The sequence below is a fragment of the Peromyscus californicus genome, unplaced genomic scaffold, assembly GCF_007827085.1.
Source record: "Peromyscus californicus insignis strain IS unplaced genomic scaffold, ASM782708v3 Scaffold_10__1_contigs__length_136768540, whole genome shotgun sequence".
In the NCBI taxonomy this organism is placed as follows: Eukaryota; Metazoa; Chordata; class Mammalia; order Rodentia; family Cricetidae; genus Peromyscus; species Peromyscus californicus.
The window spans coordinates 83,765,737-83,909,915 of record NW_026294391.1 but is presented as its reverse complement, the minus strand read 5'-3'; the positions used below and the strand labels follow the sequence as shown (position 1 = coordinate 83,909,915).

At 43.1% G+C, this 144,179-nt stretch overlaps 3 protein-coding genes and 3 pseudogenes across 10 annotated transcripts; 4 read left to right on the top strand and 2 right to left on the bottom strand.

Moving 5' to 3' along the window:
• Positions 1-14,159: 14,159 nt before the first annotated feature.
• LOC128115397 (melanoma antigen preferentially expressed in tumors-like) lies at positions 14,160-17,247 on the top strand. Its single transcript, XM_052746020.1, has 3 exons — positions 14,160-14,459; positions 15,407-15,991; positions 16,723-17,247. Exons 1-3 carry the CDS (start codon positions 14,170-14,172, stop codon positions 17,234-17,236), a joined length of 1,389 nt encoding a protein of 462 aa, XP_052601980.1. The 5' UTR covers positions 14,160-14,169; the 3' UTR covers positions 17,237-17,247.
• A 6,963-nt stretch (positions 17,248-24,210) lies between these two features.
• On the top strand, positions 24,211-37,356 carry LOC128117097 (osteoclast-stimulating factor 1-like; annotated as a pseudogene).
• Positions 37,357-45,583: 8,227 nt separating this feature from the next.
• LOC128115388 (40S ribosomal protein S8-like) lies at positions 45,584-46,261 on the top strand (annotated as a pseudogene).
• A 6,823-nt stretch (positions 46,262-53,084) lies between these two features.
• Taf7l (TATA-box binding protein associated factor 7 like) lies at positions 53,085-68,284 on the top strand. Its single transcript, XM_052745997.1, has 12 exons — positions 53,085-53,431; positions 54,218-54,296; positions 54,758-54,891; positions 55,835-55,964; positions 56,180-56,235; positions 59,847-59,888; positions 60,826-60,898; positions 61,331-61,432; positions 61,853-62,113; positions 62,439-62,551; positions 63,794-63,853; positions 68,240-68,284. The coding sequence occupies exons 1-12, from the start codon at positions 53,369-53,371 to the stop codon at positions 68,282-68,284; spliced, it is 1,158 nt and encodes a 385-aa protein (XP_052601957.1). The 5' UTR covers positions 53,085-53,368.
• A 7,328-nt stretch (positions 68,285-75,612) lies between these two features.
• On the bottom strand, positions 75,613-127,697 carry Drp2 (dystrophin related protein 2). 8 transcript variants are annotated; one of them, XM_052735616.1, is made up of 26 exons: positions 127,465-127,683; positions 127,109-127,226; positions 126,384-126,539; positions 109,971-110,148; positions 105,516-105,679; positions 103,302-103,458; positions 101,705-101,825; positions 99,388-99,656; positions 98,868-99,014; positions 98,355-98,433; positions 96,370-96,430; positions 95,999-96,060; positions 94,424-94,498; positions 92,827-93,028; positions 92,530-92,615; positions 91,482-91,639; positions 90,993-91,159; positions 88,658-88,769; positions 86,059-86,195; positions 85,712-85,777; positions 85,403-85,468; positions 84,468-84,611; positions 82,654-82,891; positions 79,840-79,960; positions 79,267-79,542; positions 75,613-79,157 (listed from the first exon to the last, which is right to left on the bottom strand). In XM_052735616.1, exons 4-25 carry the CDS (start codon positions 110,085-110,087, stop codon positions 79,418-79,420), a joined length of 2,874 nt encoding a protein of 957 aa, XP_052591576.1. In that variant the 5' UTR covers positions 110,088-110,148; positions 126,384-126,539; positions 127,109-127,226; positions 127,465-127,683; the 3' UTR covers positions 75,613-79,157; positions 79,267-79,417. The 8 variants fall into 8 exon arrangements, with proteins under 8 accessions (XP_052591576.1, XP_052591537.1, XP_052591565.1 ...); XM_052735577.1 differs by lacking the exon at positions 126,384-126,539 and having other exon boundaries at positions 127,465-127,682; XM_052735605.1 differs by lacking the exon at positions 126,384-126,539 and having other exon boundaries at positions 127,158-127,226; positions 127,465-127,682.
• On the bottom strand, positions 104,932-105,032 carry LOC128118431 (uncharacterized; annotated as a pseudogene).
• Positions 127,698-144,179: the final 16,482 nt, after the last annotated feature.

Sequence of the window (144,179 nt, the reverse complement as noted above, 5' to 3'; positions counted from 1 at the left end):
AGGACAAAATAAGGTCAACATAAGTAAGGAACTACTATGTGCATATCTACATATATATTATATATATGTGTGAACAGTTATTTAAGTCTAAATACTGAATATGAGAAAACACATGTTATATATGTCTTCTTGAAATTCCCACCACCAAGTGTAACTGTTCCTTTTCCTTACATTCACCTCAGCATTTGTTCTTACTTGTTTTCTTGATTTTCCCCTTTCTGACTGGAGAAGGTATGGTTCGGTATGCCTTTGATCAACGTTTATCTAATGGCTATGATTAACATTTTTAATTAATCTATTGGCCATTTGTATTCCCGTGAGAACTGTCGAGTGCATTTGCATTTGTCGATTTGGTGATTCCTTTATTTGGTGATTAAGTTTTGACTTCTTTATAGGTTGTAAGTATTAATCATGTCAGATGTATAGTGGAAAAGCATGGTTGCTATTCTGATGTCTGCCTCTTCACAGTTACTTACGTCCTTGCTTTGCAGAAGCGTGTTTATTTCATGCAGTCTCATTCATCAATTCTTGTTATTTTCTGAGCTGTTTCCCGGGTCCCTTTTTTAGAAAGACTGTGCCACACCTGTATCTTAAAATGTTTCCCTCATGCTTTGTTACAGATTTCAGTGTGTCCCGTCATACATTAGGATCTTCGATCTATTTTGAATTAATTTTGAGGAGTGAGGGACGGGATGAATGATCATCGATTTAGATTCAGTTAGCCAGTTTTACCCACTCCATTTGTGAAAGCACTTTTCCTCAGTGTTTGTTTTTTTGGCATCTTTAAAAATACATAAGTGGCTGTGGCTGTATGGTTTTATTTCTGAGTCTTCTATACTATTCCAGGGGTCTACATATCTCTCTTTGCAGGAGCATTCATTTTTGTTGCTAGCTCCATAGTGTAATCTGAGAGCAGGTGCTGTCCCACCCCCAGCATTGCTGTGGCTACTTATGGTCTGCTGTTCTTGCCCCTGCATTTTAGGACTTGGTTTCCTTTGAGCTAAATATAATTGGGATTTTGCAAGGCATTGCACTGCATCTGTGTGTAACTTTCAGTAACATGGTCATTTTGCTAGTCTATGTGAGTGGGAAGCTTTTTGCTCTTCTAGTGTCTCTTTCCATTTCTTCAGTGATTTAATGTTTTCATTTTTCAGTACTTCACTCCATCCGTTAGGTTTGTGCCCAGGTATTGTAAATTTTTGAAAACATTGTGCATGGGATTGTGTTTCTGATTTATTCCTCAGTATCAGGGTTTGGGGTCACTATGGACTGCACAGTATTTATGCTGCTGTGCAGCCTCCTTCCTTGGTTGAAGTGTTAAGCACATATTAGTGTTTGTGTTTGAGTGTTTGTATTCTTGTAACCATATGAGCACATCACTTGCCCATAGAGATAATCTAACCTCTTCTTTTATTTTATCCCATTTATTTCCTTCTTTTGTATTATTGCTGTGGGCAAATCCTTCAAGCAGCATATTGAAAAGGGTTTTAGAGAGCAGATCCCATTGTCTTATTCCTTGACTTTAGATAAAATGGTTTCTGGTCTTCACAGTTTAGTATAATGTTAGCTACAGGTTTGTTATGGAGAACCATTTTATGTTGAGGTGTGCTCTTAGAATCTTCAGGGCTTTTGTCATTAACCGGTCTTTAGCTTTTTCAAGGTCTTTTCTGCATGTTTTTCCAGTTTTAGGATGTGCCCTGCTTAAGTAAGCACACTTTTCTGCATATTTTAGATCATCCTGTGATCTCTGCTCTGAATGTATTTATGTGCTGTATAGTCTTTATTGATTTGTGTAACGTGAACTACCCCATGTCCCTGATAGGAACCCAACTTGATCATGATGTTTTTAATGTGGGCTGGTGTAGATGTATCCAACCTTCTTATTAAATAAGAAACACAGAACCAATGCAAAGAAGAAAGCCAAGAGGTCAGAGCTAAGAGCTAAAACCTTACCCTTCCTCCTGCGGTGGTCCTACCTCTCCGAACTAGAGCTACCCCTGTGTTAAAGTCTTTATATAGAATTCCTGTCCTGCCTTCTCATTGGTTGTAAACCCAACCACATGATCGCCTCCTCACAGCCTGTCTGTATAGGCCTCCAGGTTTTCCATGATTGGTATTAAGATTAAAGGCATGTGTATCCAATAATGGCTGTATCCCTGAACACACAGAGACTTACCCAGCTCTGCCTACCAAGTGCTGGAATTACAAGCGTACGCTACCACTGCCCTGCTTTCCTATGGCTTGCTAATAGCTCTGACCCCCGGGCAACTTTATTTATTAACATACAAATAATATTTTAATACAAATAAAATATCACCATATTTCCCCTTTTCTATTTTAATAAAAAGAAAAAAAAAGAAAAAGCTTATAACTAATATAAGAAAAACTATATACAAAAGTACAATAACTATATACAATATATACAAGTAATAAATACCTAAACAATGTCTAGTCCATTTGTATTTGACAAATTCAGAGAAAATAATTTCATTATCTATCCTATTTTGGTAAGTCCAAAATGTATCCTAATTAATCTTCAACTATAACTAACTAACCTTCAACTATAACTAACTAATCTTCAACTCCCTCAGAGACCCAAGAAGGAAATAATATTAGCTAACAAAAATAAAAACAGGAAGTGCACATAAGCAACTTCCAAAAAATTTGTGAGTTGACAGAAACAGACAGCTGTCTGGACAGTCACCTGAGGTTTCTCAGAAGTGCTGGGGCATCATCTTCAGCCTATAGGCTTAGCATATCTGACAGACTCATTTGTGAAGTAGGATGTACACAAGGTCAACAGTTCAACCTCACATTGAGTGAGAGTAGTCCATGTACCAGAAACACCTGAATTCCACTAGTGTCATGTCATGATTCAGGATTTTAAATTCTGGAAATTGTTGATGGTTTTTTAATTCAGCTGTCCATTCTTCTTGGTTGTGTATATATGGCTTCATCTCAGCATCCCATTCTTCTCCATATCCCTCTATCAAATGCCAGTCTACTATTGAGAGGCGTGAGCTTAGTTACTCTTCAAGAATAACTGTTTCAGCTGCTGTTCCATTGCACATCAGAGGCCATCGGCCCACTGCCTGTTCAGCTGCCTTCGAAGAAAAGGGCACTGTACCTTTTTCGAATTGCGAAGGCCACTTCAGGGATGGTGCCATATTGTCCTGGCCTCTGAAGATGCCTTTTGATAAAGCCATAACCACACTTGTTTTGGCAAGAATCAGTAATCCTTTGTTTTATGTCCTGTCTGTCCATTTTGTCCTGTTGATTCGAGGATACTTTGTTGTCCAGTGGCTAACTTTTGCCACAATGAAAGTTAACTCCATATGCAGTTTCTTCAATGCCCATATTTTCTCTGAAGTAGATTGGTACTGCCAGGAGCCGACATGTCTCATAGTCATAACAAAAAAGAAAAATTTTCTAAGTTATTAAAACATTTTAAATGCCATATTCTGTAGATCTCTGAAGGGTTTGAAGATAACCTGTCTATCTAAAATATATCTACTCAATCTTGAAAACATACCTAATATAACTACAAGTTCTATTATAATATCTAACTACTAACTTTCATTTCTTTATATCCTAATAGTTGGTAATAACATTCAAGGATCAGAAAATTGCATTACCTTGTTAGATGAACGGTACAATTAGAAAAATATATATAACATTTTCTAACAATATCAATTTCAATATATATAATTTGTATACAATATAAAACAATCCAATCCAATGTAAAGTATTTACATTTTTCTTTTCTTTCTTTTTTTTTAATAAGAACCTTAAATCTAATCTCCTTTGCTTAGCCTTTTTCCTAACCCTTGACAACAACTTGTAACCAAACCCCTAATCAATGAAAATTATCCCAGACCCAAAACCCATTAAAAGACCAAAAAAACCAACCGCCCCACACCACCTCTTTGGGAATGTGGGCGTCGTATTCTTGAAATTGCTTCCTGCTGGGTATGGGCGAAGGTATCTTTATCCTGAAAGAAAAATTTTAGGTTAATTGTCAAATTCTAGGAAAGGTAAATATATCCTTCATTATCCAGTCTGTGTATAATGCCAAAATTCAGGGTTTATCTCAAATCCTTATTCAAGTAGTCTTTGAGACTGGATCATCTCAGCTAGCTCTTCTCAAAATTGCTCTGAGCACTTTGTAGTTCAAAGCTGATCTGTAGATGATGTTTGTCAGCTTAGTGATGTTATTATTGTCCACGTGGAATTGTTGTTGTTGTGGGGCTCCATCTTCTTCCTGGAGACTTCAGTTGATGTTAGGCCTAACCGTGATTTCCTGCAAAAAACTGATAAGAGACTCGAACACAAAGACTATATATGCGACTTTTTAGAATTAGTTAGTACTCTATATGACCATTTATATCTTAACAAAGTTTAAAATGTATATATATCTATATATATTGATCTTGTAAATTTTGATATAAAATTCATACTTTAAGAAAAGTTTAAAGACTCAGAATAGAATCAGAGTTGAGATTCGTAATAGAATAGTCCCTTAATTAATTTGGCTTTTCTCCTGTCCCATAGCAGAAGATGGCTCTTTTCTTCTGGCATGATACAGGGAGTTTGCATTTTCCTTTTAACAACATGCTTGAGTTTAAAGAAGGAGAGAGCCATTCTCCAACTCCAAAGCCAGCTTTAAATTTTAATTGAACTGGGACTATTAGAAGTTAAATAGTGTTAAATCTTTAAAGAAAAGCAGAGCCGGGCGGTGGTGGCGCACGCCTTTAATCCTAGCACTCGGGAGGCAGAGGCAGGCGGATCTCCGTGAGTTCGAGGCCAGCCTGGGCTACAGAGTGAGCTCCAGGAAAGGCGCAAAGCTTACACAGAGAAACCTTGTCTCGAAAAACCAAAAAAAAAAAAAAAAAAAAAAAAAAAAAAAAAAAAGCAGAAACAAACATTTAGGAAGACATAAAATTTTTTTAGATAACATACCCATATGCCATTTCACTCTGTTTCTTAGGATAGATGATTTGTTCCTTCTCTTCAGTTGTCTCATTTGTCCAGTGTTCTTCAAATTCGTTAACCTTCATTCTCCTAAAAGACAAAAACAAAAACCTTTCCCCAAGGTTTTTTGGGGATGTTCCTTTTTGACAAGTTATCAGATTAAATGAAAAGGCATGTGTTACTGGTGTAAGTTAGTTTAAATTGGATGTTTACGATAGTTGATGAACTATCACCTCCTCTAATTAAGAGGTCTCTCTTGTTCAAATCGAACCTTTATCAATTTTGATGGTACCCACAGCTTATCTTCTCCTGTAGAAATAAAAGCAAAACCTCGTCCCCAATGTAACACATACCCTGGTTTCCATTCTGAGGTCAGCACATCCTTAAAGTATATAGGTTGATTTAATTCTGTAGTTTTTTCTATTATCCAATGTCTCTCTGCAGCTGTTGTTCCTTTCTCATTGGCATTGAGAAAATTCAAAGTTAATAGAGCATTATGTAGTCTATTTCTGGGGGTTTTTGTTACTCCTTTTTGTTTATTTAGCATATCCTTTAGAGTTCTGTTTGATCTTTCTATAACTGCTTGACCTGTAGGATTGTGTGGTATACCTGTAACATGGTTTATATTATAATAGGCAAAAAACTGTTTCATTTTAACAGAGACATATGATGGAGCATTATCAGTTTTGATTTGTGCAGGTATACCCATAATGGCCATAACTTCTAGCAAATGAGTGATTACAGAATCAGCTTTTTCAGAACTCAAAGCAGTTGCCCATTGAAATCCTGAATAAGTATCGATAGTGTGGTGTACATACTTCAGTTTTCCAAATTCTGCAAAGTGAAACACGTCCATCTGCCAGATTTCATTCCTCTGAGTACCCTTTGGGTTACATCCTGCTGGTAATGGTGTTTGATTGTAGAAGGAACAAGTAGGACATTTCTTTACTATTTCTTTGGCTTGTTGCCAGGTTATGGAAAAATCTTTTTTTAAACCTTTACTATTTACATGATGTTTTTTATGAAATTCTGAGGCCTCCAGCACATTTCCTATCAATAATTTATCAATCTCATCATTGCCTTGTGCTAGAGGGCCTGGCAGACCAGTATGGGATCGGATGTGAGTTATATATAAAGGATGACTCCTTTTTCTGATTGTATCTTGTAATTGAATAAATAATGAAGTTAATTCTGAAGCATCGTGGATAAATTCTGCAGTCTCAATATGTAATACTACTCTTTCAGCATACTGAGAGTCAGTTACTATATTGAGAGGTTCTGAAAAATCCATTAATACCAACAGAATAGCATACAATTCTGATTTTTGAACTGAATTATAAGGACTTTGAACCACTTTACTTAAATTTTCTGATTTGTAACCTGCCTTTCCTTGTTTGTTGGCATCTGTATAAAATGTACGAACTCCAGATATGGGTTTTTTCCTCACAATTCGAGGCAAGATCCAATCAGCTCTCTTTATAAGATCAATTCTATTGCTTTTGGGATATTTGCTGTTAATTTCTCCCAAAAAATTACTACAAGATTTTGCCAAGCTTCATTTTCTATCCATAATTTTTCAATGTCCTCCTTAGTTAAAGGTACGACAATTTCTGCTGGGTCTATTCCTGCTAATTGACGAAGTCTCAATTTTCCTTTCCAAATCAAGTCAGAGATTTTTTCCACATAAGTTTTTAATTTTTTATTTGGTTTATTTGGTAAAAATATCCATTCCAATATAATATCTTCCCTTTGCATTAATATTCCTGTTGGGGAATGCCTAGAAGGTAAAATAACCAAAATGCAATCCAGCTTTGGATTAATACGATCTACGTGCCCTTCATGTACTTTCTTTTCTACCAAGGCCAATTCTTTCTCAGCTTCAGGTGATAATTCTCTTGGACTATTTAAGTCCTTATCACCTTCTAAGGTTTTAAACAAATTATTCAGTTCATCATTTTTTACCCCAACAATAGTTCTTAGATGAGAAATGTCTCCAAATAATCTTTGAAAGTCATTAAGAGTCTGTAGTTGATCTCTCCTAATTTGCACTTTTTGAGGTCTAATTTTTTGAAGTTCTATTTTATATCCTAAATAATTAATAGAATCTCCTCTTTGTACCTTTTCTAAAGCAATTTGTAATCCCCAGCAAGGCAAAATTTTCTTTACTTTTTCAAACATTCTTTCTAAAGTATCTGCATTTGAATCAGCTAATAAAATGTCATCCATATAATGATAAATTATAGATTTAGGAAATTTTTTACGTACCACTTCTAATGACTGTTTTACAAAATATTGGCACAAAGTTGGGCTATTCAACATTCCCTGTGGGAGAACCCTCCATTGAAATCTTTTAACCGGTTGAGAATTATTATAAGTAGGCACTGTGAAAGCAAATCTTTCTCTGTCTTTTTCTTGTAAGGGTATTGAAAAGAAACAGTCTTTTAAATCAATAACTATGAGAGGCCAGCCTTTTGGTAACAGAGTAGGTAAAGGAATTCCAGATTGTAAAGAGCCCATTGGCTGAATTACTTTGTTAATTGCTCTAAGGTCTGTTACCATTCTCCATTTACCAGATTTTTTTTTTTATAACAAATATAGGAGAATTCCAAGGGCTGGTTGATTCTTCAATATGATGAGCATTTAACTGTTCTTCCACCAGCTCTTGTAAAGCCTGGAGTTTCTCTGTTGTTAAAGGCCATTGCTGAACCCATACAGGCTTGTCTGTTGACCATTTTAAAGGTAGAGCTGTTAATGTTTTTGGAAGATTATCAGTTGTTGTGCCCTGTTCTTGTATGACATGGATGGCTGGTGAGCACTCATTAGAATAATATCTTTTAATATTTCTCTCAGAAACATGTTCTAATTTATGATTTGTTTCTGAGATTGGAGGGATATTAATCTGAGTATTCCATTGTTGTAACAAGTCTCGACCCCACAGGTTCATAGCTATGTTAGCCATATATGGTTTTAATTTTCCTTTCTGTCCTTCTGGACCTATACATTCAAGCCATCTTACACTTTGTTTCACTCTAGATAATGTCCCAATTCCTAAGAGTTGAATGTTTACCTCCTGAAGAGACCAAGTTGGATGCCAAAATTCTGGTGCAATTATGGTAATGTCAGCACCTGTGTCTACCAGACCAGACAACAAAACACCATTTATTTTTATTGTTAGTTTTGGTCTTTGTTCATTAATAGAAGTTTGCCAAAAAATTTTCTTTATGTTTTTTCCTGTATTTCCTATTTTCTCTGTTTCATCATCTCAACTAACATGATTTATTTCAATAGACATTTGGTTATTTAGTTGCTTTGAGTAGGGGTTTCCTCTACAACTGCAGGAAAGGTTTGAACTGGATTTACTGTGGGGGCCTGCCTGAGGCCCCTCTGGGAGTTTCCCGAAGCTCGAGGCAGAGGGTTACCCTGTCTGTCCCTTGTTGATCTACATTCGTTGGTCCAGTGTTTTCCCTTACCACACCTTCTGCATACTCCAGAAGGAAGGGGCATTCTGTTGCCAGTGTTCCTTGAATAAACATTATTTCTAGGAATGACCTGTTTACAATCCCTTTTCAAATGTCCTTGCTTTCCACATCCAAAACATCTAACATTGCTCAAACCTTTTGAAATTGCTTTTCCTACCCACATATCATCATGGTCATAAGCCTCTACATTAACTGTATCTCTAATCCAATCTTCCAAAGGTGCAGATCTTGCCTTTAACGGCCTAATTATTCTTTTGCACGCTGCATTTGCATTCTCAAAGGCTAAAGATTCAATTATTATCTGACTAGCCTCTGAATTCGGGACCATTTTTTGTACTGCTGAAGTCAATCTTTGTAAGAAATCTGTGAAAGATTCTTTGGGGCCCTGTATAACCTTTGTAAATGACTCAGTTTTTTTTCCTGGTTCTTCAACTCTGTCCCATGCATTCAAAGCTGCCGTTTTACATAGAAGTAGGGTTTGGATATCATATGAACATTGTGTTTGTACTGAAGCATATTGGCCTTCGCCAATAAGCTGATCCTGGCAGACTTGTATTCCGCTATCCCTCCATTGTCTTTCTATATTTTTAGCCTCATTACTGAACCACATTTTCCACTGGAGATTTTGTCCAGGTTCAAGAACAGCCTGTGCCAATTCCCGCCAGTCCTTTGGTATAATCCTATTACAAGTTGACCAGGTGTTTAACATTTGCTTTACATATGGGGAGTGCATGCCATAAGATGCTATTGCCTCCTTAAATCTTCGTAAGTCTAACATTTCAACTGGAACCCAAGTATTTTGTTCATTCTCTTCATCAGGTAGCTGCTGTACGGCTACTGGATAAATTAAGGGTGATTGTGTGAAAACTGGCTTTCTTTCTGTAACCTTACGATCCAATTTTGAAATAACTTCACTATTTATTTCTTCTGTCTGAATTTGAATTTCTCTATAATTCATTTTTACCGGTTTAACAAGTTTTTCTAAGACTGTTATCCTGGCACTTAAGTTGACGATCTTTTTAAATAGTAAAATGAGGATAAGAAAAGTAATAAACTGAATAATTCGATCAATATTAATCTTTTCATATAGTTGTTCCATTGTCAGAGTGCCTAAAATTTCAAACAAAGCCCAATTTTCTTCCAATGTACACATAAAGCCCATTTTTTTTAATGTAGAAAAAAATTCTCTTTTAAATAGATATGTTAATTGACTTACCAAGTCTGGGTAGAACAGTAGAATCCCAGGGAATTTCACAGCCACCTGGTGTTCGAGGTGTGAATCCAGCGAGAGAGAGAGAGAGAGAGAGAGAGAGAGAGAGAGAGAGAGAGAGAGAGAGAGAGAGAGAGAGAAAGCGTAGCCGCTTGAGCCGAGTCAAGCCTTGGCTTTATAGGCAGGGGCCCTGTTCAGCAGGGCAGGTCTGAGTTGTTTGTAGCAGTTGCAAGTAGCTCCAGCTGCAGGTCAGTCAGGCCTGGGCCCAAGCTAGGCAGCCGGGCCGCCCAGGCTGGAAACCAGACCTGCCGCCAAGCCAAGCCAAGCGATTTTTAATGAATTCTTGTCACGTTGGGCGCCAAATGTAGATGTATCCAACCTTCTTATTAAATAATAAACACAGAACCAATGCAAAGAAGAAAGCCAAGAGGTCAGAGCTAAGAGCTAAAACCTTACCCTTCCTCCTGCGGTGGTCCTACCTCTCCGAACCAGAGCTACCCCTGTGTTAAAGTCTTTATATAGAGTTCCTGTCCTGCCTTCTCATTGGTTGTAAACCCAACCACATGATCGCCTCCTCACAGCCTGTCTGTATAGGCCTCCAGGTTTTCCATGATTGGTATTAAGATTAAAGGCATGTGTATCCAATAATGGCTGTATCCCTGAACACACAGAGACTTACCCAGCTCTGCCTACCAAGTGCTGGAATTACAAGCGTACGCTACCACTGCCCTGCTTTCCTATGGCTTGCTAATAGCTCTGACCCCCGGGCAACTTTATTTATTAACATACAAATAATATTTTAATACAAATAAAATATCACCATAGGCTGGTGAGCAGGCTGCATGACCTGAGTTAGGTCTTCTCTGAGTTTTGCCTTCACTATTTATTTATTTTTATGTTGTTGATGTTTAAAGGTATAATTTTTTTTTTTTTTTTTTTTTTTTTTTGGTTTTTCGAGACAGGGTTTCTCTGTGTAGCTTTGCGCCTTTCCTGGAACTCGCTTTGGAGACCAGGCTGGCCTCGAACTCACAGAGATCCGCCTGGCTCTGCCTCCCGAGTGCTGGGATTAAAGGCGTGCGCCACCACCGCCCGGCTAAAGGTATAATTTGCTTCAATCTTTCTTCCAGTTTTAATGTTCTTTAGGTTAACTGATGTTGATACACTGGTGAACCTTTCTATACTGCTTTTTGTTTGTATTTTTTATTTTTAGTTCTAATAATTCTATTTTTTGTCTGTTTTCAAACTCATAGTTTCTTTCTGTGTTCTCATGTATGTTTTTGGTTTGCATCTCCATGTCCTTAGTTGGATTCCTTCACCTGCTACTTTGTATCTTCTTTGATATTACATAATATCTTTTCATGTGGAGTTTGAATTCTTAGCCCAGCCTTTCAACCACTTCATCACCTTTAGTTTCATCATTTGAGGGGTTATGATCATTTTTCCTGCTTTTCATATTACTTGTGCTTCTGTGTTATATTTTCTTCATCATTTACTATTGGTTTCTCTTCAAGTTTTATTTGGAGAAACTAGTGAGCAGCCTCCTCTTGCAAGCCAAATCTCCCGTACTGTTCACAGAAGACAAAAGTCACCACTGTAGCAGTTGTGACACCAGTGTAGACCATGTCCATAAAAAGACATGAAATTATTAACTCCAACTGCCCAGCCCAAACGAGAAAAGAACAGGAATCAAAAAGAGTGTGCAGTGAACTATGAGGTTAAAACTGAATGGGGGTCCATGTGGTTATAGTAAATGAACTAAATGAACTGAGTAGGGTGGGAGGAACCTAAGAAGAAGCAATGCTGAATAAAAGAAAGTGGAGGAGGAAAAAGGGGAAGCATGTGAGGAAGAGGAGGGGAAAGAGGAAGAGACAATGATAGGAGTGCATAATTACAAATGTGTGAACCCAACTAGGTAAATGTAAGGAAAGGATAAAACCTAGAAGGTTTGAAAATGCTGTAAAGTATCAATGATACAGAAGCATAGTGGAAAGAAAAGGAGGGAACATAATTGACAAAAACAAATGTTTTAAATGTCCAAGTCTTAACGGGGCTTATTTCTAGGTCCACTACTGGAGTATGCCAACTGAGAATTGACTTTGGACTTTTTCACCTCTATTGACTTTTAGGTTGGTGCTGAGCCCTGACCAGTCAAAGGTCAGTTATCTGACACAATTCTCTTCCTTTTAGGAGCTCTCATTTTTTTCTGTGTCCCACGAAACTCTGCTATGTATTAATAGCTTTTATACCTGTAGGGGCCAGGTGCTCCCTCTCTCCAGGGACTCTTCAGTTTGTAAATTATGAAGTTGCTGATGTCCATGCAATTATCTCATATGTGTTTTAAGAGTTGAGAAGGAAAGGACCCTGATATTTTTCTTGGGGGTTTGATCTCAAGGCATTCTTGATTCCCACCCAGCAGAAGACAGCCTGTGCGAGAGAGGAGGTTGCTGAAACTTTAAGGTCTTATCTTTTCTTAACCTGACACTTCCGTTTTGTTTGTTCTCTGATTTTGGATTAGTTTTAAATTATTGTTTGTGTGTTTGTATGATGTGTTTAAGTGCAGGTGAGTACATGTCAAAGATCTCTATGGAGGTCTGAGGACAACTCTTTACAGTAAGTTCTTTGTTTTGGGTATTAAAGGGGTAAGTTATGAATATTCTGATTCTGTGTTTCTTTTTGTTTTGTCAGATTCTTAATTTCCCCCTTTTGTTTCCTTCCCCGTAATTACCAGATTTCTTTGGATGATTCTCACACCCTCTTTGTCTTTACACTTTCTCAGAAACTGTTTCAAAGACTGTAGTTTCAAGTTTTCATTATATGACATCACTCACTTATTTTTTAAATAATTTTATTAATTCTTTGAGAATTTCATACAGTATATTTTGAACATATTCACCTCCTCAACTCCCCTTCACTACACTTTTCAGCTCTCCCATCACTTCCCAACCAACCTTGAGATTAGTTCTTTTTTGTTCGTTCCCCATTGAGTCCATTCATTTTTTATTAAGAATTTTTTTCATTCATTTTACACACCAATCAAAGATCCCCCTCTTCCCTCCTCACACTCCACCAGCCTCCCCCTCCCAACCCACCCCCACTGTCCCCCACAAGAAGGCAAGGCCTGCCATGGGGAGGCACATCCAGTAGAGGCAAGTCTAAGCCCTTCCTCCTGCCTCAAGGCTGCACGAGGTGTCCTATCATAGGTAGTGGGCTCCAAAAGTCCACTCATGCACCAGGGATGGATTCTGATCCTTGAACGCATTGGTGTGGGGGACCACTTCCTAAATATAACACCAGTAGCAAAGGCACTGAGAACAGCAATTAATAAATGGGACCTCCATGGAGACTGGGCCACTCAGCTCAGTGGTAGAGCGCTTGCCTAGCAAGCGCAAGGCCCTGGGTTCGGTCCTCAGCTCTGGAAAAAAAAAAAAAAAAAGACAAAAAAAAAAAATAAATGGGACCTCCTGAAATTGAGAAGCTTCTTTGTCCTAAGGCAAAGGACACAGTAAATAAGACAAAAGGACAGCCTACAGAATGGGAAAAGATCTTCACCAACTCCACACCTGACACAGAGGGCTGATCTCCAAAATATATAAAGAACCCAAAATATATAAAGAAATCAAAATAACGAGTCCATTCATTTTTAAGATATATTAATTACACATCTTAATGGAATTCACTCTGTATTTCCTTACCTTCCTCTAGTCTACACTAACCATGTCATATAGTTCTTTTTCCAACTCAACACCTGATGTGGCACCTTTACTAGATGCTTAGAATGTCTGTTCTGTTTTCAGTAGACTGTTACTACGTAAGGGAGAGAACATAAGGATTTAATTGGACAGCTCTGGGAGAGTTGCTTCATTACACTGGTTCTCCTTTTATCTTTAGGATACATTTTTGTATTTTAGGATTATGATGGGACTGGTGTTTCTGGCCATAGGCTCAGGTCATTTTGAAGCCCCTGACCATCTTCTTCATGCATATCTCTTGCAATTTTGGTGTGTCTTCATATGCCACAAAAGTGATCCAAGTATGACAAGTCATGGGCTGGAATGTCATTCTTTTTTTCTTTAATCATAGTTAATTGGATGTCTTAGTATTTTATATTTCCAAGCGAATGATGATGGCATCACTTTTGAATAGATTTACCCTTTCTTTTGTGATGGCTTCTATACTATTGAGATGAAATATCAGAAGTCAGGTAGCTAAGCGACCAAAATTGTCTTCTGCTAACCTAGTGCTCATTTCTATTGGTATTTGATCACTTACAAATATTTATTTATACGCATATGTAAAGGAGTTGGTTATATGTCTGTTCATACACGAATAGACCTTAATACACTCACAAACCAATTTCTTTTGCCTACAAATAGAGGCAGGTATCCAGAAATGACTGTTTTATTTATTCTACAAATAGTTATCTATATTGCTAACAATGGTTGCAAAGAAGATTCTGTGGCCATCTGTCAAGTTTTCTAATGTTTCTCACCCTCCTGCAGGTTCATTAAGATGGACAACAAGGAACTGCCCACACTGTTGAAACTTGCTATACAGCATCTACTGAATAATGAGCCTGCAGCAATTCACGCTCTCGAGGAGATCCCAAGGGAACTTTTTGTTCCATTGTTCTCTGCTGCCTTCAAGGGTGGGCATAAGAATATAGTGAAAGCAATGGTGAAGGTTTGGCCCTTTATGTGTCTCCACATTGGATCATTAAGGACACGGGAGTCCCAGCGGGATCTCCTGAAAGCTATGGTCGAGAGTCTTCAGTTCCTACCTGTCCAGAACTCGGCTTCTAGGTAAGACCCTGTATTATAATAGAGATGTGGTAAGACACAGGAGGTTATGCCACAGCCTGCTACTCTTCCAAAGGTAGTATGCAAAAAGTGAAACAGTGAAAAAGACTATGGGACTGATGGTCCAGTGCTTGAGGTCACTTTGAGAACAAGTGTTTTACAAGGTTGGGTATGGAATGTAAGCGATTGAGGGCACTGTTGATGAATTCGCATTATGGTGTTATTATTACATAAAAGAAGGACATGAGTGTTAAGACTGCTGAGGATTGGTGGAGAATAAAAGAGAAAATAGTGTGTACTGTTTACTGATAATTTTGTTCTGTTGTCCACTGCTGCTTCCTCAGTGGATGGGCATGAGAAGACACTGAGAGCAATGGTAAGAGCTTGGCCCTTTTTTGTCTCCACGCCAGAAAATTAAGCATACAAGAAACATGGTGAACTGAAAGACATGCTTGATGGTCTTCAGGTGTTACTGCCAAGAACTCAGCTTTTCAGTAAGAATGCGTATAATGGGTATATGGCAAGATAGCAAAACATTATCCTGTAGCCTGTTGCAAGAGAGGACTGGATAATCTTTCACAGTTAGTTAATGGTGAACGCTGAAGATCAATGTGAGGTGGTTGGTACATCAGTTGAAGTTATCTTAAAAACTCTAATTGTCTTACAGAGGGTTTTAATTTTGTAATAGATGTGAGTGAGGCTACTGTTGATAGAGATACGTAATGGAGATGTTTTGTAGAAGACAGGAATAGCAAGACTTGTGAGCATTAGTTGATCATAGAAAATAGTAAAGGATACAGCATTTGAATAAGAAAGTCTTGCTGGTAGCTGGTATGTGGAATAATAAAAAGAAAAAAAGATGATTTTGTCAGTATGTGTTATCAGTGATCCTGCTCAGTTATATTAATGCTTGCTACCTCTTAGTGTTCTGTGTTCTCTTTTCCCTGCAGGAGCCCTAAACTGAGGATCCTAGATTTAAGGCAGGATGTTGGCTGCAAGATCATCTGCCCGGAGAGTAGTACTAAGTCACCTGCCTGTTATCACTCGTGTGCTTACTCTGAGCACTCTATCTTGAAAATCGAAGAACAGTATAGTATGGCAAGTTCAGAACCCAAGGCTCAGTCCTCCAAGCAGGCTATGGAATTATTAGTGAACCTTTCCCTTGGTAGAACCTTAAGGGAAACTGAATTTCTGGTTCTGCTTCTGAATAAAGTAGAGCAGAGCTCAGGCTCTTTGCACCTGTGCTGCCGAGATTTGCAAATAGACAAATTGTGTGACTGTAGAAATACCCTACATCATCTGGATCTGAAATGTATTGATCACCTGGCAGTTGACCAGGCTTCTCTGAGTGAGGTCACCACCCTTCTGGCTCAGGTGGTGCACCTGGACAGACTTTGTCTGTGTAAAATCACTTGTAGGTCTTTGAATGGGGAAGCCTTTCGAAATTTTATCTCTGAACTTGGGCGTATGGACCATCTCAATGAGCTCAACTTGTCCTCTTTCTGCCTCACAGATCATCTTGAAAATGTCCTGAGGTAAGGGCATGGGATGGATACCGTGTTTCCAATAATAGCCTGGTTTTAAGATGAGAGAAATAATTCTTCGATATTCTTAAGCTTCCTATAGCCCTTTCTCTTTCCACCTCAGCATGGACTATGCTGGGAGTTTAAAAACAGATAGGGAAGGGTATCTTTCTGTAGTTGAAGAGAAAATGGGGTTGCAAAAACCTTAGTCAGCTGAGCATGTGCGGGCAGTGTGCTCATTCCAGAAGTATAAAGGTGGAAAGAACAATGCAGTCCTCCTCTGGCCATCGAGAGAGGAAGAGGAGGAATTGAGAGAAAGACTTCAGGTTGGGCACAGGTGCACATAGCCATCTACCCATAGACAGTAATGTCAGAGCATTAGGAAAATCTCCAAGGTTCAGACCGTGACTGTAGAGGCTGTCACTTGTGGACTGGCCACAGGGAGCTTCCAGTTGGTTGCTCCTCTGCCCTTGATTATATTGTAATTACTAAGTAGATAGTATTTTCCACTAACTTTTTCACACAACTCTATAATATTGTACACACTGTCAAGGTTAAAATAGTATATGTCAGGGTGGTAAAGTATTTTTAATAGACCCACAAGTCTATTAAGTACGTGAAAGCTCACATCATTTGCTGCTGATACAATCCATGTACAAAGTAGTTTGTTTTAAATTCATAGATATAGTTCCCCTCTTCTAGTCCTCATTTTTCAGAAATACTTTTCTGTTTCCTCCCTGCAGAGTCCTACCAGCTAGTTTGGAATTCTTACATCTACCATTCTGTAGACTTTCTTACAACGACTTCAAGTTTCTGTCTGAGTGCCCTCAAGCCAACCACTTAAAGCTCCTGAATATCAGCAACAACCCAATGAACTGGGAAGATAGTGAGCCCCTTTATAACCTCCTGCGGAATAACTCTAGCACCTTGCAACAGTTGGCAATCAATCATTGCCTTTTAACAGACTCTACAATCTCTGTTCTCATCTCCGCATTAAATTACTGTTCTCAACTCCGAATCCTCAACTTTTCCTCCAATCCACTTACTATGACTATGCTAATGAGGATTCTTGAGCACTTAACATCCTTGGTCCAGCTTAAATATGTATTTTATCCTATCCCCGTGCATTGCTATGGGAGATGGCACTTTCAGGACAGTTTAGATCGACAGAAGCTTGCTGATGTGCAGGCACAATTGAAAAGAATGCTACAAGAGGCAAAAAGGAACGACATGCATTGGATCACTTTCTCTGATTAAATTTACAGTCCAACACATTTTCACCTTGATATGTTCCCTTTAAATATTAAATGTTTTTTTCTTGATCCCACTGACTGACTAATAAGTTTATTATGTTGTAGCAAAATACAGTTAAAAATATAGGTATGTAACTGATTTCTATAGAGAATAACTTAGAAGAAGATGGAGGACTCTGAGAGTGTCTGTGTGTCTCTTGACTATTGTTCTTGATAGTACTTCATCCTTCCTACTAAAGTTTTAGGTAGAAGAGTTGGAAAGACTACATCATAAATTACCACAGCCTTGTCCTCACTGAGATTTACTTCTGAGCACTTGACACCAGACATGACACTCTAACCTTTCCTGGGTATGTTTTTGGAGGGCAGGTGGTTATTGAAACCGATGCTTATATCCCCTGAGTTGTATTAAGATTCTCTATTAGCTGGGCGGTGGTGGCGCACGCCTTTAATCCCAGCACTTGGGAGGCAGAGGCAGGCGGATCGTTGTGAGTTCGAGGCCAGCCTGGGCTACCAAGTGAGTTCCAGGAAAGGCGCAAAGCTACACAGAGAAACCCTGTCTCAAAAAAACAAAAAAAACAAACAAACAAAAAAAAAAGATTCTCTATTAAGATGTTTTCAGTTGCTTATAGGAAACCATCTGGATTTAACAGTGAGAAAAAGAATCTGTGCTCATTACCCATTGAAAGGCTCAGTTTTTCTTTATTTCATACTCATTTACCAAGGATCGGTTTGCGATATTATTGTAGGCAGCAAGAATGAACAGACAAACAAGACAGGGTCCCTGTCTCAAGCCACTCAGAGTCTTAATGTTTCTGTGGTTTATCTATTCCTCCACTGTTCATTAGTGCATAGAAGAAAGTTGTTTTACACTCTTGGGCCCCGATTTATCTTCCTTGTTCTTGTTACATGGTCTATTTAATGTAAAGTGGACTCTATGATGTTGACTCTTCTCAACAGAATTCATGAATTCAATGTTACCATCTTGGAGGCTTTCTCAAACATCTGCTTGATGTCTGCCTTCTGTCGTTGTGCAAAATGCCTGACATAATAGACTAGTTCAGAAGAGAACTTTGTTTCCCTGCTTTAGACATTTCACCATGATTGTTTAGTTGCACTGGTTTGGAACTTCAGCAAGGCAGAACATGGTAAAGAGCTTGTGGTCGAGGGAGATTCTTTCAATTCATGAGGCCAGGAAGCAGAGAGAGCAGGAGCCTGAGTCCCTGTACAGCCTTCAGGAGTGGGACTACACTGATATGCATCCTTGAGCTAGCCTGCTCTAAAGTTTCTACCCACCTGCCCTGGAGTCATTCTTGAGCTAACCTATTCAAAATTTCCACCCACCTGCCGTGGAGCCATCAACTTGATTCCACCTTCTATCATATTAGCTTGGGAGACATTTAGGATCCATGGCACAACACAGCTGTTCTTCCTTTAGATACTTTCCTCCACACCTGGTTGTTGTGTCTTACTGCACCATCTCCAACTCCATCCTGGTATACATGGTTCTGGTTGAGTTTCCTGCTGCTGCTTTCCCACTATAGTTGCTTCATTTGTTGTGCTTTATTTTAACCAAATCTGTATACTGAGTCCTAAATATTTGGTCATTCCAAAATGTGATGTACCATAAATAGAAATGCCGTACTGCATATCCAAAAGACAGTAAGAAACAAAGGGCATAAAGTCAGTAATTAATAATTGTAATGTTGATATATTGAAATGGTAACTAACATACTGAATTTCTTTGAAATTAGCACTTAGTTGCAATCACATGTTGAAATGGTAACATTACTTTTATTCAATAACTTAGTAACTAAAGTATTGTAAATAACTATTTGTGCTTAGTGTCACTGCAATAAAATGGACTGCATTTTAAAGATGTAGTAAGAAAGAAAACGTGAACATAATGTTTCTGTTTTTAAAAGTTAACATACTAGATTTCAGAGCTACTCAGTAAAGATGGTTAAGATTAATTGGATTTCAGGTCATTGGGATGGTACAGTAAGTACAATCATTGGGTTTGACCACGTGAATGTCATGGTGGAAAGAGAGAATGAATTTCCAAGGATTGGCCTCTGTCATTCACATGCATTCCATGGAATTGATGCCTCGGTACTCACACATATCACACACATCACACAAACACACAGGCACACGCGCGCACACACACATACACAAATACACAATGCACACAGATAATACAAGTAATAGTAATAAATTAAAATTAAACTGAATTTGTTTCACGATACCTGTTGAAATAACAAACAAAGATGCCAATAAAAAGTTAACTTAGCAAGTAGTTAAAACCATTTATATTAATTCTGGTTTTTGTGATAAGAAATGACATTTGATTGTCAGGAAGAAAAGAATTATAAAAATATAATTCACGTATATAGTTTCCCTTTTAACATAATATTTCATACTTTGAAAAAATGAAGATTTAGTGACTTATTTATATCTTTCATGTTACTTATACAGACTGTAAAAACTATTAAAATGTCAGTGTAATAAGCAGTTGGTCTATATTGTTTTCTTGTTAGCATTACATTATTTTTAGCATTTTATATTAAAATAAAATGTTATTAAAACTTAAGTTCACGTCTTTCTTCTAACTTTATCTTTTGATTTTTTTCCCTCATCCTAATGTTGCATTTAGTATATTCTCTGCATATGAAAAGTTTTGTCACACAGCATTCACCCATGTTTGAAGTAGTGGCAGAGGTTGGGGTATTAGTGACAGACATCTTCAAGTCAAAAGTTAGGACTAGAAAGGGACAAATGTTACAAGCTTCTGTTAATCTTGAGTCCAACCGGACAGATGCAGTTAAATTTGAAGGTCTGCGATGATTATTCATATTGAAGGTTTTCTTCTATTTTTAAGGTGCTACTCTTTAGGTACAAGGCTGTCTTCAGAGCCCTTCTTCCATCTTCTTAAAAGGAAGTAGATGTTAAAAGTGGAATTTTTCTACCAGATCATCTTGTATCAATTGGTTTTTGTAGATGATTTAGGAAATTAAAATCCTGATAAAATTATGTGCTCTTAGGATTATTTAAAAACATAACTGATGGATTTGAAAGAGTAAGAAGGGATGTTTGTGAGGGTTTGGAGGGAGGAAAGGGTAGGGGGGAATGTTGTAATTATAATTGTGTAGGGTATCTACCAGAAAGGGATGCTCAGACACAGATTTAAGCCAAAAGAAAGTCTTTATTAGCTGGCCTGTGACTACACTGGGTGTTTGGGATCCCAGTATAGCCCTGAGCCTTTCTCAGGGTGAACATTTAAGCAGAAAAAAACAAATCTATCAAAACTATAGAAGCCAAAAGGCAAGGCTAGTACTTTAGAGATGTTTCCAGAATTATGGATTTTGATGGAGTAGGCCTTTGTTTTAGTTTTGTCACATGGTGCTGTCTGTGTGCCTAGTTTCACAGCCTGAATGGTACTTCCATCATGGAGTAAGTTGTGCTGAGGTCTGCCTAGTTTCACAGCCTGAATGGTACTTCCATCATGGAGTAAGTTGTGCTGAGGTCTGCCTAGTTTCACAGCCTGAATGGTACTTCCATCATGGAGTAAGTTGTGCTGAGGTCTGCAGGCCTACTAAGGTCTGGGGCCCTGTTACGTTCTCCACTGGTCTTAGTGAATGAGTCAAATTGTGGACTGATCCTGCTATAAAGAGGGTAGTAGGCCGGGCGGTGGTGGCGCAGGCCTTTAATCCCAGCACTTGGGAGGCAGAGCCAGGCAGATCTCTGTGAGTTCGAGGCCAGCCTGGGCTACCAAGTGAGTCCCAGGAAAAAGGCGCAAAGCTACACAGAGAAACCCTGTCTCGAAAAACCAAAAAAAAAAAAACCAAAAAAAAAAAAAAGAGGGTAGTTAGTCCTAAGGACCATTAATTTTACCGAACTCTACAAAATTGTCCATCTAGGTTAAGATGCAGGGCCTGCCATTAATCCAATCAGAATGATAATTAAAGGCCCATCCAGTGCTGATAGCAGAGTAGTTAGCCAGGGGGGCTAAGAAGACAGACACTGGTATGAATTATCTGATTTATGTCTTTGTCTCTTTTTCTTTTTTTTTTTTTTTTTGTTGTTGTTGTTTTGATTTGTTTTGTTTTAACCATGGCAAGACTTTTATAAAAATTACTCTTGATCAATTATCATAGAAACAACAGGTTTTCCCCCAAGCCGTACATAGTCCCCCTTGTCTCATGAGAAGTAAGTGCTCTCTAATTTTGTAGGACCATTTCAGTAAGGGAATCTGTTGTTTTAACTCAGAAATGGAAACTTTTAATATCTCTAGGTCCTGATCAACCTGTCTACTTAGTTTGGAAAGGAACAGCAGAAGAAAATTTAGTTAAACCATTGGTACATGCCCATCCAGTAGTCTCGGGGGCTTGGGAATATCATCGTTATCCAGACGAATTAACCTTCAAGGCAGAATAGCAGGCATCAAGATAGGGGAAATGCCTAGGTTAAGTCCTCTAACTTAATTTGGGCTGCCCCCAGTCACAGTGAGTTCTGTCAGTCAGTGGGCTGACAGTCTGGTTAGTTCCTATCCCTATGTAGTACAGGGGCCAGGTGTCTTAAGCATAACTAGTAATCATGGCCTATTTCTGGCTGAGAATGATTAACTCTATCCCTAGGGTCCCTTCCTGTGGCACAGAGTCTGATTACTCAGGTTTTTCCCACTTTCCAAAGGCCAGGATCTTTTTGAAGGACTTTTTCAGGAAGCCTCAGTTTCACAAACCCAATTTTTGTAATAGAAGCTCACTTGTGTCTGGCAACTAGAGGGCCAAGCTGGAGGGCATGCATAGAATTGTAATACAAGACATTGAAAATGGGTATTATTATGTAAAGATCAAGATGGACATGGGTTTCTGGTCTGTAGTCACACTAGCAATCACCTTCCCTATATCTCTCTTTCTTAGTTCCCAGGTCCAGGCCTGAGGGCTGTGGGGGTTGGACCATAACCTTATATTCATCCCAAACACAAGTCTCAGGAGGAGGTAGAGGGCCAGGGAGTGCAAGGGCCCAGACTCAACGAAACCTTAATATCAATGGGTCCATAGTCTGCAGACAGTCCATTTGGCAACACTGTGTGTGCCTTCCACTTTTTTGTCCTGGGTGTGGTGGATCCATGGTGTAATGCTGGCTACCTTCTCAGCTGTAGGAGTTTAGAGAATCACCATGTAGGGTGATTTCCAAGTTGGTTCCAGAGCCCCTTTGGTTACTTGCTTGACCCAGACAGTATGATGGGACTTGAACAGAGGGAAACAGGTGGTGGATTCAGAGTTTGGCTGGGTCTCTCGGATAGTCCAATGAATAGCCTTTATGGGAGGAATGGAGGGTGGGTAGTGACTTGAGAAAGGAATGGTTAGAGAGGTTTCCAACTGCTGGTCTTTGAGCCTGGGAAGCAGTGGGGGAGGTCTTCCAAACATAATCCCACAGCGGGGTAAATCCCTCCCTCTATGGTGTTCAGCATGCTGAAGCCAAGCAAGGAAGGAGGCCTATCCATTCTGTTGTAGACTCTAATGAGAGTTTTGTTAGTTTCTTTTAATGTCCTGTTTATTGTTTTTAGCTGGCCAGAACTCTGATGTCTATGTGCACAATGAAGTGTTCAATCTATCCCCAAAGCTTTAGCTATTGAGAGTTTTTGGCTATAAAACCCAGGCCATTGTGAGACCCCATTGCAATGGGGACCAGTTCCTGGAGGAGCTTTTAAGCTACTATTTGAGCAGTGTCAAACCTTGTGGCAAATGCTTCTTCCCACCTGGAAAAGATATCTATAAAAACTAGCAAGTACATTTATCCTCCCCAACAGGTCAAATCTTGGTGAATTCAGTTTTCCCAGAATTCTTGGGGGTGTTGGTCTCTCATTTGGACCCCTTCCTGGGTAAGAGCTCTCTGCTTTGGATTTACTTGAGCACAAACCTGTCATCTGGCTGTGACATCCCACACTGTGTTGTCCAGTCTAGGTATAACATACCTTGATATGAGAAACTCAGAAAATTTTGTGGACCCCAGATGAGTGGCCTGGTGAAGGTCAGCTCCCAGAGTCCTGCCAGGTGTTTCTTGGAGAGTGATTGTACTGGCTGGTTTTGTGTGTCAAGATGACACAAGCTAGAGTCATCAGAGAGGAAGGAGCCTCAGTTGAGGAAATGCCCCCATGAAATCCAGCTGTAAGGCATTTTCTCAGGTAGTGATCAATGGGAGAGAGCCTAGCCTGGTGGTGGTGGTGCCATTCCTGGGCTGGTGGTCCTCAGTTCTATAAGAAAGCAGGCTGAGCAAGCCATGTGAAGTAAGGTAGTAAGTAGCTCCCCTCCATGGCCTCGGCATCAGCTCCTGTCTCCAAGTTCCTGCCCTATTTGAGTTCCTGTTCTGACTTCCTCCAATGATGGACTATAATCTGGAAGTGTAAGCCAAATAAACCCTTTCCTCCCCAACTTGCTTTTTGGCCATGGTGTTTTGTCACAGCAATAGAAACCCTAACTAGGACAATGATCTTTGCTTCTGGTGTCCTTCATCATTCTGTGGGTTTGAGCTGTCCATTTCTTCTTTACCATGGTGTCTCAGGCAGCAGCAAGTCAGGGTGTATCTCCAGAATGTCAATAGGCCCCACTGATCTTAAGGTCATTTTCAGGCAGCCACCTCAGCAGCCCAGAATTGGAGAATAGCAATTTGTAGGGGAAGCCAAATAGCCTCTAGGAGGGCCAAGTTTTTTTCATTTTTAAAATGTCCTTTCTCCCAGTGGTGAGACTCCCTCTTTCTCTATCAGTCATACCATGGACACGCACAGTAGCAAAAGCACAGCGACTGTCTGTGTGTATGTTGGTGAACTTTCCTTTTCCCCATCTCAGAGCCTGGGTTAGATCGATCAGTTCTGCTCTCTGACCTGAGGAACCTGGCTGGGGCCCAAATTGTTCCAGTTAAAGTAACTAGTGCAGCTTCCAGCTACCTGGTTTCATCTTTCATCTTGTGATGGCCATGGATGAGCACCTGCATGTCATCATCAGGCAAGAGGGTAGCAGGATTGATGGCGGTGGGTTTTTCAAACTGGACTGGAGGGTGAGCCAGGAGTACAGCCTGATACTGGGTCACATAGGCATTAGACAGCCAGTGTTCTGGTGGTCCTTGTTGGAGGACCTCCACAGTGTGGGGTACTGTGGGTATAAGATTTTGATTAAGAGTTAATTTGTTTGGTTTTTTTTTCATTAGACTTGCAGTAGCCACCATAGGTCTTAGACAGGTGGACCATCCGGTGGCTACAGGGTACAATTGTTTAGACAAGTATGTTACAGGGCGTTTTCGTGGTCCCTATATTTGGATTAAACTTTTGCAATGTCTTTTGTTTCATGAACAAAAAAAATGAAAATATTTTTGAGATATCTGGAAGTGCTAGGCCTGGAGCCGAAGTCAGAGCTGTTTTAAAGACTCAAAGCCTTTTGTTTAGTCTCAGTCCAGATTAGGAGTTCAGTGGCCAGCTTATGCTGGTGTATAGAGGCCTTGCTATTTCTGCAGACTCTGGTATCCAAAGGCAGCAATACCTACCCTCAACTAGGAACTCTCAAACTTGACTCTTAGTTGTTGGAATTGAGATCTGAAGGCCTTTTGCCTCCTCTCAGCTGATAGCCAAGATAGGTAGACTCTGATGGACAAAACTGGGCTTTCTCAGCCAACGTTCTGTAGCCCACGGTCTGCAACTCTTGCAGCGGTCCCTCTGTGGCCCTTCTAGAATTTGTTTTAGTTTTAGGGGTTAGGAGAAGGTCATGTATATATCATAAGGGTATGGTCCTGGGGAACCTCTTACAGAAGGGCAGGAGATCATCATTTAGTGTCTTTAAATCCTTGGGGCAACCTGGTCCAGTTACATTGCATGCTGTAACCTCCCTGTGAGTCTATGCATTTAAAAGCATCGATGGATTGACTCACCTCCACCACGGGAGGCTGAAGAATGCATCTTTCTGGTCCGAGACAGTGTACACATTTCTTTGGAGGAATCAGACTCATGAGAATCAGAAGTCCCAGGAGGAGAGGTATATTTCAGGGTGACTGTCAGGACACCAGGATGCCTGACTCTGTAGGCAGTATGAACTGCAAGTTCCCTTTTTGTTTCTAGGATCATTGGGCATTGCGTAATCCGGATGGGAGTAGCTGAACTGGTTAGTTGAACATAGGAATTTGGTGTTGGGCCAGTCCTGGGGGGTTGGTTTCTTCCCATACCCCCTGGAATCTTTGTTGTCAGTCTGAGAGGTAGTCCACCTGTATCTTTTGATTAGGGACAGGACTTTCAGCTATGAGATATTCTTCTGACTGAGAGCAAGTCACCAAAATTTTGCTGAGTCTTAATTGCATCTCATCATCAGAAGGTGACAACAGCTTTCAGTTTAAGCAAAAGTTCTTGTCCCAATCAATTCTCTGTTGTTAAATACCTTTTGACCCACCTTCCACAGCTGGGACCTACTTGTATCTTTAAAATTTCCTATTATATAACTTCTCCCTAATATCTGGAGCCGTCTGGGTGACAAAGGAAATCTTTTTAGCAGCTGTCTTTAATCCTTCTAAGAAGGACCTAGTAAAGATTGTTTAAAGTCCTTTTGGTCAGTGTTGGACAGAAGGGAAATTCATTCTCTCCAGACTGCATTGTCTGTCAGCCATTCACCTGCCCAGCCCAGCAGCAGGTTTTCTACTTCTTTTCAGAGAATGGTGGGTTTTGAGTTTTCTAATTATATGGATCACTGGCTGAAAAGCAGACATAAATCATGAAAGGAAGGCATGGAACGTTCTCCTTTTGCTTTCTTCAGGTCTGCTTAGAGCAGGCAGGGGAGCAGAGGCAATGTGTACCACAGGGAACTATTTCCCTGCATTCACTCTGCTTAGATGGCAGGGGTCCCTGAATAAGAGGCTCAGCCAATCCCCTACTCCACAGGGACCAACCCCTCACAGGATAATCCAGCACCACGAGTTGGAGCCAAGCAGTGAAATAAGCATCACTCCAGGACTGGGACAGGTGGAGTTTTGTTGTTGTTGTTGTTTCTCTGGGTCCTCAACAAGAGGGGGCAGATCTTAAGCCAGCGGGGTGGGGGTGGGGAGTTCCATGCCAGAGAAAGCTACTGGTCAATACAGGAAAACAAAACTGACAGGAAAACATAGAAACACAGAGAGAGAGAGAGAGAGAGAGAGAGAGAGAGAGAGAGAGAGAGAGAGAGAGAGAGAGAGAGAAGAGAAGAGAAGAGAAGAGAAGAGAAGAGAAGAGAGAGACAATCAGGGGACAACCACACATTCATACACCTGAACAGACGGGGAATCCAGTGACTCCCCACACAGATACACAGATTCTGGACACTGGATCAGCGGCCACGTTGACCTCTTTTATGTGTCTAAACAGTAGGCACCTTAGCCAGACTTACCTCCCGAGGTGACAGACCAGGTGACTTTTCGATTTGTTTCCTTTGGGGTGGAGGTGTCTGATACCTCAGAAGCATTAGGTAGTGGCTGACCAAAGGCAGTCTTTGGAGACCTAGAACTCAGATGGCACACCTCCTGGTAGTTCCTTGACCACTGCTCTGGAGACCCTGCCTGGTGTCTTGAGGTCTGGTCTCTGGAGATATCAGTGGAACCTCCAAAAATGTCATGGGGTATTCACAGGAGAAGACTGAATGGACATGGTTTTAAGGCAATAGAAAGTTTTTATTGGCTGGTAGGCTTCCATTGTTCTGGATCTCAGCCCTTTCTCAGGGTGAGCTTTTTTATTTTAACTTGGAGTACTTCAGTTAACAAGATCAGTTAGCCAGAAGCAGAATCACAGAAGCCAAAAAGGCAAGGTTAGTACCTTTACAGACTTCCCTAGAACAACGGACTTGGATGGATTAGGTCTTTGTTTTTATTTTGTGCTGAGTTTTATGGCCTGGATGGTATTTCCATCATGGAGTCAGCTGTGCTAAGGTCTGGGGATCTGTTACAATTTTTAGGGAGTTTTCAGGCTTTCGGCCTCAGATCACAACTGTGTGATTGGTTCCCTTATTCTGAGGCTTCCAGCTCTTAGCCTGAACACCCACTGGGTTCTGTGGCTCTCTCCAACATTCAGATAAACATTGTTTGGCCTTCTAGATTTTAGATAATCACATAAGTTAGTCCACTTTTATTACTATATTAAGTTACTGGAGTCTGTATATTTACCAAAAATGTCCTGTGTTTATTTCAGTTTTGGAAAGCTGAGAATCCAAGATTGGGTGGTTCCACTGGCCTCAGGTAAGGGCCAGATGGCATGATGATAGGAGAACATGAGGAATGGAAAGATGACATCACCAGACAAGAAACCAAAAAGTAATTCAGCGGTTAGACTCAGGCTTTGAGAACAATTCATTCTCATGAGAATTGACACAGTTGGATGTAGCTAGAGTTTTCCTGCCTGGCCCACAGTCAGGACAAATCTTTCTCACCCGCCAGTCCCACAGCCGCTCAGACCCAACCAAGTAAACACAGAGACTTATATTGCTTACAAACTGTATGGCCGTGGCAGGCTTCTTGCTGACTGTTCTTATATCTTAAATTAATCCATTTCTATAAATCTATACCTTGCCACGTGGCTTGTGGCTTACCGGCATCTTCACATGCTGCTTGTCATGGCAGCGGCTAGCAGTGTCTGACTCAGCCTTCCACTTCCCAGAATTCTCCTCTCTCCTTGTCCCGCCTATACTTCCTGCCTGGCCACTGGCCAATCAGTGTTTTATTTATTCAGAACAATATCGACAGCAGTTGGAATACAGCTATATAATACTTCCTGAGGGAAGCCTCACCAGAGTCCTAAGGACCTCCCACTAGACTCTTCAAAGTCTCACTGCTTCTCAAATCACTATACTAGTGACCAACCATCCTATACACAAAACTTTAGGAGATGAAACCCCCAGCAAACCATAGCATAAAGTATATTTACTTATTTTTTTATTTATTTTTCAATTGTTTTCAGATTATGACAACTTTTCTCCATTCCCTTTCCTCCCTCCAAATTCTCCTAAAGACCTCTTCCCACTCTCCTTCAATGTCATGGCTGCTTTCTTCACCAATTATTTTTCTATGCATTTATGTATATAAATATTTATTACTAAACATAACCTGTTCAGTCCACATAATGTTATTTGTCTGCGTATTTTCAGAGATGACCATTTGGCACTAGACAACCAATTGCTGTGTTCTTCCCTGGAGAAGGCCATTTCTCCCACTTTCAGCTTTCCTCAGTTGCTTATAGTTCTTTGTGTATGTTATCTTCTATTGAATAAAGGGGGAATACGGGAACATATATTTAAGTTTTTAGAAATAAACAGTATAATATACTCTAAAGGCTAATAAAAATGTGTACCTCTAAGAGGAAGGAGGTAACACACTGTTATAGTTACTTTTCTATTGCTGTGATAAGACATGATGATAAGACCATGGTAATTTATGGAATAAAACGTTTACTTGGAGTTCATAGTTCCAGAGGTTAGAGTCCATGACCACAATGGCAGGATCATGACAGCAGGCAGGCAGGCATGGCACTGGAGCAGTAGCTGAGAGCTCACATCATAATCCAGAGTCCCTAGGCAGAGAGAGAGAGAGAGAGAGAGAGAGAGAGAGAGAGAGAGAGAGAGAGAGAGAGAGAGAGAGCGCTAACTGGGAATGTCATGGGCTGTTTGAAACCTCAAAGTTTGTCTCCAGTGACATACATCCTCCAACAAGGCTACACCTCCTAATCCTTCTCAAACAGTTCCACCAATCTGGGACTAAGTATACAAATATAAGAGCCTGTGGGAACCATTCTAATTCAAACCACCACAAGGCTATTAGTGATCAGAAATGAAAGTCAGACTTTCTTAAGTGTACTTTCTATAGTTCAGATGATGAAGCCATATAAATGTTTTGCATAATTATAACAAAAGTCAAGCCAAAATTATCCATAACTATTTAAAGCAAAATGAATGTGCTAGTAGTTGTTGGGAGACTAACACAACCAATTTTTCCGTGTAATTTTAAAGCACAGGAGTTTGACTAAACTGATGAGATATATCTTCAAAGACAAAGCAAATCATACATCTCAAATTGCATTTAACAATAATTATTAGTAATAATACTGAAATTGTCATTTAAGAACTACTAAATTGTGCTTAAGATGAAATAAATAGGTTAATATAGTTGGCAACTAAGATTTTCTGCACAGGAAGAGAAACTATGGGCCTGCCCGGTGCCATTAGGACCCGGAGAATGAAGGACACTCACATGCCTGCCCGAGGTCGCTTGCCCTAGGTGGGGAAGAGAAACCATGGGCCAGCTGGGCACCTTGCAGTGCAGGGCAGTCAGGCACCATTATGGTGAGCAAATATATGGTGGGGTATGGGAGAGAGAGAGGCAGAATGGTTCATGTCCTGTGGAGAGAGGCAGCTGAAGACGGGAAGGTGGTGAGGAACGGGCTGATGTGGGAGGCCTGCTTGCCATCCGTGGTCAGGGTGACCTCTGGGCCTGGGCTGTTGCCAAGGGCCATGTCTAGGTCCCTGGCTCTGCTGCAGCCAAGGTCTGTGTTGATGTCTGTGTCTCTTGCTATCACTGAAGACCTTGAGGATGCCTGGGGTCTGCGATGCCACATGTGCCACATTGATATCCGAGGGCCATGCTACTGAAGGGGCCAACCCGATCTGAGTGTCCTGCACTGCCATGCAGGGCCATAGCGACATCAGGATCCAGGTAGGTAGGGTGGGCATATCTGGGTCTGTGGCCCTACTGCAGCCAGGGTCTGTGTTGGTGTCTGTGGCTCCTGATACCGTTGAAGGCCATGCGACTGTCTGGGGTCTGGGCTGTCACCTGGGGCCATGTTGGAGGCCAGGGACCACGCTACTGATGGGCCCACTCTGATATGAGAGGCCTGCGCTGCCACTGGGAGCCGTGGTGACAACTGGGCCCAAGCTGCTGCTGCTGGCCATGTCTGGGTCCATAGTCCTGATGCTTCTAGGGTCTGTACTGATGTCCGTTGGCCGTGTTACCACAGGGGCCCATGTGATCCATGTGTTGAACCATGTGTGGAAGTATGAGGGCTGTGATGAGTTGATCCTGCCCCTCACTGGCACAGGGAGAACTGCCTCCCCCCACCAAAGAACTGACCCCCCCCCATCCTCGCCTCTCATAGGAGAGCTGCCCTGCCTTGGGAAAGCTGGCCTCACCCCTCACCACAGGCTTGGGAAAGCTGAAGGTGTTGGCCCCAGCGCCCAGACTGACCAACTCAGCTACCACCCAGGCCCACCTCCAGGGCCTTGGGTTGGCCCACCCTAACATCTATCCCATCTATAACCTGCTGGAGTGCATGAAGGGACTGGTCCTATGGAACCATAGCTGCAGGATCTCCATGACTCTGGGCAACAGCAGGATATCTGGGAGGAGTTTTGGTGAGGGTCCCGTATTGACCGTATGCCAGAGGCCAGAGGCCTTGAACATGACCAACAACACAATGAATATTTGCAAGTAAAGCTCTTTGGGCAAAAGGGTATACTGTGATACACAGCAGCTCCCAATACCACTAAGACAAATGAAGAGGAGATGGAGAGGAGAGAAAGATCGAGAAGCAAAGTGTTTTATTTCTTTTTTTTTTTTGCTTGTTTGTTTTGTTTTTTGGGTTTTTTGTATGTTTTAATTAATATTCTTGTTTGTATTATTTATTTATTTTATTACTTCTTTTTAAATTTTCCTTTGGGGGGATGCTACAAGGGGGAAAGGTGGATACAGAGGGACTGGGAAATGAGTGGGATTGGGGTGCATGATGTGAAATTCCCAAAGAATCAATAAACATTATGCTTAAAATAAAAAAAATTCTGCATAAAAGAAGAGATAAAAATATGATATTAAAAGAGTTGGATAAAAATGTATAATTTTAAAACCAAGAATTTCATTTTTTTTTGGTTTTTCCAGACAGGGTTTCTCTATGTAGCCCTGGCTGTCCTGGAACTAGCTCTGTAGACCAGGCTGGCCTCCAACTCAGAGATCCACCTGCCTCTGCCTCCCAAGTGCTGGGATTAAAGATGTGTGCTACCACTTCTGGCGGATTGTAGTTTATAATCTGAGCACTTTCAGGATAAAACCAGGAGTCTCTTGAGGCTAGTCTGTGCTACATAGTAAGACCTTGCTATAAAAATTAAATTCTGTAAGTTTACTTTGAACTAGAAATATCATTATGAACTGGCTCATACCACCACCACCCCACTTCTCTTTCTGTATCTATTTGGTTTTTGAGACAGTCTTGTTATGTAGACCAGGCTGGCTTTGAACCCACTTTGATCCTCCTGCCTCAGCCTCAGGAATGCTAGGACTACAGATGTGCACTGCCACACCTGCCTCTTTATTTTCTCTTTCTTTTAAATTTTTATTTATGATTGTGTGTGTTTGTGTGTGTGCATGCATGATATGTGTGTGTGGAGAGATCAAGGACAACTTTGTGGAACTGGTTCTCTTTCCGCCTTTACATGGGATCTGGGAATTGAACTCAGGTCACCAGACTTGCCCAGCAGTGCTTTTCCTCAGAGCCATCTCTGTTTCACCTACTCAGCCATCTTGGGGGCCTTTAGTTTTTCTTTCTAAACTTATGCTTGAATAGACTTATCTCTTCTTTAACTGGATTTCCTTGTCTCTGCACTATAACCACAAGTCTACAAACTTTCCACTGTTACCATTTTTGTTTTTACATCTAGTATTAAAATGTCTGGAATTTATTATTCTACACTGTGTAAGAAAGGAATGCATTTTGTTTCTTCCAAACAACTTGTTTCTTCCAATTGGTGTGAGTATTGGTTTTGAATTAACTAATGCTTTTAGTATAAATCAACTTTTCACATAGTCTAAAATCTCATCCTAGATTTGCTATTTTGTTCCATTGGTCTGTTTATCTAATTTGGTATTAATATTAATTTGATCACAATGGCTTAATTTGCTATTCTCAACACTTAGCCAGGAAAATCTTCCTTCACTGCTCTCATTTTTCAGAATTTTCTTGTTTACTCAATTCTGAAAGAAGGGAGAAAAGGAGGAAAAAACCTGATGTGATATTACCTGGAACTGAATTAAATTTATGCCTTAATTTTTGGAGAATCAGCATTTCATCATGGTATGTCTTCTCATTTCAGAACGATACATGTAGTGGTGTGTGGTTGCTCATGCCTGTAATTCTAGCACTCAGGAAGTTGAGGCAGAGGATAATAAGATAATGGCCAACTTGGGCTACATAGGTAACTCCAAGTCAACCCCCAAACCTTGGCTACACAGTGAAACACTGTTTCAAAAGAGCCAAAACCCAAAGTAATAATGCTCATTTCCTTTTATGAAGTTAGAGATTGTTTGACATTTACAAAACATTTATAATGAAATTTTATGGTTTTCTATATAAAGGCCTTGCCCTTTCTGACTCCATTCATTACAAAGTGTTTTTATTTCTGTTTTTGAGATAGGCTTTCATATAGAGCAGGATTGTCTTGAATTCTCTGTATAACCAAGGATGTCCTTGAATTTTTAATCTCCTGCCTCCACCTCTGGAGTGCTGGGATTACAAGCATTGTCACAATACCAGGTTACAAAGCACTTTATTTTATTATTTTAAATTTTATATGTGTGTGTGTGTGTGTGTGTGTGAGAGAGAGAGAGAGAGAGAGAGAGAGAGAGAGAGAGAGAGAGAGAGAGAGAGAGAGAGAGAGAGAGAGGGCCTGTGTGTGGCCTATGTGCATACAAGGGCAGGTACATTCAGAGCCTAGAGGCATTGGGCCTCCTGGAGTTACAGGTGGTTGTGAGCCACCTGGTGGTGAGTGCTAGGAACTGAATTTGGGTCCTCTAGAAGAAGAATACTTGCTCTTAATCTCTGATCTCTCTCCAGTGCCCTACAAAGCATTTTCTTTTTTTTTTTGCTACTTCTGTAAGTGTAGTATTTTTGAGTTTGCAAATGTGAGTAGTTCTCATCCAGAAGATTGTTGATGTCCATCTTGAATCCAAGTTATTTATTTTTATTTATTTTATTTTTTTTATTTTTTGGAGCTGAGGACCGAACCCAGGGCCTTGCACTTGCTAGGCAAGCGCTCTACCACGGAGCTAAATCCCCAACCCCTCCAAATTATTTTTATTAACTACATGTTTTTGCAATTAAAGTGTCTTGGGCTTTCTATGTGTACAGACATACACTATCAAAATGAAACAGGGAGACTGAGATGACTTAGTAGTTAAGAACACTTGTTTTTGTAGAGGACCTGGGTTTGGTGTCCAGTACCCACAAGGTGGCTTACAACCTCCAACTCCAGAGGATCTGGCGTCCTCGTTTGGCCTCCATGGGCACCAAGTGTGCAGTGCACTTAAGCATGTGCAAGAAAAACACTCATGCACATAAACTCAAAATAAATAAATCTTAACACAGAAAGTGATCAAATGGTCCAGAATTCATATTTTAAAAAGAAATAGGCTGGAGCATGATGGTTCCAGTGACCTAAGCTGGCTGGGCAAGGATCCGAAGCAGCTGTGGCCAATTGCAAGCTTGGCTCCCAGTTTCCCAGAGCATGTGGGGTCCCGCAGCTGAGGCTTGCCACTCTGCACAACGCTATATCCAAGCCGCCTCCTACACCGGTCAAACCAGGGCAAGTTAAAGTCTTCAGAGTTCTGTATACTTTTGAACCTAGAACTCCAGATGAATTGTACTTTGAGGAGGGAGTTACCGACTAGGGAAGGAGGTATTATCTACATCACTAACATGAATGACACCAGATGGTGGAAAGGAACCTGCAAAGGCAAGACAGGACTGATCCTGAGCAACTATGTGGCTCAGCAGGGTGGATTCATTGACAATACATTTTATGAAACTTCAAAAAGAGATAACTTGAACTGGTTAAGAGTGCTTTGGACAATCACGTGGGTGTGGACGGCTTGGCTTTGTCCAAGCCACTGGAAACACCATCCTGTTCTGGGCCTGACATGGGGGCCATAGAGATATAGTGGAGGTGCTGTTTACTCACCAAAATGTTGGGCTGAACCAGCCAAACAAACAAGCAGGGAGTCACAGCTCTGCATGCAGCTGCATGGAAGGGTTATGCAGACATTGTCCACTTGCTGTTGGCAAAAGGTTCCTGGACAGACTTAAGAAACACTAATAAGAAGCTGGCCTCCAACATGGCCACCAGTACCGCCTATGAATCACTTATGAAAAAGAATCAGGGAGCAGATGGAGTTCAAACAATACCAAGCGCTATCTTCACCTACCACGATAACATTTTTATTAATTACTTGGAAATTTCACACAATGCACTTGGTTCCCATTCCTCCAAGGTTCACCCTCCACCAAGAAAGCAATTCCACCAAGGCCACTTTGAATTGCCTATATACTCATTGGAGCATGGTCAAACTCCCAGTGGTCAGCACCTTAAAGAAAACTGAGTGCCCCCATCCAGAAGCCATTTAATTGTGAAGAGCTGTGACGAGGACTCAGACTGATTCCTTCCAGTGCTGCTTCGATCACTAAACTTGTTTTGCTTTTGTCATTCCCAAACCTTGGTTGTGTTGCCAGAAGATTCTTGATAACTTCTTTTGAAAGTTTGTATGACCATGGCACCATTGCACCGTGATCTGTGATGAGTCTGCATGTACATGAGCTAGTCTCACCTGTGGCTTGCCAATAAGTGACCAGATTCTTTCAAGTTCACCAGAGTAGAACAACAACAACAAAAGATTATTTGTTTGTCAAGCTAAAGGAAATTTAAGAATTTTTTTTTCTTAAAAAAAATCGGAACTGTGGACTGGTGGCTGTGGAGCCCCCATGGGAGTGGATTAGGCCCTCTGGATATGGAAGACAGTTGTTTGGCTTGAACTGTTTGGGGGGCACACAGGCAGGGGGATCAGGATCCATCCCTGGCGCATGGACAGGCTTTAGGGAGTCCGGTGCCTGTGGTGTGACACCGTGCACAGTCTTGGTGCAGTGGGAAGGAGCTTGGACCTGCCTGGGCTCAGTGTGCTGGGCTCTGCTGACTCCCCATGGGAGACCTCGATTTGGGGGATGTGAGGATGCGGGGTGGCTTGGTAAAGAGGGCTAGGGGTAGGAGGAGGGAGGAGTGGGGGTCTGTGGATAGCATGAGGAGTGAGTAGAAAATTTCGTAATAAAGAAAAATGAAAAAAAAATCAGGATTTTAAGGAAAGTTCTTTAACTCAAGGATTGTGATGTTCTGAGTGGGTTTTTCAAGGGGGGAAATACTTAGTATAACAACAGATCATAATTCTCAACAGAAAATTGTCAGCAAGTCTGACAAAAATGAAAACAAAACAGTAATGAAAAGGAACATTTAAAGAGAGAGGAAAAGAATAGGCTTCTCACAGGGTCCAGCTGGGACGGAGGCAGTGGCATCTTTGCTGTGGGGATTGGCCACAGTTGGCGGAGATGGCAGGTTCCGTGCTGCCCTGGAGATTGGTCAGTTCAGCAGAATGGAGTCACCTGAAGCTGTCTTGTAATGAGATGGTGTCCCTGTCCTTGTGGTCCTCGGCTGGGAGGCACAGGCGAGCTCCTAGTTACCCCAACCCCATGGCCTTCTCTTACCTTGCACACACACACACACACACACACACACACACACACACACACACACACACACACACGATGTAGACTGAGAAGTCCTGCTGCAGAACCTGGTAGAGTGGAGGAGCTCTTCATCCACAGCCCGAACAGCAGAGAGTTCCGGGGACGCACAGCCAAGAGGAGGGTCTGATCTTGCTCTTATAGAGAGGGTTTTTTTTTTTTTTTTTTTTTTTTTTTTGGTTTTTTCGAGACAGGGTTTCTCTGTGTAGCTTTGCGCCTTTCCTGGAACTCACTTGGTAGCCCAGGCTGGCCTCGAACTCACAGAGATCCGCCAGCCTCTGCCTCCCGAGTGCTTAGAGAGGGTTTTTAAAAATAGGTTCTTGGTTGCACTCTTCTCATTCTCAGTGTGGGCCCATGCTACAAACTCCGAATGATGAAATTCCAGAATATCGAGAACAGATTCCTAGTCCAAAACTTAGGATTTTTCTAAAATCACTGACCACCTTGTAATATACATATAGTGTTTCTGAGGCACTTTTATCTGCAGGGTTCTTTGCAAACATTCAGGAATTCCTAAAGCCACATCCCTTAGAAGAACAGAAGCATCTCACAGAAGTCCGCCCTGAAGAAGCACTTTTTGTAAAAAGGGTCCAGTTTATATTGTGTGTCAACTTCCTGTTTTTTTTTTCCAAGAATATAGTGATGTGCATGATACTCTTTGGGGCTTCTCTAAAGAACAATCTTGTAAAGATGAACAAGATAGTAGGGTTAAAACTGGGATGAGATCCACACATAGTATGTATGTACAGTAGAGGTGAAGTAATGACAACCCTTAGTTGCTTTCCAGGTCATCTTTGGACTGAGTTACCAAGAAAGAAGTAATAGTTGCATGCAAATTGATGGATCTCGACACCTGAAAAACAAGGGTGAGGATGAGTTGTGTTCAAAGTCACACTACATGCTTAGGAGAAGGGCAACACAGTAAACGTTGTGCTCTCTGTCTCCATTTTGTATCAGCTGAACCTGCCAGTCTAGGATTTGGAGGCCACCCTGGGAGAGTTGGTGTGGACACAAAATGTGCTTCTAGAACATAACGTTCAGTGTCCTCTGAAGTAATTCTCTGCTGCCTCTGCTGCTCTTTGAAACAGTGTACCATCACCAGATAGGGACCAGTGAGCTCCCAATTCCAAACAAAACACGTGTGTGTGTGTGTGTGTGTGTGTGTGTGTGTGTGTGTGTGTATACACGTGCAGTGCATGTGTATTGTCTTCTTATGTAGCATAACTGCCAAACATCTAAAGCTTAATGTGCTGTGTAAACATTTTATGCATTTAACACTGGTAACTCTCATATTTTGATACCAACAAAGTTTTAGAGATAAAATAGTTCCTTGCCAACACCAAGCAACTTTATAGCTTCAAGAAATGTGTGTGGAGAAATTCTGTATGTGAGGAGGAAAAAGAAAATAAGAGTGCATCTGAAGGGAAAAAATAGATCATTAAATCTCTTTTCCCATTCTTTATGCAGATTTTATTATCTGCTTTTTCAAGAACGACAATGCCCAACAGAATGTTCTGTTGTAATGGAATGCTCTATCTCTGCTATCTCAGAAAGTGGTCACTAGACACATGTGGCTATTGGGTGCCTGCATGCTTCTAATAAGCTTTTCTCATGTGATAAACACCATGACCAAATCAGTTTGGGGAGGAAAGGGTTTATTTCATTTTGTAGCCTGTAGTCCATCATCCGGAGAAGTCAGGGCAGGAACTTAAGGTAGGAACCTAGAGGCTGGAACTGATGCAGGAGGAGTGCTGTTTATTGGCTGATTCCTCATGGTTTTCTCAACCTGCTTTCATATACCATCCAGGACCCCCAGCCAAGGGGTAGTATGGCCCCCAGTAATCTGGGGCCACTCACATCAATCATTAATCAAGAAAATGCTACACTTCTGTTAACTAGGCTCCTGTCCTACCAGTAGAGGCTCAACCCACTCTTCCTTTTTTTTTTTTACATGACTTGTACCTGACCCAGAACACTGCATTCTTCAACATAATGTCCCCATGTTAAACAGAGTCTGCTGCCCAGGCGGTGGTGATGCACAACTTTAATCTCAGCACTCAAGAGGCAGGTGGATCTCTGTGAGTTCCAGGCAAGCCTGGTAGGCATTTTTCACCATTTGGTGATCCTTATCTATAATCTCCCTCCAGCAGTCACCCAAGTCTCCTGGTTCCTACCACTCTGTTCTTGAACTGATTTCTGCACAGTCTCCCCTTGAGCTGATGAGGCCCTGCCCCAAGACCAGATTTCCACAACCTGAATTACCTGTCTAAGACACAGTTGTCTGCTAAAGGAGAGTATGCATTCAGCTCTGCAAGCTATTAGTACTGCATAGGTTGTAGCAAGTAGATCATCCTGCCCCTGAGGATACCCTTTGTAGAAAGGAATTAAGGTTACTAACCAGATGAATTTGAAACCAGATCCTGGGTTATCTCAGTAGGTTCTATCTTCAAAAAATTCCTTAACTGGAAAAAGGCAGCAGAAAAGTTGGTATGGAAGACCCTTAAAAAACAACCAACAGCCACGTGGGAAAGAAAAGGTCACAAGCTAAGGAACACAGGCAGCCTTCCGAAGCTGTGCAACACTTCACCAGAGTACCCCAGAGGAGCTTAGTCTTGGTGACATCTTGTCCTGGCCCACAGGGACTAGCACAAGTCAGGGCCAACGACTGTCAGGTAGTAAAACCACGTGAAGCCACTATGCTTGTAGTTTGTTACAGTAGTAAGAAGAATCAGGAACTGGGGACACGGAAGCTTCCCTCATTTTTCATTTCCCAAGACAGCTTGTGTTCATCATATATCCATAGTGGAAGTGGATGCCATTTCATGGAGACTGGGTTTCAGAGACCAGCCTGTCAGTAATAAGCAAGGGGAAGAGCTCTAGTCCACGCTTCTGCTCAGGTTGGCAAGATGATTAAGATGTCCTGTGGTGTGGGTACCTAATGTGAGGCTAAACTGAGGTGAACATAGGAGCCCTGGGAATTTTCTGGGCCTCGGTTGGAAGCTGATACCAACATGGGCAATCTCAAGGCAGAAGAATGACTTACAAAGCATCATTTGTGAATTTGCCAGTTATTTTTTTAATAGAATTAGCATCACAGTGAAAGTAGCATGTAAATAATTTTAGTGGGAACAATTTTGTGAAATAAAGACCACTTGGGGGTATCTGGATGCTCGAAAGAAAGAAAGGAAAAAAGCAAGCAAGTAAGCAAGAAAAAGAAAGAAAGACAGAAAGAAAATGAACTACAGAGTAGCCTGCAGGCAGATTTTATGGAGACATTTTCTCAGTTGAGAGTTCCTCTTCCCCAATGACTCTAGCTTGTGTCAAGCCGACATACAGCTGGCCGGCACAATGGTAGAATATGGGCACCAGGACTCACCTCTTCCACAAAGGTGAGATAATGGAACAGCTGCATGCAGAGGTTAGTGGCAGTTGAATTTAGCAACAGAGACATGGAGACCTAGTAAAATCCAAAGTTCTGGGACACACACAGCAAGAGAAAGAGAGTGCCCCAGGGCTTGTCATCTGGTACCCTGGTTAGGAAGGAGAAATCTCTCCCAACTGGCGGAAGTGAAAGTCTAAGAGAGCAGGGTCTCAGCCAGCTCTGCTAGTGTAGGAGCTGGCATCAGTCACACAGTCACACAACTGAAATAGCAAAGAGACTTTGGGTCATGCAGCTGGTGACCTTTAAAAAAGGAATGTGGTGCATTTCCCAGAGAAATTTAGGTGAACTGATGCTAGGAACCATCTTGAGACGGATACTATTACCCATACTGCTCCAGGGGTCGAAGCCTCTGCATATTCCCATCTCCAGAACACTGGAGTATGGCATCAGGGGTTGGTTGACTGCCTCTTGAGACAGTCTTGACTCTGGGAAATGACACTACTACAAACTGGCTGAGAATTCTGTGCTGTAGGGAATGTGAGCTGTGATGTAGAGGGTAGTAGAGTCCTTCAACAAGGGAACCTGCCCTCTGAGTCTAGGAACATAACTAATGGTTTCCAGTGTGATCCTGCGTGCAGGAAACCAGAATCCAGAGTGGCAGATCCTAAGATTCAAATGGCCCCACTCCCAACACAGAATGCCACAGTTCCATGAGCCATGAAGCCTCAAAAGGACCCAGGGGCACTCTGCAACTCTGTTTTGTGCTCTGTCCTTGGTTGGCACAATAATCTCCTGAGAGAATCTCTGCCTGGTGCAACCCAGCTGAGAAGAATTTTAGCTAGCTTTCGCCACCCTCCGTTCTGCTGGAGACTTGGCAGGTTCTGAAACAGAAAGAATATAAATCTCTATGGCAAACCCTAAAAAGACCCACAGTGAAGCAGCCCTCAGCATGCGCCATGACCACCTGCCTTCCTTTGATTATCTAGTCACCCTGACTGGGAAGAATAGTTTTTTTTCTTTTTAAAAATATCATTTCTCTGTTGTTTTTTCATTCGTTTATTTTATTTTTTAATCCTTTTCTGTCATTCTCCTTGTTGTTGAAGATGTTTTTTTAAACGATTTATTTATTCATGTATTTTATGCATGAGTACTCTGTCTTATGTATGAGTGCTCTGTCTTCATGCACACAGAAGGATCCGATCCCATTATAGATGGTTGTGAGCCACCATGTGGTTACTGGTAATTGAACTTAGGACCTCTGGAAGAATAGTCAAGTGCTCTTAACTGCTGAGCCATCTCTTCAGGCCCCTGTTGAAATTGTTTTTGTGTTTAAATATTTTCTGTGGTGCTACAGATCAAGCCTAGGGCCTTCTGTGCATTGGATAGACTCTCTGCTAATGAGGTATACTACCAGTTCGGTTGAGAGTAATTATAGCAAACTCCAGCCCCAACCCATTCCGGTTCAAACAGTAGTAGATACTCCAACTTAAAGAATAGGAAGACAAAACCCCAAAGTCATGGATCCTTCCACAGGCAGGGTCAACTATGAGGAACTCAGCTACAGCTCCAGAGCAGCTATCAATATGAAGCAGAGAGAAATTACACAAGTTTTTTGTTTGTTTGTTTGTTTTGCTCAGTGATGCCTTAAATTCTTTTCTCCAAAGGTTTTTATTAGCATATGTTAATTATATGTAATAATGATGAACTACGGGACACTTTACAATTGCTCTTTCTTTCTTTCTTTCTTTCTTTCTTTCTTTCTTTCTTTCTTTCTTTCTTTCTTTCTTTCTTTCTTTCTTTCTTTCTTTCTTTCTGTTTTTCAAGACAGGGTTTCTCTGTGTAATAGTCCTGGCTATCCTGCTGTCCTGGAAAACACCCCCCCCACACACACACACACAGAGTCAGTCAGTCAGTCAGCCCAGAAAGGAAGCCCCACTGTAGACAAAAGTAATGATTGTGTCAATGTCCAGTTTGATGAGCCAATGAGGTTTTTTAAAGTGGAGTTACTAACAGGAGTATGGGTAAGAGCTCACTTACAAGGAGCAGGGATAACTCAAAAGCTGTTGCGTCACTGGAAAGCCCGCCCAGACATGGGTGACCTCTTGGGGAGCTGCAAACCTCCTGCTCTCTCCACAGCCTGCAGGCAGCTCCACAGTCCAAATGTCTTATTTTTCTTTCTACAGTTTGGCTGTTCAGTCTCCATCCCTAGTAAATGCCTATACTTCTTCTATTGTTGGTAGGGGCCCTCAAGAATCTTTTAAGTTTTTGTTCATCTAGACTTGTAACCTTTGGTTTACTTCCTGTTTTCCTATGGAGATACGATAAGATTCTATCTTTCAGAGCAAATGTTGCAATTCGTAGGAAATGTTGCAATCCCTAGCAACGTTCCATAAAAAAACTAATAAACTAAAGAAGAGACAAATCACTATCTCAACATTTAATGCCTTTCAGGTACAAGGGATCAGGGCATGTGAATCTTTGGTGTAGAAGAGTGTGCCAAGTTACAGACTAAAGGCATAGAAAATTGATTCAGTAAGATTATAGAAGAAAATTTCCCAAGTCTAGGACAAGAATGTAGAGCAGGTATTTAGAACCCCAAATGGCATGGCCAGAAGAGAACCTCTCTGCATAATATGATAGTGGAAAATGTTAAGAATATCCTACGAAAGAATGCCAAATGCTCAAGATTAAAGTGGCAAGTTCCTTACAAGGGACCTACAACAGACTTCACGACCAGATGTTTTAAAGCCAGGAAATCATCGAATGACTTGTCTCAATCTCTGACAGAAAATAAATGTCAATCAATATCCCTATAACCAGGAAAGTGATCCTTTAAAATGGACAGAGAAATAAGGACTTTCCATGATAAGCACAAATTAAAGCAGCGCATGACTACAGGATTAACTTGAAGAAACACTACACAGAGAATGGGGGGAAATGCACACAGATGCACAAGCGCCTGAGAATGAATATATCTTACTAGAAGAGCAAACAAATGAGAAGTAGAAAGAATTGAGCTTTATTAACATAGCAAACCAACCAATCACTAAGATGAAGGGAGATTAGTTCATAATGTTTAATTAAATCAATGTAAGAAGTCTGAACTCTTGAATTAAGATGAAAAGATGCAGACTTGGGCTGGAGAGATGGCTTAGTGGTTAAGAGCACTGACTGTTCTTCTAGAGGACTCAAGTTCAAATCCCAGCACCCACATGGAGGCTCACAATCATTTGTAACTCTAGTTTCAGGGGATCCTACACCCTCTTCTGACCTCCACTGACACCAGGCATGCATGCACATAAAAACACATGCAATGTACAAGCACACATGGAGGAAAACCACGTAAGCATAAAATAATACAAAACAAGTGAATCTTAAAGATACATTGTGAAAAATTATCACATTGGTAAAATTGATAAAAATAATACATATTAAAAATAAAAATAATAGCAAAAACTATCATAATACCCCTGATCAAATATATTAAAGTAAATCCTGAAAGTTTGAAACTACTAGAGGAAAACGGGAACTTTGTAATACAGGCACAGGTAAGGCTTTCTTTCTTTTTTTTTAAATGATTTACTAGTTTTTAAACTTTTTTTAAAAAAAATTATATAAGAGATTTTCTAGTCGTTTTACATATCAGCCATAGATTCCCCTGTCCTCCTTTCTCCCACCCACCCCCAGCTTTCCTCCCCAATCCACCCCCCATTCCTACCTTCTCCAAGGCAAGGTCTCCCCTGGGGAGTCAGCCCAGCCTGGTACATTCAGTTGAGGCAGGTCCAAGCCCCTCCTCCCTGCACCAAGGCTGAGCAAAGTGTCTCAGCATAGGCCCTAGGTTCCAAAAAGCCAGCTCACGCACCAAGGAGAGGTCCTGGTCCCACTGCCTGGGGGCCTCCTAAACAGGTGAAGCTCATCAACTGTCTCACTTATCCAGAGGGCAGGGTCCAGTTCCATGGGGGCTCCTCAGCCATTGGTTCACAGTTCATATGTTTCCACTAGTTTGGGTAGTTGTCCCTGTGTTTTTTCTAGTCATGGTCTCAATATCTCTTGCTCATATAATCCCTCCTCTCTTTCATCGATTGGACTCCTGGAGCTCCACCTGGGGCTTGGCCGTGGATCTCTGCATCTGCTTCCATCAGTCACTGGATGAGAGTTCTATCATGACAACCAGGGTGTTCAGCCATCCGATCACCAGAGTAGGTCAGCTCAGGCACTCTCTTGACCATTGCCAGTAGTCTATAGTACAGTCATCTTTGTGGATTTCTGGGGACCTCTCTAGCACTCTGCTTCTTCCTATTCCCATGGTGTCTTCATTTATCCTGGTATCTCTTTCCTTGTTCTCCCACTCTGTTCCTGATCCAGCTGGGATCTCCCACTCCCCTAAGCTCTCTTTCCCCTGACCCAGGCAAGGGCTTTCTGAAGAGGACTTTAATAGCTCAGGAAATAATGTCAAAAGTTGACAAATGACAAACATAAAAATTTAAACCTTCTCAAAACAGTTAGTAGAGCGAAGTGATAGCCTTAAAATGGGAGAAAATTTTGTCAGCTATTATCTAGAATATATGAGGAGCTCAAGAAATTAAATACCAAAATAATAGCAGCAACAACAAAAACCCAAATCAATAAATGGCAAATGAACTAAACAGACACTTTTCAAATAAAGACAGAAATGGCCAATAAATACAGGAAAAGAATGCATCCTCTTTAGTTGCTAGGGAAATGCAAATCAAAACTACATTGAGATTCCATTTCACCCCAGTGAGACTGCATGTCAACAAAAGAAAATTCAGGAAGCTGAGCCAGTAAAATTGTAAGCTCAAAGTTTGCCTGAACTACAGAGTGAGTTCAATTCCAGCTTAGCAACTTAGTAAGACCATGTCTCAAAGTAGAAAGTAAAAAGAGGACTGGACAAGCAGTTGCATGTACGATGACCTAGGTTCAATTCCCCTGCAGTGCAATATCAAGAAAGTGCAACACAAAGGCTCAGCTCCAAGGTGGGTGGTGGCGGCGGCGGCGGCGGCGGCGGCGGCGGCGGCGGCGGCGGCGGCGGCGGCGGCGGCGGCGGCGGCGGCGGCGGCGGCGGCGGCGGCGGCGGCGGCGGCGGCGGCGGCGGCGCACGCCTTTATCCCAGCACTCGGGAGGCAGAGACAGGCAGATCTTTGTGAGTTCGAGGCCAGGCTACAGAGTGAGTTCCAGGACAGCCAAGGCTAGACAGAGAAACCCTGTCTTGGAAAAAAAAGACGTGGGGCGTGGGGGGAGGTGGGGGTGTGTGGGGTTCAGCTATGCTGAGTAGAGGTAGAAGGACTGAATTCCAAGCCAGCCTGGGCTTCATAGCCAGTTTGAAGTCCATCTGAGCTACATATATAGTTAGAGGGATCACTTCTCCAAAGTTAGAGGACAAAAAAGAACAAATGGTGGAAAGGACGTAGGGGAAAATGAACCCAAACCCTTAAATTAGTATTAATTCATACAGCCAGCATATAGATCAGTATGTAGATTCATCAAAATTCAGGTCGCTTTAGTATAGGTTTAGCTGTATGTTCATGTTTATTGCTATTCCCAATATCCAAGTAACAGAATCAGCTCCCAAACAGATGAATGCACAAAGAATGTATAATAAAATACAGAATTTTATTCATTCTTAAAAGAATAAAATTACCTCTTTCACATAAAAATGTATGGAAGTGGAGACATCATGTTGCACAAGATAACTTAGACTGACAGGCAAGTATCTCGTGTTTAAGTGTTTATTTACGTATGTGGTATTTAGGGGAGAAAGAAGGACATGGAAGGAAAAGGACAAGGGCCGAGGTAGTAGCTCAGTGTTCGGCATTTGCCTGGCATGTACAAAGCCCTGGTTCACTCCCCAGCCAGCACTGCAAAAAAAGAGTTATTAAAAAAATATCTAGGATAGGGATAGCGAGATGGCCCAGCAGGTGTAAATGCTTGATGCCAAGACCAATGACCTGAATTTGATCTCAAAACCCACATGATGGAGCAAGAACACCAATTCTCATCAGATGTCATCTGACTATATGAGCACCATGGCACACATGCCTACACATGGGCACACACAGCCAATAAGTAAATGTAAAACTGAAAAAAAATTAAAACAGTATCTTGGATATATAAAGAACTGCAAAAATTAAACACCAAAAAGGAAATCATCCAATCAGTAAGGACAAATGCACTGAATAGGAAGTTCTCAAAAGAAGAAATACAGTCAATAAATATTTGAAGAAGTGTCCAACATCCTTGGCCATCAGGAAAACACAAATTAAGACTGCTTTGAGATTCCATCTCACCTCAGTGAGAATGACTGCCATCAAGAAAACAAATGTTCTCTTTCTAGCCAGCGCCGAGCGATGGGCATCTTTCGAGACAGCTGGCACAAGCGCGCAAGACCAGGGGTAAGAGAAAGCCCGACCACAAGAAGCGGAAGTATGAGCTGGGACGGCCTGCTGCCAACACGAGGATTGGCCCTCGTCGTATACACACACAGTCCGAGTCCGAGGAGGCAATAAGAAGTACCGTCCCCTAAGACTGGATGTAGGGAACTTTTCCTGGGGCTCTGAGTGTTGTACTCAGAAAACAAGGATCATTGATGTTGTCTACAACGCATCCAATAACGAGCTGGTCCGCACCAAGACCCTGGTGAAGAACTGCATTGTGCTTATCGACAGCACACCATACCGACAGTGGTATGAGTCTCACTATGTGCTGCCCCTGGGCCGCAAGAAGGGGGCCAAGCTGACTCCTGAAGAGGAAGAAATATTAAACAAAAAACGATCAAAGAAAATCCAAAAGAAATATGACGAAAGGAAAAAGAACGCTAAAATCAGCAGTCTTCTGGAGGAGCAGTTCCAGCAGGGCAAGCTTCTTGCCTGTATTGCCTCAAGACCAGGCCAGTGTGGCAGAGCAGATGGCTATGTGCTAGAAGGCAAGGAGCTGGAGTTCTATCTGAGGAAGATCAAAGCCCGGAAAGGCAAATAAAGCATCATTCATAGCTCATGTAATAAAGGTGTTTATTGTTCTATATTTAAAAAAAAGAAAGAAAACAAATGTTGCAGAGAAACCTTTCTATTCACTGCTGGTGGGGAGATAAACTAGTACATTCACTATGGAAATCAGTAAGGGTGTTTCTCAAAACACTAAACATAGAAGTGCCATATCATTCAAATATACCTCTCTTGGATATATACCTGAAAGACTAAGTCAACATGATACTTGCATATCCATGTTTATTGTTGCATTACTCAAAACAGCCAGGAAACAGAATCAGCCTAGATGTCCATCAACAGATGAGTGGGTAAAATTGTGGTACATATACTTAATGGAATTTTATTCAGTCATTATAAAATGAAATATATTTTTAATAAAAATGAGATCATGGGATAACAAAATGACATCATAACATTTACAGAAAAAATGATCATTATGTGAAGTGAAATCATCTGGACTCAGATACCACATATTTTCTCCTATGTGCAGAACCTAGATTTAAATTTGTATATACGGCTGGAAAGATGGCTCAGCAGTTAAGAGCACTTGCAGTGGACCTGGGTTTAGTTTCCAAAACTCATATGGTGACTCACAACTGTCTGTAACTTCAATTCCAGGGAATCTGGTGGGAACCAGGCATGCATGTGGTGTACATACATGCAAGCAAAATACTCATACACATTAAATAAACAAATCTAAAAAATTAAAATTGTGTACATGTATTGTGTGTTTACATATGTGTTGGGAGTCATTAAAGTGGAAAGGGGATCATAGAGGAGAAGAGATCTTAAGAGAGGGGAACAAGGGGACTGGAGAGATGGCTCAGTGGTTAAGAGCACTGGCTGTTCTCCCAGAGGACCTGAGTTCAATTCCCAGCATCCATACGGCAGCTCCTAACTGTCTGTAACTCCAAAACACCAATGCACATAAAATAAAAATAAATAAATTTAAAAAAGAGAGGGAACAAAGTAATGAGCTTAAGAAATGAGGGGCTCTGGGGAAAAGAAGGGAACCTATGGGGGTGTATAGAGGGCATAGGGGAAGTCAGAGGGGGCAGCGAACCAACGAGTCAATGTGTAATAACATGCATGTATTAAATGTCATTATGCAAACCTAAATTTATTTAAAGAAAAAGTTAATGAAAATTATGTTCTGCTCTAAAAGGGGCAAAGTAGGAAGGGTGAGATGGATGAGAAAGGATACTAGAGGGGGTATTTTCTTTTTTCTTTTTTCTTAAATTTTATTTTATTCTGCAATACAATTCAGTTCTACGTATCAGCCACGGATTCCTTTGTTCTCCCCGCTCCCGCCCCCTCCCTTTCCCCCCAGCCCACCCCCTATTCCCACCTCATCCAGGGCAAAGCCTCCCCTGAGGACTGAGATCAACCTGGTAGACTCAGTCCAGGCAGGTCCAGTCCTAGAGGGGGTATTTTCAATGCATGTAAATGCGCGTTCAAAATGTTGTAATGCAACCCATTACAATATATACAATTACTATGCTAACAAAATAAATTCTCACATAAAGCTTTTAGGAGTATTACATTTATAAGGAAACTGTTATTACAGCCCCCTTTTTCCATCCAAAGAATACTTCATTAGACATTTTTGCTAAAGCACTATTTATCTGGCATTTATAGCTGATTCTTTTTTTAAAGTTTTGAGCAGTTTTCAGTGTTATGTACTGAACATGAAAACAGTCAACAAGGAAAGTAAAGAGAATGGTTGACACATTCCAAGAAGGTTCAGTACTTTATTTTTAAGATTTTATTTTTTAATTGTGTATTTTTATTTTTATATTTATTTATTTCATGTATATGAGTGCTCTATCTGCACATATGACTTTATGCCAGAAGGCACCAGATCTCACTCTAGATGGTTGTGAGCCACCATGTGGTTGCTGGGAACTGAACTCAGGACCTCTAGAGGAGCAGCCAATGCTCTTAACTGCTGAGCCGTCTCTCCAGCCCCTTGTGTATTTTAAAAAATAATTTATTTATTTTTATTTTACGTGCATTAGTGTTTTGTCTACATGTGTGTCTGTGTGAGGGTGTCAGGTCCCCTAGAAGTGGAGCTACAGACAGTTGTGATCTGCCATGTGGGTGCTGGGAATTGAACCCCGGTCCTCGGGAAGAGCAGTCAGTTAGTGCTCTTAACCACTGAGCCGATCTCCAGCCCATAATTGTATATTTCTTAGTGAGTGTCTGTGTGCACATGAATGTAGATATCTTGGAGGCTAGGGGCATCAGATCCCCCCATGGAGCTGGAGTTGCAGACAATTTCTCACAATGTGATATGGGTGCTGAATTGCGGTCCTCTGCAAGAGCAATCTTTGCTCTTAATTGGTGAACCATCTCTCCTGCCCCAGGTTCAGTATTTTAGAGGTAGGTTGCAAATTTTGTTTTGAGCATTCTAGTAGCCATCATAAAGTATACTGGTGGATACCAAAACTCACCAAAACTTTTTTTGAAGGTTTAAAGCTCCGATAATGTAGCTTTATTGAACATAAAAATCAAATGTGTATCTAGAAGAAATGATTGTACAAATCTGTCAAAAAAGCACCCCTTAAAATTAAGTTTTGTTTAATTTTTTGGGGGGGTTTTTTGTGGGTTTTTTTGTTGTTTTTTTTCGAGACAGGGTTTCTCTGTGTAGCTTTGCGCCTTTCCTGGAACTCACTCTGTAGACCAGGCTGGCCTCGAACTCACAGAGATCCGCCTGCCTCTGCCTCCCGAGTGCTGGGATTAAAGGCAAGCAGTAGAGAGTTCACAGAAATCTTTGATAGACAATGAAACGTCTTATTAGTGTCGCTGTCTCTTTAAGGGGTATACATTTTTGCATAATTTCATGAACGTTCTGGAACCCGCTACCCCACGTGACAAAACTCGACGCCATTTTAGCCCCACCCCTGAGCCCCCCCAGACTCCTCCTCCCAGGTAGTGTGGGTCATGGAGCGCGCTGAGGGAGGAGACGCTGATGGGGCTCTGGCAGAGGCGGGGCGCCCCGACATTCCGGGAGCCCCTCCAACAACCATTTCAACATCAGGAGACATGGGCTCCCAGGAACCCCAAGTTGCTGTCAGCCTTGGTGCTGAAAGCGCTTTGGCCACAGCTGACAGCAGAGGTGCTGGGGACCCAGCGGCTCGTGGTGGCCGTGGGCGAGGCTCCGCGGGGCGTGGCCGTGGGCGAAGCTCCACGGGGCGTGGGCGTGGGCGAGGCCCATCGGGGCGTGGGCGTGGGCGAGGCCCTTCGGTCGGTGGGCGTGGGCGAGCACGAGGCCCAGAGGTTCCCGGCGGCGGAGGCGGCATTCAAGGTCCAGAAGTTCCTGGCAGCGCTCAAGGCCTGGCGGTTCCCGCAGGCCTGGCGGTTCCCGGAGGCCTGGCGGTTCCCGGAGGCCTGGCGGTTCCCGCAGGCCTGGCGGTTCCTGCAGGCCTGGCGGTTCCCGCAGGCCTGGCGGTTCCCGGAGGTCTTCAAGGCCCAGAAGTTGCCGGACGGGCTCGAGGCCCAGCGGTCTCGGGACGGGCTCGAGGCCTAGTGATTCCCGGAGGGCTTCAAGGCCCACCGACAACCGGTGTCCATCGGGCCAGGGCCCGGGGAAACCGCCGCAGGCCTTCTGGTGTTAGGTCTGTTGAAAAGTCCATGCAAGGTGAGTGGCTTTCGAGCTTCGTTTGTCAAAACGAACCGGGGGACTTGGGAGCCTCGAAGGTGCTCTGCCGTGCGACACCTGTCGGGAGAGGGTGCAGGCCGCAGCCTGGCCTGTCTCACAGGACGTAATGGCCGGCCGCGCGGAGGAGGGCCCAGACCTGGCCGGTCAGTTTGGGCCTCACGGGGTGATGTAGTGGACACTCAGAGGTGGTCTAGCCAAGGGACAGGGTCTCAGATCGGAGGATCAAGCACTTGCGCTGCTTTTTCTTTGTGTGTGTGTGTGCGTACGTGTGTGTGCGTGTGTGTACACACGCGAGTCCGTGCGTGCGCGTGCATGTGTGTTGGCCCCCCCCACCTCCCGGCCCCTCGGTGGCCTCGGTTTGCGCCCCCTGCCGGTGTGCGAGTCAGCGGTTGGGCTTTGCGGAGGCCCCTGGCGGGTTCAGCCGAGGAACTCAGCCGAGGAACTCTCGTGCTGAACTCTCGTGCTGAGTTCTCGGGCTGGCCCACACATGGCCTAGCGGCTTCGAGGCCTGGGGCCCTCTTCCGGGGGGGCCCCGGGGGCGGGGCGGGCCGAGGCACGGGGGCCTGGGCGTGGCCACGTGGCAGCTCGGGCTCTCTTTGCGTGTGCGTGTGCGTGTGCGTGTGCGTCCTGGCCAGCAGGTGAGTCGGAGGACCCCGGGAAGGTGGGAAGATGTCTCGGCAGCCTCGCGCCTCGGCCCGGCTGGCCGTGAGGTGCGAAGGCGGCTGTGGCTTTGTAGGGGTAGTTTTCGGCACAAATGAGCAGAGGCGGCAGGAGCGGAACTTTTCTGTTCGGTTTCCCCAGGAAAAAAAGATGGAACCCAGACAGTTACTGTCTCCAAAAGGCAGCTCGTGGTGGTTGTAAACTTTAAAAAAAAAAAAAAAAAAAATTCGGGACCAAGTTTGCGCTGGCGTGTGCTGCGTGGAGCAAGGGCTTTTGCAGCTCCCTGGCTGCGTCATCCCAGTTGTTCTGCTGAAGGGAGATAAGCCAGATGTGAATGGGTGGACAGTGATCTTGTTCATTTAATTAGGCATCCAAGAGTGCCTTGTGGAATTAAAAAAATACAAATTAAGAAAAATGAATATTTCTGGGGGAAAAGCGGATTCATTTTCTTTAATATAAAGTTCTTTCAGTTTTTTTTTAAAAAAACTATTAAATCTCTTTTCAACTAGGTTTTTCACCTTCTCGCCCTTCAGACCTTTTTACTGGGGCTATCAACAAGAAAATAATTTGAAATAATTTAAGTTCCTAAAGTTTTTATTCTATAAAAGAGGAATTATCAAAAAGGCATTAAAATGAATGAAATGACCTAATTAATCCTTGTTCTGTTGAGAAGTTTAAAAGATACTACTGATCTGATAAAATCTTGCTTAGCAACTTTTTCCTTAAATTCTGCGTTTGTATTCCTAGTGTGGAGTGTTTTGTTTTCTCTTGTGTATGCCCAGCCTCAAGATTATTTACTTTTTTTTTGAGATAGGGTTTCTCCATGGAGTTTTGGTGCCTGTCCTGGATCTCAATCTGTAGCCCAGGCTGACCTCTGTAACTCACAGAGATCGGCCTGGCTCTGCCTCCTGAGTGCTGGGACCAAAGGCATGCGCCACCGCCGCCCGGCCTCATTTACTTTTTACTTTAAAATTTTGCACAAGTGTGTATTAATTGTACAAAGGGGTTTCATTGATATTTTGCATATGTATATGATTATTTTGATTATATACACTGTTATACTTATTTTTCATTATTTATATACATGTGCATACATATTTATAAACAATAAAATAGAAATAACTATCAAAAATAATGCATTTTCTAGCCCCTTCCTCGATGTCTTACTTTTTTATTCTGCCTTTTTTTGTGCTTTCTATATTTTTCTAATAATTTCCAAAGTTATACTAAGGAATTAATTTTAAAAATAATTTTACTGGTTTTTAATAATTCCACACAATGTATTTTGATCGTATTTATATACCTCCTCCAACTCCTCCTAGACCCTCTCTTGCCTTCCTACAGACCTTGTAATATCCTTTTTTTTTCTTAAAGGAACACTGGAGTACAATTTGTATTGCCTACCTACTCTTGGGTATGGGGTCTGCCCTGGGATATGTTCAGCCCACCAATGCTCACACCATTAAAGAAAACTGACTCTCTTTCTCCCAACAACTACAGAATGACAAAGCTTCTCAGCTAGGGGTGGGACTTTGTGCCCATCTCCCCAAATTCCATGCTGGGACTTTGGCTAGCACAGGCCTTGAGCATGCTGTCCTAATCATTGTGATTTCATATGTTCAGCTGCCCTGTTGTGTCCAAAACACTGTTTCCTGGTAGTCACCTCGCACCTCAGGCTCTTACCTTTCTTTCTTCTCACCCCATTTAACCCTCCCTTTCCCAGTTTTATACTAAGTGATTTGAATCTTAACTAGTGCGTTTCCACCCTAAGAGAGTCCTATACTCCTATGTGTTAAAAGAATGTTACAGTGGTTTTTTTGTTGTTGTTGTTGTTTTGTTTTTCGAGACAGGGTTTCTCTGTGTAGCTTTGGAGCCTGTCCTGGAACTCACTCTGTAGCCCAGGCTGGCCTTGAACTCAGAGATCCGCCTGCCTCTGCCTCCTGAGTGCTGGAATTAAAGGCATACACCACCACTGCCTGGCTGTTACAGTGCTTTTTAAGAAAGATTTGGATTTAAAACTCAGATCCCAGTTAATGATTTACAAAGTATTGAGGGCTGTGCATTAATTAGAACTTTTACCCTGTAAAAGCTTACTGTATAATGTACACATAATTGGTCTGAAACCCCTCTAATTTGAATTAGACTGTTCATTTTACCTAAGATATATTTTTAAAATAAAAAAGATTCCTCTTGTGCTGGGTATATACTAAACATGCATGAGATACTGAAACAAATCTATCTTAAGATTATTTTAAATATCCTCATAGAAGATATATAAGCACGGGACTCCTTTCTCCCAAGGAAGTGCTGAACCATTGCAGTTGAGCCATAAAAAGCTTCTTGGTATCCCATGGACTGCCTAATTACTACTATTGGTCTATTTGGGTAAATGAAATATTGAAAAGTATTTGTTCACCTCAAATTAGCATGTCTGCATATGGGTTCTGGGTTGATTTCATTCTTTGGTTTGCATTCAACCCCACAGAGGCCACTTAGTTGAAGTTTGCTCTTTATTTGACAGTACAAGAATATTACTAAAAATATTAAATCATGTTTCACAACAGCTTAATTAATTTGTTCATCAAGATACATCATGTAATTTGGATTCACTTTGGAAATGATGACTTTTAGAAATCAAGATGTCAAATAAAATATTTCTAAACTGTACACACTTCTTTTCAATGAGAATTATGGTAAGGTCTTGTATATTATAACCAATATAATAAAATATAACCAGTATAATATAATCAGAGATGGTCAGCAGAGTGAGCAAGCGTTTGTAGTGACTTTGTTTGTTTTCTTTGTTTTCATGAACTCAAAAACAAGCCATGAGTTTAATGCGTGATGAACCCCAAGATATTGAGGAACAGTTTATATTGCGTCTGCCTCCTGTAAGTAACTTTTATATCTCAGAATAAATGTCTTCAGTGCAAAAGTGTAGTTCTGCTTAGGTAAAATTTACATACATTTTAGGCTATAAAAACTCAGAACATTTGCTTCCCAGAACTCATGTTCTATTAAGTAGTCCTATTGTGGTGTGTATCCTTCTCACAATATTTCTTTCTTCCTGTATATATCATCAATAATGTGGGTTAATTCCCTGTCAAAACAACTATGATAATGACAATTATGGATCATCCAGTCATTTATCACAAACATTAACAGCCAATTTTCTGGACAGCCAAGGTAAGACTGTTCTAAAATTCTTTCTGTCATCTCAGAAGAGGTAGTTGGAGGAACTACCACTGTCACCTGCAAATTCATCACCAAGCAAGGCTGTCAAACTCATTTTAACATTAGGTTTGACTCTCATATCCATTCTCATTGATAAGCACATTCAAGTATTACTTCATTTAGGAGGCTATGATAGAGATGGTCAGAAAGCTATTATCTGTTATAGTTCATTAATATATCTAGTGAACTGTAGCTAAAGCCTTTCCCTAGCATCTACAATGGAAGACTAAGCAGTAAGAAGTAGAACTGAAAAGCTGGGCGAAGGCACCAAGTGTAGTTCCTAAAAGATAAAGATGAAATTTGAGTTGAATTCATTTGACTTGATTTATACAATGCATGGGCTCTCACAGTACATAGCATAGTTAACATTTGGGAAATGTAAGGTTTTATTTAAGGAAAACTCTTAGACAATCCTTCTGATTTTTAATTTGCCTCCTTTTTAGGAACATGCTTATACTGTCAGGAAGATGATACATTCTAGAGGTGCTGCCATGAAGGATAAACTAAAAATCGACTTTTCTTGTAAGTAGTTAATATCAATATATTAAATATTAAATTAATATATTAAACAATAATTTGCTATATATTGGTATGTGCCAGGCACTATACTAGGCATTCCAGCCTTTAGAAAACATACAATGTTACAATCGAATGCTTTCCTTCTTTTTTAAGGAATGTGTTTAAATGAATGAAATTTGCTTTTGGTGATAACAAGAAAACAGTTGCTTGCTGTCTTTCTCACCTTTGCAACCATTGGAAAGAAACATATTTTTGAACTAGTAACATACAATATGTAAAAACAAGCTATAGATACTCTCTTCTCTTTCTGGAAGTTACTAATTGAATATTGATTTCTAGACTTTCAAAAATAGTAAGTTTTATCAAAGAACTTGTCTGTCCCGCATAAGTCTTCATTATTCAGATTCTTGGAGACTGAACAGTCCATTGGAATGTCAATATTAATTTTATCTACTTTCCTTTAGCTGATGGACGTAATGCAGTTGTTCAGGTAGAAGATGTCTCACTGTCTGCTAAGCTGGTTAATTTGCCTTGTGTCGTCGAAAGCCTGAAAACTGTTGATAGAAAAACATTTTATAAAACAGCAGATATTTCTCAGGTATGAATTTTTTTGAGACATGGTTTCATATATCCCAGGATAGCCTCAAACTCAGTATGGTGCTGAGGATGACTTTAATCTTCTAATCCTTCTTTCTTCAACTATCAGGTGCTGCTGTGCGTACGGACATGCCTTTCTTGACTGTTAAATTGTGCTGAGGACCAAACCTAGGGCTTTGTGCATGTTAGACAGACATTCTACCAACTGAGTGATATTTCCAGATCCACAAAACCTTTTTTTTAAGTGCTGAGAACCAGGGCCTCATGCATGCTAGGCAAGTGCTCTACCTACCATTGAGCTATATCACCCCCACTGGGTTGATTTTCTTAACCTTCTAGTTCTCATACCCTTGGTGGAATCTTCAGTCTTTCTGCCAGTATTCTGTTCCAATTTTAAATGGCTATTTACCATTTATAATCACCAGATCAATTGCAGGGGAACATAATGTCATGTTCTGGTTTGATATCTGATACTTAATTTTTTTTTCTTTACTTTTACAGATTCCTGCTCTCTTGTTTGCTATTTATAGTGACTTTCATTAATTAAAAATATAAATGGCTAAGGTCTTTTTCTGCACTTTGTACTATAGCAGTGTGTTAACTCTAAAGAAACTTATTTACTTATCTCTATTGGTGCTTTCTGATTGCCTCTCTAAATCGTAATGCTAAAACGTATGCATTTCATGATATTGCTTCTGCAGGGGTAAACACTAGGTAAAAGTCAAATCTACATATCATGCTTCAAGGAGAGAGAAGAGGGAGAGAGGGGAGGAAGAGAGGATGGAAAAGGGATATATTAAAGAACCTGAAGGTATATTACATGTACTTGGTTTTGGGAAATTCCAAGAATCATTTGTGCTCCACATGTCTGGTGGTATGCCCATGATTTATTATTAACCAATATTTGAGGCAGTAGTAAACTTCTTTGTCTTTGCTAAATATAGATGCTTGTATGCAGTTCTGATAGTGAGCCTCGTCCTTCCCCGGAAGAACCAGTTGCTTCTACTGATTCTCCTGTAACTGGAAAAGGTGAAGGGAAGACACAGAAAAAAAAATATAACTGGAAGCATGGCAGTAAGTCACTGATCCCTTGCTCCTTTTGCCTGACTACATTTTTATCTATTGAATTGCAAATCCCTATGAATCAGGGACCTCTTACCTGGTTTATTAACCTCTTATGTTTAAAGAAAGAAGTCATACCATGAGCATGACACATTTCTTTATCAAATTCATGTAGATATAGGACAGTCATCAGTCATATGGTATATTTCATCATGTTTTTATTTTAGTTACTCCACCACTTAAGAATGTCAAAAAGAAAAGGTTCCGGAAAACAGCAAAAAAGGTTAGTCTCATGCTACTTGTGTTTCTGCAGGGTGAATTAGGAGAGGACTATGAGGGAGAAAGAAAGGTAGGAAGTCAGTTGGGAATTCATTGATTCACTTGTATGTCCAATAAAGAATGCCTACCTGATGTGGTGGTACCTACCTGTAATCTCAGCACCTGGATGCTAAAGTGGAAGGATCATGAGTTAGAGACAATCCCTGGCTACAGAATGAGACCTTGTCTCAAAAATGAAAAAAATGAAGAATATGCACAATCCACAGAATTATGAGCTAGCAGTTGTGACTACAACAGTGAATGAAAATAGACCCAGTTCTTTAGGTCATAGGGATTTAGAAGAATCATGAATTTGATATTTCAACTCATGCTTTTAGCTTTCGACTGCTATAGATTTAAAGCCAGGCATGTTAAGACCTGTGATCTCAGCATTTGAGAAGCTGAAGAAAGAGGATTTCCTTCAGTTGGGAGACACCTTGGGCTGCGTCATCAGTATTAGGCTAGCTAGGGATACACAGTGAGATTTTTTTTCTAAAAAAGATCAAGTTTTAAATTGAACTCATCTAGGACCAGATAAAGTAGGAATTCTGCTTAAATCTGTAACCTTACTTCAGGTGAGCTACAGGAAGAGTACAGTACCTTGGACTCATTTAAAAAATTCAATGAAAAACATTGAAATAATCAGATATTCATATGCAATTGGAATAAATAGAAGTTTAGCATGTACTCTTTATCCACTTTACCCCTTTGTAGCATTTTACAAAACAAGAGAATGATATCACAAATGAAATTATCATTATTGCAATTCACCAATCTTTTTTTTTTTTTTTTTTTTTTTGGTTTTTCAAGACAGGGTTTCTCTGTGTAGCTTTGCGCCTTTCCTGGAACTCGCTTTGGAGACCAGGCTGGCCTTGAACTCACAGAGATCTGCCTGCCTCTGCTTCCCGAGTGCTGGGATTAAAGGCATGCGCCACCACCGCCCAGCGCAATTCACCAATCTTAATGAAATTTCTCATCTACCTATACTTATATATTTGTATATATATTTAGTTCTATGCAGTTTTGCTACATGGCTAGATTCATGACCCACCTACATTGTCAAGTTGTTAAACAGTTCCATCACCACAAAAATTCTCATATTTGTCCTTTTGTAACTACTTATACTTTCTTCCTGCTTTACACTCTCGATCTTTAGTGCCTAGCAATTCAAAATCTTTTCTTTATCTCTGTAGTTTTGTTATTTTTATGACATTAAATAAATTTGAACATACAGTATAGCATCTAAGAATAACATGTATCAATAGTTCTTTTTTATTGCTGAATTGCATTTCATCGTGTGAATATAACCAATGCGTTTAACTGTTTACCCATTAAAACATAACTGTATTGTTTCCAGTTTTTGACAATTATAAATAAGGGTGTGAGTAGGTTTTTGTGTGAACTCAAATCCTAATTCCTCTAGGATAAATGCTCAGGAATAATGCTGAATCATATGATAGTGGCATATTTTAAAATATTTTTTAGATTTTTATTCATTTTACATAATGTCTATGAATGCTTTGCCTGCATGCACATTTGTGTACCGCGTGTGCCTATTGGATTGTCTGGAACTTGAGTTAAGGATGGTTGTGAGCCACCATAAAGTGGTCCTCTGTAAGAACAACAAGTTCTCTTAACCACTGATCCATCTCTATAGCCCCCACAAGTGGCAGGTTTGTACAAATATTTTTGAGACAGGGTCTTTCTCATGTAGTCCAGGCTAGCATTGAACTTGCTGTGTGGTCACAGATGAACTTTTTTGTGCCACCACCTCTCAAGTGCTAGCGTTACAGGAATTTATCACCACACCTTGTTTTATATGTTGCTAAGGATTAATCCCAGAGCTTAGTTCACAATTAAGCAAACCCTTTACCACCTGAGGCATGTCACTTGCCAAACTTTAGCTTTTAAAATTTATTTACATTCAGCCAGGCGGTGGTGGCGCATACCTTTAATCCCAGCCAGGCAGATCTCTGTGAGTTCGAGGCTAGCCTGGTCTACAAAGCGAGTTCCAGGACAGCCAGGGCTGTTACACAGAGAAACCCTGTCTCAAAAAAATTTATTTACATTCATTTAGTGTGTGTGCATGCATGTGTGCAACAAATGGAGCTCACAGGAAAACTTGAGAATTCTAAGTATCAAATTCAGGTCATCAGGATTGATAGCAAGCATATTAATGCTGAGCCACTTCACTAGCCACAAGTATTTTTAGTTTTTTGGTTTTTCGAGGCAGGGTTTCTCTGTAGCTTTGCGCCTTTCCTGGGACTCACTTGGTAGCCCAGGCTGGCCTCGAACTCGCAGAGATCCGCCTGCCTCTGCCTCCCGAGTGCTGGGATTAAAGGCATGCGCCACCACCGCCCGGCGTATTTTTAGTTTTATAAGATACTGCCATACTGTTTTCAGAGAACTATCATTTTATATTAACAGTGATAGTGTATGGATGATACAAATTCTCCACCTCCTCACCTGTCATTTTATTTTATTTTAGCCATTCTTATAAGTGTGTAGTGATTTTCATGTGGAATTAATTTGGATAGATTATGGCCTTGAATTCACAGCAATGATTCTGCCTCAGTGTCTGAATGCTGGGATTGCAAACATGCACCATGACACCGAGCTTCTTTTACCCATTTTCTAAAATGACTTTTTGTTGTTAAATTCCAAGAGTTCTTTTTCTGTTCTGTATACCAGTCTTTCATCATATATGCATAGTTTATTAGTACCTTCTCATAGCTGGTAGCTTGAGTTTTTAGTCCTCTTCACAAGCACTTGTAGACAGCAAGATTTTTCGTTTTGATGAGGCTGAATTTATTGATGTTTTTGTCCTAAGGATTTTACTTTTTTGTTGTTGCTTAGCCTAGATACTGAAGATTTTATACTTATGCCTGAAATCCATATTTCAGTTTTATAAAATGTGAGTTTTAATTCAAGATTCCCCTTCTCCCTTTCTTCGTCCTCTACTCTCTCCCTCTCCTCCTCCACCTCTTCCTTGGGAATATTTGTATGGTACTGTTTATGGGTTCTTTATTCTGTTCCACTGATCCATGTGTCAATCCTTCTGCAGATACTATAATGTGGTAAGTCTTGAAATCAGAAGATTGATTGCTACCACTTCGTTTGCTTCAATATTGTTTTAAAAATCTTAGAATCAGCCGGGTGGTGGTGGCGCACGCCTTTAATCCCAGCACTCGGGAGGCAGAGCCAGGCGGATCTCTGTGAGTTCGAGGCCAGCCTGGGCTACCAAGTGAGTTCCAGGAAAGGCGCAAAGCTACACAGAGAAACCCTGTCTCGAAAAAAAAAAAAAAAATCTTAGAATCAGTATCCTTCCATATGAATTTTAGAATAAACTTGTATATATATACAGAAAACATCAGAATTTTGAAAGAAACCATGTTAAAATTGTAGATCAACTTTCCTAATTTATGTGTTAACTTTGGCTTAATAACCTGCTAGTCAGTGAAATTTATTGTCTACTAAATGTAAAAGCCGTTAGACATCGTTGTAGAGCTCTTTAAGCTTGACTTAAGTAGAAAAATGAAAATATAACGTTGTTCCTTGTTGTGCTTTACTTCATAGCTCCCCAGTGTCAAACAAATGGATGAAGTCGGCTTCAGTGAGGTACAGCAGTGCTCATAATCTTCATTGTTTACTTTTCTATGCTTTATATAAACATATATACATATGCACACTGGATTTTATTCACTGGGAAATAATTATTTAATGTCCAATAACAACTTCTAGGGTAAAAGATTAAGAGTTTTGCTAGTGTTGCCATGCATTGCAAACTGCTTTTACCCCCTTATTTTCATTTCAAAAGCCATTCCTTGGAGTCCAGGGATCAATTTACTAACAATTGCTTGAACTAATGGGACTTCTCATCAAAAGCCTTGATTTATATTTGTGTCGTGAGGAATTAATTGCTGTGGAGTAATTGTTTAAAACTGTATTCAAGTGAGAACATGTAGATAGGATCTAATTTTTGTAGGAACATTTTTTTTTCTTTTTTTTTTTTTTGGTTTTTTGAGACAGGGTTTCTCTGTGTAGCTTTGCGCCTTTCCTGGAACTCACTTGGTAGCCCAGGCTGGCCTCGAACTCACAGAGATCCACCTGGCTCTGCCTCCCGAGTGCTGCGATCAAAGGCGTGCGCCACCACCGCCTGGCAGGAACATTTTAATAATAAAGATGGAAAAATGAAGTCTGGGAATTTGGATTTTAAGCCAAATTATTCATAAGTAACTAACATGCAATTATTGTTCTTTGCCAATGAGTCAAGGCAAATAATAAAACATGAATGTTGAAAATCTTTTCCATAGAGTTATAGACAGATACGATTAAATATTTCAAGTGATTTAATTTGAAAAAATGAGCTTGCTATGCAAAAATACAGATTTTGGATCGATTTCTTCATAAATAGCACTATTTAAGTAGAACTTTTGTTGGATGAGCATCTAACAAGGCCCAGTCATTTCAGTTCATTAATATATAGGAAAAAGGTATTTAATAAAACTGAGTGCTCAGTGACATTCCTGGTGTTTCCTTCCATGCTTTGCTTTAGTACACTGAATCTCCAAATGTGGAAAAAGAAATGAAGAGACTGCTCTGCTCAGATGCTGAAGCCATCAGTGTCCGTATCCTTTATATCAAATGTTTCCCTGTAGTCTGTTTAATCTCATGTGCATGTTCTGACAAATTGCACCTCTGGTTGGTGTTTTTGCTTTTGGTTAAGATGTTGGGGATCAAATTCAGAGCCTTACTACACTAGGTAAGCCCTGCACCACTGAGCAGCATGCTTAGTCCTCACTTGTAATGTTTGAGTGCCTGGTTGATGTGTATAACTTGAAGATTTTTGAAATGTTATTTTCTAGCTAGAAATGGTAAATACAGACAGACAATCGAAGTGTATTTATGTTTGTAATTTAACATAAGGCAGTTTTCCACACTAGGAATGCAGATACAACGATCTAAATCAAGTACTAAGAGCACTCTTAGTTAAAGAGCCACTTCCCTTTCAATGGTGTGTTCTCTCTCTTCTGCTTTTTCCTTGACTGCTGTACTTTCAGGCTGGGAAGTCATTGCTGATGATGAAACCAAGGAAATAGAAAGTCAAGGATGCATCTCAGGCATTTCAGGAACCCCACAAATGAGTGGCCCTCCCTCATCAGGTACTTTATCAAAAACAGAGGAAGAGCTTCGGATAAGGGCAAGTGTTAATTGTGTAACGGGGCCACAGACTCACAGACCAATCACAGAAAAAAGATGCTTTTGTTCTTCTTCTTCATTGGTCCTTCTGTGCTTTTAGGGTTTTAGATTGGAATTCTAATGTCCTAGATACCCTGGTATTCAACTTCCTATGGGCCCTTAGATTCTCTAGATATCTTGATAATTAAATACAGATGAATGTTAGTGTTTCATATTCCTTGTTCTTATTTTACAAAGGGAATAATCTTCCCATAGGAAAATAATTTTATAAAATTCACTGGTTGCCCAGTGAATTACATAGTAAGGCATATACTTCTATTTGGGGTTACGGTTATTTCCAAAGCTTGAGATTGCTTCATTTTTCCCTTGCTTAAAATCAATAGACTATGATATGCTTCGAGAGATGTTTGCTGATTCTCGCAGTAACAGTAATGATGTGGAAGATAAGGCTGATAAAATTGAAGCTGAGGAGGATGATGGAGAGGAGAGTGATGATGATGACGACGACGACGATGAAGAGGATGAAGAGGAAGAAGAAAAGAAGATAGACAGTTGGGAAGAAGAATTAGAAAGGGAGCTGCAAGCCAAATTTATTCAATCTAGCTCCGAAGAAGCAAACAAAGACTATGATTACAGTTCAATAAGTAAGCCAGAGGAAAGACAGAGGAATCAGGGAGGCTGGGTGGTGGTAAAAAAGGCTAACTTTGAACATGCATTATGTGCAATTGTGTGCATTATGTGCAATGCTTAGTTTTCAGAAGTCTTTTGTCCTTAGAGTTCCACTTGATTTGTGACGTGGTCCATTATTTATTTATTTATTTATTTATTTTGTTTTTCAAGACAGGCTTTCTCTGTGTAGTTTTGGTGCCTGTCCTGGATCTTGCTCTGTAGATCAGGTTGGCCTCGAACTCTTGATCCATTATTTAAAGCTCTATTTATATACAAAAATCCTTTCTCTCCCTCTTTCAGTCACAGGAATTCAGAAACTGATTTATTACAAAGAAAAAAAGCTTCAACAGGTTTATAAGAAAGCCCAACGACAGAAAGACCTCCTTAGGAATGTGGAAAACTTGACCCTTAAGGTAAGTTCTTTTTGGCTGTTAGACATCCTGATGTACTACTTTCAAAATTCCATCTCTGTTTCCACTCATGTCATCACTGTGTAGTTCATTCATAAACCTAAATAACTTCTAAGAAACATCCACTAAGAACATCCTTGTTTTATTATATCTGAGTAATTTTTATAATCTAAGCATTTTTATGGGGAGGGGACCAGGTGACCTGAGATAATGACCAATATTGAGCATTTACTAAACAAACAGTGCCTAAAAGAGTTATGTATTATTGTTTCATTTAATCCTCAGGTCCCTGAAACCTAGATACTGTCACCATTCCCACTCTATAATGAATTAAAACTAGCTGGGCGTGTGGCACATGCCTTTTATCGCCAGTACTGGGAAGGCAGAGGTGGTTCTCTATGAATTTGAGAACAACCTGGTCTATATAACAGGTTCCAGATTAGCCAGGTCTACACAATAAGATCTTGTATCAAAAAAAAAAAGAAAAGAAAAAGGAAAATAGAATTAAAATTCCAAGAGGAACCATAGTAATTTGCAATACATAGAATAAACCTGTTGTTTATACCAAAATACATTTATTTCAGTAAAAAAGGAGCAAATTATTTAAAATTCTTATCATATATGATGAAATGTGAAGGAATTATTTTATTTTTATGGATACATTTTTCTGAGTTTCAGTGAAAGGAAAACAGATTGTTAAGCCACATTTGCTCCCATCTTGGTAGTAAGGTGATTGTAAAGCACTAAGAGAGCCCTTTGCTAGATTTCATTTTTTTGTGGAGCAGTAGTTGTCAAAGGGAAGCAGCGTGGCATAGAGCTATATCCACTTTGGCTGTAGTCCTTTAGAATAGCCCAAGATAATAGGTATAGATACATCTTAAAAGATTCAGATGTCTGATACTATTGTGATATATGTGTAATTTACATATATGTGTTATTGTATGTAGTATTAGGAGTAGTAATGTTCTGTTCTGGTGAGGGGGAATGGAGGATTTGTACAACACCAGGGAAAATGTAGCATGTAGACACTTCACCCATTTATTTTAGGACAAGAAAAAATGCTGTGGCGAGTACATAAAATAAGATTGGATTGTTAGGCAGAAGTTTTGTGCTCCAGTTTTTCTAAAAAGTGTGTTCTTCCTATAATTGACAGATTTCTTATCAAATACGTGACAAACTGTGTTCTGTGGCTCTCTCTTCCTTTAAGATACATCTTTCATCACTGATACAATTTATTTTTTCCAGAGGCATTTCCAGTATGTTTTGGAGCAGCTTAACATATTGGAAAAACAAAAGTGTGAGGAGGTAAGAAGTATGTTTTTAAATAAATAATTTGCTATGAAGAACTCACCCACCTCTAACCTAATTTCGGGCTGTGTGTCTTATAAGAATAGTGGTAAACATATATTCTGAGTGAGAATAGCAGGGTGGATCAAGGTCTTTTTGCAAATCTGTTCATTTAACAGTTATTGAATACCTCTGGAGTGAAAAACACTGGATAAAGGGTGTTGAGTAAGATAGATAAAATACTTGTCCTCATAGAGCTAATGGTCTTCCAGGGGAGATTGATGGTAAACAATTATCATATAAATATTGAAGTACAAATCCCAAAGAAGCTCTATGAAGGGAAAAAAGTCAGTATTCCCATTAGAATAAGGAGAATCCTGGATTAAATTACAAGAACATGGCAAACCTCCCCGAGGAAATTATATTTATGCCTACATTGGAAGAGAAGTCTAACAGTAGGGTGAGCCCCTTGGGAAGAGAATAGTCAAGTTCTCACACAGGAAGAGAACTTGATGATCTGTGAGTCATTTAAAGCCATGAAGAGAGTTTTTTACAATAAGATCAGAAAATAAAGCCGAAGTTACATCACTTGACAGTAGGCTAGGATAGGAAAGATGGGTTTTAGTTTTAAGTGGGTTTAAGAAATTCCTTGCTGAGTATGAAGCAGGAAAATCAGACCTAGCTTAAACTTTTATTTAAATTTTTTATTTTATAAATATATGTGTGCGCCATGTGTTTGGAGATCATAGGACAACTGGTGGGAATGGGCTGTCTGCATCATATGGACCCTAGGATCAAACTCAAGTTTTCAGGCTTGTGCAGCAAGCATTTTTAAATTCTGAGTCATCTAGCTAGCCTAAGACCCAGACATTTTTGATGAATCTTTGAACTATCTCATTAACAACCAAGGCCACAGGCTACACCGGACCTAAAAGTTGTCTCAGAAGAACTTATAAACCACATTTTATTTAACTATTCTTCTGATGATAGGCATTTCATTTGTTTCTGCTCTTTGAGTATTACAAATAATATTGCTGTGACCATTTACATATGAGAGGATATATTTTTAAAGGATTGATAGGACAGTTAAAGGGTGATGCAGGAAAAGAAAGTATTAAAAGAGGTATGTCAGGTTTCTAACTTGAGTGACTGTTATTCAAAGCCACAGAAGAGTTTCCAGTGGGAAACGAAGGGAGAAAAATGTGAAATGAGTTAAGCTTATGAAGCTATATAGATAGTATGCATAGTTCTCACTATACAGTCCTGCAGGTAACAGCTTGAAAGAGTCTGGAGTTTATATTATGAGGCTCTTATGGTAAAGGTATTGCTCATTGCCCCTATTTCTACAAGGCCAGAGGCATTCTTACAGTTTGTGCCTTTCTTTCTTCTCAGCAAACCAGACAACCAGTTTGTTGTTCGAAGATTATATTGTTTTCATCCATGTTCAGTAGTTGGTATCGAGAACTGCCATTTCCAACACAGAAATGTAGTTGTAAACTTTACTCACTAAAAATTTATTTGGTGCCTAATTTAAGCTAAGTTCTGAAGGGAGTTTGTCTCTGACTTCAGTTGGGGAAACTCATGAGAGGTTAGGGATTTTTTTTTCTTTTAATCTTTAAAAAAACTTTAAAAATTGTTTTAGTATACAAAATAATGGGTTTCATATGACATTTACCATATGCATACATATATTATTACACCTTGTGCCTCCACGATTGTCCTTCATATCTCCTTCCCTCCCCTTCTCACTGAAGAGGAGGAAGAGGGTATGTGTATGTGTGTGTGCGTGCATGCATTTTACCATTTCAAGTTTTTAAAATATTAGATCCTGTACATCTGACTTAGAAAGCATGAGTAGAATATAAGATGCTGATTGGTCAGGACTCTGAATTGCTAAATTGTCCTGTAACCTGGCAAGGAGCAGCAAATGAAACTTGGCACCAGTGGTCAGTTAGTGGTGATTCAGCATTAGTCATCAGTGGTGAAGGCAGAGTCTCATTAACTGGGCAAAGTCCAGAGACTAAATTACTATTGAATGCCCAACCATAATGGGAACATCCATAACACCCTCCCCAAGACTCTGGGAACATCATGGAAGAAGGGACAGAAAATGTAACAGTCGAGAGAAAGCGGAGCGGGGAGGTTGGTATAGGATACTGACTTCTGGACATGACACAGTTGTTGCAGTTGGGCCTGTCGATAGCTTGTCACGGAAGGGTCTCACCTATCCCTGAGGATTTACCTAGAACATTTGATGGGGGAAGTAGAGACACTTTTTTCTCGTAATGTACACATGCTACTATAAAGAACCCTAATGAAACCACTGGGTCAGAAAGACATGACATAGGAGTGGTGCTAGTTGGGAATAGGGAGGAGATTCACTAGAGGGAGCGGGGCAAGGAGGAGGGGAGTACAAATACAGTATGTACATGTATGAAAATACTGCAATGCAACCCTCAGTATGTAAAATTAGTAGACTCTAACAAAACCTTTTGAAGCAAGATGTCTCAACTTGTAAAGGCACTTCCTAATGAGCCTTACAACCTAAACTTGACTCCTAGGATCTACATGGTGGAAGGAGAGAACTGACTCCAGCATGTTGTCCCCTCTCTACAGTGTGTTTACTGTGGCATGTGTGCATCCCCTACCCATACATAACATTTTAAAGTTGTAAAAAAAAAAAAAAAAAACTTGGCAAAGCCTCACAGGCCTCAACCCTAGAAAAAGCACTAGAGGCAGCTAAGGAATGCTGAGAGCAGGAGAAATTGTCTTCCCCAGGGAGAGCACCCCAGTTGGTTATCTTAGTGTCATAGTACTAAATGGTCAGTCCTGAAAGCATGTACATACAGGTAACATAGACGCTGAGCAGGTTGATCGATATATTTAGGAATATGTGTGTGTGTGTTACATGATATACATGGGAGGGAGGGGGACTGGAAGGAGGAAAGAGGGATAAATGATGTAATTATAATCATAAAAATTTTATTAAAAAACTTAGCATAAGTTCATTTTGAGAAAATATCCCAATTGCTTTATCATCTGACTCTTTTTTTTTTTTTTTTTTTTTTTTTTTGGTTTTTCGAGACAGGGTTTCTCTGTGTAGCTTTGCGCCTTTCCTGGGACTCACTTGGTAGCCCAGGCTGGCCTCGAACTCACAGAGATCCGCTTGGCTCTGCCTCCCGAGTGCTGGGATTAAAGGCGTGTGCCACCACCGCCCGGCATTATCATCTGACTCTTACAAAATGACTACAGTGATATTCTCTTTTCTTTTACTGTGAGCTGTGACCTCTGTATATTTTTTCATAGAAGTCTAGATTCTTAACAGTAAACCTATTCAGTTTTGGAGCATATTCAATTTTAAGCTTCCCTTTATAAGTCTGGTATAATAAAAGACATTATGGTCACAGCATTGTGCTTGAGTTCTTGATAGTGTGACTGCTCTTTGGGATGTTGAGAAAACTAAGATGATCTCAAAAATGCCAAGTAAACAATTACTTTGGTCTATATAAGTAAATACTAGATGAAGTAGTACATTTTAGTATTGCAGATAACCTGTTCCCTGTTTTCCTCTGGTTTGTGATCTGAAGCAGTGAGGAATTCTATCATGTTGAGAGGTTTTTGTTTGTTTGTTTGTTTCTTTTTCTTTGTGTGTCAGTTTAGGGTTTTGATTTATTTGGAGATTGTTTTGAATACTGGCTACAGGTCAAAATTAGAAAACCTTTTGTGGATGAGCTGCAGTTCTGTGCTTATGAGTTGTATCTAGGGACTGACCACTCTAAGTAGAATCCTTTACCTTCTTAACCTTTTTTTAAGATTTGGGTCATTCTCATTGAAAGTTCATCTGCATATGAACCGGGGATTTTAAATATCAGAGGCCGTATCTCAATAATATGTTCTGTTCAAAGAACGTTTAGATTTGTGTTTACGAAAGAGGTAGAGAATAATCGTAGTACGTGTGGGGGACAATCCAAGGAGCACTGACTCGGCACCATCTCAAGTTGAATATTTAGGAGGCCAGGCGGAAATACTAGTTAGTCAGACAGTTTTTCCTGTGTTAAACTACCTGTGTTTCTTCACATCTTGGTTGATCCGAAGTAGAGGAATTAAGGTATAAATGTGGGTGATTTATGCAGCCTTAATAACCTTGAAATAAACTACCTGACTGTTATGTTATATCTTAAAAGTTGGACAAATGCCTAAGGATATTATTACCTTTTAACCTTTTGAATATTCTTAAAATGGGTTTGTCCTGTCGTACATGTTTATCATTTCTTTCATATGGTAAAAAGATCTTTATCATATTTTTGAAATTGTAATGAAGGATGTTTTTAAAAATAAAGTTTGGAATACCAGAAAAAGTTCATATAGCTTTTGTAATGTTTCTCTACCTCTCTCTCCTTACAGATTTATCACCTACAGGAACAACTGAAATGTTTTCTGAAGGAGTAAGGAGAAACCCTCAGTCTAACATATAAGTGGGTTCACCTTCCAGATGAAGATCGAGTGGAACCACGAGTTACTTTATCTTGACCAACTGTATTTGCTTAATTGAATATTTTTCACTAGTTACAGTAAATTTAAAGATCATAGTCATGTAGAAGGGGACAGTATAAAATGCACAGTAGGTTTAGAAACCCCACTCACCATGAGATTTTGTTTTACTTTGTCAATTTGAGGTTATATATGTGTGTGTATATATCTTTGTCTTTTGTTCTATGGTACCATAAGATCATTCAACCGTGCTTGTCAAAGGCAGATGGTGTAGCCTAGAAGGATGTTCGACTGTTTTACAGATGTTAGCTTTTGAAACTCTGTTTTAAGTATTTCCTACAATATAGAAAATAATCAGCTTGTCAGGTTGTTATCCCAGCATTCAAAAGGCAGAAGCAGAAGGCTCACAGTTGAAGGCCAGCCTGGGATACATACGAAACCCTGTCTCAAAAAGCAAAACAAAATAAAAAATGAAAACACCCCTAATTTCTATCAAGGGCTAGATCCTGTCACACTTATTTAAATGCCTACCTCTCGGCAATAAGTACTAGGCTGTGCTCTTCCTTTCTCAGGTTCAAGGCTACTTTCCTGCTCACCGATGATTTCTCGCTACTAATCTTTGCTCTATGATTAGGTATTGAGGGCTGTAGCTGGTTGTTATTCTTTAGCTAAGAGAAGAATTAGAGCAAAGATGTTACTCTCCTTCTATGTCTTCCCACTGTAACTCCCAGAAGAAAAGATTAGTAAGAACTAGATTCCTGTATTGTCTATGAAGACTTCCTTAGTAACCCTGGATTTTTTTTTTAACTTTTTATTGATTCTTTGTGGACTTCACATCATGCATCCTGATTCCACTCATCTCCCTGTCCCCTCACTTCCACCCCCCCAAAAAAAACCAAAATTTAAAAGTAAAAACAAAAAACAAAACAAAAATCAAAATTAAAAAATCTCATGGAAGCTGTAGAGTGGCCCAGTGAGTCACACAGTAAGCCCTTTAGTCCATACATCTTTACTTTTAAGTGTTCATTGCTATGAGTCATTGGTCTGGTCTGAGGAATCTGGCTTCTGCTACACTATCGATACTGGGCCCTCACAGGGACTCCTCTAGGATATCTTATTGTTGCCCTGTGTCATGGAGATCCTGTAGCTTTGGTTCTGCAGGTCCAGCCCCTTCACATGCTCCTGCAGTTCATAGATGAGGTGGATGTTGGGGTGGGTTACCTTGTGGGTTACCTTGTAGTGCTGCTTCTGGGCAAGGTGGTAGCTGGGTTGGTCAGCCCGACAGCTTTCCCTCATCATCGCCACCCAGGTGAGCTCTCTAGCACTGTCCCCGGCTAGCTCACCCAATGTAGCAGACAGAAAGGAGTGAGGCCAGTTCTGCTCTCACACCATTGGGTCTAGCTCACCCATACTCAACCCCCAGGGCTAGCTTATTGCTTTGCCCAGGCAAGGGGCAGGGCCCACTCTCCGGATTGCTCCACTTGGTGAGAGGCAGGGCCAGCTCTTCTGTTCTTGTTCTCATGCCCCTGAGGCCAGCTCTCCTGCCTGTCACAGGTGTAGTGGGCAGAGCAGGGAGCACATTTCCCTTACCCTTGCCACCCCAAGGTATATGAGGGAGAGGGTGGGGGCAGATTTCCTGCTCTCACCCACAGGCCCATTTCATCTGTGTCTCCACCAACAGGCTCGGCTCTAGTGTGCTGCCCAGGTGAGGTGCTGTGCCCACTTTCCTGTGTGCTGCAGCTAGTGCAGAGCAGGACCAGCTCTTTCCTCTCATGGCTCCAGGACCAGCTCTCTCACCTGCCACAGGTGGCAAGGGTCGAGGAGAAGGAGGGCTTTTTTTCTCACCCATGCCACCACATGGCAGATGAGGGGGGCAGAGTCAATCCTGCTCTCATAACCGCTGGGCCAGCTCACCTGCACCCCCACCAACAAGGTTAGCTCTATTGGGCTGCCCAGGGGAGGTGCAGGGCCGCTTTCCTGAGTGCTTCAGCTGGTGGTGGAGGCCAGTTCTCCCACTCTCATGACCTCAGTGCCAGCTCTACTACCGGCCACAGGTGGCAAGTGGCGGGGGAGGGGAGAGGTCATCTCTTTTCCACTACCATATGGCAGATGGAGGGTGAGGCCAGATCTCCCATGCAAGTTTGAGGCACCAGATCTCTTCTGCCCCCATCAATGGGGTCAGCTCTATTGTGCTGCCTGGGCTAGGTGCAGGGCTCATTCTCTTGGGTGCTGCATCTGGTAAGGGGCAGGATCAGCTCTCCCACTCGTGACCCGGGGACCAGCTTTTCCCACCAGCAGCAGGTGGCAAAGGGTGAGAGGCAAGGGGGTTATCTTTCCCTTACCCGTGCCACCATGTGACAGACCGTGGGACTAGCTTCCCCGCTCTCGTGTCTTCAGGGCCAGCTCACCTGCACCCATGCCAGCAGGGACAGTCCTACTGTGCTGCCCTGAGGAGGTACAAGGCCTGATCTCCCAAGTGCTACATTTGGTGAGGGGCAGGGCCAGTTCTCCCTAGAGCTGCAGCTATTGAGGGCCTGGGCCAACTCTGTGCAGGCCTATCCTCACTGCTTTCAGTGGTAACAGGAGCCACTCAGACATCAACACAGACTGTGACTGTGGCAGGGCCATGGACCCGGACATGGCCCCTGGCATCAGCCCAGGTCTGGATGACACCATGACCCTGGGTGGCAGCACAGGCTACTCAGGTCTGCATGGCCCTGGCAGAGGTTCAACCCTCAGACACTAACATGGCCCTAGGTGGTGGCCAGACCCCTGACATCTGTGTGGCCCTAATTGGCACTATAGGCCATGGACAACACTACAAACTCGAGTTGTGGGTGGACCACGGATCCAAACATGGTCCTTGGCAGCTGCCAGGGCCCAGATGTCACCATGTCCCCAGCTGGCAGTGCAGGTCACTTACATTGGCATGGACCCAACAACCCTGTTGTCCTCAAACCCCCACATGACCCCAGGTGTGGGCCCAGATCCTGGGTATCTGCACTGCCTTCAATGGGAACAGGAGCCTGAGACATCAAAGACCCTGGCTATGGCAGGGCCACAGACCCAGACATGGCCCTGGCTGTAGTTCAGGCCTATATAACACCTTGGCCCTGAGTGGCAGTGCATGTCATTCAGGTCTATATGGACTCTGCAGCAGTATAGCCCTCAGGCACCAAGAAGGCCACAGGGGGAGGCCCAGATGCCAGGCATCAGTGTGGCCTTTGGTGGCAGCACAGGCCATGAACATCAGCACAGACTCAGGCTGCAGTAGAACCACAGGCCCAGACATGGTCCTTGGCAACAGCCTGGGCCTGGATGTCATTGTGGCCCTAGTTGCCATTGCAGATCACACAAATCATCATGGTCCCAGTGGTGGCATGGCCCCCAAATGCCAGCACGTTCCTAGGTGGCAGCCCAGACCCTGGGCATCTGCTCAGCCTTCAGTGGTAAAAGGAGCCACAGACATTGACAAAGACCCTGGCTGAGGTAGGACCATAGACCCAGACATGGCCCACAGCCACCGTTCAGGACCAGAGGACACCATGACCTGGGGGGACAGCATGGGCCACCAAGGTCTATATGGTCCTAGTGGTGGCAGCTTAACCCTCTAAGACCAACATGGTATCAGGTGTCAGCCCAGACTGGGGGCCTCTGCACAACCCTTGGTGGTAACAGGAGCCGTGGATGTCAACTCAGAGCCTGGCCACAGCAGGGCCACGGACCCAGACATGACCCCAGGCAGCAGTCTGGCTGGATGTCACTATGGTCCTGGGTGGCAGTACAGGAATCCAGGATTGACGTAGCCCCTGTGGGGGGCACATCCTTTGGACATCAACATGGTCACAGATAGTGGCTCAAAGGCAACCATAAGGCCCTCAGTGGTAGCAGGAGCCATAGATATCAACACAGACCCCAACAGCTGCATTAGGGTCATGGACCAAGTCATGGCCCTTGGCTGCAGTCCAGGCCCAAACATCGCCATGGCCCTGGGTAGCAAGCAGGGCATCTACCTAAGCCCATTCCTCACCACCCTTGCTTATTCAGATCTGTCTCTCTCCGCAGCACATGAATTGTCCTGCCTCTCTCTTCCATTTTGCCACCCTGTACTCACTCACCATAATAATGTCTGATAGCCTGGTGCCTCTGCACCCAGATGGGCTTGTGAGTGAATTCTGTGTTTGTCCTCCAGAGTCTGCCAGGCCTAGAAACACTGAGCAGTTCATAAACCCTGGATTTCTTAAGGGCTATGTCATTATGATATTCTGGTACATGTGCTTTAAGAAAAAAAACTTTATTTGAAACAAATGTCGATTTTTTTGTGGTGCTTGTGATCAAGTTCAAGGCTCTGCACAAGCTAAGCAAGTACTGTTCCACTAAGCTAAACCTCCTACCCTCATTGCTGTACAAGAATCAGGATCGTATTAAAACACAACAGTAAACTCTGCCTTGGTCCATTTAGGCTACCATAACAAAAATACCATAGTTTCCTTAAATTATAAGTAATATAAGTTTATTGCTCAGACCCCTAGAGGATGAGAAATGTAATATCAAGGCATCCACAGATGTAATCTGACCCTGATGGCATACAACCTGACTTACAGATCATGACTTCTTGAGCATCTTTACATGGAAGAAGGAGCAAAAATATTCTCCAGGCCTCTTTTATACGGGTATTACTCAGGCCTTCTTGACCTAATCGCACTCAAAAGCCCCATATGTTAAAAACACTATATTGTAGATGACGTTTTAACATAAAAATGTTAGGTGGACACATTCACAGTGTAGCATTTTCTGATGGGAAATGACATAAGGTGCCATCAATACTAGAGAGTCCTTCAAAAAAGTTCTTGGGTTACAAAACAGCCTATGTCCCTTTGAAACGAGCAAGCCATCACGTCATAACTATATAACACTGGGATTTGGAGAAAAAGATAGAGAGAAGAAATACAAATTAGCAGCTCCAGTGTTTGAACCAAATATTCATGTAGTAGAATGAATACATGGTTGCAGTTGCAGCTCCACCATTTGTAGGTAAGTCACCTCTTCGAGCCGTCATCTAGTTATCAGAGGTGGCCAGTTTATCACCAGGAGGCCTTGTAGGTTTTTACTGCCCAGCTAGGGCCCAGGTCTGGTTCCAATAGAAAAAATGAACGCTGCTCTAAGAGACACACACTTAGGTTCTCTGTACCATCTTTAGTGCTCTCTCCCAAATGAAAATAAGCACTGGGAAGAGAAGAGTAAATCAGTATGTATGGGTGGGGCCTGGGAACACAGGCCAAAGACAGCAGGAATGCTAAGGGAAATACGTGGAAAGAAGTAGGACCAAAGGACATAAGCATGTCCAAACAAAGTCAAGCTAATATTGGAAGAGAAGTATGAGAAAATCTTAAAAGCAAAGATGATATAAAATTGTTTTCTAGAAACACATAGAACCGAAAAGATGTGAAGAAAGAGAAGGATAATGGGGAAAAGAAATTCTATGTCAGGCTAGGCCAAGAGGCTGAATTTGAAATGGAGAAAAACGTTCCAGGGCAGCCAAGGTGGAGGACTGGGACAGCAGAAAGATCTAAAACACACACTGGACAGGCTGAAGCAGTAAGGGTGGCATGTGTGCCCCAGGTGGCATTCGGGAGTGAGAGGTGGAGGAGACCTTTCACGCAGGCTCTGTCCAATACTGTGGCTGGAGAGCAGCCAAGAGTTCTGCTGAGAGGCAGGGAAGGAGATCGGACGATACAAACAGATAAAGACACGTTTGCACATCTTAAGTGCACCTGTCCCCTCTAGTGCCACTCCTCAGTGTCATCCACGGGACTGCTTTCCCATTGCTTCCTTCACAAAGTGTTTGTTGCCGTGATTCACCAAACTTAACATGGGCATATACATACTTTAAGGTGTGTATACACACTGACACCTTTAAGGTTTTCCTTTGCCCAGCTCGCTGATTGCTTGACATGTTAGAGTCCTGTGATCTTTAATAGGGTATCTGCAAGCCATGCCGAATATATAGCTATCCATACCTGAGATGTGTGTAAATGAGCATTATATACTGGATTTCTATAGGAGAAATGCTTGGTGCTGGTACCCTGAAATCTTGCACCGTCCACATGGGCCATGCAGGTAAAACCCAGCGTCAAGTTGACTAGGGTCTTGGTGGAAGACCCTGTGACTTTCCCAGAACACAGGAAGTGACGTATAAAGGTGACTACAAGACTGTTTACTCACCTCCCTATCTTGATGGAGGCTACCATAACGCAGTGTCTCATCAGCCTTCCTCATTGTAGGATGGAGGGCTTTCTGCTTCTGCGGTCCAGCTACAGGCCGCAGCCCTGCTCAGCTACAATATAACACTGGCAACTCAACAGCAGGGGTCCACCATCTCACATGTCATCTGAACCCTTTAATTTCAGCAGCATCCTTTGAGACAAAAGGCCCCGGGAGCTTATAGCACTATTCCTTTTTTGTTATCTCTGTAAGTAATAAACTGTATGTATCTGGATTCTCATCTTATCACAAGCTGACATCTTGACAATTCTGAAGACTTAGGAAAAACAGGCAAAATATTAAAATAATTGTTTAAATTAATAATAATATTAATTATAAATCTATAGTTGAAAGGATAGTATTTGTTCAGTGAGCTAAAATATTAAAATGAATTCCCCATATTTAGCTTTATGTTTTAGATGTGCTTTAAATTTTTAAATTATGGATGTGGCTTGCATTTGTATTGGACAGCATTGCTATGGACTGGCAAGGAAAGAAAAATTGGTGCAGATGAAGCTTTATTTTGCCATGAAATGGCATTAAATAAAATGATCATCATAAGTGCATGGGGACATTTTAACACAAAAAAAAATATATATAGCCACAATCTCAGAATAAAAGATAGAGCACAACTGAATAGATTTGTTTTCATGGACACTCACGGCAGTGGCCCTGGTGACTGAATAGATATGTTTTCATGGACACTCACGGCAGTGGCCCTGGTAACTGAATTGATATGTTTTCATGGACACTCATGGCAGTGGCCCTGATTTTTCTCATATTGTTTCACCTACTAGAAAAAACTCAGATCAATGAGAAAATTTCGGAACCATTACTTATCCTGTAAAGTGAGCTCTTCTTTTTGGAAAAGGACACTTGAAGGGGCCATGAAGAGAGGTAACTAGGCCAGTGTGACAGTGTCTCTCTCTGTGGCTTCTTGACCTAGCTCTTCTCTTTCCATGATGAAATATTGGAGGAGGGTAGAATGTCATAATTGGAGAAAATAACCAGAGGGACCGAAGTAAACAAATACAAATTTATTCTTTTTAAAGCAGAATTCAAGGATAAAATGGGAAAAGCACCACAGTGAGTGGCAATTGATGTTAACCCATTTGCTCCTAGCCCCGACCTTTAATCCCAAACTTTTAGACAATTGCATGCCTTTCTTGACACCTCCTCCCCGATCCCATCCCTAATTTTCATCCTTTTGATTTGTTCCTGCCGATTTCAGTCTGCCCTTAATACTGCCGTGGGGACAGCAAGGACATTCATCAGGTCTCCTCCCAAACATGACAAGTGAGGAGGAGGAGGACAGGAGCCCTGGCCTTGAGTCACAAGTGTCAAACCAGTAAGAAGTACTTCTTTGTTCCAAGTACCAGCTTTCTGCAGGGAGGTCCACAGATTGGGCTACCCAGCTGAGGAGCTAAATGCCCACAGACTTAGGGGAGTGCCTCCAGGTTCTCTCCCAGGACTGTCCATAATAAGGCAGCAACTTGGCTGGCTATCTGTCAACAGTATCAAGGGAAATTGGATGGAATTACTGACAGAAAATGGTCCCAAAGGCCACAGCTCTGCCACTGAAAATATGAGTTCAAAAAATGCTCTAGCCTAAAGCTGGACATGAAGCCCCGAAACCCTTTTAAAACACGTACCCCACACGCCCCAGGAAGCAAGGCTATTCCTTAGAACTAATCTGGTGATAAAGATCTCCCGGGCTTGGCCTCCGCCTTTCCCCTAAGTTTGTTTTTAACTAGTGTGGTCTGCCAGACCAGTTCACAAAACACCTGCAATCGCAAGCAGGTTTCTCCATAGGGAAAGACTGCCTCACTCTGGGACTTGAGAGATACACTGAGAGCCTTTATTCCAACCTTTGCAATCTGAAGAGAAGGGCACATTTCCTCCTTGGTGGAACACTCTCTAGGAAATGAACTGTGTACCACAGCCTTATGTTTTCCAGCCAGTCAGCCTTCCCTAACAATTGCCAATCAATGCTCTAACTGAAAGCACAGCTACCCTCCCAATGGCTTATTGTTCTCTATCGAATTCTGTCCAGAATAAATTGCCTCCACTATTTGATAACACGTCCAGTAAACACGTTCCTCATCACAGATACTAATCTCTTAAGTCAGAAGGTTTTTCCTTAGGCTACTAACCCAGCAACTCATTAGCTACCTCCCAGTCATACCTTACACAAGACTCCTTTAGGAGTTACAACACACAACTTCCCCCAAAACATAGAACGCATCTTTGCTAACTTCATCTCCAGTGTGGATTTACACTGCTGTCCAAGGAGCCTTTTTCATCACGGCATGCAAGCTGCCTACGTGTGCAGCCAGGACTGCTAGTGGACCCTTGAGCAATATGCTCACCTTCGGCATTGCGGCTAAACACAAGATGGCAAAGTGCCAGTGACTCCCTTAGCGAGGCTTCAACCCTGACTTGCTGCTTCGGTCTACCTCCAGCACAAATCCTACATGACAAGATCAACATCTTTTCTACCAATTCCAGTCCAACGCAGTTGTCACAGACCCTCAGCAGCCTCAGAGCTCTTTAGTGGAGGCTAAGGAAAGGACTCTCATAAAAGATGGCTCCATAGTATCTGTCCTCCGCAGGCGTAGGGAGGCACACACTTGATAGTTTCTGAGTCCTCTGTTCCACAACAAATTTATCTGAATACTGCCCACAATCTAGGCCCCTACAAAGATGCCTCATTCTGATGATGACCTGGCTCTGTGTTTGATGCTTGCTTACCAAATGCTCACCACATAAACAGATACCCAGTTATTGGGCCCAGAGACCTCCAGACATGAAATTTGACCCCTAAACCTGTAGCTTAGTTGGGGAGAATGCAATCTTGGCTCCTTGAGTCAAGCTACTGCTCTATGTACCCAGAATAAATCAGTCTAGGTTCCTAGCAGTTCTACATGTTGACCATGGCTAGGTTTATAAACCAGAACTCCAACCATCTCACTCCTGCTGACCTTGGTGACAACCACTGCATTATGTAAGGCCATGAGCTAGACTTTAGGAACTTAGGGGACCATAGTATCTATTCTATGTCTTAGCCTGGCAAAGGCTATCATACACCTTTTGTTCCTTCTTTTCTGTGTGGAATGGATAGAGGTTGGATGTCTTCTCTTTTGGCTCCTAAATCATTGTTTAGGGGTGGCCAGAAAAAAATCCGTAAGGACCAAGTCTCAGAGGAACAAAGTTTGGAATTAGTGAAGAGAGCAGAATGTCTCTTCCTGTTTGATTACTCTGTGGCCACGGACTTCCACTGCTTTGGTATTAAGGTCAGCTCACCTCAAATATCAATGGAGAGAAACATCCTAGGGCACAACCAGGGTGGATCTTGCTTCCCAACCAGAGACTGAGACTAACGAAGAGCAAGGCAGGGCACTAATTCTTCAAGAAGTATTAGAATTGAATGTGTGAATGAGGCTGGGAGAGCACTGATGTCCAGTAGATATGTAGAATAGATATGTATGGATGGGTAAACTCAAAATTTAGTCACTTGCACAGCTCTGGGGAGAAAGCTCTCCTCTGGAGAAAGTAGCCCAAGTGGGCTCTGGCTCCACTCCAAGTTCCCCAGCCAGCTCTTCCCACCTCCACACTCTATTTGGAACGGTTGCTGGACAAAGGAATCACGGTATATACAGTCTAGGAAAAGTTAGTTCATTTTGAGGACTGGGTTCACATTTCAGAGTTAGCAACAGTTTTATGCACAGGAAGACCTTGCTGCTCTCTGGGTGGAATGTGGCCAGTTTTCGGATTCAAGTCTAGTGGCTTCTAGGCAGGGACCACTATTCAGGCTGGTCAGTTGGAACTTTGCAGTGAGCAGCTGGGGCCAATCAGCCACCTCACCTAATCCAGCCTATGCTCTCAAGTGGTTATAGCTTGGAGAGTGCAGGCTCACATTCCCCTAGGATAGAGGGTTTCTTTTCCTCTTACCCAAGGGGAGAGAGCGAGAGCAAGGCATCCTTGTTGAAGAGGCTGCCACTCCTGCCCCAGATCTGTGAGGACAGACTCAGAAGACCAAAGAGTGGCTTCATATGGGTACGAGAGCATCTCAAGGAGTCTCTTGGGATGCCACGGTCTTCAGGAAACAGGAGGATCGGGAGTAGGGACTAGAAATCCACAAGTATGTCTTTAATGGTCCCCCAAACAGGGTGGAAGCACAGCCACGGTGAATTGTTCCCCCATCAGAGAAGATCTGACAGGTACTGTGGCGGGAGGAAGTCACATGGTTGAGTAAGAACCATGCAGGTAGAATTCTGAAGGTGAAAACTATGCTCTGGAGCTGAAGTAGTAGGACCTACACTGCCCAGACTTCCCTAAGGGGCACTTTGGACCGGTGCCTCAGGGATACCCATTTGCCTCTTTCAAGTGGGCCAGAGAGTAGGCCTAACCCCTCCGGGGGTCCATAATGCGGACACCCTGGGGCCATTATGCTTTCCTCTCCATGATTCCATGGAGGACAGAAAGGGGCCAGTGGGCACTGCTTAGCTCTGCAAGGTAATTCTCTGCTCCTCATCTGCATGACAAGTGTGATTTGCCTTTGCCTGGGCTGCAACAGCAGGATAACATAGGGACAGGCTCAATCTCAAGGATTAATGGGAACCTTTCTAGAGGAAGCCCACCTGTCCTCCCCCACCCCCACCCCCCATCTCACATACCATCACATCCCCTGCTGCTGCCCCAGGTCCAAATATCTCTGGTTGAGGAATGTGGAGCCAGTGGGTAGTAGAAAGGTTGGGCAAAGGTTGAGGGAAGGCTTTGACAAGAAGCAGGAAAGGAAAAGGACTACAGGATGAGGATCCGACTCCATCAAGAGGCCAGCAGGGTGTTCGCCGTCACATCAGAGCTTCGCACACTGGGGAAGGCATGACGGAGCTTCTCCATGATGTCTTCTAAGCATAGGCTGACATCCTGACTCTTTGACCCCACATCATCTACGTTGGAAGAGAGAGATCGGGGAAGACTACTTGAGATTTCCTTTATAAGAAGGAAGCCAAGAGGCAGAAGCAAGCTGCTGTTGGCTGGACAGTAGGTCAAGAGTATTCTCATCCTCCCTTTGAAAGACTAGTATGTAGGAGGCACTCACTAGACATTTTTTAGAAGACACATATGAGAGAAACCGTTAAGAAATCAATTATACACATCCCTAGTCCCAAGCTCTAGTAAAACTTTGAGCAGGTAATCAAAGGTAGGACCAATCGCTGGAGGAAGGGGCTAGATGGGGCACTTACCTGCTGCCTCGGTGTCTGGAGTAGTCTGGCCCTTCTCCCGGGGATGACTCCCTTCTGACTGGTGTGGAGAGGAAGCTAGGGATGAGCTTGCAGAACCATTGCCGTCTGACTCAGTAGGTGGCTAGCAAGAGGTAAGGCATGATTTGAGTGGCTTTGCCTTCCTAACCTCATTCTTAGATTCCTGAGCTTCAAAAGAGACCTTAGAGACCTCATGTCCAGCCTTATGCCCCGGGTCTTTAAGAAGCTTTTCATAGTGCCATAAACCATGACTTTCCCCTTTAAGAAACCTCTTAGACCGCACAATTATCAATTAAATTCTTCCTTGAACAAGATGAGTCAAAGGCTCCTGGTTCCTTTTGTTGTTGTTGTTGTTTTTTTGTTTGTTTGTTTGTTTGTTTTTTCGAGACTTTCTCTGTGTAGCTTTGGTGCCTGTCCTGGATCTCGCTCTGTAGACCAGGCTGGCCTGGAACTCACAGAGATCCGCCTGGTTCTGCCCCCTGAGTGCTGGGATTAAAGGCATGCGCCACCACCGCCACCCGGCCTGGCTCCTGGTTCTTATAGGAACGGCATTACACCTAAAGGTCTCTTGCTGTCATTTCCACTGTAATTAAGTTGTTTAGAGCCCCAGTTTCCTGGAGTTTCACCGCTACACACCAAATTTTCAGTTCACGACACAACAGCATACGTCAGACAACTCAAGGGATTCATTAAATACTGTCTCTGGAACTAGAGAGGGCAATGAAATACATGTCATAAAAAAGGAGAATGGGGGGCTGGTGGGGGGAAGGAAGGGAATGAGCTTGAGGGGGCACAGAGGAGGGCAATGGGGAAGGAGAATAGATGAGAACGAAGTATGATCACACAAATATGTACAAAAAGGCCATGATGAAAACACTACTTTGAATGTTAACTTAAAAATTGGTCATGCCGGGCGGTGGTGGCGCACGCCTTTAATCCCAGCACTTGGGAGGCAGAGCCAGGCGGATCTCTGTGAGTTCGAGGCCAGCCTGGACTACCAAGTGAGTTCCAGGAAAGGCGCAAAGCTACACAGAGAAACCCTGTCTCGAAAAACCAAAAAAAAAAAAAAAAAAAAAAAAAAAAAAAAATTGGTCAAGAAAAAAAACAGGCTGTACTTTGGATAATCCAGAGACAGGGTGCCACCGTCTGCTGCATATGATGACAATGACAGTTAACGTATTTGATTAGTGGACTATATTCCTAGTATCTTGCTGAATCCTGCGCTATGTATTATTTAATTATTTGTTTGATTTTCAAGACAGGGTTTCTCTGTGTAGCCCTGACTGTCCTGGAACTCGCTCTGTAGACCGGGCTGGCCTTGAACTCAGAGATCCACCTGCCTCTGCCTCCCGAGTGCTGGGGTTAAAGATGTGTGCCATCACCGCTAGCACATTATTTGATTTTTAGGATGATTACAATCTTATGATGTCGGTGGCATTACTTTTTAAATTTTATTTATTATTGCTACTGTGTATATGTGTGTGGTGTGTGTAAACTCATATGTGCTACAGAGCACATGTGTAGGCCATAGGGCAACTTGATGGAGTTAGTTCTCTCTTTCCACCTTTATGTGGGTTCCAGGGATTGAACCCAAGTAGTCAGGCCTGTGTGGCAAGGACTTTACTGGCTGAGCTATCTTGCTGGTCCTTTAAACAAAGATTTATTTTCATTTTTATTTCTGTGTATGCATCTGTGAGTGTATGCCACACGTGTGTAGGTGCTTCCAGAGGCCAGAAGAAGTTGTCCGATCCCCGGACCTGGAGTTACTCATTTGTGAGCTGCTCTACATAGGTGCTGGGCAGCTGAACTCTGCTCCTCTGGAAGAGCAGCAAGCATTCTTAACCGCTGAGCCATCTCTTCAGCTCCATTATTTTGTTTCACTTAAAAAATATAGCTAGTATTATCATTACCTCCATTTAAAGAGAACTGGGGCCGAATAAGGTTAAAGAATGTTCCCAGCACCTCCCAGTCACTACCTGACAGTGTAGATTCAAAGCCAGGCTGTCTGACGCCCCCAGAGCTGCCGAACGTCCCAGAGACAGAAAGGGCAAAATGCAACAAAAGAGCAATATTGTAAAATATTTCTCTTGCCAAACCTGTCCAAACCTGAAAATGCCACATTCTGGATTGTGTGTTGGTGTGTATGTGTGCGTGCGTGAGCACACTTTATTTGAGTGTACATGTATGTGGAGGCCAGAACACAACTTTGGGTGTGAGTCCTCAGGTGTTGTTCACCTTTCTTTTCTGTATTCTTTCCTTCGTTTAAAGAGACAGAGTCATTCTCGGGCCTGGAACTCACCGAGTAGGCTGGGCTGGCCAGCAAGCACCAGTAACCCACGTCCCTGGCATGGGGATCCAAGTGTGTGTCACCACATCTGGTTTTTTTTTTTAATGGTCTCTGCAGATCCAACCTAGTTGCTTGTGCTTGGTGCTTTACTGCCTGAGCCCCTTTGCTGCAGGTGGTTTTTGAAGTGTGTTCTTTTAATACCAGATTCCAACGGGCTATGAACTAGAAAGTCCTTAGAAGTCCTTCCTCTGCCTCCAGGCCGGAGGTAGCTTGGAAGGGACACACAGAGGTGGTATGGAAGTGAATGGGAAGAAGACTGGTTAAGGATGGAGCCATACTGCCCATTTCCTTCTTCATCCCTTCATCCCGATTGCCAGTCAGCTCTTCTCAAGAAGTCACCTGACTGTGCCATGGCCAGGGGCGCTTTCTCTTTCCTCTGCTGCACCCCCAGCTCTCTATGCCCTCTTCCTGAGTCAGGGACTGCCCTCCTCCTCCATCTTCCGCCTCACCTGCAGGAGCAGCTCCCTCAGGCGCTGCAGCTGAGACTCTAACTGCTTGTTGTGGTCTTCAAGGATCTGCATGCGCGTCTCCAGGCGGCTCTTGTGCTGCCGCAGGATCCTGGCTTCAGCCAGAAGCTCTTCATTGCGGTGGTCTGGGGTCACTGCATTGAAGCCCTCGGTCAGGGTGGGGGCCTCTGCCGCTTCTTCGTGCTGCCATTTCAGGCGCCTCAGCTCTCCCTGGAGAATCCTGCCATGGACATGGAAGCCAAGACCTAGGGCTTTAACAGGGTCAGCTCGCTATCCAGATTCTACAGGTCCCCTCTTTCCCAAGTGTGAGGGATCACTGTGCTCTCCTAACCCAAGCCCTGGCAATGCTCTGCTTGAAATGGCCACAGCCACTTCCTCTCCAGCCTATTTGACATTTACTCTGCCATCCTGAGGCCTCAGAGCAGTGAGCTGACATTTCACACAAAAAATGTCTTAGGCCTTTGATGCTTTGGGGATTAATTTTGACCTTCAAAGGCAGTTAAGAACATGTTCTACAAATAAAAGAGGCATTAGTGCCAATGGCTTACCTAGCCTACTTATAGATTTTTAGATTCTAAGGGAAGACATAGCATAAATAAAGAGCTCATCTAGTCTGCTTCTTCTCACTACAGCCCTGCAACTTGACCTGCTTTAGATGCTCATAATGGTTCATCAAGGAAACACTCCAAAGAAACAGCCTACTTTTAGGCACAATGCTTTCTGTTGTTTGGGCAAACAGAATCACGCTTCCTAGCATTTCCCAGTGCCTGCTCCCTATTGCTTTAATGTAGCTGTTCTCAAACAGTCCCTAGTGAGAAACCAGGGTTTTGACCTTAGTTCACTCCATTGTGTAATGATGGGTTGTCCTAATGTTCACAACTAGCCCATAGTTCACATCACTGCCACCCCTTGCCCCACAAGTTCAACAACACTCAAATTGATCTCTAGCCTATTCACTGTGATGGACCACTAATTATGTGCTTCACGCTGACAACGTCAACTTTGCTAGAACAGTCTCTAAACCCTTACTCTAAACCCTTTGTGTGTTTATCTTTCCTGGGCTGGTGACACACACTTTGCAAACTAGTCCTCACCTGCACTCCACCACTCAAGGCACACTGTTCTAAGGCTTGCCATTCCAAGGGAGGCATGTGGACCAGTGAACACTAACATCCCTGTCAGCTAGTTAGAAACAGAAACCCAGGCACACCCCCCCACACACACACACACAGAGGAGTTAGGACTTGCATCTCCCCAAGCTTTGCAATTGACTCCTGTGTACACTAAGGCTCGTAAAGTATTGCTCCAAGAGGCTCTGCAGATGTTTCTTCCCTCCCTCCAAGAGCCTTCAACTTTCCTCAGGCCCATGAAGCCACTTCTTCTTTTGTGGAGATTAATGCCATCCCTGGTACTTTGTGTCTGCTGGTTTGAAATGCTGTATGGAATGTCAAAACCCTCTGGGATACTTTCACTCAGTATCAACTAGTTCTTTCTAGTTTTAGTACAGAAAGTTCTTCGAGAGCAAGCACAGGTTAGATTCTCTTCTGCATTCTTCCAGCATTCTCTCTACCTGTACCTAGTGGGTACTTGGAAAAGTCGGGATTATATTACATCTGGTCTTCAAAGTAACCCTGGGAAATTGGTATCGTTATTATCCCTACTATACGGCTGAGAACATGGAAGATCATAGGATGTAAGTGACTTGATCCAGGTTGTATAACACATGAAGTATCACTATTGAAACTCAAGCCACCAGCCTCTGGCACCACACAAATTTATGCCATGGCCACACCTACCGGTTCTCATCTTCTAGATGGGCCAAGATCTTCTCTAGCTCCCCCTTGCTTTCTGTGCCCATGCTGCATGGAGCCTGCTGTCCAAAGGCTGGCTCCCTGTCTGTGATGGGGCTGGAGTGCCGCAACAGGTACTGGTCCTCATCTCTGCATGGGTGTGGGGAGAGGAAAGGAGGTGGTCAGGTGCTGAGCACAGACACAAGTCAGGGATCCAGGCCTCAGATCCCAGCTCAGCCCCCGGGAAATGCGTGCTGGCAGATCCACTTTGAAGTCACATAAAGAAAGCCAGGCCTCGAGTTCAGGCTTTGGGAAGTTGAAAGAGGCAGTATCTGAGAGAGGACTGGGAGAGATTTCCAGGATGCTGAGGTGTCTGAGGTCTTCTTGAGTATAATGAGAAAATCACTTTTCTGTCTGGGCCGTTTCCCTTTCCCTGTCCCCTTTCCTTCCTTCTCATGTCCCAGAAGGATCAGAGTCCTAGTCAGGACCAGACTGTTCCACGTAGTCAGCTGTCCCTGGGCCTTCCTCACAGGCAAGAGGCCTCCCTTAGAGATGCAAGGGCATCTCTCAGTGCTCTAGCACACTGCTCCCTTAGGGCACACTTCAGTCGAGTCTCTGCTTTCTCCTAGGGTGGCCATGGCATACAACGGGGTTTTGTATCTTGAGCACAAACAACAGCTCTGTTTTGTAACTTTAGACAGGGGCTTTTTTCCCCTCTAATTTGAGCGTGGAAGGACGGGATCTTATGATAGAAGGGGCCTGAGTAGATGGTTCAGTTGACAGATGGAGAATTGCTTCTCTTACTAAACAGTGTAGTCAGGAAGCAGCCCTCCTTCCTCGGAGAATCAAGGACCCTAGCCACCAGCCTCCCATTCCCAAACAGTGGCAGAAGGATCCCAAGGACAGCTATTTCTGGAAAATCAGCAGCTGTGGAAACTCACATGCTGTCATCCGGGGACAAGCTGCCATTGAAAAAGGAACAATTTTGACTTTCCATCTCAGCAAGCCTAGAAAGAGAGAGCCACGGTAGGAGAGAAAGCAGGGTGCGGGGCCTGCCTCCACCTCCAGCATGCTAATGGCACAACACGATACCTGGCTTACGGAGCTGCCCCCCACCTACCACCACTAAAGGTTGGCCCTTGATGGCCGTGGCACATTCCACTCTGTATCTCCCCTGGTTCATTCTAATTCTCCCTGTCCTTGAACTTCCTACAGTCCCCACCCCATCCTCCACTGAAATGCAGTGGTACCTGCTGGCAAAATGCTCAATTCGAGAGTGTGTGTCAGCATGTGGCAACATCGGGGAAGAAGCCGGTCTGGAAAAAAGCAGCAAAGATTCAGAGGACCAAAGGCGACTGAAATGCTGTCTCCTCACCACTCCCACCCCTACACTGCCAAGATGGCAATAACATACAAGAAGTGGCTCCTACTCTATTTCTCGGGCCAGAGTCTAAGTCAGACTCAAGCTGATGTGCCTCGCGGCTAGGGGTTTTCCCTCGGGAACATTCTCCAGCTCATCTGGGACTCAGCCCCTTCCCAGCACGGAAGTGAGCTGGAGGAGGTCATGCACAGGCTCTGCTCAGCCATCAGTACTCACGTCTCACTGCAGTCAGTCTCCAGCACTGATTGCACAGGCAGGTAACCTCGCTGAGGGTGTTTGCTGAAATACTGCTTTGAGCGGAATTTATTCTTTAAGGTTGTGGCAAAGTCCCTCATGTTTTCACTGGATGTGGTCTGCAGGAAGACAGGACAGGGGGACCCACCCTAGTGGCTTCCAGACACTATGAGGTGTTGTGAGTCTTCCACTAGACCACAGAATGTGACTGGCATCCCAATGTTGTTTGTGCCCACCATACCGCTCCCCCCCCCACGCCCCCGTCCAAATGTCTCAAAGAATATACCCTTAACTCTGAACTCTGGGAAGGGAGACTGGAGGGGTGAGGGCCAGAGTGAGGAGGAAGGAAGATTTTCATGTGAAACTTTAAATATCTCTAGCTGCAGAGTTTGAATCTTTTGCAGTAAGCATGCAATTGCTACATTTTATGATAACGGTTTTTTTTTTTTTGTTTTTTTTTTGCTATTATGCTGGGCTTGTTCAGGTAACCATACTGTTGAAAGTTCATGGGTTCTTTGCTGCCAAACACAGAAGACACTGTCTCATAGCAAGTGTCATGGGGCTTCCAGCTCTTACAATCTTTCCATGCCCCTTTCTGTGATTGTCCCTAATCTTTTTTTTTTTTTTTTTGGTTTTTCGAGACAGGGTTTCTCTGTGTAGCTTTGTGCCTTTCCTGGAACTCACTTGGTAGCCCAGGCTGGCCTCGAACTCACAGAGATCCGCCTGGCTCTGCCTCCCAAGTGCTGGGATTAAAGGCGTGCGCCACCACCGCCCGGCGATTGTCCCTAATCTTACGTGCAGGGTTCGTGTTGAAGATCAGTCAGTTGGAGTCGGGCCGCCCACAGTTACTTAATATCTACATTTTGATTAGTTGTGGATCTCTAAAATAGTATCCATAGTGACAATACCAGCTGACATGCCAACACAGATGGAAATTCCACATGGTCCCACCCTCGATGAAGAGCTACAAGGGGTCAATGCCTGCTGAGAGAGAAAGAACCATTCTTCTCCAGGGACAAGCTCCCAGAGGTTGTCCAATCCCAAGTGGTCAGCCCTGGACACATGGACATATAGCAAAGCTAAATGGACTCAGTAGGTTGTATATACATGTGTGCATATATATGTATATATACACGTGTGTATGCACACGTGTATATATACATATATATGCAACAACAATTAAACAATTAAAGAGGAGATCATGCATTTGGGAGGGGACACAGGAAAAGTTGGAGAGGGAACAATATGTAGATGTAGTGCTCATTTATGAAGTTCTCAAAAAATAAAATTATTATATAAAAATCTTTTTAATGACTAAAATTTGAAATTTTATTTACTCTGTGTGTGTGTTTGCATGCACACACTGTGATATGCAAGCAGTCAGAGGACAACTTGCAGGAGTTGGTTCTCTTCTTCTACCATGTATGTTCAAGGAATCAAATTCCAGTCATCAGGCTTGGCAGAAAGTGCCTTTACCTGCTATCCCATCTTGCTGCCCCTTTTCTACAAATTCTAGGAATTGAGAAGATGAACAGGAGGCCGAGGATTATCCGCTTACCTCTTCTAGCTAGTTTTCTCTGCTTGCCCTTTATAATGTTTTATGTAAATGATAAGAAAGGTGAATTGAAGGGCATGGCCCCTACTCCCATGGGCCCACATATTCCTGTGCTAAAACAATTTGAAGATAACACCTTAGAAAAGTGGATTATAGAGAAACAGGTTGAAATGGAGAGGCAGGGTGGGAGAGGAAGTCAGTTGGAGTGTACTTGAGGTTCTGAAAGAATCTAAGAGCACTGCTATTCCAAAGGACTGGGGTTCGATTCCCAGCACCCACAGGGCAACCCACACTGTTTGTCACTCCGGTTCCAAGGGACCTGACACCCTCTTCTGGCCTCTTCGGGCACCAGTCACGCAAGTGGTCCACAGACATACATGCAGGCAAAGCATCCAGATGCATAAAATTAAAAATGAATAAATCTTAAAAGACATCGAGGGAACGAGCTCAGGAGGCTACACGGGTAGCAACCCTGTGGCTGAGTTCACCGAAGTTGACCAAGATGGGCTCAGGCAGCTGCGAAGGGAAGGCTGCCCATGGAAACCAAGTACAATTTGTGAGTAGAGACTAAAAAATCTTTTTCCTTTTAATGGACTGAGTAATTTGAGCACAGACTTTGGTACTGTCAAGAAGGGGTAGAAAAAACAAACAAACAACAAAGTAGCAAGAAAAGACCCAATGACAGTATAGGAGCCATAGGAGAAGCTAGCCAGGAAAACTCACGTGAGAAGAGGAGGGGGTACCTGGAACCACCTTGCTCTTTTTTTCCGTTGGGACATCTTTCTGCAGCAAAACAGCTAATGCTCATTAAAAGACTAAGAGTACCCTCAGTCAACTGCAGTCCCAGTGACAGAGAAGCTGTGACGGAAGACTGGAGGGGCCTGAAACCTCCAAACCAGTGAATCCCTACTACTCAGAGAATGTTCCACCAGGAGAGCTGCCACGTGCCAATGCTATGCGGAAGACCAAAGCCTAGTGTCTGAGAGATAGATGCCAACCCTCCCACCTGGTGCAGAGGCTCCATACCGGTGTGTAATACTCCATGATGGGATAGTGGAGCTTGTTGCCTTTGCTGGCCCTGCCTGTCAAGAAGCAGGTCTGGCAGATATCCACGTTAAACTGTTTCAGACTCCGGTACCTTGGGGAGAGAAGACAAAAAGTGTCACAAGACACTTGGGGTCACAAAGACAATCCAGTGTATCACAGTTGCCGTGGGATGTCTTTCTGTATGCTGTGAATGTGTGTGGGTCCCATTTGATAATAAATAAAGCTGCACTGGCCTATGGCAGGGCAGGATAAGGTTAGGCAGCACATTCAAACTGAAGATGAGATGAAGAAGGGTGGAGTCAGGAGAGACGCAGGCCGCTGCTGAAGGAGCAACAAGATGCCAGCAACCAGTAATGCCATGGCCATGTGACAACATATAGATTAATAGGAATGGGTTAATTTAGATGAAAGAGCTAGCTAGCAAGAGGCCTGCGCCATTAGGCCATACAGTTTGTAATTAATATTAAGCCTCTGAGTGATTATTTTATGAGCGGCTGTGGGACCTCAGGGCCAGGTGGGATCAGAGAAACTTCCGGCTACACACTGACTTCACCATTTCCCCAGTCCAAATACCCACACAGAAGGGAGTGGGGCTCAACCTACTATACCTAGCAATGTGAAATCCTCAACATGTGAATAGCTTTATTCTACAGACCGCAAATCCCCATGAAACCACAAGTCTCAGATCCCAGTAAGTGTAGGAAAGGGCATGACTTCAGCCACAGTTTAAAGGGGGCCAGTTGGAGTAAACATCTCGCTGTGGTAGCTTTCTAAACAAGGATGGCCCCAAAGGTCCCTTTCCTACTCTGAAGAAGTTAGACCTCCAATAGGAAGACAGTTTATTCACTAGCTGTGGTTAAGTTAGCTGAAGTTTGTTTTAAAAGGTCTTTCATAATAACTCTATTTATATTTTGACAGAATCTACTACAGTCCTTCCCACCTCCTTCTAAAGGCAGGCTAACCTTCCCTAGTCCCAGTAGCATCAAAGAGTGAAATGGCTAGCCTTCAATAAGCCAATATCTACCCCTGGGTTTACAGCTAAACAGCCCGGTTTTCTTGGGCAGTCATCTTTCACTTCCGTGTCTAGTTTGCACAAGTTATAAAAAAGCAGAGTGTATGTAGGGACAGTTATATGTTAGCACTCTAAAAAGCTAAAAGCTTGAATGGATTGAGGCTGGCATTCAGTGCTTGCCTAGCATGTCCAAGACCTCGGGTTCTGTCTTCAGCAGCGTACTGACAAACTTTAGGTATTTTCTGAGAGCAGTTAGCTTTGTGGAGGAAGGAGTGGATTATAATCAGGGAGGCTTCAAATGAATTTCAGTACTGTTTTATCCCGTAAGCTTGACTCTGGCATGCCCTACAGTGTGCTGCAGTCAGTCGACACTGTAACATATTGCCATCTATGAAGTTCATAGCTGAGAGGAATGTGCAATTAACTTACAGAAAACCTCATGACGTTTGTAAGTCTATGATTTTGTGTTGGGCTGCACTCGAGGCCATCCTCAGCTGCAGAGCTGAAGGTTGTTCATACCTACTAGGCCATTTACTTCTGTGGTACTGGATGCCATGTTTGCTCAGGCTTTGTTGGCAGAGTCTGCTAATCCAGAAACCCCTTATGGGGCATTGACAAAATACCTCAGATTTTAAAGATTTATTTACTATGTATTTTATGTGTATGGGCGCTTTGTTGCATGTATGTCTGCACACCAGAAGAGGACATTGGATCCCATTATAGATGGTTGGGAGCCACCATGTGGTTGCTGGGAATTGAACTCGGGACCTCTGGAAGAGTAGTCAGTGCTCTTAACTTTTGAGCCATCTCTCCAGCCCCTCAGATTTTTAGATTAGAGATATGTGAGCTTCATCTGCATGGTGGAAATGCTATAAACATGTGAGTATGTATATCTTTTCAATTCTGCACTGAGATCTTTTATGTGTAACCTATTGTTCATTTATGATGGGAGTATTTATATCATAAATGGTATAAATCAGGCTTCCTCTTTTTCCTTTCTTTCTGGGAAGCTGATGGTGAAATATTTGCTGACTCAACATTTGGTACATAGTTTTTGGGGTTTTTTTTAATAGTGTTTACTATATATTTCTAAAAATCTGTAGTACTTTGTATTACAACTGGAAAAAATTATTTCCTTTCTAATTTTTCAGAAGTTAAACATTTTTCAATAAAAAGGTTACAACAATACACCAATAACACACCATAAATAAATTATAAACATAACTATTAAACAATGCCGTTTTGTACCCATTGTTGCCTCCCATGACATTTTTCTCACCCAGCAGGCATTCGGTCCCATACCTGAACCCCTTGATGGGGCACTGCCTGCAGATAGAGCACTTGGTCTGATGCTTCACTTGCTCAGCAATGGTGACCCGATGCAAAACGGCCAGCCACACCATAGACTGGGGCTCCAAGTTGACCCACTCTAGGAACTGGGATGCTTCAATGACTGGCTTGCCAGTGCTCTAGAGAAATAAGAAATCCAATGGCTATGACCCGGCCCAAGTAACTTGCTGCTTGAGTGTCAGCCAGCTCTTAGTGAAGCAGGGAAACCAGCCCCCCTCCAGAGGTGTTCACCTTCTGCCTTATCTTAGTGGACACCCTTCCCTGCAGGACTCCAGCTCCAGACACCAGAGGACCATTAGTTCTGTTGTCCCATCTCAAAAAAATCCCCTTTACCTTGGAGTACTTTGCACCAAAAGCTGAGATGCTGGGTTCCCTCCCTTCCACTCACCACCCCTCCCATCTCCCTTCCGTCCTTCCATGAGTCTACAGTTCCATACTCACAAAACGAAAGCAACTGCGGACACTGGGCTCCACATTGCTGCCCCCAAATGCTGCCACTTCCCCCAGCTGACGGGGCACTTGAATGGCTTCATGAAGCAGGGCACCAAGATGCCGTTGGTCACACTGGCTGCCGGAATTGGCTACTTGGCTGAAGAGGTCTGTGGGGCCCATCATCAACAACAGCCAGCCCCAATTTAGGAATGGCCAGAGGATGATATGAGGCAGAAGAAGCAGAAAAGGAGGACAGAGAAAGAGCACATTGCTGAACTAATGACTTTTGAAACTGGAGAATCCAGAAATTCATCTCCAATCTCAACTCCCGAGTGTTCTAAAAAGAGCATCCCTGAGTTTGGGGTAGGGTAATCAGACAGACACAAATGGGGCGTCATCAGTGGGAGAGGAAGAGTCGGGGGAAATGGACAGACAGGGAGAGAACAGGGGAGAGAGTGACAAAGAGGTAGAATTCAGGAGAACAGAGGAGAAAGAAATTAACAAATAGATATTGATGGGGAGGCGGGGGAGAGAGAGAAAGACGGCGGGGAGGGAAGAGAAAGACAGAGAAGAGAGAGGAGAGGACGGGAGGGGTGTGTGTGTATGAGAGAGAGAGAGAGAGACAGAGACAGAGACAGAGAGACAGAGACAGAGAGAGAAACAGAGACAGAGACAGAGAGAGACAGAGAGAGCACCAAGTAGCACAGTACCAGACCCAGATGTGGCAGTACTGGGAAAGCAGATGCCTCCTGGGTGTGGGAATGTGCACTAGGCAGCTTTTCCCACCCTCCAAGAGAGGGCAGCTCTTCTAGGATCTCCTCAAGCCCAGGCCAACAACTTTGGCAACTCCCCTCTGGACATACCATCCATAGTTTCAAACCTCGCCTAAGACCTGGAAGCTGCACAGGGGGACTGAAAAACATCACCAGGTGGCGCAAGCACTCCTCTGCGGAGTCAAAAGATCTAAATTCTGCTTATTTTGTGGCCTCCCTCCTTCCTCCCCCTCCAACCCTCCTCCCCCAGCCGGCATCACTGAAGATGCTGGAGTTATACTCACACTGAAGCTTTTCTTTCACTTCGGTGCCACACAGGCAGGCGATGCCAGTCTTAAAGGACAATGCTCGCATCTTTCCACTGCGACCACTGTGTTTAAAGGGTGAGACAGACAACACGAATGTTTGTGAAGGGCTAGTATCTTGGCAGTCTTTTTTCCTCACTGATTTGACCCAGCAGCCAACCATACCCTAAGCTGAACTGATCCAAGTACACCATGGGAGCAAATTCTTCCCACTATGTCCAGTGGAGATGCCCCATTGGATTGATTTGGGAGGTTTCTAGGACTGAAAGCTTTTACCTATCAAAAACATTGAGGAGCCAGTTGAGGCTCATGTCTACACACAGTGGCACATTGACCAGGATGCCTCTTTCCTCTTCCAGTCGTTCATACAAGGCAGTCAGGCAGTGAATGACCTCCACCACATCCATCACATGTTCACTGGCCTGCAGGTCGTGCTCACTGAAGATCTCCAGAGCCGTAGTCAAAGTTACCAGATCCACTGGAAAGGAAAGAAGAAAAGGCAAATACAGCCCAGAGAAGAACCAAGGGAACCGGTGAGGCAAGGCCACGGTATCATCAAATCTGGTACCAGCTCCAAACCAACCATTGGAAAATGCCATAAACATTATGGGGATCACCTTTACCGTGATCCCCATCCCATGGAAGAGCAAGGTCGCAAGAGGTCGCCCAAGTTAATGTAGCACGTCTCTGTATACATAAGTTCCTTTACAGGAGTTTTGAGAAAATGGCAAGATGTGAATGGACACACCTCTTAGGTTGTGCTAACTCCCAGGGCATCATATCCTATTTTCAGTTTCTCTGCTTTCAAAAGCCTCTTTTGTCTTTTAAACTAATTTCAGAGGCACAGAGGACTGCTACCTGGGCCTTGTTCATAATAGGTCGTCAATCACTGCGCTCAACTCTCAGTCACTGAGCTCAGCCCTGTATCACTGAGCTCAGCCCTCAGTCACTGAGCTCAGCCCTCAGTCACTGAACTCAGCCCTCAGTCACTGAGCTCAGCCCTCTATCACTGAGCTCAGCCCTCTATCACTGAGCTCAGCCCTCTATCACTGAGCTCAGCCCTGTATCACTGAGCTCAGCCCTCAGTCACTGAGCTCAGCCCTGTATCACTGCGCTCAGCCCTCAGTCACTGAGCTCAGCCCCCAGTCACTGAGCTCAGCCCTGTATCACTGCGCTCAGCCCTCAGTCACTGAGCTCAGCCCTCAGTCACTGAGCTCAGCCCTGTATCACTGCGCTCAGCCCTCAGTCACTGAGCTCAGCCCTCAGTCACTGAGCTCAGCCCTCAGCCCAACATCAGTTTCAGCTGAAAACAGTTTTGTCCATGAATCCTGTTCTAGGAAACTTAGTCCTGCTTCCACAGGGTCGTGCATGGCTGAGTGAATGTGACATACACCAGGAAGATATTTTAATTACCTGTGATGTGGAGTCAGCCTACCTAGACAGCTGGGACAGGAAGTTTAAACGAACAGTAAGTACTCCTGAGCAAGGCCAGAAGAGACGACCCATCTGCAGCATGCTGATGGCCAACTACAGACACTCGTTTTAACAATTCTGTTGCTGTCTCTAATAACCCCAGGATGGCAAACCATGAAGCAGATGCTGCCTGCTGCAAAGCAGTTTCTTGATTATCTAAGCTGTCTAGGGAAAAAGGACTAGGAATCAGATAGCTGTGGAGTTACTTTGAAAACAAGGCTGGGGGTGTGAGGTGAATGAAAAGATCCAGTTTTCACAGCCAGTGTGTTCCAGTATTTGTAGAGTTCCCATCAAAACAATCAATGACTCTGGCCAGGGTGGGGTGCAAGTGCGAAGAAGCAGACAGGTGAGGGGGAGGAGGACGGGAGTAAAAGCCATGGGGAAGAGCATGAGGACGTACGGCGCAGGGCCTTCTGGACTCTGCGGAGCTTCATGGCAGTCCGATAAGCTGAGAACTTAATGTTGTTCAGATCAGCTGCAAAGAACAGAAAGAGACTCGCTTAGATCAGAGAAATGTAAAGAAGAACAAGTGTCGACTAGGATATGTATGAATGAGGGCTGTTAGTGGAAGTGAGCGCTGATGGGACCACCAGGAAAACAACTTGGTATTACCCAGTAAAGTGGAACGCATTCATCCTGCCATCAAAGCAGCTATAATCCACAGCAGTGATATGTAAACACTTTTTCACTAAGACTCACAGTAAGAAACGTATTTCATATCATGAGCCAGTATATATGCATTTCCTAAAGCAATTCTTTACTAGATTTAATACAAATAAAAACATAAAATTACTGTCAAATCTGACCCTTGCTAAGGATCTGTTGCCCACTAATAGTTCCTGGTCTATTTCAGCTTTTGAAGAAGATTGTTGTAACATGCTAAAATAATGTTATGACCTACATACTAAAAGCATGCCCTGGAAAAACCCCTGCACATGTGTACCAGAAGCCATCTACAAGAACTCTTCAGCAGCATTACACATATTCACTCTAAACTAGGGACCCAAGTCCTCGTCAGCAATAGACTGGATAAAGAAAGGCCATATGCAATGGTATCCCCTACAGCAGTGAAAGCGAGCATTCTAACTGTAGCCACAGGGCTAAACTTGTGACATATGCTATTTCTCCTAGTAGGTAAAGATAAGGCATGAAAGAGTCTCCCTCATTGCAGATCAGAGACTGCCTTACAAATCAGATTAGAATTCATGTCTTCATGATTAACTCCCTAATGATGCTAAAATGGTCCACGGTGAAATGGAGACTATGCTGTTGAGGAAGATGCAGAGGAGCTTTTCTTTTAAAAATTACCTTATTGAAGTACAATGGACATGCAAGAAGCTATATGTGAAGTGACAGGAAGCAGCACGTATTTAATGTATATAGCTTGGTAAGTTTGGGGATAAGTCCACACCATGAAGCCATCACCACAATCTGTGTCATAAACCTATCCATTGCTACCAACGTTTCCTCCCACCTTCGTATTTATCAATATTACTACCTAGTAGTGGTGTGTTGCTGGTAAGGGCACTTAACATAAGATTATTCTCTTAGTAGACTTTGACACATGAAAATAGTACTATTGACTATATTCACTACGTCATGTAGCAGATCTCCATCCAGGACCTATTCTTGTGGCATAATTGAAAATGTGACCTATGACCATTACCTTCTTGCTTCCTCCTCCCCTAGCCTCTGACAGCCCCCACTCTACTCTCTGATTCCAGGAGTCTGACTATCTTAAATTCCTTATATAAGTGGGATCATGCAGTGTTTGATCTTCTTTTCAAGCCTTATTTCAGTCAGCGTAACATTCTTTGGGCTTACCGGTATCATCCAAATGGTATTGTTTTAAGACTAAAGAGTATTAGTCCATTTTGTGCATATGGTACATGCTCATCCTTTCTTACATTAATGGGGTATAGGATAAAGATACTTGTACACGGTCCCACCCCATACAGGACCCTCGCATTCTCACCTAGGGTTTGGTATAACTCAGTCATCTTGGGGTGGTCCCAGCATGTGGTCTGAGCCTGGTGACTACAAACAAAAGCATCAATAGCACCAACATCACATTTCCAACACCCTTTGCAGGCCCACATCCATTAGTCAGTGAAAGGTGGGCTGCCAGAAGCTGCACAATGTAAAGACAAACTCTGAAGCTCCTAATACACCAGAGCTCACCATCACCCAGGCAGAACCTTAAGCACGTCTGACAAGTTGGGGGAAACATTAGACTAAGCAGGGCAATCTCAAGGCACAGAAGTGACAGAGTTAGGGACCCAAAAGGCAGGTGATGGAGGGGATAGGCAGGTGACTGACCGGCTCCTGATCCTGATGATCACTCACTTGATGTAGTAGGGAACTTTATTGGGAGAAATTGCTCGTTCCCAGGGAACCTGGACAGAAGCTGGTAAAAGAGAAGAGAAAGAAAGCTGGCCACTAGTTTTCCTCAAGCATCCTGGCCATTCTTAAATTGCTTAATTAGATGAATTCGTGTTCTTTTATGTGAGTGTTTTGCCTGCACGCGTGAATGAATGTGTACCACATGTGTGCTTGGTGCTTGGAGAGGTCAGAACAAGGCATTAGGTCTCTTGGAACTGGACTTAGAGGTGGCTGGATGCTGCCGTGTGGGGACTGCTAATTGAACCTCTGTCCTCTGTGAGAGCAACAACTGCTCTTAACCGCTCAGCCACCTCTCCAGTCCAGCTTGACTTGTTGTTGTTGTTGTTGTTGTTGTTTTTGTTTTTTCAAGACAGGGTTTCTCTGTGTTGCCCTGGCTGACCTGGAACTCACTCTGTAGACTGAACAGGCTGGTCTTGAACTCACAGAGATCCACCTGCTTGTGCCTCCCGAGTGCTGGGATTAAAGGCGTGCACCACCGTCTTGGCCCTTCTTATGCACTATCCTTCCTCAAAGGCAGTTGAACACAAAAGGAAATAGCATTCACGTCCAACTGTTAACAGCTCCCAGGGAGGGGCACTTAACAAGAAACACACTTTGTTCCTTGATGTTGGGACAGGAGAAGGGAAGAGCTTGTCACCGATGCCCTATTGAACCAGAAACAGGGCTAGAACATGAACAGGAATATTTCATAACCTTAATATTTGCCTTAAGCAGGCTGCCTTTTTAACCTATTCAGCTGCAGGTAACTGGATTGCTCCTGTGGCTATGAAATACAATCGTCTGATGAGGCTCAAAGCCTTTCCCCTAGAAGGCCGACCTTCTCAGATCTGTGGCGTAGGGGATGGCACTGCCCATTTCTCCTTTATAAGGAACTCTTTCAACCCTCTGTCTCTATCATTGAGGTCTTAACAGAGGAGGCTCAGCCTAGCTGGCTCACCTGCTCACTCACCGCAGCTTCTCTGAATCTAAGAATCCTCTGCAGATGTAGCTCTGTGGAACTGACTATAAGGCAGTAATTCTAACCATGTCTATTGAGTTCCTCCCATGTGCCAGATACTATGCCCATGCCTTATAGGCACATCTAACTTTCATTTTTGTCTACTTTTTGCCATCTCCACTCCTACCGCCTCAATCTAGGCCGGTATCACCCTTCACGTGGATTACCATGCAGTAAATGTTGAGAGGTCTCTCTGTTCCCACTCTGACCCATAACAGTGTATTCTGAACATCATGCCAAAACATAAATCAGATCATGTCACCCCACTCTCAAACCCTACCAAAAATCCTCTATTCCATTTGGAATAAAATCTCAAGTTCTTTCTTTTACCTACAAGGCCGACCATGCTCTAACTTCTCTGCTCTTTCCTTTGCCTTTTTCTGCACAGGTCTCCTGGCTGCTCCTCAGCACACCTCCCTGACCTCCTGTTTTAAGGGCCTAGAATTTGTGCCTCGTGTGCTCCCTCACCTATCCATAGCACTTGCCACAAATGTCTCTTATACCTGTTTACTTATTTGATTATGATCTGTTTACTCCACCAGAATGCAAGCTGTCCAAATTGAAGGGTTTCTGTCCATGTGTTTTTTTTTTCCCACCAGCATGACCCCAGTGTCCAGGAAAGTACCTGGTTCACAGTGAAACTGTTGCATAAATAAACTTATTTAATATTTAAAACCTAAAGAGCTAGGAAATCTCCCCTTTTCAGATGGAAAAGTGAGCTTCAAAAAGATTACACTTGTTTTTCAAGTTTGCACAGCTCCTCTGACTGGGGAGACTGCTCTTTTAACTACCACACCACACAGCTTTTTCCTTATCGCTTCTTGGATGCCAAGATCTACTGGGCTCCCACCAGACCCCCAGTGGACAACAGTAGATTCTCTTGGGAAATGGCTGAGGTTCTTCTACATGCAGTCTAGCTTGGCTTACGTACTGGAGAGGAAGTGCTGTGACCCAGGCCCAAAGTCCCGGTGGGCATCCTGGAGCTGCTTAAGCCTCTCACCAACTGACGCCTATGGAAAGAACAGTGGGTTACTTCTAGCCATTTAGTATGGAATCTGCAATTGCCTCCAAGAATCTTTATGAGCTCCCTCATAGGCTAGCCTTTCTCCTGTTCCAATCCCATCTATTGTCACCCAACTTCCATCCTCCTCTCGCACTGACAAGGATCAGAGAGCAGCCTCCTTAGTTCTGAGCCATGGTAATTCTCCCCAGTCCAACCAGTGTGTTTAAATCAAGACAAGTCCCTCTCATTCCTTTAGTTCAGCCATTTCCTGCAGCTTAGAGGTGGAGAAGTTTATTTTCTGACCCCTAATTCTCTACTATTCTTTTCCTGTGTAGATTTCATTTCCAAACCCATGATTCCATTGGGCCTGCGTACACTTTCCCCCAAAGCCTGGCCATACCATGATACCTCCCCAAGGCTCATTTCAGGATGCTCCTCTACCTGGAGCTGTTTCCACCGGATGTTGATCTGTTCCAGAGCCCTTGAATTCTCCATTGACAAGTGTACATCAGAAATGGCAAGTTGGTGGGCCAGATCATTCACTAACTTCACTCCATCTTTCACAGGAGAGAATTCTTCTTTGAAGAGCTAGAAAAGCAGAACCAAGTGCCACAGCAGACAGAGAGTAGGAAAGAGGACACATTACTCATTCACCTTCCCTTCCCACGTGGAGGATTAGTCTCAACAACACCTAGCTACTAGGTCATTTGTTCAATAGACTAAGATATGAGTGGCCAGTGCTCTAATCCCTTCCTTCTAGTCACTCCAGAAAAGCGGGGAAAGGAAACAGTAGGACAGAGATGGCAATAGACAACCTAGCCCCCAATCTAGCCCATAACCAAAAAGAGGCTTGGCTGAAGCCCAGACCAACAATCATGTCTTAGCAGAAGGAAAATTGGCACTGTGAAAGGACATCAGGTCTCTCAGCAGGGACTGGAGTCAGGGAAGGAGACCTACATACCTTGATGGCTTGGATATGCTCTGGGAGGGAATCAATGAAGAGATCCCCAATGGGCTCCCAAGTGGCTCGGACTCCCTCTGCTTGGGTCAGAGTACTGCTTAGTTCCTCCATTGTCCCTTGGATCTCCAAGAGATGTTCCAGAGTATGCTCAATGTGGCGATGCTGATCCACACAGCGGGCTGTCAGCTTCTCCCACAGCTCACTGGCCACTGTTGCCTGCTTCCACACAAAGCGGCTAAGATTCTGAATTCGTTGTCTGGGGGAGGTATCTGTGAGCACAGTCATGAAGCCAAGTCAAGCTAACCCGGAAGAGGTAACCCAGAGAAAGACTAAGACAAAGTCATCCTTTTATAAAACGTATATGCTTGCCTATAAATGAGGGGTTTGGGACACCAATGTGTGCCTGTTTGTATACAAATATTCCTGTTTACATATATATATTTCCATTACTGAGCTACTTTTGCACATTCAGGGATTTAAATTATTATTTATATTTATGTATTTATGCATATACATATTTATTTTGTGTGTTTGTGTGTGTGCATGTGCATGCGTGCGTGTGTGTGTGTGTGTGTGTGTGTGTGTGTGTGTGTGTGTGTGTGTGTTTTCTGCAGTGTCTGTGTGGACGTTAGAAGACAGTGTGCTGGAGCTGGCTTTCTCTTTCTACAAAGTGGGTCCCAGGTTGTCCGGCTCTGGGGCAAGCACCTTTACCAACTGAGCCGTCTCACTGGCCCACATTCCGAGATTTTTTTTAAAATTAAACCATTTATCTTGAGATTATTATAGATTAGCTTTTGGTTATAAGAAATAACGTCGATATTTCCTGCACTCTTTACCAAAATGGTAATGTCTTGTAAACTAACAGTATCATATAACACCCAGGATTTTGGCATTGATATATTCTGTCAATTTTGTTCAAAGTTTCTGGTTTTACCTGTATTCATTTTTGCGCAAGTGCACACAAACACACACACACACACACACACACACACACACACACACACACACACACACACACTTAGTTCCATGGAATTTTATCATGTGTTGGTTCATGAATCTACAGCCACATGAGGGCATTTTAGTTTCCTCCCACATTTACATTAAGGTTATCTCATTTTTTAAAATTGTAAGGTAAGTAAGGATTAAAGTATTTTAAGAGGTATGGTGAGGTAAATCATCTAGTCCTATTCATATACCCCAGGAAATGATTTAGGCATTAGTGTCTGCTGTTCACTAAAATCCAAAGAAAGGATGCTCCAGCTCAGGAGTCTGGTATAATGTGCCAAGCTTTTCTCCTTGGACTTCTCATTTTTAGGTTTCCTCTTTGTCCCTCAGACTTCCTGCAGAAAGAGGAGGATTCAGAGTCTCTAGTCCCAAGCTGCGTGGACTCGCCTTACTGTCTCTGGAGCTTGCCCTATCTGGGGCCCACTGAGCAGTGACTTATGTGCTAACTGGCCCACTGAGAGGCCAGAAATCAACCGAGCCTGTGAACAGAATCGACAAAGGACTCCGCTGAGGAAGGCTTCTTTCCAGTCTATTCCCTCCGTGGGTTGGGGCTCAGGAGCCTTTTCCGGAGGGTTTGCTAGACTGCCACTTGGACTTGATTTCCATGGATGCCACACTGGCAGTTTATGGGAACCAAGATAGAAAACAGCCCTCGCTATGAAGTCAGGTCCAGAAGTCACCAGGGTCAGTATCGACCAGCCACAATCAATTTTCATCTGAAAATCTGAAGATTCTTTGGTTTTAAGATTGCTTTGTAGTTGCTGGCTGATACCAGCATCGCCAATGTCCCTCTCTGTTGGAATAAATCAGATTCTTTTCTAATGTTTTCAATTCATGCTACATTTATTCTTCAGTATCTTCACATGCGAATGTGAAGACGAAGGTGCAGATTCACACGGGTAGCAGGTACAGGCCTGGGGTGTCACTCAGGGGACAAACAACATTCCGAAAGGACAGACTCCTCTCATTCCCTGGGTTGCTTCAATTCACTTAAGGTCTCCCTCCCTCCCTCCCTCCCTCCCTCCCTCCCTCCCTCCCTCCCTCCCTCCCTTCCTAACATCTCATTACAAGGCCACACATGATTCTCTGAAGAGCCACATACAGCTTTAGGCCCCATGCTGGTGAGACCTACTTCAGGTTCTTTCCTTTCTTACAACTGTGACTCTTGTCCCAGTCTGACTTTGGGCTCACAGGAGAAAACTACCTTCCTAAGTAACAACTCAGAAAAGGAGCCCGTGAAAGGCACAAAGGTGTTTGTTTACTAGTACATATAGCTCAAGAAGAAATGGGGGAAGGCAGGAAGGCCACCTACCTTTGCTCTCAGAATGAGGCTCCTCTAATTCCTCAAATGGGTGCTGGGTCAGGAAAGCCTGAGCGGATTCCAGCACGGAGTAGATATAGGGACCTTTAGACTTGACTTCCTCCATAAAGGCCTGTGAAGGTTTGCAGTCAAAAGGAAAAGAAAGCCTTTCAATGACTTCAATTTTACGCCATGATCAACAACCTCTCTTCTTTTTAAAATTTTTTTATTTTATAATTCAATTTAATTTTACATATCAGCAATAGATTCCCCTGTCCTCCCCCCTCCCGCCTTCCCCCCAGCCCACCCCCTATTCCCATCTCCTCCAGGGAAAAGACTCCCCTGGGGATTCAGCTCAACCTGGTAGATTCAGTCCAGGCAGGTCCAGTCCCCTCCTCCCAGGCTGAGCCAAGTGTCCCTGCATAAGCCCCAGGTTCCAAACAGCCAGCTCATGCACTAAGGACAGGTCCTGGTCCCACTGCCTGGGGGCCTCCCAAACAGTTCAAGCTAATCAACCATCTCACTTATCCAGAGGGCCTGATCCAGTTGGGGGCTCCTCAGCCATTGGTTCATAGTTCATGTGTTTCCATTCGTTTGGCTATTTGTCCCTGTGCTTTTTCCAATCTTTCTTCTTAAGGAAAGTTGATCCTGTGGCATTACTAGGGATTTCAGGGTTACCCAGGGAGGGAAAAACATCAGTCCTCCCTATAGGCAGAAAATAACTCTAATGCTAGAAAGTCTATTTAGTGTGCAATGAGTCTGGCTATGCCATAAAGTAGAAGAAACATTGTAGAGTAGATCTTAGCTTTCTGGAAGACTCAATGTGACACCAGCCTGGGTTTTATAATTAGCTTGAGTTCAGTCTGAACTCTTTACTAAGTTTGAGGCCAGTCAAACCCATGTAGTAAAAACTTGGCTCAAAAACAAAACAAAAGAGAACAAAACAAAGAGATATTGGTCATTTTCTGATTATAGAGGTGATGTCACAGAAATATTTAAAAGTTCAGAAAAGTATAAATTAAAAATATAAATTAAAACTAAATGAAAAATTATAGAGAATTACAAAATGAAAGAGAATTACAGTTTTATCACCTAGAGTTAAACACTGTTAACGTTTTGGTATATTTCCTCCCTGTGCCATTTCTGTATACACACACACACACACACACACACACACACACACACACACACACACACATCTATATACATCTTCATGGAACTGAGATCCATAGTTTTATATTTTGCATTTTAAACATCATATTAAGTTCAGTTGTCCATAGTCTCCTTATAAATCAAGGCAGGGTTTTAAATTGGATGACGAGCCTTGGCTCACGCTGTGGAGTGCAAGCCCCAGATGAGGAGGACTGCATACCCTGACCTACCGCTTTAGGTATCTGAGTAAACTGAGGGCCTGTCTGTCAGGGTACCGTGAAAGCGTGTTTCCTGCTGAGGGGCTCCACGCCACCCCTCCAGGAGTCTAACCTACCGCATGCGTCTCCACGGCACCCCTCCAGGAGTCTAACCTACCGCATGCGTCTCCACGGCACCCCTCCAGGAGTCTAACCTACCGCATGCGTCTCCACGGCACCCCTCCAGGAGTCTAACCTACCGCATGCGTCTCCTTCTCCTGTTGTACCAGGGCCACATCCCCTTGCAGGGGCAGTTGAGCTGACAACTCCTCATCCTTTCGGCTGAGCCAGTCAATGATCTCTTGGAGCGGGAGCTGAAGTTTTCCGCTGTGGTCTGAGAAGGCCTCCAGGCGAGCGCTGTAAGACCAGTGATCCAATCACTTTCTAAATAACAAAATCTACTCTTCCTTTAATATGCAAATATACTTTAATATACAAAACGGACTCAAAGGAACTGCTCTAGCTGCAGTGGAAGGAGACCCGGGAGCCGCTCCTCCTTGTGTCTACTGATGAATGTTCCCAGCACAGGTGTGTAGTATTTAAAACAGTGGTTGGGAGCTATCCTATATTAAAACGGTTGAAAACATCTTGGTCACTTCAGCTGCATGTCCAGCAGCATGCCAGGAAGGGTAAGAAACTGAGCAAGGGCATTAAGGGTGACAGCAGTCTGGCTCCCCTCTTGCCCTGGCAGAATACAAATCACATCATTCTGCTCAGCCAGGTAGGATGCTCTGCCCAGGAGAGGGTACAGTTGGTGGGAAGGGCAGGGTGGACGGTTGAATATGAGCACAAACCCGAGCAAGGCTCTACACAAATCTCAGCCCAAAGGGACTCAAAAGATGGCAAAAACATCGGTTGGAAATACAGAAGAAAACATGTATTATATAATCACATGTCTGTTTGCCCCGACTCCCAAATGAAGTATGAGCTAAGGTCTAACAGTAGGAAGTTGGAGGCTGGTCAAGGCCTGATATGCAGATATTAATCCCATTCCTCTTAGTTGGCGCTAACAACTATCTCTGCCCACTGCTTCCCTATACCTGGAAAAAAAAAAGCTTTTTCTAAATTACGGTGTCAACTAGTTCTTACAACAATCTTATGGGGTGGGCATTATCATTTCCAAAGATCAGTTTGTTCAGGACGACAGACTCAGGCGACTGACACAGATCTGTGATTTGAAACAGGCTTTTCGGGCACGGCAGGCTGCTTTCTCTCAGCTTTTCTACACTGTCTCATCTCATCACAGACCCCCAGAAGCCCCGAGTTTGGGCTAAGAATGAGACACACACAGCAGGGCAGAAAGAAAACAACAGAGAGAAGCCGCCTTTGGGCTCTTACTGAGTTGCATCTACCCGAGGTGACAACCCATGGATGGGAATAGAGGACATCAAAATATGCGACTGGGCTGGGGACGCAGGCCGCCTGGGAGAGCACTTGCCTAGCATGCATGAAGTTTGAGTTCCAGGATCACATAAACTGGACGTGGTGGCCTATGCCTGCAATCCACGTTCTCAGGAGGGGGAAACAGGAGGGTCAGAAGTTCTGGGTCCTCAGCTATATAGTGACTTTAAGGACAGTCTGGGATACGTGAGACCCTGTATCTAAATAAATAAATAAAACAAAATACAAGAAAGGGATGGGAGTATGCAGATGAAACGCTCCAAGGCTGGACAGTCATGAGGAAGAGGAGGAGGGGGACGACTGCTTCATTTTGATTTGCATACCAGCACTTTTAAGTTTAGAAAGCACTTTTCCTTGTTATTTGGATGTTGGTGACACTGTGAGGTAGGGAGGAGAGGCTTTATTTATTCCTCCTCTTTTCATCTTCTTAAAAAACTAAAGAACGGTATTTGTGTATCATCCTTGCGCAGGGGCCATGCTAATCTTCTCTGTATCGTTCCAATTTTAGTCTATGTGCCGCCGAAGCGAACGAGGCCGGGCAATGGTGGCGCACGCTTTTAATCCCAGCACTCGGGAGGCAGAGGCAGGCGGATCTCTGTGAGTTCGAGGCCAGCCTGGTCTCCAAACCTAAAGAACGAAGCCAGGTGTAGTAGTGCTCGCCAATAAGCCTAGCACTGGAAAGGCAAAGAAGAGTTGATTCCAAGGTTCAAGGCCAGCCTGCACTCTATAGAGAATGCCGAGCCAGCCTGAGCTACAATCTCAGGACAAAATCAAACCGAGTGGAAGCTAAAATTCGGAGAACTCGAGCAACTTATCCAAGATGACACAACTACCTACAACAGGTTAAGACAGAAATGGCCTTACTAACCCAGGGTTCTTCCTCTGTGCCCGAGAAAGATGGAGAGAAGTAGATAGTGAGGCTGACTGGGGGGCACACAAACTACAGCAACAAAAGGGGCCAATACTGTCCCAGCCAATCCCTAAAGTAACTTTTTCTAGGGGTTAGTCCTTACCGCAAGTTATGAGACTTCTTTTTTATTTCATTCCAACACAGATTCATGGCTGATGGTTCCAGGGGGCCAATGGCTCCAACAGACCCGTTCAAGAGCTTTGGACTTAGGCAGGGATTCCCGGCACCATCCCAAGGAGGTGCAGGGATGGTGACCGCAGCTCTAACCTGGACAGAAACACAAAATGTCTGTGGTCTCTGGACTTCTCCATGCCCTCTTCTATGCTAAGTGTGGGACAGGAGTGAACAAGACGAGAGAAAGGCTGATCCCAGGGTCCAGAAATCCTAGCCTATTTTGTGCGGGTGCATATTCAAGGGGGGAGCTGCAGTAGGACTCTACAGACCCACTCGCTGGAAGCTCGTCTCTTGGAACGGGCAAAGAAGTGCAGAGTACTGCTTCCTTCGTGATAACCCTCCCACCCTCTGTTAGAAATTTTGCCAGGATGACTGTGCAAATGGGACCCTGCATTCAATAAGAAGCTGGTGGGATTTGTCCAAACATGAACAATCATAGCATTCAAACTGAGCTGTAGACTCAATCCACAGGGGCTCACACTTTACCCAGCCTTCTAGAAAATACAGCTGAGGGCCTGCCCCACAAAGATTCAGAGAAGAGGCAGCTAAGGCAAAGGAAGTGATCCGTTCCCTACATCCTACTTTCCAATGGATCTAGGCCGTTCAGGTCACCTTCCCCCAGTTTTAATCCACACTTCAAATCACAGTCAGGAAGCCTGGAAATCTTCCTAAGGGTCATGAAGGTGAACGTGGACTGAGAAAGATAAAAGGAACATTCTGGATTTTGCACTAAAAAGGATTCTGACTTAAGTTGGCAGCCAAGAAGCCCAGTCTTGAAGCTTGCCAAACTGTAGCTTGGGTTCTCAGTCTCATACTCTACTGTTGCTGTCCTGGGCACTGGTGAGACCCTGTGAGAGTATTGTTGGGTCTAGGGTATAGTTGACCAAATCACCCATTATGAGCATAGTGCTGGAAATACCCAGGCAGGGGGCAGTATAGGGTGGAGGGAGGGAGTTGGAGGAGGGAATCTCTGTCTGAGCTGATCCACCCTACCCATGGAGACTCTCCTGTTTGCCCACAGGTCTACCTGCATCTTACCAACTAGCTAGCCCTCCTAGAGGCTGGGACTCCTCGATTCTCCTCTCTGTCTTAAAATGATACTTTTTTTTGATTATTTAGTAATTTCTTTTTTATTATTATTAAGAGATTTTCTATTCATTTTACATACCAACCACAGATTCCCCCTCCTCCCTCCTCCCACCCCCCAGCCTTTCCCCTCAACCCACCCCCCATTCCCACCTCCTCCGAGGCAAGGTCTCCCCTGGGGAGTCAGCAGAGTCTGGTCCATTCAGCTGAGGGAGACTCTCCAGGCAATTTAGGATACCAACCATCACAGTAAAACTACAGCTCATGACCACAGCGTGAAAGGAAAGTGAGGAGCTGCCAAGTTCTGGGCAACAACCTGAGAACTCAGCCCCCCTGTAGCCTGTGTGCTGACCCTACCTGTGCTGCCTGAGGAGTCCATGGCAGGACCTGGGAGTTCCATGATTTTCCCTCAGCAGGAGTCCAGACCCCGTGTCTGGTGAGTGCAGACAGGCAGAATCCTGAGGAGCTCTGAGCAACCCCACTCAGGGAGACTGGGCAGAGCTAAGCCAGGCCAGGAGGCGGGATAGGGGATGGGGGGGGGGGCTGCTACCCTGTTTGTTTACTGACCCCCCAGGAATCTGGAGGGGGCGGCCATGTCAGAGTCTACCCAGTGAATCAGCGCTTTGTTGTGGGGAATTCCGGCTCGCTCCCAGGCTGGCAAGGGTAGCAGGAGTGGGACTGGGCATTCCATGGGGCTGAGGAGTGGTGTGGAGAGGGCAGTCCTGTTGACTAACTTCCCCTCTCTGAGGAAGACACAAAGCACTTACTGCCTCCAGGCCCGGCCCTGCTCTGAAGTGGACACAAAGATAAGACAACTTGAGCAATAAACTTTTGGAAGGCAGTTTCTCCAAGGACTGATGGAAGATGAGCTTGGGAAATAAGCCTTGCTCCCAACTAAGTGAGCGTCTTCAGAAGCAGTGAGGAGTGTGTTCGGCACCTGGGGACAGGGTCATGGAATGTCTGCATTGGGAAGCTGGGGTAGCAGAATCCCTCTGCATTTGGTCATCTTCCATGAGTGCAGAGACCAGAAGATTCACCGGAGGCCACTATTAAAATAAGGGAGTGTTTTGCCCTGCCTTTGAGAGGTAGAGGGAGAGCCATAACTGACAGACCTCTGTACCCTGAGGACAAACTGATGGGCTCTGGGCATCCCTTTGAGCCTCTATAACAGAGGAAGAGAGGACAATGAAATGTAGCAGTTCCATGAAGATAGCCAGGGATGGAGACACCCCTGTGCCAGCCTGGGCTATACTGGGTGGGACTGAGGGAAGCCCTTTCCATTAAGCCGCTGACTGCGGGGCCGAGCCGCTACTGGTAATGATCACTAGTTTCTCTCTTTAGTAGACTTGCCTGGAAAAAGGTTAACATTCCCGAGCTCAGCCCCCACCCCTGAGCACTTTCGGAAAACACTATGTTTATACCAAAAAGCGTTCTGTTCCCACCCTTATTTGTCTCCCACAGTCTTCTAGGCTTTCCACAGTTCCACATTGTTTCCATGCTGAGGTCCACCTACAGGAATAGTTGCAACAGCTGCCTGACCCTTTCTAGAGGCCTGAGCGGAGCCAACTGGGATGGCTGGAGGACCGTAGGGATGATGAGCCAAGAGTGGGGAGTAGCTCCAGTTACAGGCATTGCTTGTGTTAGGATAATTGGGCTAAAGCCAGTGTCACAAAGTCCTTTGGACTGGGAATGCCCCTGAGTTGGAAACAGCCCCTTGTGACCCCGCCGTGACCAAGCCGGCCTGGCTGTGCTCTGGGGAGGAACACACAATGAGCTGGGCGCCATCGGTGTTCGCCTTTCATCCTCTTCAGCCCTCTCTCTTCTTAGCTTCCTAATCACCATCCGGCCGGCTCCCACGTTGTTCTCGAGAGCCCTGCTCTCCTCTCATTTCCCCTCTGAAGAGGGCCAAGGACATTTCGTAGGCAAATCATGAAGAGGAATTGTTTTCTTTCCCTTCCCGTATCAGTTGCTTTCCCGTTCTGTTTGTGTGTGTGTGTGTGTGTGTGTGTGTGTGTGTGTGTGTGTGTGTGTGTGTAAGATGTTTGCTGCTCACACCCCATCCACAGAATTCTCTACCCATACCTTGAACCCTTGAGACAATAATAGTGCAGGAAGGAAGAAAAAACACATGCAATCAGGAAAGAAAGACTGCCCTATGCCATTCACAATCACACACTGCTGCCCCTACGTGCTCTGCCCATGTAGGGAAGCTTGTTGGGTGTGGCGAGGCAATGGGCAAATGAAGCCATTTGGAAAGACTCAGGCTTCTCAATACCTCAACACTGTGAGAGCCGCACTCCAAGCAAGAGGCAGATTACTGGACAACTCTAAACTGACCCTGGCTTTGAAAATATATTAGAGGCAGAAATGTTTCTCTGGCTAAATGCCAAAAAAAAACTGATCCTCATTCTTGTCTGGATCTTGACTTTTCCTTCTTTAGCTTTTCCCAAATGATTTCCCTAACACCTGTATTCTCACTCTGTTGCTTTGCGCCCTCTCTCCCATCTCCCTACAGACTGACCTGCTGTCTGTGCCCCTAGAAATGACTCAGCACAGCAGTCTGTCTGTGACTCTCCGTGATATACTGTACTTCCTCATGCCCCACAGTCTCTAGACCCCAAAGCAGTGCAGGGAAATCCAGAGTGCACCCATGTCTCCCTCTTTTCCAGACAGCTTCCCCTGGACCTCCTTCCTCATTGTAAGGAAAGGAGGGTTCTCTCTCTAGATTACTACTTCTCACCCACCCACCAATATACAGAAACAGAGACAGACAGACAGACACGCCACCACCGCTGCCGCCGCCGCCACCACCACTATCATCACCATACTCCTAGGGGAGAAGAGAAAATTCTAAGCTGGGCTGAGCCAGGAGCTGCAAGGAAGACTAGGGACTTGAGATGATGAGCCAATGGAGAGAGAAACCAGAAGAATATAAAGTACACTAGGCAGAAGCCAAGGCTGTGGAAGGACCTCACTTTGCTCTAAGCCATGCACTGAAGAATCATGCTCTTTTGGGACCTCCCCAGACCTGTAACCCCCAGAAGGTTAACATGGGATTGGTCCTCATTAGACATAATAGGCCTTTGGATTACCTAACCTGACAACTTTCTCTGCAGTATGTCCCCCATTAACTACCTCATGACTGATAAGGAATGGGCTGCAGGAGGCTCCGCTATCTAAGGGTTTTTATTTACACGAGTTTCCTTGCACCTTAGGAAGTATAGGTATCATATATGTTCAAACAGATCCCACATCCAGTCTTTTCACACAGGCCTTCCTTTTACTAATGGACGCTTACCTGAGGCTGGGGACAGCTGTTTCTGAGGCTGCTGCTGTGATGAAACCTGTCAGCAGCATGCCACTCATGACATCGTGGGAGGGTGTAAGGGCATCCCTGCATGACCAAAGGTCGCATCAGAACCAAGGCTCATGGAGGGTGAGGACTGGCAGTCGACCAACTGTTGAGCATCAAGCACCTGGAAGAGTAATAAGGAGAGATTTAGAGACAAGACTAGACCAAGCCAATGAAGTCAGCACATCCGAACAGCTGTATGGACCAGCTAACTATGCAGAAAAGCATTCACAGATAACTGACCTATGCAATAGTTCTTCCCAGGCTACTGTGTTCCATAAAAGATTAATTACTAGCCAAGGAAGTATTGTTGGATGTATAATATAGGATGTAGTATAGGATGCTTTGTGCTAAAGACACAAAGATGAATTACTATGAGATAGGTTGGAGACGGAGCTAGGTAAGTTAGTAATTACAATAAAATACTTAAGTGTCGAATACTATAATTAAGGTTAGACTAGGTTAGGGAAGCACAAAGTGTATCCAAGACCACCCAGACTCGGAGAGACTGCATTTGAGGGCCTAGGGAGATGGCTCAGTCAGTTCAGTGCCTGCTACATAAGCATGAGGACTTTAATTTGATCCCCAGAACACACACTTAAAAAAAAAGTTGGGCCTGGTAGTGTGTGCTTATAATCCTAACACTGGGGAGGGGATACAGGCACTTGGCTAGCCAGCCTAGCATACTTACTGAGCTCTGGGCCAATGAAACACTGTCTCAAAAAAAAACAAAGCGGCTCCTGAGGTTGACCTCCAGCTTCCATACAAATGTGTACACAAATGCGTATGCTCCTGCACATACACATGCACCCACCTGCAAGCACACACACATGAACACACACACATACATGCACACACACACACACACACACACACACACACACACACACACACACACGCTACAAAGACAATGCATTTGAGATGGGCATTGGAGGCAGAGTTTGCCCATGCAGAAAAGGGGAGAAAGGGAGACAGGCAATAATGGTTGACCCACCTACTTTAAAGGCTGATGTCACAAAACGGCTAAGCATACTCAGGTAACAGTGAGTTCAGTATAGAAGACACAGAAGGAAAAGGCAGTGTCTGCTTCAAGGAGTTCACATACAGAGAAACAGGGTGGATAGACCATAAAGTATATGCATTAATACTCGAAATAGTGATGGGATGGAGTGAAGAAATAGATGAGGACAAGGTGAATTCTTCCTGGTCGTGTCAAGAAAATTTCTCTAAAGAAAATGTACTTCAGATGAATCCTGAAAGATAAGTGGGATTGCATTAAGTAGAAAAGATAAAACGAAAAAGAATTCTCCAAACTGCACATAAAAATAAGTGTAGTGTGAGCAAAGAACAAGATAGGGGCCTGATTGGGTCATGTCCTGAATGGCAAACAAAAGAGTCTAGCTTTTCTCTTGTAGACAAGAAGGAGGCACTGAAGATTTTAAGCAGGAGAGTGACATGGCCAGATTTTTCTCTGCTTGCCTTGTGTGGTGATTCTCCCAGGGGAAGAACACGCTGAGAAACTAGTATATAATAAATAGGTAGGCAGGATACATGAGCAGACAGCAAGCTTTGAGGTACATTGAAGGGGGAAAATGTTTGGGACTCCGTGGCCAATTGGATGTGAAAGGTGAGGGAGCAGAAGGAGTCAAAATTTCTAATTTGGGAGCTAGGTGGGCAACTTTGCCAAGAGCAAGAGCAGGAATACAGGAAAAAGAACACATTTGGTGTGGTAAGAGGTGAGGGTAATGTTATATAATGTGCAAGGCTGGAGACATTTAGCTTTACACATCAGGACTGATGATCTTTGAAAAGGATATATATGAACAAAAAAATAGATGTACAAATCAAATGATGGCTTAATAAATGTATACACCAAGAAGATAAGCAACAAGGATGATGCTTGCAAATGATAAAGGTGACTTCTTTCAATGTGTGGCCAAAACAAACCTTCCTCCAAAGGAGAAGAAACCATAATCTTGGATTCCTGGTGGTGATAATTCAATAGTGACCATTTTTAGACTCTATTCCACTGGTTCCCAACATTTTACACATAAGGGTCCCTTCCTAAGATGAAAAAGAGCCTCACTTCACCCACTCGCACCCACAATAGTAGCTGTACTTTTAGAACTTACAGAATGGGAAAAACACATAACACATTTAGACATCTGTAGACTCCACGCATCAAGTACCCTTTTCTTCAAGGGTCCATGGTCCCAAGATGAAGGACTATTACGGATTCTGGTGTGTTTGTAGTGTGAAGAACACTTTGTTACAGCTAAAAATTCCTGGCAATTACACAGCTACACAGCTTTCTACCCACAAAGAGATTCCCCGAAAAAGATTCCCCTAATCAAATACCAACAGAAAAAGATCAGTCACTCAGATAAAATATAATGTATCGGACTGGATGTGGTGGTGTAGCCTTTAATCCCATCACTCAGGAGGAAGAGACAGGCAGATCTCTAAAGAGTGAAGGGCAGTCTGATCTACATAGTGAGTTCCAGTTCAAATGCTTTTGTTTTTGTTGAATTCACAAGTAATTCATGTTCTTAAAATTCAAAATATTTTTCTATGGTGCTAGCAATTGAATCTGGGGACTTGTGCATACGAGGTAAACTCAATACCGCTGAAGCACATTTCTAGCCCTTAAAACCTTTTTCATTTAAAATGTATTTATTTACTTACTTACTTGTAGTGCTGGGGACAGGGCCCAGGGACTTTCGAATGCTAGGCAAGAGCTTTACCACTGAGCTGTATCTTCAACTGGAAAATGTGAACTAAGCCATAGACGGAACTGAAAATAACTGCCATGTTATCACAACCCAGAGATAACCACCCTTAACAGATGTAAAGATGTAGTACCTTGTCTTTGAAAAAGAAATACGGGTAAGTTCCAGGTGATTTGGGAGACAAGAAAGTGGTTGCACGTGACCAGGAGAAGCAGAGTCAGAATAACTAAAAATAGACTATTTCAAAGAGAGAAGAGGAAGAGCTTTGGAAATTCACGAAGGTGCTAATAGTGACGCAGCGAAAGCGCAGAGTACTCTAAACTGAACAAGCTTCGGCCATGTGGTTCTCTGCCGAGGGGAAGGGAAGGGAAGGGAAGCCCATCCCAAAGCACTTTGCTTTCTCCTCTCTGCCGTGTCCTAGGGAATTAAGCCCTCCAAAGAAGGCTGTTCAATCAAAATATCGCCAAGTAAAATTGAAGAGATGCAGACAACAGATGTGCAAATTTAATCACAGAAACCCAAAAGAGCACAGCTCCTCAGTTACCGAATTAAAAGATAAAGGAAATGGGTAAATGCTAGGTAAAAATTTCCAAAGTTCAAGACTAACGATGATCAATGACCCCAAAGAGGCTACAAATTAGCACATGACCCTCATCTAAGACCTAGGTAAGAAAGTCAGTAACATGGAGGAAAAATTCAGCAAGGAAGTTGAGATTTTGAAAACAGGAGAATATAGAATAGAAACATCAGAAAAAGGGCTGATGAGAAATCTCAATCCTGAGGGCACAAAAGAAAACAAATTTCATGACAGGAATAGATGAACAAAGGAAAATAAAAGAATCAACTGTGACCAACAGAGTAAACCAGCAAACCTCTAATACTAATAAAAGATAAAGAAAAGAGCAAATGACAATTAAACTAACAAAAAAAGTGATAGGAATTAATTTTTAAAAATCTCTCAATAATAACCTGAAATGTAAGTGACCTCAGCTCTTCAACAAAGAGATGCGGAATAGCTGGCTGGATTAAAATACTGTATCTAGTTGTGTTATCAAGAAACAAAGTGGTAAAGACACACACTGAGCATCAGAAGTGAATGGAAGCTGAAAACACACTGGCATAGCGGCCTGACGATGCAGATTTCAAATGAAGTTAGGAGAGAAAAGACATACATAATAATAAAGAGGCTCTAACAATCCTAAATACACATGCATAAATATTGAGGCTTCCAACTTCAAAAAACAAACACTAATGTGCATAGGTCACATGGATCTTGATATAATAATAGTGGGTGATTTCAGTACTCTACTCTCCCCAAGATATGGCTTCTAAACAAACAAACAATTTTTTTTAAATGAACAGTTAGCCATTAGGGAAATTCTAATGAAAACTACTTTGCCATTTCATCTCAACGTCTACCAGAAAGGGGACCAGCAAAAGGACTGGGTGGAGGCAATGAGGGAGGAATATAAATTAGAATAAAATATAGTGACGCATAGAAAAATACCATAATGAAACTCATTACCTTGCCAGCTAATTTTAAAATTTAATTAAATGTTGTTGTTGCTTGTTTTTGAGACAGGGCTTTTATATGTAGCCCAAGCTAGTTTAGACCTTGTATCTCTCCTGCCTCTGCCTCCAGTGTGCTGAGATTACTGGTATGTGCCATCAGGCCTGGCTGTCAACTAAAATGAAGTCACCATATGCTATCATTTCTATCCTGCTTCGTTCACTTACCACATCATGGCCAAATTATAATGTCATTATTCCTCTAAAACATGCTCTCTCTCTCTCTCTCTCTCTCTCTCTCTCTCTCTCTCTCTCTCTCTCTCTCTCTCTCTCTGTGTGTGTGTGTGTGTGTGTGTGTGTGTGTGTGTGTGTGATGCTTGTGAAGGGTCCAGGAATATAGGAATAAAAAGTTATAAGTTTAAGAGATGGAAGCTAACAGCTCTCAGCTCTGTCAGCAAATAGGGATTAACCTTTAACTAGGCCTTTCTTTGTTTTAGATGGGCAGCTCTGTCAGCAACCCAAATGTTAGCTTTTATGGTGTAGGTTTTTTGTTTGTTTGTTTGTTTGAGACAGGGTTTCTCTGTGTAGTTTTGGTGCCTGTCCTGGATCTCGATCTATAGACCAGGCTGGCCTCGAACTCACAGAGATCCACCTGGCTATGCCTCCCAAGTGCTGAGATTAAAGGCATGCGCCACCGCTGCCCGGCAAATGTTAGTTTTTTACGATGGCTCTCTGCAGCCCTGGGGTTAGCTATTCTCCCTACCACTTACAGTCCTACCACTGATAACTGCCGTAAACCAAATTTAACTTTTAATGAGTTCTACGTGACAACCTGCTCTGCATTGTTTCGTATTCTCCCTGCTATGGGAACCCAGCTATGTCAGGAAGGGTTGCATGTTTTGGGCAAACATCAATTAGCTGTGTCAGGAAAGACTGCAGGGTATACAAATATCAATTAGCTGGAACCCTCTAAAACCTTGTTAATGGAAAATTGTAAATCCTAAAATGCAATTTGTCTCTAAAAGTTTAACTTCCAAACTGTAAAAATTCTTTTGTCCATGCCTAATACTCACCCCTTAGTATAAAAAGGGGCTCATAACCCACTTCCAGTTACCACAGTCTCAGAATCCTGAACTCTGGCTGTGGTCTCAACTAGATGACAAGCCTTTTGTGCCCCACAGTGATTTCTTGGAATAAAGTTTGCTTCTGATTTTAGACTTCAGTGATCTGAACCCCATTATTTTGCACATTCCCCCTAGACCCAACACTTGGAATTGAACCCAGGGCCTCACACATACTACATAAACAAGCACTGTACCTCTAAACTGTGTCAAATCAAATCAAAACATGATTTCTGATAACTGCAAAGAGTGCTGTGGTTGAGGTCTTTAGCTCTGGCATCAGACTAGACCCAGAAGTCAACATTCTTTAACCTACCAACAGTGTGGCCTGGAATACCCTTACCTCTTGGAGCATCAGGGCTCTGGTCTGCAAAATGGAGATAAGAATTATACTGACCTTATGGAATTGTCCTAATTATCAAAGTTAATCTTCAATGTACACAATTTAGCATACTCCCTAGCAACAGGACATGGCTGAGTTTGCTATAATCATTGTCGCACACTATTTCACTGAATTGATATACCAAAATTTATCTTAACAGTTGGACATATTATTTATAGTTTTCTGCTTTAGAAGTCAAATCACAATTAACAACCTTGTGCATAATTATGATTATCAGTATAATAATGTCCTGAAAGGGGGAATTCCTGGAATAAAGATTTTAAAAATGTTTCAGGCTTATGACACGTATATTTAAAGCATACTAGAAAAAAGTTACATTGGGTTTATACTATCTCCAGCAATGTATGAGAGTGTCAACTTGGTCAAATTGGTGAGCAAAAAATGGTATCTTGTTGATTACTTTGCATTTCTGTAATTACTAGAAATGTGGACCCTCCACACATATTCCAGGAGTCATTTGAATTTCTTCTTTTGGGAACTATTTTGAGAGTAACTTCTTACCAAATATAGCGGCACTTGTCTTTAATGCCAGCATTTGGGAAGCAGAGGCAGGAAGACTACCACAAGTTCAAGGCCAGCCTTTTCTACATAGCAAGAGCCCAGGCAACCAGGCCTATGGTGTGAAATCCTGGCTCCCAAAACCAGAGCAACACAACAGAATTCTTTACAGATTAATGCGTTCCTTCTTATTCTTCTGCTAGCCTGTCACCAGACAAGACTAAGATAAACGAAAGAATAAAAAAAATTCATCCCTTTCAGGTCATGGTGGCGCACGCCTTTAATTCCAGTGCCCAAAAGACAGAGGCAGGTGGCTATCTGTGAGTTCAAGGCCATCCTGGTCTACAGAGTGAGTTCCAGGACAACACAAAGAAACCCTGTCTCAATAAACAAAACAAAACAATTAATCCCTTCTGTTCCCAGTATTAGGACCCTCTGTTTTCGACGTTTGTTCTATGACCTTACGTCATTTCACCTCTCTAAGCCTTATTTTTTAGATTTATTGTTCATTGTCAATTTCATACATGTATATAATGTATTTTGATCATATTTACTCCCCCATTACCCTCCCTCCTCTCCCTCCAGCTCATCCTCTTCTTCCCAACAAATTCTCCTACTCTTGCGTCTTTTGTTTTGTTGTGTTGTGTTGTTTGGAGGACCTCACTGAGTTTAATTAGGGTATCTGCATAAACAAGTCTATTTACTGGGGCATGGGCAACTAACCAGTGGCCACACCGCTGAAGACAATGACTCCCTTTACCCCCAGGAACCATTAACTGCCAATCATAACTCCTCCAGGATGGTCGGGGCCTCCCAAGCCCCTCCTCCACCCAGGATTAAAAGTTGAAGGGCCCCATCTTTTGCAGGCCTTGTGTGGGTAAGCACAGCTGCTGTGAGTTCATGAGCACGATGGTTTAGGACTTATTTTGCTAAGCTGTCAAATATAAGTATTTAAGATTGGCGGCCATCAAAACACTATTATTCCCACTCTTTGTACAGCATGAACTTGAAGCCTGCTAAACTGTCTTTCAAGATCGTCTGCACGTAAGGCAGGCACTGTGGTCCATGCCTAGAACCGCAGCAATTAGGAGGCAGAGAGAGAGGATGGTGATTTCAGTCATTCTCCAGGACATAGCAGTTGATGCCAGCCTGGGACAAGTGAGACTCTGCCTCAGACAAAGAAAGAAACAAAAGCAAGCAAGCAAAGAAAAACAGTTTTTTTAAGAATAATTTGGCAAGATTGCCCCGAGCCAAAATTACAATTTCATTTTCAGGTGAACAAGCTGAAACATAACTGAACCCTATCCAGGGCCCTTGATTTCTGGGCCAGTGCTTTGCTCTACGGTGTGTGTGTGTGTGTGTGTGTGTGTGTGTGTGTGTGTGTGTGTGTGTGTGTGTGTAACTGGGGATTCAGTTTCATGCATGCTAGGCTAGTGCTCTACCACTGAGCTACACCCCTAGCCATTTTCATTTTTGAGACAGAGTGTTTATCAGACTGACCTTGAAACTGAGATCTTTCTGCCTCAGCATCCTAAGTAGCTGAAATTATAAGCATGTGCCACTGTACACAGCCAAAACGTATTTTCATACAGTAAAAAACAAGAAGTAAACTAAGATTGTTCATCTTCATGTTTTGCTCACAAAAACATGAAACATGCCCTTATATTTGCATTAAATTATCTCTTGGAAGTATATACGATAATTTGTTCCCTTTGGAGAAGGGAAAGGAATGGCTATCACAGAGAAATTCTCTTCCACTTTGGGACTTTCTCCCTTTAAAAAAAAGCAGTGTACTTATTACAAAAGTACATTGAGCATCTACGTAAAATGTATTGAACTATTATAAGTACATCCCCATATATTGAATTATTGTAAGTACATCCCCATATAATTACAGACCAGGCTGAAAAGTAAATCTCACATCATCAATAGGAAATATGGATTTTTATTTAGTTGTATGTGTATGAGTGTCTGCCTGCATATATGTATGTGTACCATGTGTGTACCATTGAGGTCAGAAGAGGATGTCAGATCCCCTGGAACTGGAGTTACAGACTGTTGTAAGCTCCATATGGGCCGGGTGGTGGTGGCGCACTTTAATCCCAGTACTCAGGAGGCTGAGGCAGATGGATTTCTTTGAGTTCGAGGCCAGCCTGGTCTAAAGTGACTTCCAGGACAGCCAGGGCTGTTACACAGAGAAGCCCTGTCTCAAAAAACAAAAACAAAAACAACAACAAAACAAACAAATAAACAAGCAAAAACAAAAAAAGGCTCCATGTGGGTACTGGGAACTGAACCCAGGTCCTCTGTAAGATAAACAAGTGCTCTTAACTGTTGAACCACTTGTCCAGCTTAGAAATATGGATCTTAGACTCAGTATTTGCTTGTACTTTTTGAATTTTAAGCACGGAAATACAATAAGCATTTAAAAGCAGCCGTTTTCTCCTTTCTCCCCACTCTTAAGATGCCATGGAGGTCTGTGACGATAGTGTTAACTGTCAGCTTGACAGAATCTAGAGTCACCTGGCAGGCAGGTGAGAATTCTCTAGATTAAGACAAGGCTCTGGGAATGTCTGTGAGGGGTTGCCTTCATTGTGTTAACCAGTGTAAAAAAGACCTATTTGAGCTGGGGGAGGGCCCACTGCCTGTGCGGAGAATCTTGGACTGAATAAAATGGAGAAGGAGAGCTGAGAGTGTCTGATGGTGGAGGTGGTATGACAAGCCCCTTCAGGCTCTCTTGACTTCCCTGCTGCCTTATCAGGGTCTCTAGTGCTCTGAGAAAGCACTGCGACCAAAGGCAATATGGGAAGGAAACGGTTCATTTAGGTTACATAGCCTGAATCACAGCCCACCAGGAGAAGCCAAAGCAGGAACCTGGTGCAGAGGCCATGGAGGGGTGCTGCTTACTGGCTTGCTCATCATGGCTTGCTCAGCCTGCTTTCTTATAGAACCCAGGACCACCAGTCCATCTATAATGGGCTGGGCCCATCCACATCAATTATTAATCAAGAAAATGCCCTATAGACCTTCCTATAGGCAATCTGATGGGGGAATTTTCTCAGTTAGGATTCTTTCTTTCCAGATAAATTTAGGTTCCTGTCAAGTTGACAAAAACTAACCGACACTCTTACACCATGATGTAATACCTGAACTGTGAGCTAAAACAAACCCCTTCTGTTGTGTTTTAAAAACGGTGGGAAGGAGTCACACCATACAACAGGGCCCATGTAGGAGGTTTATTGAGGAGAAAGGGAGGGAGAGAAGGGCAGAGAAGGAGGCAGGAGCTGGTCCCTGGGGACGAGAAAGGGAAAGAGAAGATGGGAGGTGGGCAAGGCCCGCCTTTTATAAGGAAACATGATGTGCAAATGTGCACAGGGGTGCTCTTAGTGGCTGCAGCTGAGGGATTTCCTGTCAGGACCCCAAGGGCGGGCCAGTACAGATGCCTGAATGCTAACACTTTCTCTTTCAAATATCAAGTATTTGTTGAAAGAGTCATCTGTTTTCATTACGTGTCTCCGTGTAGGCATGTGCAGGGCACAGTTATTGAATCCCCTGGAACTGGAGTTACAGGTAGTTGTAAGTCACCTGATGTGGGTGCTGGGAATTGAACTTGGATCTTTTGGAAGAGGAGCAAGTGCTCTTAACCACTGAGCCATCTCTCTAGTCTCTGTACAAGTATTTATCACAGCAACAGGAAAAGAACTAAAAGAAGGTCTTCAGTTGTTTTGTGGAAAAAATGATGTGGTAGTTTTTCCATAGCTAAATGAACAACAGTAGTTAAAATCTTCTGACCAGGCACGGTGGTGCATACCTGTAAATCAGGAGTCTGGCCGGGTGATGGTGGCCCACGCCTTTAATCCCAGCACTTGGGAGGCAGAGGCAGGTGGATCTCTGTGAGTTCAAGGCCAGCCTGGTCTCCAAAGTAGTTCCAGGACAGCCAGGGCAGTTAAACAGAGAAACCCTGTCTTGAAAAAAAAGAAAAAAAAAAACCTGAAGAGTCTGCCACAGGAGGATATGGGTCTAAGGACAGCCTGGACTACACAGAGAGACCTTGTCTCAAGAGAAAATAATCTACCAAATTCCACATTACATATAATCAAATTATATATTATATATCATATATATGCATTAATTAAATGTTAACATATATAATCCTCACAACAACCCCATAAAACAGTCGTTAATGTCTTCAACATGCAATGAGAAAACAGGCACACAGACAGAAAGTAACTTGGTCAATCATACTGAAGCCATGTGGCAAAGAGCTGAAATCTGGACTTGGGCAGTTCTGTCCAAGAACGCCATTTCTTCACCGTTCCATGATGTTGTCTTTGTAAACTCTAGAACCCACACTATGGGGGACTGTTGTCGCCGGTGTCCTAGCAAGCAAAGAAGGGGACCTGGTTGGGAAGATGAAGGGATTAGAGGAAAGAGGGAGGGGAATGAGAGAGAGAGACAGAGACAGAGAGAGACAGAGAGAGAGACACAGAGAGAGTTTGAGATCTAGATACATTATGCACATGTATGAGAACATCATAAATTAGACACACGTATGTACACATAACAATAATTTAAAAATGAGACTGTCAACTTGAGAGTGGGGAACAGAGGATGGGTTCCAGGGAGAGAAGTTAGAAGGAGCTGGAGGGAGGCAAGGGAGGAAAGAAAGTGATGTAATTCTATTTCAATTTAAAACAGTCTTTTAGGCTGGGCGTGGTAGCACGCACCTTCAATCCCAGCATTCAAGAGGCAGAAGCAGATGGATCTCTGTGAGTTTGGGGCCAACCTGATCTCCATAGTGAATTCCAGGACAGCTACTACTATGTAGAGAAACTCTGTCTTAAAAACTAAAAACAGCCGGGCGGTGGTGGCGCACGCCTTTAATCCCAGCACTCAGGAGGCAGAGCCAGGCGGATCTCTGTGAGTTCGAGGCCAGCCTGGTCTACAAAGTGAATTCCAGGAAAGGCACAAAACTACAGAGAAACCCTGTCTCGAAAAACCAAAAAAAAAAAAAAAAAAAAACTAAAAACAGAAAACAAAACCATTATTTTAAACAATTTTAAATTGTATTTAGTTCACAGTGTTAGAAGCTATGAATTCAAATGAACAGCGTGACTCGCATTCAGGGGCCTTCGCATCTCTCTGTGTGTACATACCCTCTTCTCCTCCCTAATAATGCCAGTAGGATCCAGGCATTATGGCTCCACCCTAATGATCTAAACTAATCACTTTCCAAAGCGGTGGTATTGTTTTTAATGCTTTATTAGTATATATTTATTTTTGCATAGTGTATGTACGTGTGTGCACAGGTACATAAATGTAACCTGCTGAGTATGTTTGTGTTGTTAGTGTGTATATGGTTTCAGGGCTGGCCACTCTGTGTTGGATATCCACTAAAGGGTCACATCCCTGGGAGAGGCTTATTTTCCTTCTAGTAGTCGTTAGTTGTCTGCAGTACTTTGTCCAGGGGTGGTAGCTACACTTATTTGTGGGTGTAAGGATAGGTTTAGACTGTAGTAAGGAATTATGCTGGTCTATCAATGTGGCAGTGGCAGATTCTTTTCCAAGGTCCATGACCTCACCAACCCCCAAAAGCTGGCTAGGTTTCCAGTACTGGGCGTGATTTCCCTCCTGTTGAGTGGGCCTCATCAAAGAAGCCTGTCTTTACAGCAATTGGAAACCATCACAGAAAAACAGAACCTGGACACAATACAGACAAATAAACTTTACACACACACACACACACACACACACACACACACACACACGCACGCACGCACGCAAAGGCAGAATGCAGTCAATCTGTCTGGGGTAGTATCAGGCTGACAAACCCTGCAAAGCACTTAACTGCCCTTTGCAGGACATCTTAGAAATAAATTTCTGAACTGACAAGCTTCTCAGTTTGAGCTCAGAGCTTTCTCAATATCTAGAGCTCAATCAATACTTTAAAATGAACAAACAACCTCCTTCCACCTAAAAGCTGACGGTTAGAAACTTGCACCACCGAGGGAGTTATAGAAGTAGACGAGGATGTCTGCTGTCATGTAATGTGAGAGAGCAAAACTGTACAATTGACTCAAATGTCCACCAACAGGGCACTGGTCAGTGGACTATGCCTGAGAGGAGGCACAGCATGATGGCTAAGGGCATAGGCCCAGAGCCAAAGTGTTCACCTCTGCATCTGGCTTTGCCACTTACTAGCAGAAATTGGCACAAGCTCCCTAACCTTACTGTACTTCAGCTGCTCTATCTATAAAACAGGGTAACAAAAAGACCTAAAATGTCTGCCTCCTCTTTTACTGCCACGCTGTCTAGTAGAAAAGCCCCATTGTGAGAGGGAAGGTGGTCATGCAATGTCACCTTGGACTGAGGAAGAGAAGTCTGTAGCCACGGGAAAGAGATCCGTATCTCATTGCCTTGTTGCAAGCAGTTAATTCATACATTCCGGGGTTTAGCAAAACTCAAATGCTTTCTAGTGCAGCCATTCATACAGGAATGTTACATGGCTGCTAAAAAGACATAGCTCTATATGCACTGACTTATCACATGCTATCTTAATGTGCTTTACATTGCTGTGGTAAACACCATAACCAAAAGCAACTTGGGGAGGAGAGGGTTTATTTCACCTCACAGCTTCTCACGAAGGGATCAGGGCAAGAACTCAGGGAAGGAACCTGGAGGCAGGAACTGATACAGAAGCCGTGGAGAAATACTGCTTCCGGGCTTGCTCCTCATGGCTTGCTCACCCTGCTCTCTTATACAGGACTCTCTGTCTAAGGGTGCACGGCCCACAGTGGGTTGGACCATCCCACATCAATCATTAATCAAGAAAATGCCCCACAGACTTGTTCATAGACCAGTCTCACAGCGGCACTTCCTCAGTGGAGGCTCCTTCTTCCAAGGTAACTCTAGCGTGTGTCAAGCTCACAACGCTAACCACCACAGATGCCAAACATATATTTTAGGTCAAAGAAAAACAACTGTTAGAGTGATATGCTTGGTAAAAGTCCATTTTTGTAAATGCATTTATAAATCTATGTGTGAATATGTGCAGAAAGAAAGCCTAGGCAAATATACACCAAACTGTTTATTGACCCTTCTGGGGAGCTGCATAAATGGAATTCTATTTTTTTCTTTACCTCCCACCCCATATTTTGACAATCCATTTATTATTCTTAGAAGGAAAAAATGCTTCAAGTTTTAAGGTGGACAAGTGTAGGGAAAAACAGAATGAGAAGTCTTCCTGAAGCTACGGACTCCTTGCCTCGGTCCAATTTGACACTGCATGACCATATTCCCTCCCACAGTGTGGCTTTTCTACTAGACAACATGGCCATAAGGAAGGAGGCACACATTAGGTATGTGGCTAAGGTCATTTCCAGAAGCACAGCTGAAGCCGAGTTCTTACTTCAGATGTACCTGACTCAATGAATAAAATAGAGAAACGCCAACTGTCAAACAGCAAGAGACCTGTGAGATCATCTGAGCAACCCCTTAATTGACAGCTGGAACCAAGCAAAGGTGTTCCTGAGATAAAACCTATCAAGCACTTTTGAGAAACAAAATTTATTTCTCATTCAAAAGCCTAGAGACACATCCTCATGGGTGAGAATTTTATTCTAAGAGCAATGAACTCAATACATTTCCTACCCTACTAGTGAGAATGTAGGGTAGAAGCGATTTTGAAGAGGGAATTTGACAATGTCTCTTAAAGATGCTGCTGCTCGCCGGGCAGTGGTAGCGCACGCCTTTAATCCCAGCACTCGGGAGGCAGAGGCAGGCAAATCTTTGTGAGTTCGAGGCCAGCCTGGTCTACAGAGCGAGATCCAGGAAAGGCACAAACCTACACAGAGAAACCCTGTCTCGAAAAACCAAAACCAAAACCAAAACAAAAACAAAAACAAAAAGATGCTGCTGCTCATATTTTGTGAGTGGACAATTCCACTCCAGATAATCTTCCTGACAGAAGCATTCACCTAAACTTAACTACCTAAGGATGAACACAGAGAAGCCCTGGTTGTCATAGCTCCACACTGGAGGTTGTCTGAACATCCACCAGTAGCAGAATGGGATAAATAAATTCTGCTTATGTTCACAAATATACATTATTGAAAAATGAGTGAATTAGAGCCACATATTACAACATGGATGGACTTCACAAGTATAAAAGTGACTATAAAAATAAGTTGTAGAATAATATATACATTGAAATAGAAACAGCAGTATGTTCTTTAAACACACATATGTACACACATATGAATATATATATATATATATATATATATATATATATATATATACAGAGAGAGAAATAGAGAAAGGATTAAAGTATGAATAAATGAAAGAAATAACAAACACTACATCCAGAATAGTGTCCACTGTGGAGGGTAGGAGCTTTAATTATGAAAGAATAGATTCTATTGGTAATGTCTTTCTTAACCTGGACATCATATTATTCTTTATGCTGTTTTGAATGTACAAAACATTTCAAAATACAGTGCTTTTAAAAATGCAACAAATGCCATGCTAAATGGAAAGTTGATCACTTTCGGATATAACAAGACACTAAACACAGTGTAATAAACATAGATATCACATTCAAAATTAGAAGATTATTCCTTAAAGCTTCTTCATTTTCCTGGGACAGGAGGGAACCCACTAGAGACCTAGCAGTTGGGTGTAGTCAGCTGGAAATCAGGAGATAATCTCTCAGCCACTCAGTAGCTGTAGGAAGGAGAGCAATTTTGTTAAACTCCTGGGTTTGCATGTTTAAAAAATACAGTGCCGGAGCAGACTGTCTTACAGATTTTTGTTTTCAGATGACTGCCTCCTTCAAGTTTTTCTTGTTTGTCTGGTTGGTTAATTGGTTAGTTAGCAGCAACTGCTAAACCCATCCCTATAAAATGCTCAAGGGTTTCCTATGTCAAAAAATATTCAGATTTATTCAAAGCAGTAATCCTCAGAGCCTTTAATATGGTTTATGTACATTGTCACTCTCCAAGAGGAAAATGCAGTTAAAAAGCATTTCGAAAACTTATTGCTGTACCCCCCCCACACACACACACACATACACACACTTTAAAACAGAATCTACTGATATTCTCCTACAACTGTTGCCCTAGAAGGATTTCCTTACCACTCTAGCTGTCAGTGTTTGGAATCCTTTGGAAGGACTAGTAAGATGGGGAAAGACACCTGCTGCCAAGCCTAAGGATCCGAGTTTGATCCCTGGGACCCGCATGATGGAAGGAGCAGAACTGACTTTTGCAGGTTGTCTGTCCTCTGACCTCCACAGGAGAGTGGTGGCACATGCCCTGTCTTTCACACGCTGGAGAGAACACTGTGACTGTGTACTGAAACATCCACTGAGTGGGTTTCTCTCAGTGAACGTCCTTGATCAGTTCGGAGGTGTAGCCTCTCTCTCAGGTATTATGGCCGATGGAACACCAGAAACTTGTGAGCATCTGCCATGGGAAGGCCTGTGTCCTAGATGTGCTCTTCCCATCTGCATCTTGGGTCTGTCCGAAGTTTGCTGCTTCAAGCCAAGCTCCCCTCCTTTAGGTGACAGCAGAGCTGAAAGATGTTCCTGGTGGGAGCTCAAAGCCACTCAGCTAGGGCCTAATCCAGAAGGTACAAGTCTCTTCCTATGTGCCTTTATCCCACATCAAGAGTTGGCAGGGATCAGCACTTCAAGGCAGAGAGACCTGCTCACCCAGGGAAGGAGCGGCTCCATCTTCCTTCAGGGACAGGACATTTACTTCAACTTCCAGCACTTAGATTCCTTAGACCCATCTCCCCACCCAAACCTCAGAAGAAGAATCTGCTGAGGTTTGTGGCTTCCACCAGACTTTCTTGGAGGTGACTTACTTGGGGGCCTTTAATTTAGAAATGAAGATTCCTTTGTAAAAGTATAGGTAGAGATTTTGAATGCCTTTGTTCTTTCAAACAATTGAAAAAGTGTGTTCTCTTCCTGAAAGCAAGCGCCATGCTCTCAATATCAGCTGATAGGAGATGCTCCTAAGATCTCTACTCCCCACCCCACCTGCTTGGAACCCATGAGATCTGTCCACCTATCAAAAGAAGGATAAACTGCATTTACCCATCCAGTCCCAGGCCCGTGTACCAGGTTGGGGCACTTAGCTTGAGGCTAGGGAGGCAGGCAGTGTAGAAGAAAATGGGGTGTTGGACTCTGGAGAAGTAAGCTCTTGTTTCAAATCACTCCAAACTATGCTCTGCAGAGGTAAAGGCTGCCTCCCTGTTACAGGAGGCAGAGAGGGAATCAGAAAACAGAACAGACAATGCAGGGAAACTGCATCAGGGAAAATGAAGGGGGTCAGGAAGTCAGTGCAGAGATGCCATGATTCCCTTCACCCCGGGGCCCCGAGGCCTGAGCCTGGTTCACTTCAGGGAAGAACTCCCATGTCCTCTCTGCTGGCCAGAATACTCATTTGCTCAGAAAATTGGAGGTCCGGTATTGCCTCTCTTCTCTTTCCACACATACTCCTTCCCTCTCACCAGTAAATCTACCCTTAGACAAAAAAGCATGTCACTGAAAAATCTAAGATAAATAAATAAACACCACATTTCTATCAAAGAAACAAACCGTGGACCTTCCTCTTATTCATCCTTTAGATCACAATTGCTCCAATTGGCTTGGGTTACTAGTCTTCAGAATCTTCTTTCTCCTTTATGAATTCAATCAGTGACTACTTCATTAGAAGCCTTTTTAATGCAAGTTTTCCCCCAATGGCACATGCAGGCAGACAAGAACAGGCATACAGACATCCCCTTAGACAGTGCTACCCCTGAAGCTTCCCTTCTTACCGCCAGCTGAACGAGGGCGAGGCTTGGAAATCATTTCTCTGTGGCCTACCTTCTGATTCCGTCAGGTCTGCGAAGCAGGCGGGTAGCTGGAGGCTGGGAGGCCCGGGCTAAGCTGCCTCTGTGAATCAGCAAAGAAGTCTCTGAGACAGGGATGCCGACAGCTGCTGTGTGCACACTCTCCCTCTGTCTCTCCCACCTCCCCGTCCTCCTTCTCCTCCTCCTCCTCCTCCCCTCTCGGTGCTGCTCTGTGTTGCTATGCGATCATCACCAGGACTGACAGCACCATTCCGACCTCCGGCAAAGATACCCTTGACTGGCCAGATGTAGAGAGAGCAAGGACAGTTTTATGAAAGTACCAGAGCCGTGGCAGCTCTCGGAGATTTCAATTCAGTGGAAGCAGAAGAGCAAAGCGGAAGAGCCTGAAAAGCAGAGGGAGAGAGGGGGAGAAGGAGGAGAGGCTTCCACTGGGAGGAGGAGACAAAAGAGCCCCGGAGATCAATACGAGCTGCTGAGCTGAGCAAAGTGTCTGGCCCCCAACTTCCACATATCCAGCCCAGAGCCAAAACCAACTTCGGAGCCAGCAGCTGGCAGGGGCCCCTCTGTAGCCAGTCCAGGATTCAATTTCTGTGCCGGGAGCTGAAACACTCCGCTCTAACAATTGTCATTGATACTCAAGGTACAGTCTGGGGCACAGCGCCGGCTGCCAGTGACCTCTGAGCTCTTGGAGTCACTCCCTCTTAGACCGTCAGTGTGTGAAACTTAACAAGTAAAGGAAAGAATAGGGACTTTGAATGATTTGAGAAAATACAGTTCCTTCCTGGCTCACCTCACGGCCCCACTCACTGTCACTGATTTCGTCCACACCAGCTCTCACTCTTTTAACTGTTAAAGGTTTAAGTTCCAAACACTCCAACAGATCAGGATGCAGGATATCATATTCCTTTACTGAGGGCTCAGCACAGCAGTTCACGTAGCACATATTTGTGGAGAGAATGAACAATGAATGAATGGCTGGTAAAAGCAGCCAGAAAACCCTCACCGCCAGCCTCCTACCCTGAAGAGACTAAGGCTGGAAGCCCTCGGGGCTCCAGGCCTTGGCGAAGAGACATTCTTTCCTCCCTCTGCTTCTGAGAACTGTATGGGAGAAGGGGACTGCTTGGATGTTACTGAACTCCACTGAGGATGAAAACTCCACACGCTCTGATGGCACTGAAACTCAACACAGAAAATGCTTCTGGATTGGTGGGATCTGGGACTGGTGTTCATACGTCTAAAGGGCTGAGGAGTATTACAATGACTATTATCATTGTTCTATTTTATTGTTATTGTTGAGTGGCACTTCCTTTATTTTGTGACGTTTTTAATGACAAAACTTTTTGATTTGTTTGTTTGAGACAGGATATTATGTCTCCCAGGCTGACCTCAAACTTGCTGTGCAGTTAAGGATGACCTTGAATTTTGGGTCCTTCTGCCTTCGCCTCCTGGTGCTGCCATTATAGGCATGCAGCACCACGTTGGTTTATGTTGCATTGGGGGACAAATCCAGGGCCCCCGCGCATGCTAGTTGACCACATCACCAACTGAGCTCTATCCCAAGCCCTGAGAAAAATACTTTACAATAATTTAAATTGAAAAATAGTAATTGCGCATGCTCGGTGGGGTGTAATTTGATGTCTTAATCTATATTTACGTTGCAGAGCCACTCAATCTAATTAATATAGCACCATCTCACCAACTTAGCATCTTTTCTTGGTGAAAATGCTATAGCCTTTTAGCAATTTGGGAAGAAGCTCATTATTATCTGTGGTCACATGGTGCAATATTATCATTATGAACGTTCTCAATATAATCATTATTCTAGAGCCTCTGTTAGGAAAAACTGTGTGTGTGTGTGTGTGTGTGTATGTGTGTGTGTGTGTGTGTGTGTGTGTGTTTCAGGATGACATTTAAAAAGCTGAAGTCGTTGGCTTCAGCAAATGGTTAGAAATAAGGCCTGATCTCCTTGAAGCAAACAAAATGGGAACGAACTGCCCTTCCCAGAAGCTTTTTAAAATTTATTTTTTTTATTTATTTATTTGTTTATTATTTATTTATTTATATTTTATGTGTGCGAGTATTTGGCTTATATACAGTAATGTGCACCATTTGCATGTTTGGTGTCTGTGGAGGTCGAGGAGGGTGTCAGACTCCCTGGAACTGGAGTTGTTCGGGACCCTTATAAGCTACCACGTGGCACTGGGAAACTGAATCTGGGTCTTCTGCAAGAACAGTAAGTGCTCTTAACCACGGAGACATCAGGCCCCAGCCAGGTGCAAGAAAGGTCACTGGTTTCTGGGGTGGGGGCATGACTTGATTGGTAGAACGCTCAGAAGCATGAGGACCAGAGTTGGATTCCCAAACAGTGTGTAAAAAAGGCACAGGAGGTAAATGCAGTGTTGGTAAGAGGGGCAGCAGAGACAGTTGGAATCCCAGAGCTTGCTGACCAGCTAAACTGCCCACTTGGTAAAGTTCCAAGACAACGATAGACCCTGTCTGAAGTGAAAAGAAGAATGACCCTTAAGGCTGTCCTTTAACTTCCACACCAAGACCCATCCCTACCTCCTGCCCCAAACACAAACATGCATGGGGACACCCACACCAACACTATGCTCGTTAGTTTTGGTTGTTGGCTGGTTGATTTGGTTTTTGTCAACCTGGCACAAGCTAGAGGGACCTGAGAAGGGAGAGCATCAGTCAGTTAAGGAATTGCTTCCATCAGATTGGCCTGTTGGTGAGTCTGTGGGACATTTTCTCAATGAATGGTTGATGTGGGAGGGCACAGCCCACTGTGGGCAACGCCATCTCTAGGAAGGAGAACCTGGATTATATATAAAAAAGCAAGCTGAGTGAGCTGTGGAGAGCAAGCCAATAAGCGTTCGTCTCCAGTCTCTGCTTTAGTTCCTGCCTCAGGTTCCAGCCTTGGCTTCTCTGATGGACTGTAATGTGCAAGTCAAATAAACCCTCCCCTTCCCAAGCTGCTTTTGGTTGCGATCTTTTACCACAGCAATAGAAAGCAAACTAAGACAAAAACTACCACCAACAAAAGAAATGAGTGGCTGGTCTCTGGAGGAGCTGAGCTGTCTGGAAGAGGTTTAGACCAACTGAGGCGACACTCTTCAACCTATTGAGCCGCCTGCAGGTCGTGTGGTATGCCTCCAGGTTCCAGCTTTGTGAACTATCACTCATTCTGGTGTGGGCTTTGCTGATGCAGCTGTCTTTGAATCTTTTCTGCTCCCGAAAATGACCCTTCACCCCTACCCCTGTAAGTAACCCCAGGAAAATGCATCGGTTCAAGTTGGACTTTGGTGCTATCTGTACTTTGGTCTGTCCCCTACTTCCTATCTGGGGTGAGCAGATGTGCGTGTTGCATCTCCTCAGGAAAAATTTTGTCACACAACAGATCCACACGGTAGAAAGGGAGAACTGACTCCCTCAAATTGTCCTCTGGCCTCCACACATGTGCTATAGCTTGTGTGTACCCCTTTACACAAAATAAATAAATAAATAAATAAATGTAATAAAGGAAGGGAGAGTTTGTTGTGGCTCACAGTTTAAGAATGTAGTCTATCATGGCAGGGAATGTGAAGCAGTTGATCCTATTGTATACACAGTCCATGAAATGGCACCATCTACATGTAAGATTGATCTTCCCACTCAGTTAACCCCATTTAGAAACTCCTTCACAGACACATCCCAAGTTTTGTCCCCTAGGTGATTCTCAATTCTGTTGGCAATACTACCATCACAGCTGGTAACAACTAAGATGTAACTATACAATAATAATTATTATTATAATAAGCATTATTATTACTTTTATTGTTATACATTTACTATGAGCTAGGTACAGCTCATAGTATTATTTTGTTCAGTTAACCTTCCCAGCAAATAGCTTTTATTAATACTTCCATTTTACAGTACAAGTATTATGACACAGTAACATTAAGCAATAACCCAAGCAAGCCCAAGGTCACATAACTAATAAATTATGATTCTAAGGCTTAACTTAGACCCCACTGGCCAATGCCTACATGATTAACCATGATGCTTATGTTCTTTTATTTCCCTAGCCAAGGCCTAATCCAGTGTCAGGCCGAGTAAGTCATTGAGACCAATGTGGCAAGGGCAGATAAATTCCCAGGATAGCTTCTCTATCTTTCATGCTTTCCCTCAAGCTATTTTACCTGCTCAAAATGTCTTTCTTTTGTAAAAGGGACCTTAGGAACCATTCTTAGGAGTTGAGGAGTGCCAAGTTGAGACTACCCTACAAACACTTGGTTTATACTGTGATTGGAGTATGAAAGGGGAAATATTATAAGTGCCTTTGGTATGAGGTAGAGCTTCCCAGGTTGCCATGGTCCCCAGCCAACCCACCGCTCTCACCTGCTCCCTGTACTACATGCTTAGCTCCTGGAATGTGGAGAATATGTTGTCTCCTAGCGCAGTGAAGGCTCATGTTTTGCTGCTGTTGTTCTTTTGGGATGTTTGAAGGAGGGTTATTTGGTTTGATTTTTTTCCAGGGGAGTTGGGATGGATAGAGCTTCTAGTTATGTTTCAGGAGAGACAGCTTGTTTGCTTACCATCACATCACAATTGGACAGCAAGTTTACTTTGCCAAGAAAACTTACTTTACTCAATAAAAGTGTGGAGCAAGCAGAACAAGCATACAGGCTAGTCGACTGTATCTCTAAGGCAAACAGACATGGAGGACATGTCCGGCCATAAGCTTTGACTTTACCCAACATCAGTAACTACAAGAGAATTGTGATGCCCACTCTAGTATCACCGGGGCACACTTTACAGGGTGAACTAGGACAGGTAGGGCATTTCAGGTAGAGAGAAAGTAGGTATAAGAACACAAATGCCAGAGGGCATGATTTGTTAGGGACTGTAGTAGGTGCTTGCTAAGTATGTAAGTTTAAGCTAGATCTGCAGATATGAAAGGGGAGAAAGCCCCAACAGGAGCTGAAGCTATGGAGGCACACAGATCAGGCTATAGAAGGAATGGAAGCTTCTGCTAAAAAGGAATTAAGCATTTTAAGCCAGAAGGTAATATGGTCAGAGTTTGTTTTTAGCAGTATCGCTTCCAGTGGCTTTTGTTCACAGAACCGTGACCGAGGAGCTCCCGTACACTGCTTTCTGCGCTGCACCACAGGGCCATACGAAACAATTCTGAAATGGCTTTCAGGTTGGTCACGGGCAAATCACTGAGATAGCTAATGAGACATAAACACAATGGAGTGGTGAGAATACTGAAGGCCGGCCGGACCAAAAGAGAGGAAGGTCAAAAGCTTGGGGTGTGGTTGTAGTGTCCATCTATTGAGGGCAGGAAGCAAGGCAGCGGGGCGGAGGGTGGGAAAATGGGCACTTAGCACCGTCATGGAAAATGTGTCTTATTCCCCCAATGGATCGTCTTCATAATACTTTTTTCTCTTACCATTTCTTCCTAGCCTGGTTATTTGCTAAGTGTCTGAAGGAGAAGTAAACTTTTAGTAGTTTTTTTTTTTTCCTTTGGGCATGGGAGAGTTGGTGTGGTTAATTTTCATTCCCTTCAGCTGTCCTATGACCTTGTTCATTGGCTCCATGACCAGCTTTACCAAAAGTACTACTTCAGATCACTTCTATTCTTCCTACATAGCCAACACCAGGCACTTGTACCAGCAAGTAACTGCTTTTCTTTACTGAACAGGTCTATGGTCCCTCGGCAAACTTCTCTTCCTCATAATTTCTTAGTCTTTTGCATCATCTCCAGGTAAACCAAACTTCATTTTTTCCTTGAGATCAACGCCCATGACTTCCCAGCATTTTATTCTCAATGCCTATGACATCATGCACTCTCTCTGCCTCACCTCTGAATACTGCTCTCCTGTTACCTTCTCTGTCTCCATCTCTTTCTATTAGCTTCAATACCTTCATGGCCTCTAACTCTTTCCTTGTTGCCTGAAAAGATGAGAGGGGAGTGCTGTGGGATGTTCTGTATGTCAAATGTGTTGCTGATTGGTCAATAAATAAATCACTGATTGGTCAGTGGCCAGACAGGAAGTGTAGGCGGGACAAGGAGGAGAATAAAGCTGGGAAGTGGAAGGCTGAGTCAGAGAGACACTGCCAGTCGCCACGATGAGAAACAGCATGTGAAGATGCCGGTAAGCCACGAGCCATGTGGCAAGGTATAGATTAATGGAAATGGATTAATTTAAGCTGTAAGAACAGTTAGCAAGAAGCCTGCCACGGCCATACAGTTTGTAACCAATATAAGTCTCTGTGTTTACTTGATCGGGTTTGAGCGGCTTGGGACTGGCGGGTGAGAGAGATTTGTCCTGACTGTGGGCCAGGCAGGAAAACTCTAGCAACAGGGGAGAAGTCTGCTGACTGCTGTGATCTGGGAAGTGGAAAGCACCATCGCCCACTGGAGAAAGTCCCCTGGCACATCCCACGCACTTCACACACACAGCCAGGTTAAGACTGTGTCACTGACAAGCTCGAAAATGTTTAGAGGGAAGAAACATCATCAGAGAAGAGAAGTCAGGGGTTGGGGATTTAGCTCAGTGGTAGAGCGCTTGCTTAGCAAGCTCAAGGCCCTGGGTTCGGTCCTCAGCTCCTTAAAAAAAAAAAAAGAGAAAAACAAACAGAGAAGAGAACTCCCAGGTTTCAGATAAGCCAGAAGAGTGAAAGGTAGAATAAAACTGTAGCAGACAAAAAATAATTGTAAATCATCATTTATTATCTGCAAAATGTCTCCTAACATATTTTATTCATACAGAAGGAACTCTTTCCAAGGAATGGAAAGTCCATACAGTAAAAATCAAATTGGCTAACAGAGAAACAGACCTATGGAAAACACCTTGGGCCAGTCTAGATGAATAGGAATTGAAATGGGACAAGGCGTGAGGCCCACAGGAGGGAGGGGCTGTCATCAAGTGTGTATAGCACAGATGGAGAAAGCAGCCAGTCGGGAGATAGGTCATCCTCTCAGGAAGACAGTGTCTCCAGGCTGAGAGGGCTCACTTGTCACTGCAGTCGATAAGGAACAATGCAAAGCCATGATACACGAAAGGGTGGAGAACTAATGTTCCGGCCAGTCCCCCGAGCACTCCGTTGGGGTTTGCTGAACATCTCAAGATGCTGAACTCATTTTACACACTTGGCTACCTCCCACCCGCTTCTCCTGTTCTTCAAGCTTCTGCTAAAGCAGACCCAGCAGCTGGGGTGTTACATAACCAAATAGTATGTTCTATTTATGTTCTCAAATATATTCTGTTTAGACCCAAACCACTCAATGTGCACTTAAAGTGGTAGAAAGAACACTGAATTAGGAGTCAAAGGAGAAAGGTTCTAACCCCAATTTTATTACAAAATTACTGTTAATCTTTTCGAGCCGTGGGATTTTTTGATCCTTCACCAAAAAGTAGGTAATAGCTGCCCTGTTTATTTCACTTCATTAGGTAGACAATCCAATAGAAGAGTAGGTGTGAATATATCATGCATATATTGAAATCATAAAGTGCTCTTCAAATGTAAGAGGTTATTATTCCCATTGTTTCAAGGTCCTGGTGTTTTCCCTCTCTAAAGAGGACACCAAGACCCACAGTAGATTATAGCAGCTGAGAAAGCATGCCAGGAATGTATTTAGCTCCCTGTTTCTATCATGGATCAGATACTATAGTTCTTCAACTACACCGCTAAGCATTCCGCTTCAGACCATCCTTCATAGTATCCACCTCCAGCCCAGACTGTTAGACCTATGCACATCCCCCAACAACCTTTCCCATGTGAGCTTCTAGGATAAGGTGTACAATCCAGTAAGAGCTACAGGCTTTCTGGGCTAGACAGAACTGCTATAGATTTGCACTTTCACAGTGCTCAGGTTGATGAGGCAAGGCAGACACCTGCACTGAGAGGGGAAGGGGATTAATATTGTAGAGGATTACATCTTGTGCCAAACACAGCATACAGCACTTGATATCTGTTACCTTTCATAATGCTTCCAGCACTCCAGTGAGGTAAGGATTGTTATCACCAATTTTACACAGAAGGCAACTGCAATCTCAGAGGTTATATGAAATGCAAGCTTGGATTCCATCCCAAATCCACCTAACTTCAAAGCGGATGTTCTTTCTCACTTCTCTCCCATTTCCAGGCAAGCTCATAATGTTAAATGGGGCGGGGCGGGGGATGTCCTAAGACTTACCACTTCATCAATTTTGGCACACTTGATTGCATGCATTGCCATGACATCTGGCAAATAGCTTGGTTACCAACTGGTAAAGGACCCTTTCCAGGATGCCTTTAAAACCTGACATTGGGGGTTGGGGATTTAGCTCAGTGGTAGAGCACTTGCCTAGCAAGCGCAAGGCCCTGGGTTCGGTCCTCAGCTCCGAAAAAGAAAAAAAAAACTGACATTGCCTTGAAATATAAAGCAAGCCTGCACCTAGAAGACAAGAGTTGTCTTTTACATGTAGTAGTGAACTCTAGATGTAGAGACAAAGTGACAGTTTCAACCGGAAAAACTGTCGGTAATAAAAGGATGTTCCACACATTCTTGCCAGTAACCAACCAAACTCAGAGCTACCACATTGACCCCTTCTTAAGTTCGACCTTAGATTCGTGTTACAGGAGTGGGCTGTCAGTACCTTACCTCCTTAGTATAATTTGAGGAAGGCTGACTCATCAAAATTGCTTCCACCACTGGCCCTGCCTCAGTGCCTGCAGCTCCCTATTAATCACTGCCTTCCAGCTAAGGCATCTGTCAAAACGTAAGTGCTACCTTCTGTCCATACACACCACACACATTAGTTTCCCACTTTCCTTGTAATCATCAGACTTGAGACCCAGAGCAAATGATTTCAAAGGGAAGAGTCAATGTGATATGTACTGACAGATAGACAGCAGCTTCAGGTCGAAATATTTAGAAATCCCAAGCACCAATGAGATAATGGTGCAAAGCCTACACACCCATGTAGTCTTCAAATGAAAATAATACTAATCTGGAAAAAAAGCCTAAGAGAGTTCAAAAAACCTGATTATTTCCATAATTAACACTGCAATCCTTTCTTGTCGTCATACAGTTCAATGGCTTTCGGTGTGTTTAGAGTTGTGCAATCATCACTACAATCAAACTTTTTGTTTGGAATTTTTAAATGAAATTTTCAATCCAATGGACACACAAACCAAACTGTGAATAAAAACAAAAAAATCTTTATAAATTGATAACTATTAGTAAGTGGGAAAGAGCTCCAGGTTACAGAAAAGGAGATTCACCTTCATTAGTCTTTCCATTTCTCCCTCTCTCTCTCTCTCTCTCTCTCTCTCTCTCTCTCTCTCTCTCTCTCTCTCTCTCTCTCTCCATCCCTCTCCCTATCTCCCTCTTCCACCCTCCCTCTTGCCTATCTTGCTCATTCTTTTGAGACATGGTCTCACTCTGTAGTCCACAGCAGCCTGGAATGTAGATCAAGCTGACTATAAACTTGCAGCAGTCCCCTGGATGACCCTCCAGAGTGCATCCAGATGGCTGGGCAGTCTTTCCATAAGGGCTCATGTGCCACTTAACACAGCAGAAACCAGGATCAAAATTATAATGAGGTATACTTCATACAAATGAGTAATGGTACTAAGTCTGAGTATAAAATAAGATGTTCTTTAAAAATACATTTGGTACTTTTTTTTTAAAAAAAAGCATGTGTTAGGAAAATTTTATTTTAAGTCAGTACTGTGTTTTTATATATTATACTAAATTCTGCATATCCCACTGAGAAACACTTCTTTTGCTCTAGTTTGCACAATTTTTGAATACTTCATCCATCACCCTCTCCAAAATCTCCAAACCCAGTATCAGTCATTTTCCCATTTCCTCCACAACCCTTGGAGCTCTGGGCAACCACTATTTCAATTTATGTCTCAGTAGAGTATCCCATTCCAGACATTTTACATACATGGAATCATATATATACTGTGATCATTTCTGTCTGGATTCTTTCACTCAGCATAATGTTGCTAACATTCTTCCATGTTGTACCAGGGTATTAGTATTTCATTTCTTTTATGGCTGAATAATATTCCATTGTATGGGCATACCACATTTTTTCTTTATTTTTATTCTCCCCCCACACCCCGAGACAGGGTTTCTCTGTGTAGCTTTGCGCCTGTCCTGGCTCTCACTCTGTAGACCAGGCTGGCCTCGAACTCACAGAGATCCGCCTGCCTCTGCCTCTGGGATTAAAGGCGTGTGCCACCACCACCCGGCTATTTTTATTCTTTGACAGTCTCATACACATATGAAATGAACTTGAATTCTTTTCACTCTCTGTTACTTGGTCTTATTTCCCTCCTTATCCCACTGAAACCTTTCTTCTTTCCAACAAATCCTCCTCCTTTCATATCTTTTTCTTCTGTGTGACCCACTGTGTTTAAATAGGGTTGCCGGCATGAGCATGTTGGGGAGATTATTGACAGGAGCTTAGGCAACTTACTAGTGGCTACATCACTGAAAAAAGTGACACCCCTTATCCTTGCCACCATTAACTGCCAGGAATCTAAATGAGCTCTTCCTCCTTCCTTGATGAATGTCGACTAGCCTGATCTTGTTCATTTACCAACAGCTCTAGTACTTTCTTGAGTTCACTGGCCAGACACTGTTTTGTAGCATTCCCCCCCATCCTCTGGTTCTTACATTCTTTCTGCCCCCTCTTTCTTGATGCTCCCCTAACAAGTATGGGGCAAGGGTTGGGGAGCTGGGAAGATGACTCATCAGGTAAAGGTCGTTGCTACCAAGCCTGATGACCTGAATTTGAGCCCCAGAATACACATGGTTGAAGGAGAGAACTGCCTGCCTCAAGTTGTCCTGTGACCTCTACACACACGCCATGGCATGTTTCCTGCCTGCCTCCCGACCAAGTCATAAAAGTAAAAGTTTAAAACTGTAAGTAATTAGAAGGCAGTTTGATAACATGTCTAATTATCAGAACAATAGTGTAAGTTCTCACCTAGAGCCTATGACCTTTTCCGCCATGAGTTCTTGGCTAGATTTATAGTATTAATCATAAGTTCTCTACTGTGAATCAAGCCTTAAATACTCAGAAAGCTGTTGGTTGTCCCTACATTTGTGCCACAGTTACATCCACGGGTATGTCTCGCTAGGCTGGTTGTTACTGTAGTTCACAGGGGATAAGACTTTTGGTTACTTTTCTCCCCCTGCATCCTACAGTACTATGAGAACTAGCCAGCAGGGGGGAAACCTCCAGGTCAGTACAGCTCGACCTCTCTATGTCCTGTAACCAAACTGAGCACTGTTTTCAGCAACCAACACCAACAGCTGTATATAGCCTGAGTAGACGACATTTTAGTCATCCGTTCATCAGTTATAGACATTTGGGTTACTTTCAGTTTTCATTACTATGAATATGACAAACACTCAGGTACAAGTTTTTGTGTGGACACGTGTGATGATATATTGTGTCCTCCAATATATTGTGCACCCTAATAAACTTATCTGGAGTCAGAGGACAGAACAGCCACTAGATAGACATAGAGGCCAGAAAATGGTGGCACACACGCCTTTAATCCTATCACTTGGGAGGCAGAGATCCATCCAGATCTCTGTGAGTTCAAAGCTACACTGGAAACAGCCAGGCATGGTGACACACGCCTTTAATCCCAGGAAGTGATGGGAGGAAGCAGAAAGGTATATAAGGTGTGGGGACCAGGAACTAGAGCTGGTTAAGCTTTTAGGCTTTTGAGCAGCAGTTCAGCTGAGATCCATTCTGATGAGGATTCAGAGGCTTCCAGATTGAGGAAACAGGATCAGCTGAGGAATCGGCGAGGCGAGGTTAGCTGTGGCTGGTTCTGCTTCTCTGATCTTTCAGCGTTCACCTGAATACCTGGTGTTGGTTAAACGGCGCTGCTCCTGGCTGGCTGCCACCCGCGGTGGCCATGCCACCCGCAGTGGCCATGCCAATGGAGGAGAGTGCTGGAGGAGGAATCCCAGGCCATGGTTACCTTCTTAGAGCTTTATTGGGAGGGGGGAGAGAGAGAGGGAGTGAGGGGGGGAGGGAAGGGGGAGAGAAGAAGACAGACGGAAGGAAGGAGCAGAAAGGAAAGAGAGGGACGCATAGAAGGCCCACCCGCTTTTTAGGCTGGGACACCATTAAGGACAGAATCCTTACACCTGGCTCTGAGGTTTTTTTTTTTTTTTATTAATAAGACCCTCTAACAATTCATGTTACAGACATGTTTTCACTTTTTTGTGAACGGGGCTTTTCTATGTAAATTAGGTTATCCTTGAACTCACCATCTTCCTGCTTCAACCCCCTACGTGCTGAGAATATTGTTTTCACTTTTTTTCAAGTATATACATAAGAAAAGAATTTCAGAATGATCAGTTAGCTGAGCATGGTGGTGCATACTGTTAACCCCAGCAGAGCAGGCAGATGGATCTCTGTGAGTTCGAGGCCAGCCTGGTTTACACAGCCAGTTCCAAACCAGCCAGAGCTACACAGTGAAACCCTGCCTTAAAAAAAAAAAAAAAAAGACCCGATGAGGGCTAGAGATGTAGCTCAGTGGTAGAGCAATTGTCTATCATGTGTGAAACCCTGGGTCCCATCACTAGCCCTTAAAAAGGAAAAGAAAAAAAGAAAGAAAAGAATTTCTGAGTTATATGGTAACTCTTTGTTGAACATGTTGAGAACTACTAGGCTATTTAGCAAAGTGTTTGTACCACTTTATATTCTCACCAGCAAGTACAAGGATTCTAGTTTTTCTATAATCAGTATACAGTATCTATCTTTTATAGTACAGCTAATGCTTCCCTTTTTGAGATATGAAATAACAATTCTTTTTTTTTGAGGGGGTAATCTTTAATGACAGTACATAGATGGATTCCTGGACATGCTGGTGGAGGATTTCAGAAGAGAACATCGATCCTTTAGAACTGGAGTTACAGACAGTTGTGGTTGCTGGGAATCGAACCTGGGTCCTCTATAAGCTTCAGTGATAAGCCATCTGTACAGTCCCACCAAACCAAATTCAAAGATGGCTGATACAGTCCCTCACTAACAGGGAAAGAAGAACTGTATTGCAGTTCAGACAACTGCAGCGCACAGGAGAATGCAAACAGTACTATAGGATGGCCCGGCAGAACCGAGGAGTGGTGGGGTAAAGCTGACACAGCTCAGGAGTACATGGCAAAGCAGCCCCCAGATGTCGGAAAACAGGTTTTCATGAAACCAAGGTCTTCTGGAAAATAGCTAGAAGAGCAGGAAATGAGGCACTTAGAAAAATACTGTCCTGGGCTACAAGATTTATTTGTCGTTTTCTCATTTCACTGACTATCTATACTTTGTACTCACTGGCTGGCTCTTTCCAGCCTGGTCTCATTACTTTTAAGTCCATGTCAATTTGTACAGCCGCACTGAAAATTGGCTACAAAGTGCCTTGCAATTTTAAAGTACATTATAACTAATAAACCTGCAATGCAACCTTCTTACCAAAAAGCAAGCAAACCTTACTTTAGCAGATCCTCAATGGCCCCTTTCTAACCTATTTTACCCGAATCAGTCCCATTACACCTCTTTGCGTCAATGTACCCTAACAAATGGAGATAATGCTGACAATCGGGTATGCCCCCAGAGAACCTTTACAATCTTCTAACCTCTTTGCTTCGGTTTTTTGCTTTGAAAATAAAAAGCAGATCAGGGAGGTTGCTTCTGTGTTAGTCAGCTTCACATTACTGTAGCAAATTGCTTGAGATAGTTAACTTATAAAGAGAGAAATGTTATTTGGACTCATAGTTTTTTAATGTTTCAATTAGAATATATTAATTATACATAATAACCCGTTTCATCATACCATTTTCATTTGTGGAAAGGATGCATTTCAGTCACATCACACACCTCTGTTACCCTTGTTCCCTTTCCTCCTTTGCCATTCCCTTTCCTCTTTCAACTAGCCCCCTTCTACTTTCACATCCGTCTTGTGTGTCTATGAGGCCCAATGAGTTTCATTCGGGTTGCTTGCAGTAGCATGGGGGAGGGAATGTTTACAGAAGCAATGGATCCTTACCAGTGGCTACAACACTGAAGAAATACTCTCTCCTCCCCATTAGCCATTGGCTGCATATAGATCCTTAGAGACATGGGGCCCCATGAGCCCTACACTCCAAGAGAGGATGATGACCGGCTTAATCTTGTGCAGATCTCATGCAAGTAATTACAGCTGCTGTGAGTTCAATAATACAACAGTCATGCCATGAGCAGAAATCAGTCATCTGCACTGCTCCACACCTGCTCCTCGGGCTCTTTCTGCCCTTTCTTCCATCATGCTCCCTGAGCCTTGGCAAGGGAGGGGAAGTTGATAATAGATGTCGCAGTTGTACCTGGGTGTTCAACAGTCAGTTATGTTTAGCACTTGGACCAGTTATAAGCTGCTGTAGTTATTACTTACCTATTCAAAAAGAACCCGCTCTATCCAAAAATGAGAGCAACACCATTCTATAGGCATAAATATAGTCATTTAGAAGGCAACTTGGTGGGCATAACATTGGACTTGTGGTTTTGGAGGCTTCAGGCCATTATGAATTGGCCCAATTTCTTTGGGATTGTAGTGAGGTAGGACATCCCGGTGGAAGCACATGGTGAAGTTAACCACCTACTGTACAGACAGGAAGCAAAAGATGGGAGAAAGAGACTAGGGTCTCATAGTCACTTTCAAGGGCACACCTCCAATGAATAAGCCCCCCCCCACTAGGACCTCCCTCTCAAGAGTTCTACCACCTCCCAGTACACTACTCTAGATACTTTTAACATGTGAACCTTTAAGGGATAGTCAAGACCCAAAGTATAACCGATCTATAAACAGACACTGGGAAACATACAGATTAATGATTCAATGATTTAAAGGAAACAGCACTGCCAGTTTAAATTTCTATGTGCCCTTCCTATCTTACTCTTACTCCTCACAGGAGAAAACGGAAGTTATTGAAGTTATGTCTTTAAGCTGGGTGTGGTGGCACACACCCACAATCCTAGCACTCAAGAGGCTGAGGCAGGAGAATCACAAATTTGAGGCCAGCCTAAGCTGTATAGTGAGTTTCTACCTCAACAAAACCACAACCAAAAGAGCTGGGGGTGTAGCTGATTGGTGGGGTGCTTGCGTACAATATGGAAGGCCCTGCCTAGGTTTGATCTTCAGCACTGTAGAAAGAAAAAGGAAAGCAACTATGAATAAATAGAAAACTACAGGTTCAGGCTACTTATTCCTCAGTCCTAAGCCATTCTTCGAAGAGTGAACGGCCTAGCAGAGTACAGCTAACTTGTATTCAACAGGCCGGAGCAGGTAACTTCAGTTTTGATCTCTCTACTTCCCTGAAGTGAGGCTCAATTATTCTTGAAAAAGCACAACCTAATGGCCCTCAACCATCTGTCCAACGTCTCCTCAAAGCAATGGGCCCCAAATGTGTGGCTCTCCTAGATAGAGCCTTGAGGAAGCCTTTGGAAATTAGAGACATCTTGTTCAAATATTTGTTGAGCTCTTCCTAACTTGAATATTGCAGAGTGGTACTAGCTTTGTGGTTATCAGCATAAGATCTGAAGGCTACTGCCTACTTATTGATTTTAGTTCCTTCTTGGGAAAATGAGAAGACTAAAGTTATTCACAGAAGAGTGTAGCTGTGAGGATAAAACGACATCCACGTGTGTTGTATCTAGCACATTGACGGGCACATGATAAACATTCAATAAATGTTATCTACTAATGTAACTCAGGCTGAATTGGAGCAAGTCTGTCGCGTATCACTGGGCAATGGACAGCCGTTGGTGGAATAACATCCAGCAGCTCTTTATGGAGCTCCATGGACCCAATGACTACGCAGAGCGCTCTGGGGAAGAAGCATGTGCAGAGACAAGGAGTGACGAAGGTGTCATGACTGGTGACAATTAGGTAGAAACACCACTTCAATGTCAGAGGATGACTTGTTTAGCATCTTACGTTTCAGAAGAACATCAACATCCCAGAGAACGTTATTGAACACCCATAAATCCTTCTCTAGGCTAAATGCTCCTGTCAACACAGCCTAGGGCTTAGCATCCCTGCTATCTCAGGACCAAGAGTGCAGTGCATTTTTTCTTTTTTCCTTCTTTTAGTTTTTGAAATGAAAATATAACCATGTCATTTCCCCTCTTCCCTTGCCTCCCTCTAACCACTCCCATGCCCCTCCTTGCTCCTTCTCAAATTCATGGTCTCTTTTTTGTTTCAACTGTTATTGTTTTACACACATGAGGGTGGGAGGCGCACAGGCAGACAGACACTCAAACACAGAAGTACACAGATACAACCTGCTCAGTCTGGTTAGTGTTAGTTACATGTATATGGTTTCAGGGCAGACCACTTGATAATGGATAACCAATTAGGGAGATTATCTTTGGGGGAGACTGTTTTTTCCTGCTCCCAGCACTTCCTAGTTGCCTTTGTTTAGGGACAGGGCCCATGAGATTGCCCCTTCCATGTTAGCATATCTATTGGTGTTGTTATTGTTCAGGTTTATTTGGGCAACCATGTTGTTGAGACTTCATGGGTGAAGTATCCTTGTCATTTCTAGGAGACTCGGTCTCACAGCAGATTTCCTGGTCCTCTGGCTTTTACAATTCTTCACCTTCTCTTCTGAGATGTTCCCTGGTTGGACTTAAGACTCACTCAACAGGAAAGAAAACATGCCTGGTACTGGAAACCTACCCAACATCCTGCGGCTAGTGAGGTCATGGGTCTTAGACAGCCTTCTACCAAACAAATATACTTGCTAACTGCATTCCAAATACTTCACCTTATACCCACAGGTAAGTATCACTCTCACCCTTCATCAAAGAAAATCTCTTTGCAATAGACAAAGACCGTTACAGAAAACTGTAACTGTTCAAAATGCAGGGAACAACTGACGATGGGGTAACCAGCCCCAACTGATATATCTACTACACAGTGCAGTTTACAGACAATGGTTCATAAATGCAAAGGCCATAACTTAACACACAGGGTCGAGTTTCCTGAGCAACAT

Coding starts and splice junctions, on each gene's coding strand:
- LOC128115397 (XM_052746020.1), top strand. CDS start 14,170: ATGGACAACAAGGAACTGCCCACACTGTTGAAACTTGCTATACAGCAT. Junction 14,460..15,406: donor GTCCAGAACTCGGCTTCTAG/GTAAGACCCTGT, acceptor TTTTCCCTGCAG/GAGCCCTAAACTGAGGATCC. Junction 15,992..16,722: donor CATCTTGAAAATGTCCTGAG/GTAAGGGCATGG, acceptor TCCTCCCTGCAG/AGTCCTACCAGCTAGTTTGG.
- Taf7l (XM_052745997.1), top strand. CDS start 53,369: ATGAGTTTAATGCGTGATGAACCCCAAGATATTGAGGAACAGTTTATA. Junction 62,114..62,438: donor CTATGATTACAGTTCAATAA/GTAAGCCAGAGG, acceptor TCCCTCTTTCAG/TCACAGGAATTCAGAAACTG. Junction 63,854..68,239: donor AAAAACAAAAGTGTGAGGAG/GTAAGAAGTATG, acceptor CTCTCCTTACAG/ATTTATCACCTACAGGAACA.
- Drp2 (XM_052735616.1), bottom strand. CDS start 110,087: ATGCGACCTTTGGTCATGCAGGGATGCCCTTACACCCTCCCACGATGT. Junction 96,061..96,369: donor AAAGTTCCCTACTACATCAA/GTGAGTGATCAT, acceptor TTTTGTTTGTAG/TCACCAGGCTCAGACCACAT. Junction 91,160..91,481: donor TCCGCAGTTGCTTTCGTTTT/GTGAGTATGGAA, acceptor TTATTTCTCTAG/AGCACTGGCAAGCCAGTCAT.